We start from the raw sequence: 138,248 nt of genomic DNA, 5'->3' as shown, positions 1-138,248 counted from the left end.
GAAGAAACACCTTCCACAGTCTGGGTTTCCTCACACTCAAAGGGCCAAAATCAAAGTGAATGGAGCTGAGCTGTTAAAGAGCTCCTGAAATAATTTTGTGTTGTCTTAATTTTCCTCTCTGTGAGTTTTCTGGGCATTTATTGGTATTTACTACTAGTAGTATTGGTATTTACTAGTGGTAGCTACTCACTAGTGTAACCTCTAGTTTAATGCTGAATTTATATCTAAATAAATGTGGCTGGATGTCTCTTTGTGGAACAAACAATTGAAGTTTTTTTTTTTTTTTCCTGGCAAGATTTGAATGCTCAGAGCAGCTCCTCACCTGTTCCCAGGCAGGATTTCCAGCAGCAGCTCCTAAAAGGGAAAAAAAATGGCACAAAAAGGGAAAAATCAGAGTGTGGAGTCCCATCCTGAGTTTGCAGGAGGGGGAGAAATGAGCTGAAATTGGTTTTTGTGCTTTCCTTTCATTGCTTGGGTGGGTTGGGGGTCAGGAGTGCCCTGGGGAGGGTTAGAGCTGCTCTGGGGAAGGGATTTTTGGTGCCTGGAGAAGGCAGAGCCCAAATTCCTTCTATCTCTGGCTGTTCTGAACCTGAACCCCAGTGCTGTGATCATATTCCATCCCACCTCCTCTTAATGCAGCTTCCCCTCCAGGATCAGCAAAAGTTTATTCCACTTGAAAGGCAAGCCTAAAAAAAAAAATGGAATTAAATTTTTAAAATTTTAAACAGGAAAATTGGAAAGGATTAGAGAGGGGGGATAAAGTACTGTGGTTTTGTTTGGTTTTGGGCTTCTGTTTTTGTTTTTGTTTTGTTTTGGTTTTGTTTTTTGTTTGTTTTGTTTTGTTTTTTTGGGGGGGTTGGGTTTTTCTGGGGTTTTTTTTTGTTTGTTTTTTGGTGGTGTTTTTTTTTTTTTTTTTTTGTTCGAGTTGTTTTTGTTTTTGTTTGTTTTTGGTTTTGTTTTTTGGGTTTTTTTTTGGGGGGGTTTTGTTTTTTAGGGGGGTTTTTGGAGTTTTGGGGGGTTTTTTTTGGTTTTTTGGGTTTTTTGGTTTTTTTTTTTTTTTTTCTGTTTTTCCTCCCCTCCTCCTCTCCCTCCTGCTCTAACAATGATGAATCCCAAGCTCTGCCTGAGAAGGAGAGTGACTGAGTGATTCATGGGGACTGAATCACGGTCCCTTCGCAGAGGAATTCTCTGCCTGTGCTGCTGCAGGTGCAGCCCCAGCCCTGCCCTGCCCTGCTGCCCCTCCAGGAGCAGCTCCAGAGCCCCAGGGAGCAGCTCTGCCTGTGCTCCCTCTCATCCTCCTCTGCCAACGTGGGAGGGATTTTATAAAAAAAAAAGGAGGCAGAAAACACCGAGTTCCTGAGGGTTTTACCCGCTGCTGGATCACGCAGCCTCCCACTCCCCCGGGGAAGAAGTTTCCTTCTATTCCATCTGAAATGGAAGATTTTCCCCCTCTCTCTCTCTCAGAGATTATCCCACTAAATCCTGGGATCCAGCAGCAAAGCTGGAGAGTTGGGATGCAGCAGGTGAATTCCTGGGATTTCCCAGGGTTTGGGATTTTCTGGGGGGCATCAGAGGAGAGGGAGGAGGAAAATCCTGCTCTGCAGCTGATTTACAGCGTCAGCTGGGTCGCTGCTTGTCCTTACACAGAATTTGGTCTCTCTGTTGTCACCACCTCCTCTCCTCACATTATTCACACCCAGAGCTCTCTGCACTGCCAGGAATCCACACTCCCAAACTCCTGGGAAAAAATGCTCAGCCAGGCCAAGGTGGGGACCAGTGGAAATCTGGAATGATCATGTTGTGGTTTGAAAGCAAAACAAATGAGAGGCTCCAAGTCAGAGATATAATTTAATGAGAAGAAAGGTAAAAAGGTAAAAATAAAATAAAATCAATGCAATAACACAAAGGAGCACTGCCAGAGTCAGAACACACCCTGAGTAGGGTGGGGGGAGCAGTCCAGGTGAGGGGCTCTTCCTGAAGCAGTGATCCCACAGAAAGGTCTGGGAGCTCTGCTCCTCTGGGAATCCAGTGGCTCAGGGCTGCTTGTCCTGTCCCAAATCCCAGATTCTCTCCAGGTGGGAATGCTTGGCTCCTCCCCCTGGGCATTGGGAGCATCTCCCAATGGGATGAGGAGTCGTGCAGTGGCTCCTTGATGGCCCATTAAACAGAGAGAGCTCCTGGAGGGAGTTCCCTGTGAGTCCTGGGCAAGGCATTGATGGGCCATGAGCAGAAGAGCCCAAAGGAGGGGCCTGGGAAAACACTGCCCCACCTGGTTCCAGCAGCTCATGGGGATGGGGATGGAATAAATACTGTGTGCACATCCCACACCACAACCCAGGACAGATCAGAAGGAAGAGGCTCACCCTGGTGGTTCCTGACCTGACAGGTTTCTAAATAATCCAACTCTGCCATCTGTTTGCAGAGCACTCTGCTCCACTCCCCACATGTTATTTACAGCTCTACCTGCAGGCACAAATCTAAATCCCAGTTTAGTTTAAGGCAGGTCTGACTTTTAGCTTTAAAGCAGAACATTTGGGGTCATTTTTACCGTTATGAACCATCACTGTTCATAACACAGAGATTGTGAGCTCAGCTCTCATTGCAGGGACACAGAATTATTTCACAGGCATTGAAAGCCCCTCTCAGAGATATTTGTTGTCTCAGGACCAAAGGTGGAACCAAAGCAAGGGGAAAACGTGTCAGCATCATCTGGAGACTCAGAGCTGGAGGATTGGAGATGGCCCATTCATCAAGGATGGACTTCTACTTCATACCTACTCAAGATCTGAAAGCAATCTTGGTGGAGGATCCGGAGGATGATCAAATCAGGACAAATCAGGTGTATTAATAGCAGAGTCTTCTTTCCATGTTCACTGGGTGCTATTTTGACCAAACAGACAGTTTAACCACAATTATATCAACTACTACCACTATGCCTAATCTTCTTTTATTAATAGCAGAAATAAAAAACTGATATTCTATATCCTTACCACAACATTATTAATCATATAACACACATCTTGCGAAAAGCCAATTTTATAATATACATTTATAACACCAACTATCAGCATCTCCCATCTGAAGAAAGTCTGGACCAAAGCCCAGGCTGGAGGTGATAATAAGCAAGAAACACACAGGCTCTAAAAAGGCAAACCCAAAGAGGGACCATGCAAAACAGTTCCTGAAATATGGAAACTAGTTTATGGAAAAATATGAATATTCACAAACTGATGCAATAAAAAGTATTTAATGAGTGTGTCTGATATAGCAAAGTGTGGACTGGGCTGAGTGCCGAGTCACCCGGCCGTACTTTGATTTTTTATCTTCTAATTGTCTTAATATTTTATTAAACGTATTTCTTAAAAATTTGACCAAAAAGTGAAGCTCATTTTTCACAGGGATTTTCCCCGGAGAGGCCCAGGATCTCTCCCCAGAGGAGGCTGCACACTGTGCTAGACCCGGGCTGCTGTTGCCATGACAGCACCAGGGTGAGCCCATCCCCAGGATGAAACAAAAACCAAAATAAACCTGCAGAGAGGCTCATCCCTTCCCACCCTTTGGCCTTTCGGGGACTCTTCACCCTCTGCTCCCTGCTGTGGCTTTGTCCTCTGAGTTTTCCTCACACAGCTCCAGCAGCCCCTTGTGGTGTTTTGGGGTTTCTGTGGGATGCAAAACCAATTCCCCCCAGTCCTTCACCTGCTTGGCGAGGCAGCGTCATTTCTGATCGTTAATTCCCTATCAAAGACCTTCCAATACAAGAGGAAAAAGGAGATTTTTTTATTCAAGGCTGTTCAAAGAGCTGAGAAAAGCCTGGATGTGGTTTGCAAACCTTCCTGCCATTCTCCAGAGGTAAAACCAACTCAGGGAGTCCTGAGCCCAGCTCCTGAATGGTTTCCTCACGTTCCTTTTGTGTTTTCAGGATCTTCAGGACAGGAGTTAAGGCAGAGCTGCCCATCCCTGAGCTGTGCTACCCATCAGGTTTAGGCCAGGCTTTGATAAAATGGACACAGGGCTTTTCCCTTCTCTGGCTGGGACTCAGCTGGACAACCAGCCCTGGGTCCAATAATTGCAGAAAATTCAGTATTTCCCCTTCCAATTCAGTGTTTTCCCTTCCAGGAAACAAACACCAGCAATTCCCACTCAAATTTAACTCGCCTCTTGTGCCACCTTTAACCTTCAGCCATTTTCACATCTCTTTTCTACAGTTTCCACCCTGATCCGGGCAAAATTCATGGCAAAACACACAAAGCCTTGAAGGACAAGTCATTCTGCAGCTTCTTGCAGCCACAGCAGGTATTTTAAGCTGATATTTGAAGCTGAAAGGGCACGGAAGGATGAGCTGGGCATGGGGCAGGGAGGAAATCACCTTTCACCAGCAGCAGCTGCTGGGATTTCTCTCTTGAGGCCACACACAGTTATTTGCACCAATGCAGCTTTTAGAGTGACAAAAAGGAGGAAAAAAATAATAAAAAAAAAGAGAGAAAGAATTGGTTTCTTGTGGTCCTTTGCCCAAGGTATTTCCAGGGTGGGGATGTGTGACACAACAGTGGCAGCCCATGGCAGGGGATACTGGGGTCACCAGCAGCTTTTCCCTGCCCTGCCTTGGGGGTTTGGTCATTTTGGGATTGTCCTGGGTTGTGGTGTAGGATGTGCACACAGTATTTATCCCATCCCCATCCCCATGAGCTGTTGGAACCAGGTGGGGCAGTGTTTTCCCAGGCCCCTCCTTTGGGCTCTTCTGCTCATGGCCCATCAATGCCTTGCCCAGGACTCACAGGGAACTCCCTCCAGGAGCTCTCTCTGTTTAATGGGCCATCAAGGAGCCACTGCACGACTCCTCATCCCATTGGGAGATGCTCCCAATGCCCAGGGGGAGGAGCCAAGCATTCCCACCTGGAGAGAATCTGGGATTTGGGACAGGACAAGCAGCCCTGAGCCACTGGATTCCCAGAGGAGCAGAGCTCCCAGACCTTTCTGTGGGATCACTGCTTCAGGAAGAGCCCCTCACCTGGACTGCTCCCACCACCCTGCTCAGGGTGTGTTCTGACTCTGTCAGTGCTCCTTTGTGTTATTGCATTGATTTTATTTTATTTTTACCTTTTTTCCTTTCTTCGTATAATTTGACTTGGAGCTTCTTGCTTGTTTTGCTTTAAACCACGACAGGGATAAAGCAGAACTGCCCCATCCCTGTGAAATCCTGTCCCCACAGGTTGCCCTGAGCAGAGCAGGGTGACAGGGGACACCTCACTTCCAGCTCTCACATTTACAGCTCAAAGATCCAATTAAATACCCTTTTTTTAAAAAAAAACCACATTGATGTAACATAGATTTTGTGGTAAGGATGGTCTGAAATAGCACCACTTTGAGATGTCAGCGTTCAGCACTTTCATTTCTGCTTTGCCTCGGTGAACTTTGGGATCTGTTATCCAGAGCCTGCCTGGGAGCCTCAGCTGCTGCCTGGCTCGGCAGGTATTTTACAATATATTTAATCTTTATATAGAAACCACAATTGAACCTGCTGAAACACTCCCCAGTCGCCGAAGAAAGAAAACAAAAGAGACATTTTCTTCTTGTCGCGCTCTTTTTTCAGCCTTTAGGCTTAAAAAAAGCACCTTTTTCTGTAGCTCCTTTTCTACAGCTACGTGGGTTATGTGCTTTTTTTTTGGTTTTTTGTTTTGTTTTAAAGATGCAACAGACTCTCCATTAATTGTTGTGGTTCCCAGGAGTTTAGGGACCTACCTGGAAACCCTAAAACTGTGAAAGCCTCCTCTGCTGGCACCTCCAGTGATGCTTTAACTGTCCCTGACCTTGACTTTTATCCCAAAAAATCCACTCCCATCACCTGCAGCTCCCCGTTTTCTCCCTCCAGCTCAGTTTTGTCTGCTGGGGGAAGTGCACAGGGATAGATAAGCACACTCTGGCAGCACATTAATTGCTTTAGAGCAGTTATAAAGAGCTGCAGAAGCAACTTCTTGCCATTCCAGGGGGTGTTTTTCCAGGAGCAGGAGCTGGGAGTGAAGGAGGAGAACCCTCAGTGCAGCAATCAGTGTCTCCAACGCTTTCCAGAGGGGAAGCAATCAGCACCAGCCACAACCTTTACTCCTTAAACTTCCCCAGAGGGAACATTTCAAAGCATCAAAAAGGGATTTAAACCTGCCCAGCTGCTGCTGAGCCGTAATTAACAGCTGCACAGTCAGCTCTGACAAAGCCTCAGCAGCAAATCCTCCCTTTTTTATCACACTGCTGGAGTATTTATAGAGCCACAGGCAGGCAGGGGGGCAGAGGGAGGAGGAGAGCTGCTTACCAGGGGGGTTAACATTTGCTTTCAGCTGCCTGGAAGCTCCAGGAGAGGTCCTGGGGTGCAGCCTTTGGCTCTGGGACACAGTGGCAGCTCAGTGGGACATTGGCAAACAGGGTTTGGATCCTCAGCAGGAGCTTTTCCACCCTCAGGAATTGCCCCTTCCTGCTCCCATCTCCAGGAAATCCAAGTGATAGAGGCCAGACTGACCTTGCACAGCTCTGACTGTCAACTGACCTTGGACCGTGTCATTTGTCCCCTCTCTGTGACATTTACAGCCCTGGGCCCCTTTAGAGAAAGGGATATAAAAATAGAGATTCTCCTGGAGTGGCCTGGCAGAGTGTGGGGACAGGAGGAGCTCCCAGGGTGGTTTGAGGAGGGAGGAGATGCTGGAGCTGGTGGGATGGGAGAGCTGGGCAAGTGTTGGAACTCTGGAGGCTAAAAATTTCAGGTTTTCTGAGCTAAGGAGTAATGACTCTCAGGCCAGCACTGGGTTTGATTTGAGGCTTTAGAGCAAGTTTTTGAAATTGTGTGACAGCACTGGAGTTGTGGGTGTGTAGTTCAGAGTCAAATAGTCACTCTTGGATTAACAAGGGCTGCCAGCAGGATCCAGGTGCTGGAGAGGACAGGGAGGGATGTTCTCACCCCTGGAATCTGCTGGGTGTCTCTGTGGCATCATCCCAGGGGAAGATCCATGTCCCACTGCAGGATCTCTGCTCTGGATTGCCCCAGGCTGTGCCAAGGGATTGCCAGCACTGGGTTTATTTCCTGCTGTGCCTTTATCACCCCACTGAGGCCGTAAATGCCTCTAAAGTCTAACCAAAACAGTTTAATTTTCTCCATAAACAGTCTTGTAAAGGAAATGATGGCAGTGCTGCTCAGAAGGGGAAGAGTGCTCAGGTAACAGGAGATTTTTGCTGCCTTGCCCCCTGAAGTGCCCCATTCCTCTGTGTTCTGTGGCTGATGAAACTCCCTGGGGAGTTTCCTCGTGCTGGGATGGCCTCAGAGGATCCTTGGAAAGAGCTCCTGGAGCTGCATCCCACCCACACCTGGAGCACCTGGAGCACCAATATCCATCATTTCCTGTAGGGAGATCTCTGGTCACTTCAGCCCCCCTGGCACAGCCTTGTCCCAAGGACTCCAAGCAGCCAAGCACACAATTTAAAATAATTTTAAAATCCATTTAAAGTCATCTTTTTAAGCAGAAAAAGGCATTTTCCTGAGCACAGCCACAGGATTCCTTTTCCCACACACTTTATTTACAGCAGTGTCCCGTCCCTGGGCTTCCAAGCCACAGCCCCCAACAGCAGGATTTCTTTTGGGGGTGGGAATGGGATGATGTTCATAGTCCCTGTCCATGGCAGGGGCGGAATGGGATGAGTTTGAGGTTTCTGTCCATGGCAGGGATGGGATGAGGTTTGGAGTCCCTGTGATGGCACATATGGAACAGGATGAGTTTGGGGTCCCTGCAATGGCAGGGGTGGAACAGGATGAGTTTTGGGGTCCCTGTCCATGGCAGGGAGGGAATGGGATGAGTTTTGGGGTCCCTGCAATGGCAGGGGTGGAACAGGATGAGTTTTGGGGTCCCTGTCCATGGCAGGGGTGGAATGGGATGAGTTTTGGGGTCCCTTCCCAAATTCCCGGCAATTCCCGCCCCGCTCGCGGCTCACCCGCGCCCCCCAGCGGCCACGCGGGGCAGGTGCAGCTCCCCCGCCCGCCCGTCCTCGGGACGATCCGAGCTCAGCCCTCCCCAAACCCCCTCCCCAAAACCCCCTCCCAAAACCCCCTCCTCACCCTTCTGCCCCACCCGAGCATCCTCCAGAGCTCAGCTTATCCCAAACCCCCTCCCCACCCTTCTGCCCCATCCCGAGCACCCTCTAGATCTCAACCCTCCCCAAACTCCTTCCCCACCTCTGCCGCATCTCGAGCATCCTCCTGAGCTCAGCCCTTCCCAAACCCCCTCCCCAAAACCTTCCCCAAACCCTTGCCCCATCCGGAGCATCCTGCCGAGCTCAGCCCTCCCCAAAACCTGGACCTGTCCCGAGCATCCTTCCCTGCTCAGCCCTCCCCAAACTCCCTCCCCACCCCTCTGCCCCACCCCGAGCATCCTCTAGATCTCAGCCCTTCCCAAACCCCCTCCCCACCTCTGCTGCATCCCGAGCATCCTCTAGATCTCAGCCCATCCCAAGCCCCCTCCCCAAACTCCCTCCCCACCTCTGCCCCATCCCAGCCTGTCCTGCCCGCTGTGACAGCACAAACACGGACCCTGCTCCCGCTGGAAACCTTTCCTCGCACACACAGCGCTACAAAGACACCTGGAAATCCCCGTCCTCGGGCTCCGGCAGAGCAGCCCCCTTGTCCCCGCTGTCCCCCCTGTGCAGGCGCTCAGCGAACTGCACGGCATCGTGGATGCTGTGGAAGGCCAGCTGCCCCCCGGGGCCGCCCGCATGGCCAGCCCAGCCTCCATCGCGGAGCCGCTGGCGGATGGAGGGGTTGCAGTTGGCCAGGAGCACCTGGACACCGATTTCTTTATAGTCCTGGTGTGTCTCTTTGAGCACAGAGAGCCCCGCGGTGTCTATGAACTGCATGGCCCCGCAGTCCAGGATCAGGGTGTGCATATCAGTGCAGGGGGAACAGGGATCTGCTGGGGGCTTCCCTGCCCTGCTCCTGGTCTGTCTGAGGCAGCCACACCCGGTGCCCCAACATCTCCTGCTGCTGCCTGGCTTTGTGTTTGTCCTGGCAGCCAGCAGGACAGGATTGACCCCGGTTTTCTGGTACAGCATGGCCTTGAAATAATCCTTGTTGGCGTAGTAGAGGGAGCACTCGAAGCGGAAGATCTTGACGTGGGCGATGCTGCTGAGCTGTTTGTAGGCGGTCTGGTCCTCGTAGACCTCCCTGTCGCTGACCTTGCCCAGCAGCGTGGCCCGCGGTCTCTGCGTGCGGAAGATGACGCAGAGCAGGGCGAAGCAGACGCCCACCAGCAGCCCGATCTCGGTGGTGATCAGGGTGGAGCACAGCATGGTGGTCCACCACACCACCGTGTCCAGCTTGCTGAGCTGCCACATCCTGGGCGTGTCACGGAACCTCCTGAGGCCGCCCCGCAGGTTGACGATGGTCACCACGGCCAGGATGGAGGTCTGCAGAGAGTAGAAGAGAGGGGAGATCCACAGCAGCACCAGCAGCAGCACCAGCGAGGTGACCAGCCCGGACACCTGGGTCTGGCTGCCCGTGGATTCCTTCAGCAGGGTCTTGGTGAGGGCGGCAGAGCTGGCGAAGCAGTAGAAGAAGGAAGGGATGAGGTTGCAGAGGCCGATGGCGATCATCTCCTGGTTGGCGCTGACGGCGTAGCCGTGTTTCTTGGCAAAGATCTCCGCCAGGGACACGGTCATGGCAAAGCCGATGACGGCGATGGGCACAGCGTCCACGGCCAGGCTGGGGAACAGGCTGATGTCTGGCACTGTGGGTTTCCTGAAGCCTGTGGGGATGTGCCCGCACACGTCGGACTGGTAGCGCTGCTGGAAGTCGAAGTAGTGGGAGATGACGGTGGCCACGATGACCACCAGCAGCTCGATGGGGAACGGCACCTTCATCTTCTCCTTGTAGTGCTCGTTGAGCTCCTTGACGGGCACTATGACGGCCAAGGCCACCAGGCTGGTCACCAGGTCGCAGATGTTGGTGTTGCGGATGTGCCTGAAAAGGTCCACCCAGGTGAGGATGAAGGAGCCCACGCCCTCGTGACGAGGGATCTTCAGGCCCAGCAGGTATTTCATCTGGGAGGTGATGATGGTGAGGCTGGAGCCTGTCACGAAGCCGCCCAGGAGAGGCTCTGACAGGTAGACAGCCACGAAGCCCAACTGTAAAACCCCCAGCAGGATCTGAAAAGCAAACCAGGCACAGCTTTAGCAGGGGGTGAGAAGGGCTGGAAATTTCTGTCACTTTGCTGCCACTTTAGCAGCTCTGGCTACTCTGTCTGTGGATGTGCTGAGCGTTCCAGGGGAGGAATTTGTCTTCAGGGGTTAATCTGGAATATGGAAAACCAGAGATATTTTAACACTTTAACAGTGTTAAATGCTGTTAAACACTGCCTTTAACACTTCCCTGTGGCTGGGGATGCCACACAAAGGAGCCTATGAGGTCCCTGCTGCTGCCTCCTCACAAGCAGCCCCATCAGAGCAGCTCTGGGTATCCCAAGTTGTGATGCTCCGAATTTTAGTTGTCCCAGTGGAAAATCCTGGAATTGCTCAGGAGTGACAGCTCGGCCCAGGCAGTGGGGACAGTGAGGGTGGTCCTTGTCACCCCAAAGCTGCTCTAAGCTGCCCAGATGCAGGACTGGGGAAGTGGGGAGGTGGTTTTCACAGACCCTTCTCTTCTCTTGCTGTGTCTGATCCTGAGGATGTTTCAGACACATCCAAGGACGTGCCTGTCCCATGGAGGAGAACAACAACCCCCCTTCAGTTGTATTTGCACTTCTAAAATCACTGCACTCACAAATACTCAAGGGTGTCAGGATCTAGAACTATTTCTCAGGATTCTTAAGTCTGAACCAACACTCAGAAATCTCAAGCTCAGAGAAAACTCCCAGGAGCAACCAGCACAAGAGTGAACATTCTCACCTGGTAAAGCCCGACCAGAAAGCTCAAGGACAAGGCCACGGTGATGGCGTAGCAGCTCCTGTCACAGGCCTCTGTCCCGTTGCTGAGGGAGGTGGAGTTGTCCCCAGGGGCTGTGCTGCTCTCCCCATACCCTGCCAGCTGCAGGTGACGTGTCACCGACTGTCCCACCATGAGGCACAGCACCCCGAAGGAGCCCACGCTGGCGTGGCGTGACGTGGCCGTGACCGCGTAGATGATGTTGCAGAAGAAGTTGGTGTAGATGCCGTAGATGGGGTCCTGGTTGGCCAGCAGGGAGTAGGAGATGGACTGGGGGATGGCCACGATGCCCACCAGGAGCCCTGAGACCACGTCCCCCAACAGCTGAGTCCTGGGGCTGTACTGGGGCAGCCACTCCAGCACCGGGAGCAGCCGGCGCAAGAACAGGGGCCGGCGCCTGCAGGCAGCCCTGGCTTTCTCCAGGATGAACTCCCTGCTGCTCCAGCCTGTGGGCTCCTGTTCCTCCAAGCTGATAAAAGTTTGAGGAGTCTCCTGCGGCCTGAGGGAGCCCAGGGTGTCCTTGCTGGGTGCTGGCTCCTGGCTGGACGTGTCCTCCATGGCCCCAGGGGAGCTAAGGCAGGAGAGCAGGCAGGAGTGAGGGCTCTGCTGGGATGGCCCGAGGGGATCCTTGGAAAGAGCTCCTGGGAGCTGCATCCCACCCACCCCTGGAGCACAAATATCCATCCCTCCCTGCAAGGAGATCTTGGGTCAGTTTAGTCCCCCTGGCACAGCAGGCACAGGCACAAGGGACTTGGATTAGCTCCAGGGCTTGTGGCATGGAGAGATAGATAGATAGATAGATAGATAGACAGACAGATAGATAGATAGATAGATAGATAGATAATTGATAGATGATAGATTAGATAGATAGATAAATTAGAGAGATAGATAGATGATAGATTAGATAGATAAATAGATGACAGATTAGATGATATATAGATAGATTAGAGAGATAGATTAGATAGATGATAGATTAGATGATAGATTAGATATATAGATAAATTAGAGAGATAGATAGATGATAGATAGATTAGATAGATAAATAGATGACAGATTAGATGATATATAGATAGATTAGAGAGATAGATTAGATAGATAGATGATAGATTAGATATATAGATAAATTAGATAGATAGATGATAGATAATTGATAGCTAGATGATTGATAGATATATAAGATAGATGGATAATTGATAGATGATAGATTAGATATATAGATAGATTAGAGAGAGAGAGAGAGGGAAACAACCCCAGACAAATCAAGCAAAAGCATTTTCCCAAAGTTGATTCATTTGTTGTCACTCATGGACCTGATTAACACCAACCCCCAAACCAGGGGCAGAGCTACAGAGCCCCCCATGCTCCTTCCCCATCCCTCTTGTTTTGAAATAAGAACTTCATTGAATTTCATTGAATTTCACTGACATTTCACTGAAACTAAAACTCCTTCAAGAACTCTGACTGCTGTCAAGACACTGCTACATAGGCAAAAAAAAATTATTTTGGAAATGTTAACACATTCCAAGGGATACTTTAGGAATTGAGATGTGGGAAAGGGAGATAATTTGCAAAATTAATTTTCCCCTCAGCATTACATAATTTTAAATTGCATTAGTGGTGTGATTCAACCAGGGGCTCCCATCTGCAGAACCAAAACCATCCTGCTTTTTTAAGCTGTTGAAGTAACAGACACCTTCCAGAGCCACTCCAAGCTTTCAGTCAAAATGCAGCTGCAACAAAAAATGCTTTTTTGTGACAACTGAACAACAGACAGAGAGAAAAACACTCCAGAGGGGAGACCCAGAGTGGCTGTGGTTTGGAACTGAACTGGGATGAGCAGAAATCCCATCCCCCTGCCCTGCACACATCACCAAATCTTACCTCTGGCTGCAAATTGGGTGTTTCCTCACCACCTGGAGCTTCCCCCCTGAGGACAGACCTGTCTCCACCTCGCAGCACCCCTTGGGCAGAGGAAAACCAGGCCCATGTGCCACTTCCTTTGGGATCTGAGCTCCTGAGCCAAGCCTTGTCTCTTTTATCTCTGTCCAGCTGCTGGAAACGGTGCAGCCCCACCAGAGCCTTGTTTGGAAAACAAACACCATCCTGAGAGAGTATTTTGGCTGACAACTTATTCTGGACACCAAGAATGATTGAAAGGGCTTAGAGAAGTGCTCCTGCCAGATAAGAGGATTGCTTGGATCTGGAGAAGTGTTTGCTAAACAAGGGGAATGATGGAAAGAAACCTCCCTGCTCTGCCCCTCTCTGAACTGAGCGAGCTCAGGTCCTGCTGGGCTTCTCTGCTCAGGTTTTTCATCTATTCTGGACAAGATTTTGGGCCAAAAAACATGAGACAAAGCTCGTTCCAGGTAGTTTTTCTGTCTGTAAAGCAGAGAGAAAAGCTGTGGTGACACAGGTTAACTCAGGGGGAACTTTGGATGTGTCAAACCTGCACAATCCACACTTTGCAGAGCCTTTTAGAGAAAGGCTTTTGCTGTGCAGAAACACGACTGGGGAAAGAGCAGGGTTGTGTTCTTTGGGAGGTAAAGGTGAGCCATCTCACCAGCAGCCAGGAGAAAAGGGCTGTTCATCACCCTGAAGGGAAAGAGCAGCCTCATAAATACCAGCTGGAGCTGCTGTGCCCTTGTGAGCTGTGCCAACGACCTCCAGCAGAGCTCTCAGCACACACTCCCACTCCCCTGGCTCTGCCTCCTCCTCCTCCACCTCTTTTCCTAATTGGCCTCATCCAGATTTTGCTGGATGTGGCGTGCCCTGTGCAGCTGGATAAATAAATACCTGCCAGACAGACACCTTGGCCTTTGCTTGGAGAGCTCACAGAGCTCTAAAAGCTGGAATTTCCACCAGGTTTGGATGTAGATGCTGGGGAGACACCCCGAGGGAAGAGAAGGGGGAAAAGTAACATCCTGAGCTGCATTTATCTCATCAGGGCGAGTCTGGAGCTCAGTAATTGGGAGTAAATAAATAAGAAACATCCGTGTGTGTTCTCTGGCAGCAGGAGAAAATGAGAGCACATGGCAGGGAGGCTCAGTGGTTTTTATTTATTTATATCAATTCTGTTTTCTCTGCCATTCCTCCACAGCTCGTGTATTTTCAGGTGCATTGTTGAGAGTTTCCCTTCCCCTGCTCTCAGTAACAGACTCAATCTTTCCTTGGCCTCATCATTCCTCCTGTCCTGAAAAGATGATCCTTTCACACACTCTGTCCCCAGTTACAGCTCATTTTGTGCCTTGGCCTGGGTGACGTGGTCTCTACTCACTCATTTTCCTTTTCCATCTTCTTCTCAAGCAAATGACCCAAATTTCCATTTTCTCTCTGAATCCTTCATCTCAGAATTCACTGAAGAAGTGATGAGTCAGGCACTGAAGAGCTGGCCAGGCTGGACTTCAAAGTCTGGTTTGTTCCCTGGGATGAAACACAGCTGAGCACAATCCATCTTTGGGTTTGATCTTATTTAGGAAGATCCAGCTCTGGATCTCTGCCCTGTCCAGCACAAAAATGGGGCAAAGCACCTTTTTTTTTTTTCCACGTGCGGCACTGCTGCCACTGCCTGCTGCTGCTTTTTCCTTCCAAATTCCACCTTCATTTATATATTCTGGAGCTCTTTTTTTAATAAAGATTTCCTTTATGCCCTGATAGAGCTTGGGAAACCATGGCAGAGCCCTGCTCTTCCTTTTGTCCTGAGCTTTTTTTTTTTTTTTTTTGAGTTTTTTTACCCTGTTTTGTTTCTTACCTGCCTGCAGTGCCTGTGGGATGGATGGGTGGATGTTAAATTGCTCCCACACCACGTCAGGAATAAAAAAAACTTTGGATTTCATGCTCTGGGAACCAGAGGGGGCCGTGTCAGTGCAGGCAGGGTCCTGTCTCCACTTGCATTGTCCAAAACCATCGGTGCAGCCCAGCCTTTCCCAGGATGTGAGTGAGGGAGTATTTATTGCCATTATAAACTCATGGAGTGAGTTTATAGTGGCAATAAAGAGCAAGCCTTGAAGATGCTTTTGGAAACAAAGTGTTTCAGCTGTGCTGACCTTGGGTGCCTCAAGGTCACCTGGAGTTACCTGGTGGGTTTATTTTTTTTTTTTTTTTTTTTTTTTTTTTTTTTTTTTTTTGTGATGCATTTCACACAACCAAAGTGAAAACTTTTTGTGTTTTCTGCCCTTGCCTCACCTCATCCAGAAAAAGGAATTGCGGAGTTGTCCACCAAGGTGGGTTTTACAGCCCCTCTGCTGGGATGGAGGACATGGAGTGGCCTCTCCTCAGGGCCCACAGCTAGAATTTCCAGCACAGAGAACCAGCAGGGACAAGGAGCTTGAGAGCTGCAAAAAGCACGGAATGTTTTAAAGCAAAGCACGGAATATATTGAAATAGATATTTATTATTTGAGTATACGAAAGCAACTGGGAATTTGGACACAAGAAAGGAGAGAAAATAGTTCTAGGGGGGACAGTGGAGTAAAAAACGAGGAGACACATTTGTATTTCATACTGGACTGGAACCCAGGCCAGGATATTTGGCATCATCAAGGGAGTGAGGACCTGGCACAGGGTGCCCTGAAAAGCTGCCACATCCTTGGAAGGGTCCAAAGCCAGGCTGGACAGGCCTTGGAGCAACCTGGGAGAGCAGAAGGAGTTTGGAATGAGATGATCTTCCAGCTCAGTGAAGACTTCTCCTAATTCCTGATCTAATCCCCTGCCATGTGACAAGATTGGATCTTCCAGCAGATTTTAAACAGAAGGAGGAGCTTTTTCCCAGCACTCAAACATGGGGATGTTATCACAGGGTGTGGTGGGACTCAGGAGGTTTGGGAAAAAGGGTGATGAAGCTTCTCCCTGAGGAAATGCTGCAAATATGTGACAAATGCTCAGCACTTTGTGTGGGAGGGCTCTGAGTGGGCTGGAGCCCTGGGACACCTTTCCCAAACCCCCCAGACCCAGGAGATGGGGCTGGGGGGGTCCCACCAAGTCCAGGAGTGTGGAAGGCAAGGATTAGTTAATCCCAGAGCCTAAAGCAGCCCAGGGAAATGTGCTGAACCTGCTTGGACCTGGATCTCTCAGCTGTGAACCAGACTCGTTTTGCTGGAGGCAGTGGCTGTTCTCTGCTTTTCAGGAGGAAACTCCTGGGGGCATTCCCCATAACCCAGTGCTCCTTCTGCTCTGTTGGCACCAACACAACAACAACTGCAGCCCGTGCACAGAGGTCCCCTGAGGTAAAAGGCATCCTCAGGTCAAGGCTGAGCCGTGCTGGGCCACCAAAGTATTTTCCATGATTCAAGGACACATTTGCAGACAGAATGTCAGAGGAGCTGCCCAGAATTGCCCTCACAGCTGCTCACAGGTTTTTCTGGCTCTTACTGGCCATGACCTGAGTGTGGGATGGAACCACAGAATCAAAGTCCAGCTCCTGGCCCTGCACAGCCCCAAAATCCCAGCCTGGGCATCCCTGGAGTGCTATCCAAGCTCTCCTGGAGCTCTGGCAGCTTCAGGGCTGTGCTCATTCCCTGGGGACCCTCTGGAAAGGGAAGAACCTTTCCCAAAATCCATCCCAAACCTCCTCTGGCACAGGTTGATTTATCTCAAGAACACTGAAACAGTTGGCAGCAGTTTTGCAAGGCTGAGTGTGAAATACCAGGTGCTGTAACTACAGCTATTGTAAAGTCCAAGGAGCAGCAAATCTGATCATTCCTGCACTTCAGGAATTCAGGGCTGGCCCACAGGAGGGTGCTGCTCCCCGGCACACGGCTCATCACTGTCCCCACACCCTGATTGTGGTCATTATTGCATGATAAACCTTGTCTTGGCCCCACAGAGCAGCTGGGACAGAGCAAGGTGAAAGTGGCATCAGTCAGTGCCCTGAATAACCATGAGAGTGAGGGAACAGAGCAACATCTGTGTGTGTGAGAACAGGGCACACATCTGTGTGTGTGTGAGAACAGGGCACATCTGTGTGTGTGAGAAAAGGGCACACCTCTATGTGTGTGAGAACAGGGCACATCTGTGTGTGAGAACAGGGCACACATCTGTGTGTGTGAGAACAGGGCACACATCTGTGTGTGAGAACAGGGGACATCTGTGTGTGTGTGTGAGAACAGGGCACACAGCTGTGTGTGAGAACAGGGCACATCTGTGTGTGAGAGAACAGGGCACACACCTGTGTGTGTGGAGAACAGGGCACATCTGTGTGTGTGAGAACAGGGCACATCTGTGTGTGTGAGAACAGGGCACACATCTGTGTGTGTGAGAACAGGGCACATCTGTGTGTGTGAGAACAGGGCACACATCTGTGTGTGTGAGAACAGGGCACATCTGTGTGTGTGAGAACAGGGCACACCTCTATGTGTGTGAGAACAGGGCACACATCTGTGTGTGTGAGAACAGGGCACATCTGTGTGTGTGAGAACAGGGCACACAGCTGTGTGTGTGAGAACAGGGCACATCTGTGTGTGTGAGAACAGGGCACACATCTGTGTGTGTGAGAACAGGGCACATCTGTGTGTGTGAGAACAGGGCACACATCTGTGTGTGTGAGAACAGGGCACACATCTGTGTGTGTGTGAGAACAGGGCACATCTGTGTGTGTGTGAGAACAGGGCACACATCTGTGTGTGTGTGAGAACAGGGCACATCTGTGTGTGTGTGAGAACAGGGCACACATCTGTGTGTGTGTGAGAACAGGGCACATCTGTGTGTGTGAGAACAGGGCACACATCTGTGTGTGTGTGAAAACAGGGCACACATCTGTGTGTGTGAGAACAGGGCACATCTGTGTGTGTGTGAGAACAGGGCACACATCTGTGTGTGTGTGAGAACAGGGCACATCTGTGTGTGTGTGAGAACAGGGCACATCTGTGTGTGTGAGAACAGGGCACACATCTGTGTGTGTGTGAGAACAGGGCACACATCTGTGTGAGAACAGGGCACATCTGTGTGTGTGAGAACAGGGCACACATCTGTGTGTGTGTGTGAGAACAGGGCACATCTGTGTGTGAGAACAGGGCACACATCTGTGTGTGTGTGTGAGAGAACAGGGCACATCTGTGTGTGTGAGAACAGGGCACACATCTGTGTCTGTGAGAACAGGGCACATCTGTGTGTGTGAGAACGGCACATCTGTGTGTTTGAGAACAGGGCACACATCTGTGTGTGTGAGAACAGGGCACAGCTGTGTGTGTGTGAGAACAGGGCACATCTGTGTGTGTGAGAACAGGGCACACATCTGTGTGTGTGAGAACAGGGCACACATCTGTGTGTGTGTGTGAGAACAGGGCACAGCTGTGTGTGTGTGAGAACAGGGCACATCTGTGTGTGTGAAAACAGGGCACACATCTGTGTGTGTGTGAGAACAGGGCACATCTGTGTGTGTGAGAACAGGGCACACATCTGTGTGTGTGTGTGAGAACAGGGCACACATCTGTGTGTGTGTGTGAGAACAGGGCACATCTGTGTGTGTGAGAACAGGGCACACCTCTATGTGTGTGAGAACAGGGCACATCTGTGTGTGTGAGAACAGGGCACACATCTGTGTGTGTGAGAACAGGGCACATCTGTGTGTGTGAGAACAGGGCACATCTGTGTCTGTGAGAACAGGGCACACAGCTGTGTGTGTGTGTGAGAACAGGGCACATCTGTGTGTGTGTGAGAACAGGGCACACAGCTGTGTGTGTGTGTGAGAACAGGGCACATCTGTGTGTGTGTGAGAACAGGGCACACAGCTGTGTGTGTGTGTGAGAACAGGGCACATCTGTGTGTGAGAACAGGGCACACATCTGTGTGTGTGAGAACAGGGCACATCTGTGTGTGTGTGTGAGAACAGGGCACATCTGTGTGTGTGAGAACAGGGCACATCTGTGTGTGAGAACAGGGCACACAGCTGTGTGTGTGTGTGAGAACAGGGCACACATCTGTGTGTGTGTGTGAGAACAGGGCACATCTGTGTGTGTGTGAGAACAGGGCACACATCTGTGTGTGTGTGTGAGAACAGGGCACACATCTGTGTGTGTGTGTGAGAACAGGGCACACATCTGTGTGTGTGTGTGAGAACAGGGCACATCTGTGTGTGAGAACAGGGCACACATCTGTGTCTGTGAGAACAGGGCACATCTGTGTGTGAGAACAGGGCACATCTGTGTCTGTGAGAACAGGGCACACAGCTGTGTGTGTGTGTGAGAACAGGGCACAGCTGTGTGTGTGTGAGAACAGGGCACACAGCTGTGTGTGAGAACAGGGCACATCTGTGTGTGAGAACAGGGCACACATCTGTGTGTGTGTGTGAGAACAGGGCACAGCTGTGTGTGTGAGAACAGGGCACACAGCTGTGTGTGAGAACAGGGCACACATCTGTGTGTGTGAGAACAGGGCACATCTGTGTGTGTGAGAACAGGGCACACCTCTATGTGTGTGAGAACAGGGCACATCTGTGTGTGTGTGTGAGAACAGGGCACACAGCTGTGTGTGTGAGAACAGGGCACACATCTGTGTGTGTGTGAGAACAGGGCACACAGCTGTGTGTGTGAGAACAGGGCACACATCTGTGTGTGTGTGAGAACAGGGCACACATCTGTGTGTGTGAGAACAGGGCACACATCTGTGAGAACACAGCTGTGTGTACACTACACATCTCAGCAGGCCCTGCCAGGGCAAACAGAGCACTGCCAGGTCAAACAGACACTGGAATTCAGCACTCCTGGTTTTTCTGTCCAAAATTCCCAGCTGCAGCATCCTCTAAGGCAGAGCAGTGAGGTTTGTCCACCTTGACTGTCTCTGCTCCTCCTCTGGGCAAAGCCAGGCTGGACAGGTGGGCAGAGGGGTGGACTGAGAGCTGGCTGACCCCAGGGGCACAGGGTCAGGCTGGGTTGTGTCACTGCTGTCCCCAAGGCTCTGCTGGCCCAGTGTTGTGTCGCTTACCCATCAATGACTGGCTGAGGAGCAGCCACCACCCCTGAGGGCTCTGCTGCCCTCCCAAAGGGGCTGGGCAGGGGGAGAGATGGGCAAAGAACTGCCTGAAATTATCCAGGACAAATTCAGGATCCTGCACCCAGGGAGGAACAGCCCATGGAGCAGCACAGGCTGGGGGGATCAGCTGGGGGGAAGGATCTGGGGGTTCTGGGGGATGAGGAGCTGCCCCTGGGCCAGCAGAGTGTCCTGGGGACACTCAGAGACCACACAGGGGACGGAATCTCCTCCCTGGGGACATTCCAGAGCTGTCTGGACATTCCTGTGCCCTGGGGTGGAGCAAGGAGGGGGCACCAGTGACCCTCTGTAGTCACTTCCATCCTGTGATCAAGCATTAATTTATGTGACAACAACAACAACAAAACACCCATAAATCTCATCTTTTAATTGTGCTGAAGGAACCCCAATGATTTTCACCATATTTGACAGAAAATTATCATACTAACAAATCTCCAGTGATAAAAAAAAGGCACAAGAACAGTTAAAAATGACAATGGGTACAGCTCAGACAGGACAGGGCAAGGAGAGGGTGGACACAGAACTGATGGTGAGACGTGAGAAAACCTCTGATAAAATCCAAATTTTCCCTACAAACATTTCTTGGTGAGTCCAGCAGTGAGGGAGGGGCTGGTGGTGGCACCTCTGTCCCCTCTGTCCCCACACTGGACACAGGACAGTCCCTGCCAGCAGAGAGTGGCACAGCTCCCCCAGCCCCACCACCCACCTGGGGAGGGTTTTACACCTCGGTTTTACTGCACAGACAAATCACAGCAAAAAATAAACTGATTTTTTTTTTCCTACACACTCCACAATGTCCCCATAACACATAAATTATTTTATGTAACTGGGTCAGATTTTCTGCCCAATGGGGTCTGAGGTCCTTTGTGTCAAACTGATTCTCCAACAAACTCCAGGCACAGGATTTTGTTGGTTCTGCAAAAGATTCTTCATGATTATCTAAAATTATTCTGAATTTTCAATTATTAAAAAAAAAAAAATCACATTCCAGAAATATTACAGATGCTCGGGAACACAAAACTAAAGACTCAAAGCATCATGTGCTTGTCATAAAAAAATGAGGTTTTACCTCTCCTTAACCATGTTTCAATTGCATTTCAAATATACATAAAATTTACTCCTTTAAGTAAAAAAATCAGATATAAAAAAATTGGACCCAAGTTCAACAAAATGTTTCCTATCTGCATGGGGAATATTTAGATTATGTGGGAGCTGGACTAAGTGCTGTCAGAGCTGGGACTCAAATATTGAAGCAGTAATTTTTTACCTCAATGGAAATTTGGTTCTCTGTCCAAGGCTGAACTATTTGATGAATTTGCACATAAAAATATCATTATGCCTTAGCTTATAACATCTCTAAAAAATAAAATAGGTACTAATTATGCCATGAACTAAATATATATATATATTAAATATTTGCCATTTTATCTAAGCAGAGGCCTTGCTTTTAGCACTGCAATGATCTCAAAAAAAAAAAAAAAAAAAAAAAAAAAAAAAAAAAAAAAAAAGCAAGGCTCAGAATTATTTCCACTCCAGATAGAATTTGACTGAAATTACAAAGACCAGGTTGATTTTCACAGCAGCAGCTGATCCTCCAAAGGCTTATGGAGATGACGACCTGGTGTAATTAATTTTTGGGATTTAACGAGGTCATTCCCAGTGCAAAACCTGAACTCCAGACAGGATTCCTCTTGTCTGGGCCAGCAGGGAATTGCAAACCCTTTTGGTGTGGAGAAATGCACCAATATTGGAGTGACACCAACATTGGAGTCCCAGAGCATCATCCCACACCAGGCAGAACAATCTCAGTGAAAATAATAAAAAAAAAGTAATTTAAAAATGTCAATTATCTCAAACATTTAATCACTTCTCCAAAGCAGGTGGAGAAAAAACAACCCACAACAAGAGATAATGCCCTGAAATAGATTTTTGCCTGAAGAGTTTCACCCTCAGCTGGAGCTGGGACAGAGTTCCCCAAGCTCAGCACAAGGTTTTGGTCATGGATTGAACCCAGGAGGTTTTTTCCTGCCTGCAATTCTCATCTCTGCTCCTCAGCCCCACCAGCAGTGGGTTTTAACCTCTTGGCCAAAAGAAAAAGGCAGCAGAAATAACAGTGACAAAAGGGTGGCTGAGGTTTCTCCCAGGAGGGAGAACCTTCCATGGCTGGCCTGGCCAGGGCTGAGATTAAAATTAGACAAAAAATAAAGTACCCCAACCTCAGAAATCCCTGATTTTTACACTCGTGTCACACTCGCTGTGGGGAAAAGGCACAACCCCAAATCACAATAATGCCACAATAAAATCACCTCCAGGTTCATCTGTGCCTCCTGAGCAGCACAAACATCTCCACAAAGCCTCAAACCAGCCCCAAACCAGCTCCAGCTCTGGTTCTATCAGAGGACTGGAGGTTTTGGGGTGGTTTTACACTCACTTTACTCTTCAAGAGCTTTGGTTTTATCAAAAAAAAAAAAATCAGGAAAACTGAGCTGCAGGTCATGTGAAACAGCAGCACAAACAGCTCCTCCTGTTTACAGTCAATAGTCAGTGTCGTGCAGCAAAACACAGAAAAAAAAGCCCCAGGTTGGTCCTGCAGTGTTTGGAGCTCCAAGGGAAATCAGCATTATTAAATCTCAGCTTGGCAATGTCAGTGTAAACCCAAAATAAGCACCTCGTGCTTTTTGTGGACTGGAAATGGTTTTTGTGTCAAAACACTCAGACAAGTGAAATTGTTATTCTATTTCTTAGTGCAGCTGCCTAAGAGGAACTGACAGCACTCAGCCACAGCAGCAACACAGGAGGGGAAAAAAAAACCAAAAAAAACCAACCCCCCCAAAAAAAACCCCCAAAAAAACCCCCAAAAACCAAAACCAACCAAACAAAAGCCAAAAAAACCCAAAACAAAACAAAAAAAACCCAAAAAAACAAAAAAACAAACAAACAAAAGCCAAAAAACCCCCAAAAAACAAAAAACCAAAAAAAACCAAAAACAAAACAAAACAAACAAAAAACCAAACAAATAAAAACCCCAAACAACAAAACAAAACACAAAAAAACAACAAAAAACCCCCCAAAAACCAAAAACAAAAAAAGCCAAAAAAACCCCAAAAAACCCCAAAAAACCCCAAAAAACCCCAAAAAACCAAAAAAAACCCCAAAAAAAACCCCAAGCAAACCCAAACCAAAAAAAAAAAAAAAGAAAATATAAAAAAAGGAAAAAACCAGAGCAAACCAGAGGCTGATGTTCAGCACCAGAGTCCTAAAGAACATTTATAGAACAGCTGAGACTGAGAGTGTTCATTTCCATAAGGCTCTGTTGTTGTCATTAATGAACGTGCTAATGATCTCTTCATTCCTCATTTAGACTGGTAATTGCTGATTTAGGAGGTTTGGGGAATAGAGTTGAAGTGATTTACAGCAGCTTCCAGGCTGGCCTGGGGTTCTGAAGGATTCACCTGGGAGGAACATCTCAGCTCCAGGATGATGAATAACCCAAACCTGATCCTTCTGAGGGTCCCTCTTCCCATTGTTTACAAATTTAGGGGATGAGGGAAGGCACAGGGAGCAGTGAGATTTCCCCTTAAAAATCCTCCTGATCATTTAAAGGAGTAGAAGGCAGGAGAGCCCTTTCCAGGACAGGAATATCAAAAAAAAAAAAGCATAAATGGATAAAAAACCATAAATTCAGCTGCTGCATCCATCACACAGCAGTGAAATATAGAAATACATGGAATTTCCAGGACAGGAACATCACAAAAGCATAAAAGGATAAAAAAACATAAATTCAGCTGCTGCATCCATCACACAGCAGTGAAATATAGAAATACATGGAATTCTTTTATTTAAAAAAATGCTGCAGAGGAAAAGTTCCCAATCAGTGATCCCCAATTCCTAAAGATAAAATTGAATTGCTTTAAAGGCTCCAGAAACAAATGCAAGCAAAATGTGCAGTGGGCTCAAATCAGATTCCTGTCACTGCTAAAAAACTATTCCAGGCCTAAAAAAAAAAAAAAAAAGAGGGTTGAGACCCACTGTTGTAAGAAATTCCAGCCATAACAAGCTTTAATCTCCAGTTAATTCCCAAGAACTCCCTATTGCACTGGCATTTCTTTCAGTTCTATTTTAGCATGAATTAATAGATACTTATTTTATGCTATGACCCTTGGATGTTATTTTAAACAACATTAAAAGTATTTCTTTTGGTTGCCTGGCTGCTTTTTTGCTGTTGCATTTTAATAGTTTCTTGTGTTTTGAATTTGGAGTCTGAACAAACAGCCCCGAGGCCAAATGCAACGTGCTCCAGGTAATCTTCAGCACATCTTTTAGATATAATCTAATTTAATTACATGAAAAAAAAAAAAATATATCATTTTATGGCTGTTTTTATTGTGTTTTTATGTAAATGAACACCCAGGAGACATAAATACACATGCCACTAGTTGTGGGAAGTGGGTCCTTTTTGGAGTTATTGCTGTAGGAATGGATTTGCAAAACCATCTTTTAATAAAGAAAGGTTTGGAATTCTGTTACACAAACCTGTGCATGGTCATAAGTGAAAAAAAAAAAAAAAAATCTCCACCTGGGCAGCATGGAAAGAACATGGGAGAGAGGAAAGAATCACCCAGAGCAGTTTTTATTTTTGATTTTGACCACTTTTGGGTGACCTGCCCTGACCACCTCCTTCCTCCTCTCCTGTGTCCTGCCCATTTCCCAGGACAAAGAGATGAGAACAGCAGCTGCAGGAATATTTGCAATAACACTAAAAACCGCATTTGCAACAACAACAACAACAAAAAAAATCCATTTGCAACAACCAAGTGCTGTTTGTCACCAGCATTTTCAGTGTTTCTAGCACTGCTCTGCCCTCTGGGCAAACAGGAGTTAAAAATTGGTATTTCAAACCTTCATCGAGGTTTCTGTTCAAAGTTCCAGAGATTTTTTTCTGATGCTGTGAATGAACTGTGCTGCAAAGGGAGTCCCCCAGGTCATGGCACTGCCACCACTGTGGGGACAAATCTTCCCACTCAGGGGCTCCACACAAAACACAGATTTGGTTAAAAACTGAAATAAAACCTAAAAATACAACCCTGCTCACTGATTTTACACAGCTCAGCCCAATCCTCTCTGGCAGTGCCAATTCAGGGATTTACAGCTCCCCAAAGTGCACAGAGGATCCTCAGCCCAGGATGAAAATCTCCATGCAGGAAGAAGGTTGTGGCAGCAAAGGAGAAATTCAGCAGAATTTGGGATTCACAAACAAACCTCAAGGCTGAGCAATATTTGTGGGGTTTGAACTCTGCAGGAATTTCTCAGTGGCACACAGAGGGTTCTTTTCCTCACCAGTGACAGCTCTAGGATGTGGGATGGGTTGAGATCAGTGAGGTTTTCCTTTTTCAAGCTGTGCTACAGCCACTCCTCACCTCTCCTGGCACTTCTGTGCTGCTCTGGTGTTCCTAAAAACTGCAATAAGTTCAGTGAACACAAAAAGGACTCATCTTCCTGCTGCCTCATCCTTCTCTGAGGCTCCCAGAGTGAAGTGATCCACGACATTCAGCTTTCACAGAAAGAAGAGAATAGTTATTGGTCCTTGCTCAGAAAAAAAAAACAAAAAAACCCCAACAAAACCAAAAAAACCCCAACAAAACAGTTCAAACTGAAGACATCTTTCTATTCAGTAAACATTGCACAATTCATATGGGATTTTATGCCTCCTTTGGCTTCTGACTGATTATTTTTGAATTGTTAAGGATGAGAATGTTGTCTGTACACAGCACCTTTCCCTTTTAAAAGCTGTGAAGCACCTGAAATTCAGATTGTAAACTCCTCTGGGAGGAAGGCACAGCTCTTCCAGGGGTGTGTGCTGTGTATAGCTGGAATTAAAAAAGGAAAAGCTGTTAATCTCCCAATTCTGCCTTCACAATTGTATTTTACTGCTGTGAGAAAAGAGAATCTCTTCCTACCCTTCTATTTTAGCATGAAGAGCAGGGATGAAGAGAGTCCTCTGCACTCCTCACTTCCACATAATTTAAAAGCAAAGTAAAAAGCTCTATTTACACTGACCTGGTTAAGGAAAAAAAAAGTTCAGGAAAGAGTTTTCCTGGCCCCTTTTCCAATGGTCTGTTCCAATGCACTCACATTGCATAAAGTCCAGGACAGAGCAAATTTATAGACAATAAATTCATGCACAAAGTCTGTGACATGACCCAATTTGGGCAGATGTTGGATAATCTATTTATCCCTTTTCACTTTGGTGCCTGTGATTCTCTTTGCCTGGTACAAAGATCTGCCTAGAATGGACTTTTTTTTTTTTTTGGTTAAAATTAAAGAACTAGATACTTCCCATATCTAATATTCACAATTCTAAAGAATTCCTAAATATTAGGAAAACAGTTGACTGACCATAAGAATGAACCAGACTGCTAAAGAGTCATCTATGAAGAGAAAAAAATTCATTAAAATCAAGTGGAGAGGCAGCATTTCCATGGGCACAGGCAGGTCAGGGCCTGTGGAGAAATGAGATAACCATGCCCTTGTGGCCTGGCTGAATTAGGAGGCAGTGCCAAAACCTCTGGAGGTGAGAGGTGCTTGGCTAGAAGATATTCATTAAGATATTTTCCTGCATGTTTAGATTTGATTTCTCTATCTGAGATTCAGGGAAAATCAAACAGTGCCCACGAAAGCCAGAGCAAACAGTCCCTGGCAGCAATTCCCTGGCAAACAAGGGCGTGGTGATGGAAATCAATGCCAGGATGAGGGATGGGAAAGGAGTTGCCTCACTCTTCAGCTGGACAGGACGTCCAGACTGCCCCAAAATCCCACCCCATCCACAAGGGCAGGGTTGCAAAAGAGATTTAATCACAACTTTAGAGTGGAACTGAGACGCAGAAAGCTCCAGAGGGGAGAACACGAGATGAACAACCCTACGCAAACCCCAGATTTGCAGATTGGCCACGATCAAGTTGAGAACTGCCTTCATTCAGTCCCTCCTATGGGATCTCTCCCCCTGGCAGGTAAATCCAGAGGGATTGCAGAGTACCAGAGTGCTGCCCTGCTCTCTGAGCACACACACACACACACACACACCCATTGCACAGACACACAGACACGTTCGCCCAGGGCTTTGTTCCAATCTCCTGTCTTTCCCAGCTAGTTCTTGGAAGCACCCTGCGTGCCCAGGGCGAAGTCCACGGCCTGGTGCACGCTGTGGAAGAGCAGGTGGTCCTCCCCCTGTTTGAAGAACTCCCCTCGGAGCAGGGAGCTCCTGACAGAAGGGTTGCACTGGGCCAGCAGCACCTGCACCCCAATGTCCCCGTAGTCCTTGCAGACCTCCTTGAGCGTGCGGATCCCGGCCGTGTCCAGGAACTGCACAGCGCAGCAGTCGATCACTATGGTGTGAAACCCCACAGCTTCCAGCCCCAAATCCACGGGGATGCTGCTCTGCTTGTCCCCAGACCCTCCCTCCTTCTCCCTGAGCATCCTTTTCTCCGCTTTCTTCTTGGCCGCCTTCACCCACTCGGGGTTGACCTCGGTTTGCTTGTAGAGGGAGGATTTGAAGCACTCCTTGTTGATGTAGTAGAGAGGGGCTTCAAATCGGAACACCACGACCCCAGGCTTGGTCTGCAGGTTCTTGTAGGCAGACAGGGACTCGTAGGTCTCCGACTCGGCCACCCAGCCCAGCAGCGGCGCCTCGGGGCGCTGCGTGCGGAAGATGACGCAGAGCATGGAGAAGCAGACCCCCACCAGCAGCCCGATCTCAGTGCTGACCAGCGCCGTGGCCGCCATGGTGACCCCCCAGATGACCGTGTCCACCCTGCTCAGGTGCCACATCTTGGGCAGGTCGCGGAACTTGCGCAGGGCTCCGCGGAGGTTGACGATGGTGATGACGGCCAGGACGCATTTCTGCAGGGAGAAGAACAACGGCGCGATCACCAGCAGGACCAGGAGGATCACCAGGCTGGTCACCAGGCCGGACATTTGGGTCCTGCAGCCCGTGGATTCCTTGACCAAGGTCTTGGCAAGGGCTGCGCTGGTGGTGAAGCAGTGGAAGAAGGCGGGGATGATGTTGCAGAAGCCAATGGCGTACATCTCCTGGTTGGCCCGCACAGAGTAGCCGTGCTTCTTGGCAAACATCTCCGAGAGGGACACGGTGATGGCAAAGCCGATGATGGCGATGGGGATGGCGTCCAGAGCCACGTTGGGAATCAGGCTCCAGTCTGGAGGGCGCGGGGGCAGAAACCCAGTGGGGATGTGGCCAGAAATGCTGGAGCCATAGGTCTCTCTCAGCTTCCCAAAGTGAGAGGCCAGAGTGGCTGCCACAACCACAAAGAGCTCCACTGGAACAGGAGCCTTGAGCTTGGATTTGAAGCGCTCGTTGAGCTCTTTGGCTGGGACGAGCACCAGGAAGCACAGGAAGCTGGTGATGAGGTCGCAGATGTTGGTCCTGTGGATGTTGCTGAAGATGTTTATCCAGGTGGTGATGAGGGATCCAACACCTCCACTCCGGGGAATGTCCAGGCCCAGCAGGTACTTGACTTGTGAGGTGAGGACAGTGATGGAGGCCCCAGTGACAAACCCACTCAGCAGAGAATCCGACAGGTACACGGACACAAAGCCCACTTGGAAGAAACCCATGGCCACCTGCAAGGAATCGACCACACACAACGTGTCAGGACATAAATCCCACAGATTAAAAAAAAACAACATTGTGCATGTCCCTGGAGGATGAGACATGGTCTGAGCAGGGAGAAAAGTCTCCAGTATTCAAACCAGGCTTTTTTGAGGGTTTTCATCCCCTGAAGAAACGTTTATTGTTTGCTCTGCTAATTACCCTGGTGGGGAAAAAAAGAAAAAAAAAGAAAACATAGGAAAAAAACTCCACCACATTTAAAATACTGTCTGCTTTTGTCGTTTCTCTTTCGGTTTCTCTAAACTCTGTGAACTTTGCAAAGATCTAAAACGTTTATGGTGGTTTTTGTCTGCCTTATACTGGAGTTCAGAGCCTGCAATAAAACCACAGTTTGTGGGGTAACAACTGTCCTTTGCACTGCAGAAAGTTTGGTGCCTCTGATACAGAAACTCTGTGACCTGCAAACTCCTCTGCTGTAGATCATAAAAACAGAGATAACTGGGAACTCCATGATAATCTCAAAGAGTTATTGAAGAGAAGGCAGGTTTGGGAACTTGGCCTGGCTGAAAATCAGCTCACAGCTCTCAAAAAAGCTCCTTTATAGCCTTGATAATTAATTCAGTGTTGTTCTAAGTGTAAAACATTAACATTAATTAGCTCACCTAGTTAGGCTGTATTAACTGGTGTGAGAAGATTTGCTTTTTATGATTTGACTGTAAAGAATATGTGGTTGGGGTTGAAAAAAATAAATTTGAGGGTGTTGGCCTGTAGAGAATATGCCTAATATTCACAGGGACTGAAGATAAACTGATCTGATTTCTTCAGATAAGGAAACTTAATTTGTATTTGAACTTGCCAAGAATATTAAGTGCAATTCACAAGTCCAAAACTGCACCCATCCCCCAGGGATGAAAGATGAAACCCAAAAATTCTGGGAGGCCCAGAAGATTTCTGAAATAACTCAACATGAACTTGCAATACAAAAAGTTCCAGGTTGTGTCCAAAACCTGTATTTCAAAGTGTCACAAACAAGTTTTGTTCCCCTCCTAGATATTTTGTTTGGTTGTCACCCTGGACAGACGAGAACAAATGAATGTGAACTCACAGACTCAAATACCACAGCTCTGCAGTACTGCTAAAAATAATCCCACTCTGGTTAATGTATAAGACTGTAAAAACAAGAATTAAAACCTGCTTTAATTTAGGCAAGCAGGGAGTTCTAGGAAATAAGTGTAGATATATAAATATAAAATATATTGTATCCTCTCAGTAGAATCCTTTCCATGCAAAACATTGTTTTGGCTTCAAATGGACAAACAGCAAATTTTTAAAAGCACATTTACAAATAAAAGGAAACTGGAAATACTTTTACTGTCCAAATTTTTCTTTGTTAGAGGCAGATGATACAAGACTGGGGTTAGGAGCTGATGCACCACCTTTTGGCCCCATAAAATGGGGTCTAATGCAAAAAAAAATAAACAGAGCTTCAGGCCACAGTGAGGAAGGTGATGAGCAGACCTTGAGAGATGGAGGTGCAGGTCCTTACAGTCCCCAAAAGAAAAAATGTGGAGGCAGGAAACGCTGGTAAAAAATGGGGAGCACTCCCCAAAAGAGAAGCAAAGAGAAGCAATACAGGCAGAAAAAGATGTTAAAAAATGGGGAGCACTCCCCAAAAGGGAAGCAAAGAGAAGCAATGGAGACAGGAAAAAAAAAAGTGGGGAGCACCCCCCAAAAGAGAAGCAATACAGGCAAAAAATGCTGTTAAAAAACGAGGAGCACTCCCCAAAAGAGCAGCAATGCAGGCAGGAAAAGCTGTTATAAAGTGGTGAGAGCACCCAGAGGAGTTTCCTGCACCGCGGTGACCTCCAGCCCTGAGGCACTGAACCAGGAGGATACGTGCCAGCCCAGCAGGATGGGGACAATCCCCTGCAGAAGAATGACAACAATTTGCACGGCACACCTTGTCTGTCCACCTCCCCTCACCTGGTAAACTCCAGAGATGAAGGTCATGGTGGCAGCCACGGCCATGGCGTAGCAGCCTTTGTCACAGAGCGGCGTCGTCCCGTTGCCGGTGACATTCCCGTCCCCTCCGGGGGCTGGCAGGGCACTGAACACGGCTGGATCTGGGTCAAAGCCAGCTCTCTCCACCTCCCGATCCACCACCTGCCCCACCATCAGGCAAACCACCCCGAAGATGCTGACGGAGATGTGGCGGGAGGTGCCGAAGATGCAGTAGATGATGCAGGAGAAGAAGGAGGTGTAAAGGCCATAAATGGGCTCCAGCCCCGCCAAGAGGGAGTAGGCAATGGACTGTGGGACCAGCAGCACCCCCACGATCACCCCAGACATCACATCCCCCAGCAGATCCTCCCTCAGGTTGTATTTAGGAAGCCACTGTAAGATGGGGAAAAACCCCAAAACGCAATCTTTCATTTTGGCCGGGGTGCAGCTGCAGGTTTTCTTTGCTTGTTTAAGCAGCAGAGCTTTCATGTTGCTCTTCTTCTCTTGGGGTTCCAGGAACATTCTGTGGTGAAAACTGCACTTGGTGTCATCTCCCTCTGGCCCTTCGGTCACTGCGTGGATATTGTTGGTCTCTGTCATTGCTGCCATGGCCAGGGCTCACTAAAAACACAAAGAAAGGCCATTAAACCAAAAATGAATGTACAGTTTGAACACAGCATTTATGCAAAGCAAGGGCTGAAACTCTCAGTTCAGCAGAGTTAAAGCAATTTCCAAGCAAACTGGGAATGAGCCCCCTCACTGTGTATCCCTGCGAAGGAAGGAATGACTTTATGACTTTTCCAAGGAGGGAAGTTGATATTCCTGTGGAATACACCTGCTGCTGGCAGGGTTGGGAAAGGGACAGGAATGCAGCAGCACTGCCTTTCTGGGAGGTTTGCTTTAAAAAAATCTCTGTCTGCAGCCTGTTCCACCTTGCAAAGCCAGTCAGAGTGTTTATTGTAGTGCCACAGCCACTCCAGTTCAGCTGCTGAAAATTAACTGCAAGTGGGACAATTCCAGCAAAGCACAGCTCGGTCTACAACTCTCGTGAGTTGTTTTTTGTTGTTTATTTATTTTATTTTTTTTCTAATGCAGTGATTTCGCCTGCCAAATACTGTAAAGGTCTGTTAGCTAAGAAGTGGCTTTTTTTACAGCCAATGACATGTTGCAAAGAAAAGCACTTCACGCTTTTGAAAAGCTGGTTTTACAAGGAAATGTCACACGATCAAAATAATGTACACAAGAGGAAAAACATATTAAAGGGCACAATGATAGGTAGGAGGGACACTTCTGCTCTAGTCCAAGCTGCCCACAGACAGTAAAACAGGGTGATTATACCAATTATTTAACACTGGGTTTACATTTATTGCCTGACTGGGAAAGAGCAAAGTCTTGATGAGACTGATGAAAGTTGAGCATACCAAGTGACTGCCAGCACGTAGACAGCTCTCCCACCTTCCAAAAACACCCAGAATTCTCCAGAAAACTCCTCAAGCCCCAATATCTGGTACAGTGAGGCCATTTAAACCAGAAACTCACTGGTCTGGGAGAAGAAACAGCAAGAGAACCCTGAGAAGTGTCACTGCCAGGGTGCAGCCCCAGAGCTCCAATGACAACATGGATTTTTGTGTGCTGCTCACGTCCTCTCTGTGCAGTGCAAACATCAGCCAGACTACTGCCCATGGAATGCTCACTGCTGAATTGATGGCCCAATTAATCCTCCAATCATCCTGAATTAATTGTCCCAATTAATAAATTGCTACTGGAACTGGCAGTGCTGAGGATGCCACTTGAGTCTGCCTCAGTGTGTGTTCACTTATTCAACATTTCACAAGTAGCTGCAGATACAGCTCTTACCACAGAACTGTGGGGTCACTGAGGTTGGAAAATCCCTCTTGAGATCATCCAGTCCAACCACTCCCAGCAGTGCCAAGGCCTCCCCTAACCCATATCCCCAGGTGCTACATCTACAAATCTCTTAAATCCCTCCAGGGATGGGGACTCCAGCACTTCCCTGGGCAGCCCTATTGGTACAGAAATATTTCCTAATTAAAACACTCAGTGCCACCATCCTTGCAGTGTGAGTTTCCCAAAGATATGGGAGGGAGAAGTGAGAGAGGTCACTTTGTGTGGTGCCTGCTGCCTTAGGACAGCCTGAACAGAAGAAACCCACGAGAGCAGGACCAACTACAGAATACAGATTCTAATATTTAGAATGGCTTCTTCAGAGACTTCTAGAACCAATTAGAAAGGAATTCCACCCAACTAATCCCACCTCCCATCGTGGTGTCCTTGTCTCTGGAGCTGCAGACGTGTCTAAAGCCAACACATGGATCTAACAGAAGATACCAGGGAGGAGTTTGTGTTTTATCTCCTGCTCCATGCTGGGACTCCCAAAGGTGTTTCCATCCACAGACCCAGACAGGGAGCATCTCTTTGTGGGTGAGCTCCTGGAGCCTCCCAAATAACCAAACCCAGCCCATCTTTGCTGGCTGTCCCTGAAAGGAGGGTTCCAAACAAAGCCCCCAAATCATGGACAGCCCAGGGATGGATTTTCTGTGTGATGGGGGCTGTGTTTTGTCCTGCTGTAACATCCCAGGATCACTGAGGTTGGAAAAGCCCTCCCAGCCCAGAGCACTGAGTGCCACCTCCAGAGCCACAGGAAAAATCAGGATCTTTACAGAAACTGCACTGCAAGAAGGGACATGCTCAAGATGACAGAGAGATCACACCTGGAGGAGACCCCCACCTCTACCTTGCATTTTTTTTCCAATCTCACCCACCTGTACAGGAGTGCAAAGTGTGCTCAGGGATGATTTACAGCTCTCCCAACCCCCCTGAATACACAGTGAGAATCAAGGGAGTATTACAAAAGCCCGTGTCAGCTCTGCTTTGCAAAAGCACATTTTGGAGCTATATTTGCTCAAGAAGAAGTTTTATTTGTTTTACCAGCACAGAGTTACAAATCAAAAGGCTTCAAACCCACCCAAAGCTCAGCCAATCAACACTGTAAAAGCTGAGGGGGAAAAAAAAAAATCAACCCAGACCACTTTTTATGTGCAGCAATGAGTTTGTTTTCTGAGATTTTAGTAAAGATTTCAGTAGTAAAAATCCTTCTGATTCCTTCTGTCCCTCCTCCAGGACTTGCAGGCAGCTCACTCAAACCTGGGGAATTTCCTTAAATGTGCCAAGACAAACCCCAGCCAGCTCAGTTTGGTGCTGCTGTGAAACATCTGCATGGGAGGGGGTGCCTGGGTTTCAGTCCTGCCCAGACAGTAGGAAAATGTTCTAAGTAAAAACCTTTTTGGCTCCAGAACTCTGAGCACATACTGGCTCTTTGTGCTCACTTGCATGACAGCTTTCTCTCCGTGGCATGAAAAGGACCTTTCACCACCCAGTCCCTGCCCCGTGGCATGTCAGGATAGTAGGAAATGACACAATTCCAACGCTCGTTTCTCCTTTTTCTGCCTCAAAGTGCTGCCCTGTATTAATTTTGTAACCGTTAGGCCAGGCTTGTCTAATAAAACTAGATTTTGTTCTTGAACATAAAAAATCTCCCAACCCTGAGAAAACCCCTTTGATTCATGCTTTGGACACTGATGGACATTCTGTACATTTAACTGGAAAAAGGAGCTGCTGTGGGTTTTATTCTGAAAGCTGCTATTCACACACAACCCAGAATTCACTTTTATCACCCATTGGGCCTTTCAGGGGGTGTCTCGTTGCCACAAACTTCACTTCAGATAAAAAAAAAAAAACCGACAGAGGAAATTTCCAGCGTCTGTTACCAACTGACTGCCATGAAATAAAGATGCAGGGAGGTCCTGCAGTTCTCTAATAGTCATCAGACCTCCAGACTATTTCTGGAGCCCATCTGGGCCCTTCTTTCTGATCCCAGGATGTGGCAGCATCTGCCTGGCTTCTGTTTTTGGGGGAGCACTACCTGCAGCCCAGGGATGGCTTGGACTTCTTTTGTCCAAGATCAGAGTCACCTTGAGAGTAAGAGAAAAAAATGGGTTGTGAAACTCACTCACCTGCTGAAATGACTAAAACAAGGTGAAACTTCAGGTGTGAGCATTTCAGAGTAGAAAGTAAATCAAAAGTATTCTTTCTACAACACCCAACTCAGTTTTCCTTATTTTTCTGCATCTAAGTTATCACTGTGTGTGATCACCCCTCACCATCATGTAGTCCTTGCTAGACAGGAGAATTTAAACACACTGAAAACTAATGCATAAATCCTTAATCTAAAAAGACATGAACAATTTCTCCAATTTCTGGAGAGTTGTAAAGGAGAAGCAGAATCAGAAATGCAAATTCCACACAAACTGAACCAGAGCTGGGCCCTTAGAAAATGCCCCCCCCCAAGAATATAACAGGAAAGCAGATCACAGCATTTTGACAACTAAATCTTTGACCTTTCTCTTGTCGGACAACGGCCTTTTTCAAATAATGTCTTTACTGTTGTGGAGCAACAAGGAAATTCAATATTACCACGATAACACCCAGATAAGCACTGGAACAACACTGCCTGCACCTGGGAATTTGACTAAATCCTTCATATCCTCCTGCAAAACATCCCAGCCACAAACAGTGACTTCCACAAAGGGCTGAAAATAACATGAATAATAAAAACCACATGTTTAAGGGAACACATGTGGAAACAGAGCTGCCTCACTTTTTGGCACAACAACCAGCAGCCGTCCACTCATATGGGAAAAACCTGCAAAGCCGGACAATAAAACCTCATTTTTATAAAATGTGGGATTTGCTCCTGATCCAAATATGGGATCTCCTGTTTTCTCCGGAGCAGCAGCCTCCAGCATTTTTTTGGGGAAGATCTCATAGAATGTGGCTCTCTGCTGGCAGGCAGATATTCCAGGGGAGTTTTGGCAGCTCCCAAGGGCAGTTTAGTGTGTTCCCTGCCCTGCCCTGGATGAACAAATCCCTCCAGCAGGACCCATCCCACCCGCATTTCTTAGGGAGAGTTTACTAAAAGGCCCTTTCAGCAAATTATTCCGGTGTTAGGGCCTTTCCCCAATCTTTTCTGTTAGCAGGGAAAGGTGGGAGGCTGAGGATGGGCTGAGGAAGAGCTGCCCAAGGGAATTTGCGGGCTCAGCCCAGGGCATTCCTCCCAGCACAGCTCCATCCCCAGGGATGGAGAGACCGCCCTGTCCCAATGGAAACCCACCGGCACCGCGCTGGGTAACGCTGTGTTTCAATTAACAAAACGTAATAAAATTAATAAAAACCTCCAAGGAGAACCCCGCCGCACCTCCTAAAACTGCGGGGTTTTGCCGAGCGCTTTGGAATTTACATTCACTTGTCCCGCCAAGGCGAAAAGGGAAGCGAGAGCAACAATTGAGTTTTTAAGGCAACATTCACTTTCACCCTGGGGGTCCTCGCTGCCTTCCTGCCCAGCTTCCCCTTATGGATTCCATGAGTGTTTTTCTCTCCTCTCCTCCTGCTCTGGAGGGCTGGACCCCCCTCCTGCCCGCTCCCTTCCCTCGGCACTCACCGCCCGCGGCTCCCCGGCGGACAGACGGACAGACAGACAGACAGACAGACAGACGGAGGGACAGACGGAAGAAGCGCCCGCCCCGGGCAGCACCGCCCCGCTCCGGGCAGAGCCGCGCCCCTTCCAGCCCCGGCCCGGGTCACTTCCGAATTGATTCTCCGTGTGCTGTTCCTGCTCCTTTACTTGCCAATCAACCCTTTGAAATCACAGAATTACAGGACTGGAAGAGACCTCCAGGATCATCGACTCCAATAGACCTGACACCTCAACTAAACCCTGGCACTGAGTGTCACATCCAGTCTGTCCTTAAACACCTCCAGGGATGGGGACTCCATCACCTCCCCAGGCAAACCATTCCAGCACTTTATCACCCATTCTGTAAAATGCTTTTTTTCCTAATATCCAACCTGTATTTCCCTTGGCACAGCTTAAACCTGTGTCCTCTCCTTCTGTCAGTTCCTGCCTGGAGAAAGAAAGTGTAGGGTTGATAATGAGAGGTGAAGTGAGATTAAACTTTGTGCAGGTGAGGGAGTGTGACACTCTCTGGCCCCTTTTTGCTCCAGGATACCATTGGGATTCCTTAGAAAGCTGGATGAAGGATCCTTGGCCATGTGGGTATTTAAAATCCCAGATTTCTGTTGAGTGCTCTGCTCTTATCTCTGGGCTGGAGGTTCAAGGTTGGAGGGTCATGCCCAGCCCTGTCTGCCTTCCCTTCCCTTCCCTGCTGCACAGAAAAGCAGACATTTCATCTGAAGTCAAACATTGCCCAATATTTGCACTCCAGGTGGAGCCTTGAGCTGTCAGAAAACCCCATCAATGCACGGTTGGAGCAAATGCAGCCAACTTCAAGCCTGCAGAATTCATGCTCTTGTCTTTCAGTGTTAAGCAAATGCTGTAAATCTTACTGCAGAAATGCTGGATATTCCCATTGAAAACATTTACCCTTCTCCATGAGGGTTTATTAGATGTCATGGTAACCAGAACAGACAATTGCAATGGAAATAGAAGAGCTCCCTCCTTTTTCCCTGACTGTCCATTGTCAAAAACATCAGTGGCTGACTTCCCAATCCCTTTAGGGACTTCCACGGGAGTTTTAATTGAGTTTGAAGTATATGGTGACTCCAAGACAACCAGAGCAAATCCTTGGGAGGAGTGACATCTATGACAAAAGTGTTCAAAGCCTTTTGTTTAGGGACTCTGCAGAATCCTAATAAGAAATCACAAACCCAAGAAATGGTATTCCAGCATCTTTATTCTTGTTCTAGAAGCACAGGCTGTGGAAAAAAAACTTGGATCATCCAATACATCATGTCTTCATGGAAGAAACAGGGAAATAATATCTTCTTGGAACATGATATTGAAAGAAAAAAATCCCAAGCATTATTATTTTTCTGGATCTAAAATATATTGGCCTTCTTTTTCTTATTACTTTTAGACTGATCCTCTAAAAAATGGATGGAAACAATCCAAGCAATTATTTAAGATAATTAAATCATTTCACTTCCAACTGCTTTCCTCTTCTTGAGGTATATTAAGCTTTATGGTTAATATATTTCTGTGCTGAGGGAACCTTTGGCCTTGGAGAAATGTGCCTCTGGGCTCCTCACGCTCCAGAATCTCCTGCCAAGGCCCTGGGGTTTGCTGACACACAAATGCCAGCGTGTGCCATCTGCCCATCCCATCAGCCTGCCTGGCAAACCTGCAGCTTCCCCAGGTCACCACATCATCTGTGGAATATCAAATCTCCAAAGAACCAGTTGGTCAGACTGCAAAATAATGCTGGAAATGGCTTTATTACGCTGAGCAGGTACTCCTGAGCAGCCCTGGGAGCCCTTCCTCCTTGCCTTTTGCCCAGCAGCTCCTGTCCAGTGCCCTGGTACCGCCTGGCACATTGCTCTGCCTGTGGTGGTGTTATCAGCCCTCTGGCCATAAACCCCACAGGCAGAGACTCTTCCCAGTCTTTCCCAGCTCCCAGCTTAGTGTTATCACTCAGCAGATAAAGGAAGCCTGTGATTTCCCCAAGCTGTTTTGTGCCATCTGGCTCCCAGCCTTCAGTCCCGTCCTCCTGGCACCTCCCTGCCCAGTGCCCTGGTCCTGCTGGTGCAGCTCCGTGGGAGGATGGCTGGGTTGTGCTGAGAGTGCTTAAAAAGGAGTTATTTTCTCTCCTTGCCCTTCCCTCCCTCGCAGTGCACTGAGATTCAGGCCTGAATTTGCACATTGTTGCATTGAGTTTGGGGATGGAGAATGGGATGGGAACTGCCTGGTTCCCATCTGTGAGTTCTGTCAGAGCTGGGACAAACCTTCCTCCTCACCCTGACCTGCTGGGCTTGGAGGGCCCTCATTAATGTCACACACACAGAGAGATCTATGTGTGGCAGCTCTGACTTACTTAGAAAACCCATCAGACTAAGTAACGGAAACAGGCCCATCCTAATGCTTGAAATGCATTTAATTTAATTCAGTCACATCATTCAATGCTTGGCAAAACCAAAAAAGAAGAGCTAAAATGAGCTGCTTTTAAAGGCTTCCATCAAGGATGAGACAAATGCCAAGTAAAAATTGAGTGGTTGGAGGGGAGAGGGCGTAATACAAAAGGAAAGATGCAATGAATCAGAGTTCTTAGATAATCAAAATAATTAAGCCATAAAAATATCAAAAAGAAATAATCTCTGTCCACATCTCAGGAGAATTATACTGCAATCAAGAAAGAGTGGTCTGCACAAACATCTGTGCAGAATTGCTGCACTCTCAGTGTGTCACAGTCCAATGTTGTCACCTAGAGTCAAGAATTAATTAGGTGATAAAATTTTCAGAGTGTTGATGTGTGTTAGAAGGCTTAGTTAAATAATTGCTGGACTCAGTGAGTTTTCTCACCCTGCTTTCATCCAGCCTTTCAGCTCTTTGCTTCCTCAAGGCTAAGGCATGGAACATTAAAACAAATCACAAACTCCAAGGAGGCTCTTTGAAAACAAGCAAATGCATGAGAGAATTAAACTGCACCATCAACTTAGCATCTAACTCACAAATCCCACCTTCCCAGATGCTCCTTTTCAGCCAAAAGCTTTGTGAGCCTGCAGCAGGGTAATAAGAAATCCCACGTTTGAGTGAGGGTTGCTGTGTGCAGGGATTTGCAGCACTGCAGGAACTCTGCAGCAGCAGCACTGCCCTGCACTGGCTGCTCCCAGCTCCTTCAGCTGGCAGCCAGAGAGAAACCCAAGTGGGGAAAAGTGCTGAAGGACAGGCTCATCTCTTTTGCCTCATTTGAGTGGCTGAGAGAAGCTGCCCTTTGTGCCTTGCTGGCTGCCAGCAAGGAAGGAATATTTGCAAAGTCACCTTGAGCAACTGCTGAGCTCCCAAAATTTGGCCAGGAGCTTTTTGCTGTGCTGACAATTGATGGGTGCAGCAGAGCCAGGGCTGGGCACACAGCACAGCCTGGAGGGGCCATTTAAACCAGGAACAGAGATGCTCTAAATCTCAAATGGATTGCTGTGTTTGTTTTTAATCCCTGAAATCAGGTACGTGTTGATTATCACAAGTGACAGAACAGAGTTTGTAGCCACAAGTGCTCTGTAAAAGCACAGAGAACTTCAGCCTTGAGTTCCTGGTAGTCTGCCCACAAAAAATGCTCTCAACAGCTAATTCCTGGTGGTGGTAAGAAATCCTCCAGATTATGTGTATCTAAAGTCGTTTATTTGGTTATTCAGCTACATAGTGACAACAAAGTCACCACAAATCACCATAAAAAAATATAATTAGACCCATGAGGTGATACAGTCCACAGTTTGCAATGCAGCAGCAGTTGGAGACTTCGTTATGTTCATGTTAATTCTTAGAGTTACAAAAAAAATTTCATTTGTTACAGAATTGATTTGAATGCAAGGTAGGAGGGGAGACCAAAACACGTGGCGGGTTCTCATTATTAGAGGTAATTTTGGATAATATTTAAGTTTTTCTTTCCATCTCATCTCCGATGTCTCTTTATCATGTCTTTCTTATGTATGGGCTTGATATAATCTGATTTCATGAACACATTGTTGAAGTAATATCTGTCTTGTTTCTCCTCAACAATGCTTTTCTGCAGTAGGAATAAACAAGATGAAAAAATTTCACTTACTGTAAAATAAAGTAATATTTTATAACACATTTGACAAGTTGCTTCCAAGTAGAGCATTGCCTTGTCTCAGAAGAAAATATTTCTTTTCCCTGACCTGTTTTGAGTGACTGTCTGGTTCTGTATAGAGCACAGCCACTGATTGAGCTCACAAGACAAATAAATGGACATATAAACTGATTAAATAATATACCTCTAGATTTGCTCCAAAGTGGAGAAAAAAAGTAGTGAAGTGGTGAAAAAAGTAAGATTTTTCTTTTGAATTTATGAATTAAAAATAAAATAATTTTCAAACTGAACTTTAGTTGCAGCAATTAAAAGAATAATTTTAAAAAATCTTTTGTATTAACTTCTAAACAACATTTATTTTAAAAAGCTTGTGGAAAAGATGTCCTGCTGTGCCCAGCAGATACATGTTTGAGCACTGGACTAGTGCTAATTGCAGAGAAATTCTATTCACACATTTCCTGCAGCATTTGGATTTGTCTAGGGAACATTTTCAGGTACTGGGTTTGCTCCAGCTCTTGCCCAGCTGGTGGGAACCCCTCTGTGGTCTTTCCTTGGAACAGGCTCAGAGTTTTCCTGAGTGCTGAAGCAAAGCCAGTGTCTCCCTGAGGCTGAGGATAAATTATTTCCCTGGTGAGTTCCCAGAGATTTCTGCCCAGTGCAGATTTCAAGAGCTGTGCCCTGAGGCTGCACGCTCTGGCAAGGACAGGAGATACCTGCAACAAAATGCTGATGACATTGTTAGGTGGGAGATTTTCTCTGCAAGGCTCACTGCCTCAAGCCAGAGTCTTGAGGAATAAATGGTATTTTTGAACACTTATATTCTGGAGAGATATCAGTAGGTGAAGCCTCACTGTAAAGAAATGGTGTTCAGTGTTAGAGCCTTGTAAAACACAAATCACATCTTGTTAATAGCAAAATAGGAGATGTGAATAGATCTGATTCCCTTCTTTTAAGGTGAAGGACAGTCTTAGGCCTGAGACTCTGCTTAGGTCTCCTTGAAACTGAACCAGGAAAGTGTAGGACACACAGTCCTTAAATGAACAACTGGAGAAATTTTCAGGGAACATTTTTTAAGTAAAGAAAAGGATTTACCTGCTCCTTCTTTGCTTTGTTTAAGTTGGTGAGTTTCCCTAAAAAAAAAAAAAAAAAATGATTAATGGTTAACAAAGCTGGCAATGAATTCAAGTTTAGGGCTGGGTACTGTCCCCCTGGATCTCATGGTCAGAGATAAACCAGGAGGGGATGGGGCTGGGCAAACAGAGGCCATTTCCTGACAGCAGGACTGAGCACACAGAACTTGGGAAGCTGATGGGAGCAGGAAACTATATCAGAGAGAGGACAAACTGGCCTTAGGAGCAGACCTTGTCCTTGTTATCCACAGAAAGCTGTCCCCTGCCCCCTCCCCAGCTCTCTCAGGACCCCACAGCAGCCCCTCACACCCCGATGGAAGGAGCTGGGATTGGGGTTGGGGCTGCTCACCCCTCACGTCCTCCAGCAGAGAGTCCAGCTGTGACAGCAGCTGCTTTTCCACCCTTTCGTACTGGGCAACGATCCTCCAATCTGGCTCCACTTCCTCCACTTCCACAGTCTCAGTGTCCAGATCCAGACTCGCAATCCTAGGGCACAGAGAGTCATTGCACCAAGGAAAACCACCCAGCAGGCAGAGGTAACACAATTCTTCACTAGGACACAGCCTGCAAAGAGGAGAGTGCTTTGGCAACATGAATTACTGGGTTAACAGCCCCTTGTGAAGGCTGAATTCCAATTGTTACATTCTGTAATTTATTTGGCGATGCCTTTCCCTTACCAACCTGCACTGGAACTTTCAAATGCTGATAATGAGAGAGGAGGAGTTGTTTTGATTATCCTCATGTGTGAACACGGCCTTGACTTGCTGCAGGCAGGCTTTTACTGTTATAGCAATGACAGAACAAGAATGCCAAACATATTAAATGGTATCCAGGTTTCTGGAAAGTTATCTGGATCCCACGGCCTAGGATGTGACTTGTGGCACAGCTGTGAGTAACAGACCCAGCTGCAGCCCTGAGGTACATAGTGATCCCAAATTCTCCTTACAACCTCAGTCTGAATTCAGCTTTAATCTGTGCAAGTTACAGAGGTGACATCTCAAATGCCAGGCAGATGTTTGGGCCAGCCCTTCGTGCAGCTGGAGCCTCCAGTGCTGCTGCAAAAGCCTCTGGTGGATCTGGAAATGTTGGTGTCACTGAATTACAGCTGACACCCAGGCATTGCATAGGAAGCGGTGAGTTATAAATTAAAGGTATCACTTGCAAGAGAAAGTGATGATAAATCTTTCTAGCTGCCAAGCTTGTCCACAAGCCAAAAACTCAGTGGGAAATGAGCTGGTTACCTCTGCTGTCAAAGGCTGTTCCCTGGGAACTCAGCTGAGGGAGGGTCACCAATGTGCACCCAAGACTGTTACTGCAAAGTGAACCCGAGGAGCTTCATCTCTCATAAAAACAGTTTTCTGGTAATAAAAGCCAGTGGTTTTCATCAGAATCCAGCCAGGAAACCGAAATTTAAAGGGATAAGTGTAACAGCAGGCAGGGAGGGATCTCTCCATGCCTGTTAAGTGTGTGGATGTGGTGCCCTCTGGCTTAGCTGGAACAGGGAGCAGCTTTGCAGCACAGGGTGCTGGGACAGAGGGGCACAGGCACTGGGGTTTGATCCCAGTTATCAACACCACATTTTTTCAAAGAAGAAAACAAGGGTCATGAAGTGGAACATACCTGTCTGTGACCGGCTTCAGATCCTACCAAGAGGATTGCAAAGAAAAAAAAAAAAAAAAAAAGAAAAAAAAAAGAAGAAGAAAAAAAAAAAAAAAAAGGAAAATATCATTAGTGTGATTTTCAGAAAGGTCACCTGGCTGAGAAATAGGCAGATCCATGAAGAAAAGCATAATACCACTGCTTAACTGCTTACTTTGAAGAAGAGGAAAACATCTGGTTGCTCTTTTATCTTCTGCAAAGCCTGAAGATTCTCCTCAGCCTGGTCTCTCTTCTGTTCCATTTTGTTCCTCATGTCGGCAACAACTTGCAGGTTTTTTTCCTCATTAGACAGAATGTCACTCAGGATCCTTGTCTTTCTCTCATGAAGCTCTGCCTCTGTACCATTAAACAGCTCTTCTAGCTGAGAAGCCAGTTTTTTATAATAGGTCTAAAGGAAGAGAGAAGAAAAAGGGGCAGTGACTCAGGAATTCCACCCTTCAGTTTAGTGTCTCTGCTTATCAATTAGGATTGCATCTGTCCTTCCCACTGGCTTTGGAAGGAAGCAGACAATAAAGTTTTACCCAGAATATCTGATTCAACAGAGGTTTTTCAAAATTAATCTTGGTATACTAACAAAGTCAGATGAATTTCAGCTACCAAATGTGAGAGCTTACTGGTACACACTGACTGTAGATATAAATTGCTTTTCTTTTATTAAACAGGTAGAAAACTTTAAAAATACATGATCTTATGTACAGTCTGTGGGCTGCCAGGGCTGCAATCTGTTCTGTGCAACCACAATACAGGGTGGAATTCCCCAACTGTTCCTCCTGTGGAGGAGCTGGAAGGTGTGATAAAGCCTGGCTTCTGGCAGTTTCTCAAACCACTCTTTCCCCTTTCTATTCATCTGCTTCTAATGCTACAGTCACCATCACTTATTGCTGGGAAACTGTGAAGGAAAGATGCTCTGAATTAGCAATAATCTGGAGACCAACCTTGATCTGCTTCTCACGTTCCCAAAGCTCTTCGAGGGCAGTATTGAAATCACTTTTAGATTTCTGCAGCTCTTCCATGGTGTTGGAGAGTTTAACCTGGCAGGAGGAAAAACAGCAGTGAACTTCCCAGCAGGAACAGGTTCAAACCAGACTGACAGTTTGTGGAGCTGCTGAAATGGCCATTGTCTCACACATCCCACTTCTGCTTGAAATTTTGATATGCAACTTGGGGAAGGAAGTTAAGTCTGCAATTCATATAACTGCAAAGGATGCTCCTGCTAATTCCTGAGGAGGCTGTGACCTGTCCTGAGGTACAGAGGGAGACATTTCCTGCCCAAGCACTGGGTTCTTGCAGGATTTTTGCTTGGACTGTAAACTCAGCCCAGATATTTCAAATGCAAGGCAGTGAGTGAGTGCAGGAAATGCATTTTATCCCCTCAGTCTCAGCTATTCTGGTGTATTTCAAGGACAGCAGCTGGACTCAGAGGCAGGAACACGGAGGCCCCATGTCTCTTGCATCTGCTGGGACATCGGCTCCGCAAAATTTGTGGCAGAAGGAGGAATCCCAGGATGACTGAAACTGGAAAAGACCTCCCAGCCCATCGAGTTCAGCCTGTGACCAATGTCCACCTTGTCACCCAGCTCGGAGCACTGAGTCCCACATCCAGTCATTCCTTGGACACCTCCAAGGATGGGGACTCCAAACCTCCCTTGGCAGCTCCTTTCAGTGTTTAACAACCCTCTAAGTGAAGGAATTCCTCCCGATGTCCAAGCTGAACCTCCCCGGCACAGCCTGAAGCTGTGTCCCCTCACCCTGTCACCGGTTATTGGGGACAGACCCTGATCCCCACCGAGCTACAGCACGGACCGAGCCCAAGGGAAACACCTCGAGAGGGAAAACTCCCTTCCCTACTCAAACATCAGCAGCAGTGGCATTGCGGGGGCTCTGCAGAGGGAGGGATTTTCTAATCCCTGCAGGAATATTTCACAATCCCGGCCGTGAACAGCGCAGTGAGGGCCGGCCCAGCCTCTCGCCGGCTCTGCCGCGTCCCCACAGCCTGAGGGCCTGACCCGCGCCCATCCCGGCCAGACACAAACACCTTTCCCCGCTCTTCTCCCTCTGCTTAGCGGCCCACACTGCTCTGCCAACACGCAGGAGGGAATGAAAAGCCAATTCCACTTCCTTGCTGGGGGGGAGAGGCAATCGCCATAGCTGCCCTCACGGCCATCCCCATTCCCTGTGAGAGCCCCACAGCCTGAGGGCCTGACCCGCGCTCATCCCGGCCAGACACAAACACCTTTCCCCGCTCTTCTCCCTCTGCTTAGCGGCCAGTTTAGTTTTTTAAAGCTAGACTTTGGAAAAACGCAGGAGGGAAGGAAAAGCAAATTCCAGCACAATACATCACTCCCTTGCTGGGGCGGAGAGGCAATCGCCAGAGCTGCCCTCACACGCCCATTCCCAGTGAGAGCCCCACAGCCTGAGGGCCTGACCCGCGCCCATCCCGGCCAGACACAAAACACCTCTCCCCGCTCTTCTCCCTCTGCTTAGCGGCCCACACTGCTCTGCCAACACGCAGGAGGGAATGAAAAGCCAATTCCAGTCCCTTGCTGGGGCGGAGAGAAAATCGCCGGAGCTGCCCTCACGCCCATCTCCATTCCCTGTGAAAGCCCCACAGCCTGAGGGCCTGACCCGCGCCCATCCCAGCCAGCCCCGAACACCTTTCCCCGCTCTTCTCCCCCTGCTTAGCGGCCCACACTGCTCTGGCCACACGCAGGAAGGGAATGAAAAGCCAATTCCAGCACTATGCACCAGTCCTTTGCTGGGGAGGAGAGGAAATCGCCGGAGCTGCCCTCACGGCCATCCCCATTCCCTGTGAAAGCCCCACAGCCCTCCCTGCGCCTTCCCTCCTTTCCCGCGGCCAGGGCAGGGGCCATGAGGAGGGAAGAGCTCCTCACCATCTGTGTGCCGTGTCCCTCCTTCATGGTGACGACCGCGTGGCCCTTGTGGGTGCCGGCGATGGAGCAGAGGATGCAGATGAGGGTCTCCTCCCGCAGGCAGTAGCATTCCAGCAGCTTGCCGTGATCCCCGCACCTCCTCTCCTCCGCCCGGCCCGCTCCCACCTCCACCAGGACGTGCTCCTGATGGAAACCCTTGGCGTTGTGTTTGCTCAGGTGGGCCTGGCACAGGGAAGCCTCGCAAACCAGGCAGGTTTTCACGGCCGGCTGAGGCCCATCCAGGCAGTGCTCACAGAGAACCACGCCTTTCTCCCCGCTCTCGGCGCCTTCCTCCTCCTGTTCGAGGCTTTCCCTTCGAGCCCGCTGCCCTTCGGAGGTGGTGGCCCAATACACCTCCATGATGCTGCCAAGCTTGAAGTTGTTGCGCAGCTCCGCGGTGGGCCCCAGGTGGGCCCTGCATATGGGGCAGGTAGAGGGGCCCCGGGGATTGTGCGGAGTTCCAAGCACCTCCTCAATGCACCGCCGGCAGAAGTTGTGGCCGCAGCTCAGCGACACCGGCTCCCGGTACAGCCCCAGGCAGATGGGGCAGGTGAGCTCGGCCTCCAGGCCGCCGGCCCCTGCACATCCCTCCCCAGCTTTTGCCATGGCTGCAGCGGGAGAAACGAAACTAAAACCAGAGGCGGGAACCCGGAGGCTCCAAGCCCTTCCCCTCCAAGCCCTTCCTCCGCCCCACTGCCAGGGAAATGCCAGAAATGTTCCCTCTGCCGGCTCCACCCTTCCCTACACTGTGGAAGCCACTTCGGGAAGTTTCCCCTCCGTCTCCAGCAGAAAATGTTGTCCAGTCTCTGCTCACCTCCCAGGGAAGCTTTGCTCCCGCACTGGATGTGCAGGATGGAAAGAGGTGGCAAAGGCAAAAGCTGCTGCCTTAGGTCAAAGATCAGCATTGCTGCTGTCTAGTTCTGTAGCAGTTAATGTTGTGCTGTCAACTTTTAGATAAAATAAATTCCCATCGCGTTTTGCAGGCTAAGAACATGACTTTAATAACATGAAGCCAACACAGTATTTGATACAGCTGAGCAAAAATAAGCAACTTAATGGTATTTCCATTATGATTAAGAGAACAAATAAAAGAGGAACCTCTTTTAGGAACTCTTGCAGGAAGAGGCAGGGTGCTGTGATATACTCCCTTATCAGAGCAGCCCACAGTCCAATTTCTGATATGCCAGCTTAGCACAGCCTCCGTGCAAGGCTCACAATTTCCAGGCCTGGAAATACAAAATAACACCTTGTCCCCACATCACTGCAGGAGCTTCAACCCACTGGTGGCAGCGTGGATGGGATACTTCAAAGGGATGGCTCCTGTCTCTATAAGCCTGAAGTTCTTAGCAGGATGTCCAGCCTTGACAGACACATCATAAAAAGAGAGTGTTTCTTCTGCCGTTGATGTCTTTAACCTATGGAACTCACAGAGGTAATTACAAGGCATTTGCAGGCAGCATTCAAACCAGGCACAAACAATTCCAAGCTTCCAGCAGCTCTCATTGGTGGTGTCCTCCTCCAGCAGCTCTGGTCGCCCTGCACATCTGGGATGGCACTGTGTGTATTAGAGTCCTGTCCTGGTTTGGGCTGGGATAGATAGAATTCATTCTCTTCTCAGCAGCTGGTACAGTGTTGGGTTCAGTAGGGGAATAATACTGATAACACACTGATGCTTTGGCTGTTGCTGAGCAGTGTTTAACCTGAGCCAAGGACCTTTCCAAGCCTCATGCTCTGCCAGCGAGGAGGTGCACAAAAAGCTGGGAAGGAGCACAGCTGGGGCTGGTGACCCAAACTGGCCAAAGGGATATTCCACACCACAGAACACCATGCCCAGTACATGAACTAGGGGGAGATTGCCAGAAGGAGCCAATTGCTGCTCAGGAACAGTGGCTGGACATCAGACAGTAGGTGATGGAGGAGCACTTGTGCCATGCATCGTTAGTTTCAGCTGGGTTTTCTCTCTCTTTTCCCTCCTTTCTATGATTGGTACCATTATGATTGCCACTGAATTTGTATTTCGTTAGGCTATCTGAAATAAAAACCACCGAACGACCCAGCCCCGGGAGCATGGTATGTTGTACCACCACCAAATGAGAAGGGACCTAAAGAGAAAAAAAAAGCACTATGATTAACAGATAATTGTGGAGATTTGGAGTTTGCCTCTGTCCTGACCCGAGGCTTGCTGCCAGTGAGGGCTGAAGCCCCTTCCAGAGAGCTGTACCCAGGGAACCCCCATTTCATTAATTCAGTTAGACAAGTGTCCCACTGTGCACAGCTCTGGGACTGTGGGTTGAGCTTACAAAGCATTGCAAAGGAATAGAAGTATTTACACAGAAAGAGCAGGTTATTTATGTCCTAAGCAAACTCCACCATGCTGCTGCTGTGATGTGTTCTCAACTTTCCCTTTGAATCAAAAGGATGCCACAGAGGTATTCTTCTTAATCCTCTCAGAAAACTCCTGGGACTTTCAAGCCTCTTTATCCATAGCCTGGCTTAGCAAGGTGTATTCAAGGCATGCCCCAAAGCCCTGAATCCCAGGATCAGCTCCCATGTGCAAATAAGCATACAGTGTTAAATGCAGTGTTTTATACATCATAAAATTTGCACACATGTGCAAATAAGCATACAGTGTTAAGGAATTAGCACTCCTAGAGGTACTCAGTGTGCTCGGGGTCTCATTAAAGTTCTGTCATCAAAATGTTTTATGGACTTCTCCATCTTGCTTTTGACATAGTGAAATGAGCCACTTACCAGGATCTCCTGAAAATGCCGAACGTGGCGGCGGCGGTGGCCTAAAGGAGTGCTCCATGTTTGTGAGGAATTGGTGGAAAGAATGGTGAATAGCATCTGTTGTTACTTTACCCAAAGTAATGGGTGGTTTTGGCACTGTCACACCATCCATACTAGGAAGTGGCTTGCGTGTCCTAAAACATGCAGAAGGAATCACAGAATCACTGAGGTGGGAAAAGACACCAAGGCCATTGAGTCCAAGCTGTGCCTGATCCCAGCCCAGAGCACTGAGTGCCACCTCCAGCCCTTCCTCAGACACCTCCAGGGACGGGCACTCCAAACCTCCCTGGGCACTTCCAATCCCTGAGCACCCTTTCCATGGAGAAATTCCTGCTGCTGTCCACCCTGAGCCTCCCCTGGCCCAGCCTGAGGCCGTTCCCTCTCCTCCTGTCCCTGTTCCCTGGGAGCAGAGCCCGACCCCCCCGGCTGTCCCCTCCTGGCAGGGACTTGTGCAGAGCCACAAGGTCCCCCTGAGCCTCCTTTTCTCCAGGCTCAGCCCCTTTCCCAGCTCCTTTAGTTGCCCCATTCCCTTCCCAGCTCCATTCCCTACCCTGGGCACGCTCCAGCCCCTCTGTGTCTCTTTTCCTTTTGAGAATCCTAGAACTGTTCACAGCACTCAGGGTGTGACCCCAGCAGTGCCAGCACAGGGGACAGTCACTGCCCTGCTCCTGCTATTGCTGAGACAGGCCAGGTGTCATTGGCCTTCTTGCCCACCTGGGCTCACGTTCAGCCAACACTGAACAACATTCCCAGTTTCTTTCCTGCCAGGCAGCTTTCCAGTCACTGTTTGCCCAGCCTGGAACTGCACGAGATGGTTGTGACCACAGTGCAGGACCTGGCACTTTGCCTCACTGAATCTCACACTGCTGGCCTTGGATACAGCCTGTCCTGATCCCTCTGCAGAGCTTCCTGCCCTCCAGCACATCCACACTCCTGCCCAGCTTAGTGCTGTCTGTGAACTTACTGAGAGTGCGCTCCATCCTCTCATCCAGGTCACCAATAAAGATATTAAACCCCAGGAAGACTTACCTGGCTTTAATTGCTGCAAAAGCCTGTAAAGACATTTTGAAAGCAGAATTAGTAAGTGCAGGCACAGGCCAGGCCTGGAGCTCTGTGTCTCTGGGAAGGGAGATGCTGATAGGTACCTTGGTGTAAAGAAGTGTGTCCTTCTGATTCCTCAGAGCCTCCAGCTCCTGAATATCATGTCTGGCTGAATCCTTCTCCTTCTTGTGATTATTCATCTCTGTCCGAATCCGACCAATTTGTTGCTCCTCGTAGTCATTGAAAACTTCCAGGACCTCTCTTTTTTTATCGTCTAGCTTCTGATGCATCTCCTTGAACAGTTTCTCCAGCTGTGCCCTCCGCTGGCTGTCCTCACTCTATTAAGAAAACAATTTCAAAATTGTAAGGGACATTTTCCACATGACTCTCACTCAGAAAGAGCTCTCACTCTTTTTTTCTGGGATGAGAAAAGTAACTAATTGTTGAAAGTTGGAAAAATAAAAAAGCCACACACCAACTACTCATCAAGAGGCACAGACTTTCAAGCTTAACTAAGACTGTACCTCCCAGACTGATAAAAAAGTTATGCATCATCCTTCCTCAAAGAAGAAACCTCAAAAATACATGAAAAACCACCGGGGAACTAAAAAAGCTTCAAAATCCATGATCTGGGTAAAGGCAAAAGAAAACTTTATCTCATCATTTACCAGCAAGCAACCACCCTAAGGTGATATGGGACCTTGAAACAAACCTTTAGTGTCTCCAGTTGACTCAGCAGGTTTGCTATGGCTTGATCCAGTGCAGCTTCATGTTTTTTCAGTGTTTCCAGAGTTCCAGGATAAGATATCTACAAATATAACCAGAAGGAGATATCAGGATAGGACTGGCATAATGCAGATTCAGCAGTTTTTTAAGTTTTTAAGTTTAGTTTTTTAAAGCTAGACTTGCAAAATATTTGCTCATTGCATGCTCTCAGGACAAATCAGTAGATAAAGGTTTACTGGAATGTTTTTTCCCTGAAGAAATGCCACAATTGCAAGCACAAAAAAAGACAATTTGAAGCTGAAAATTGTTCATGTGCACTAGCCACATATAAAGCAATTTCCTCTGCTGGCACCTTTCTTTCTGTTACTCTGTCATTAATTATCTTCGCTTAAGTGCAGCTCAGGCTCATCTTTGGCTTGGAGATGCACCAAGGGCTAAAACCTCGCACGAGCACTCAGCCCCACCAGTTTGGCCAAACTCTTCCCTCGGGAGAGGAAAAAAGCGTTTATAGTATCTTGTTTTGTATCTCAAGGGCCAAACCCAGAGAGAATCTGGGACAAAAGCAAGAATAAAAGATTGCAATTTAGCCCCATCCTGGGTCTGCAGTTCTGGAACTCAGGAGTTGTGCCATGGGCAGCTCCCTGGGGTTTTCCTGGTGCAATCCCTGCCTGTCCCACTGTCCCAACAGCCTCTTTCTTACCTGAGCTTCGTTGAAAGCCTCCTCCAAACCGACGATATTGTGGTTCTTGTGGGAGACGATGGAGCACACGACGCAGATACATTCACCGTCATTCCCACAGAAGCACTCCAGGAGTTTGCCGTGCTTGGGGCATTTCCTCTCAGCCAGGACCTCGCCATCGCAGGGCTCCACCAGCATGTGGCTCTGGCCATTCCTGCTGTTGTGTTTGCTCAGGTGGGCTTGGCACAGGGAGGCCTCGCAGTTCAGGCACGTCTTCACTGCGGGCTGAGCATCCTGGAGGCAGAAATCACACAGCACAACCTTCTCCGGCTGGTCCGAGCTTTCCCCCTTCTCCTCGCACTGCCCTTCCTGCTCTTCTTCCTCTTGGTCCACAGGAACATCCATGAACTTCTGCACAATGTTGCGGAGGAGGAAGTTGGGCTTCACCTCCCCGACGGGCGACTGGCAGAGCGGGCAGCGGGCACGGCTCTTCGGGCTCTGCAGCGCCAGCAGCTTGAGGCAGACCCTGCAGACGCTGTGGCTGCAGTCCAGGGACACGGGGTCCTGGTAAATGTCCAGGCAGATGGGACAGGTCAGCTCTTCCCTCAGCCCGGCCACAGCCTCTGCCCCGGCCATGGCGCCGCAGCTCCTGGGCAGGGCTGAGCGCCCGAGGGAGGGCTCTGCTGGGAAACCAAACAAAATGCGGCACGGAAGAGAAACAAACTTCACCCCGCGAGCCAAAATCTGCGGCCTCCTCCTCCTTGCAAGGCAAAGGTCATCCCTCCCCGCCCTCCGGCTTCCTGCCTCTCCCTGCCACGTGGGCGAGGGCAGTTGTGGTCTCAGTGTTGAGATAAAAAATTTGTAACAAGTCGTGTTTAATTAATTAAGTCTTGAGAATTCTTTTCTGTTTACCCGACAGGGCTTTGTCCTGTGTGCAAATGGTTATGTGAGCTGTAAAGACTATGAGCCTGAGCGATGCTGATAAGGAGGAATATCCTGGCCAGACTGCAGCAATGGGGCACATTCCAAGAGAAAAAAAAAACGTTTTTGGAGGTCTGTGACCAAAAAAGAATAACTTTGGAGGAATGGGGTGTTCCCCAAACGACCACACAAGACCGTCAAAAGAACTCTACTCCAATGAAAATAAACTCCGAGAAGTGGTTTAAATAAGCAGAGAATTCAAAGTGTGTTTAGTATGAGTTTGGGGAAATGTGTTGAATATATAAAAGTTACATAGATTTAAACTGGTCTGTTAGCAAGGTGTGGTGTGTGTAATGGGGAGTTATGCCCCACATGCCTGGGGCTGAAATAAAGTAATGCCACTTTCTAATATTGAAATTACAATGTTAGAGAGTTTAATTCCCCATTTTCAGTGCCAACAGGACAAACTCTGTGCAGCAGCTCAAGGCTGAGAGCTTGGAATTTCAAGGGGAATGTGGCAGAAGGTCCAGCCCTGCTTTGATGGGTCAGGAAATGAGGCAGGAAGGAAAGCTGGGAAGAATCTTTGTGGGCAGGGAGGCTGGGACAGCTGGACCAGCAGCCAGAGAGCAAAGGATCCAAACCTTTTCCCCTTTGGAAAGACACCTAGATGGACCTGGACACCAACCTGGGACTGATAAATGCTGAATGGGCAAACACATTTTAAGTGCAGCCTCCAGAATCCGTGGGCAGACCTTGTGTGGCACAAAGCTGAGGACCCTGCCAGGAGCTCCTGTGCCAGGAGAGCCCAGGGCAGGATTTGGTGTAGATGCCACTGCTCAGGGCACAGGTGGGAGCTGAAATTCCAAAAAGCAGCCCAGGACAGCTCAGCAGGCAGTGAAATGAAGTCCACACAGTGGGCATTCCACTCTGGTGCTGCCCACACCGCCAGGTGCCAGCCAGCCCAGGGCAGCACCCAAAGCTGTCCCTGTTCACAAAAGCTCCTGAGTGACTGATTTTCCCCTTCCACGAGGCACACTGTGCCAGGAGAAAAATAACACTGCCTCCCTCCCCTCCAGCAGCCAAATGAGCTACTCCAAAACTGCACCTATTTGTGTGAAAAGGAGTTGTTTTTTTTACAAAGTTATGACAAAATAAAAACAGTCCAGCTGGGATTTTTCCCAAATGGTTGGAAGTAATTGCTGGGACCAACGGAACTGTTGGGCTGATGTCAACGTTCACCAACAGCTCCCTTCAGACTCTAGGTCTGCTTGCAGGAATTATCCTCAATAAACAATCATATACAATAAACAGTATCAATGCTTTATTTTCCAGGAGGCTGCCTGGGAATGCAGTGTTGGAGGCACAGGTTGGGCTGGGAGGACAAACATCAGCTCTGGGTCTGTCCCTCCCTGCAGACCCTTCCTCTGTGTGCCCCTCTCCCTCCTGGGAACCCCCTCCTGTGTCTCTGCTCCACAAGTTCCCACCCTGGGCACCCCATCACTGCCTGTCCCAGCTGCATTCCAACATTCCCCCCCTCCAAATTCATGTTTTCTTTGGCATCACAACATTCCCCTTTGGTGGCCTTGAAGCCTCCTGATTTTTGAAAGCAGCAGGGAATGGGCTCCCCATCAGCTCCACTCTGGGTGCAGCAGTGGCAGGGATGAGGGGCTGGGTTTGGGGTGGGAGGCTGGTTCTGGCTGGGGGACCCCCACTGGGCTCCCACAGATGTGCTGGAGACAGGCAGAGGCAGAGCTGCTGCCTAAATTGGTGCAAATCAGCCAAAACCAGCAGCTGGCACAGCTCAGCACCTTGCAGAGCCGCTCCTTTTGGGCTGCTGGGATCCTCCAGCCTGGCAGCATCACTGAGCCATGGGCTGGATAAAATCACTGCAACCTCTCTGGCCTGCTGAGCCTTCCCAGGGGCACGGCTGGCATGGGGCTCCATGTGCCTGGGGCAGCTGTGCCTGTGCTGAGCCTGCCCAGGCCTTCCAGACATCCCTTCCACAGCCTGGACTGCCACAGGGACTGAGACACCAGGACACCAGGACATGGCCGTGCCCCTGGGAGAGCAGTTTGGCTCCCAGAGCCTGCTCTCCTGGTTCCAGGGGCTCTCCAGGTGCCATCCTGAGCCAGGACACCACAACCATGCCCCAGTTTGGCTCCCAATCCCTGCTCTCCTGGTTCCAGGGGCTCTCCAGGTGCCATCCTGAGCCAGGACACCATGGCCATGCCTGTTTGGCTCCCAATCCCTGCTCTCCTGGTTCCAGGGGCTCTCCAGGTGCCATCCTGAGCTCCACAGCTGCTGCATCACCACCTGGAGTATTTCCCACAAATCTTTCCTGCTCTCTTTTCCATCACTCCAGAAAATCTGAGGATTCTTCACTCTTCACCCACTCCATCTGGGGAGTTTCTTCGGCCAGGGGTCCTGTGGCAGTGGCACCACTCGAAGTCCAGAGTTGCAGAGCCCAGGTTTTTTCCTGCATGAGTTAAACTGGGAGAAGCCACACTTCAAACAACAACACACAGGAATATTCCCAGGCAGGAGCTGCATCCCTGGCAGCTGGGAGGCTCTGCCACCCCCTTGGCCCTGGCACAGCCCCACTGCCAGCCAGGCAGAGAAAACACCTCACCCCGAGCAGATTTGCACTAAAAACTAAAATACAGCAGGACAAACTTCTTCCTTTTTTTTTTTTTTTTTTTTTTTTTGTTCTTTCCACTTTATAGTATATATGTTATCGTTTATTTATAGGCAGATCACTTCACTATTTACAGTACATGAGCGTAGAGATTCTACAGTCTTTTTGATGTAAACAAGAAACTCCACGGCAGGGGAGTCTGGAAAAAGAAGCCAGTTCTGAAGTATTTACACAATTTAAAATAGAACTTTTATACCCACTGGATAGATATAGAGAATACATTGAGCGATTTGGTTAAATTATCTATGAAACTATAGAATCTGACAATGTAAAAATACAAGAAAACGTTCTCTCATTTTAGAAGGTAGACAGTTAAATCACACTAGAAATAAATCTCTGTTGTTCTTTAAAAATAATAACAATAATAATAATAATAAAGGAAAGGCATAAGAATCCATGCCATCTCTTAAGGTTAAAGTATATTACATAAATAAGGACACAACAGAATGGAACTGGGGGAAAAATTAAGTGAAATATAAAAAAAACCGCTACCAATTTAAAAAAAAAGTACTAAAAACTTGATTCTTAATCATAGAGGGATCAATTCTGCTGCTTTTACTTACTCTGCAAGTAGAAAATTGCAGAGTTAAGTAGTACTTACTCAGCATGAGCAAAGGAGGCAGAATTGGCCCCTAATAATTATGAGCAGTGTCCTTTTACTTAAAAAAAAAAAAAAAAAAAAAAAAAAGACAGAATTTAGCTTTTTTTTTATATAAATAACAAAGCAGATGTGCCCCTTTTTAGGTGAAATTCTTACACCTTTCTCAAGAAATGCATCAATTGAACCGTTCTCTCTCTTTCTCACATGCACTCACACACTCCCTCCCCAACTCCTGCTGCTGCCCCTGGCCCCGGGGAGGGCGAGGGAAGAGGAATGAAACCCCAAAATGGAACCCCAAGGCTGCATTTGGCTCTGTATTGCTTGAGATTGTCAGGGATGCACTTAGAACAGAATGTGTGTCGGGTTCAGCTCCAACACCGGTGTATCTCAGGACTCAACAGACCTCCAGAAAGAAAAAAAATAAACAACCCAAAATAGGAGAAAACCATGTTGATCTGCAATTGCAAAACTCATTTGCACAGCCCAGAGCTGAGATCAGACTCGGGGCTGTAACGTGGTGACTGAGCTGCTGCTTCCTGAAAGATGTGCAGCCCAGGCAGCTGCGCTGAGGAATCGAGAGAAACCTTTGCTTTGGGGCAGCATCCAACCTAAAACCTGGGATTGTCCTCTGCATTCAGCCCACACACTCAGAAACGTTTGCTCCTCCCTGCGGAGCCTCAGGGACACGCTGGATTCCAGCCAGAAACCTGCTGCCCCCCCCTGAACAACGAGTTTTTTCTGGGGCAAACCTGTGCAAAACAAGCAAAGGGGCATTTTATCAGCAACTCTTCACACATTCAGCGTTTCCCCCACAGCACCTGCAGGAAACGGCCTGGGGGGGGGACATTCTATACTTTACATAGTTTTTAAAAAAATAAATCTCCTCCTGACTTATTACCTACCAGAATAAACCCTTTTGCTCCCAGTTCCTCCTGCCTGTCCCACAGCCCTTGTAGGGGGCTGGGGTGTGAGGGCTCCCTTTTTTCAGGGGAGGCCACAGGCTGGGTGGGATGGAAAGGCAATCCTTGGAAAAGGGGGGATGTCCAGGCTCTGGCAGCTCCTGCAGAGCTCTGGGCACCTCTGGCTTCCCTGGCAGCAGTGCCTGGGCATTGCTTTGCTCCTGCCCCATTTCCCTGTCAGCATCCAAACCTTAGGCAGCTCAGCAGGGAGCTCTGACCTGCCCCTCTGCCTGACCCACCTTCCTGCAGACTTGAGCACTGGGAGCTAAAGACACCTTTAGAGTTTAAAAAAAAAAAAAAATCAAGTGGAAATTTATTTTTCACCCAGTACTAAAAAGTGGGGGGAAGCCACAGGGCAGGCAGCACACAGCCCAAGGGGCTCTAAGCATAGTGCATTAAGTCCTGGAAAAGAAAGACTTTTTTGGGGAGGAGGGAAAACAAACCATCCCAAGTGAATGGGGAAAAAAAAAAAAAAAAAGTAAAACCCCAAACCAGCAAAAAGAAAACCCAACCCCACTTATAGGCTTCAGGCACCACAAAGACCACTTATTGCATCTGTTCCTACCCTAGGGCTGCAGTACTGATGAGCTCTGTGCAGGATCAGCCCTCCCCTTCCCCAGCACTGGCTCGGGGCTGACCCAGGGCACCCAGCCCCAGGGAAACACTGGGAAATTCTGGATCTGGGTTTGCCAAAACCAGTGCTTGGGAAGTGACTGAGTGATCCCCTGGAGTGGGGCTGGAGCCCCCCCAGCTCTGCACTAACCCTTCCCCTCCACCACCCTTGATGCATCCCCAGCGGGGCCCGGCCATGGGTGCCTCCAGCTGAGTGGGAGATGGAAGAATTCCACTTATTTGCTTTTCTTTTTATTTTTTTTTTCTTTTTTTTTTTCCTTTTTTCTTTCTTTTTTTTTTTTTCGTTGCTTTTTTTTTTTTTTCTTCTTTTTGGGATTGATCGTTTTCTGAAAAACATCAGCACAGCACAGGACAGTACTACCCACCCTAAATGTGTCGCTATATACATTCTACATAAGCTCTATAGCAATCACATGTAAACATCATCATCGTGAGGAAATACTAGGACAGAAAAAGGCAAAGCTACAATGAGGCAATTGCCAATAGCAGATGCTCAGTCTCGCCCAGAGCTGCTCGTGGTCGCTGAGGTGGGATGAGAACAGGGCAGGGGGATTTTGGGGCTGGGGAGAGACGCCAGATTTCGCTGCTGAGGCTGAAATGGCACAAGGGCTGTTCCCTGGCAGTGATCGTCACCGGCCTCCGGGCACTGCCGGGCTGGGTGTTGTCAGAACCACGGCTTCTCCCGAGGGGAACAGCCAGGGAACTGTGCTGGTGTCGGCATTCCTGCTCCTGCCAGAGCCCAGCTGCCACCCTGGCAGGGCTCCGGCTCTTGGTGTCACTTCTCGTGCCATTTCCGAGGCTTTGGTCACTCCCCTTGCAGGACGGAACATACCCAGGGAACTGCGGATAAAACCCCCATGTTCATGGGGAAGGGAGACCCCAGGAGACTCTAATCTATCTATTGGCAGAGTTAAGGCTATAATATTCTATCTACAGAGGATGGCTGAATCCCTAGTGGTCTCTGGGGCTCAAAAAAATAAAAAAGAGAAGGTGGCAATGGCTTGAGGAGCAGCAAGATTCCCACTCCCTTAGGAAAACGGTGCCTCTGGCCGGCTGGTGGTGGGCTTTGCTCCGGCTGGTGGAGGGCTGTGTCCCCATCCCACTGCACCCACACATGGAGGACAAGTCCACAGGTGAATTTTACATTTAATCCAGCCCCGAGGGCTCTTGGCCAGAGGCAGAGCTGTGCCCGGGGCGCTGGCGGGCGCGGGACGGATCCGGGGTGCGGGTGGTGCTGGGACGTGTATGGCTTATCAGCTACGGGGCAGGGTGCTGGGTGAGTGTTCAGAGTGGGTGCTGTGCCCCCCCGCCTCTCTGCATTTGGGGCTGGACTTTGGGCTGGACTTTGGGCTGGGTTTGGGGCTGGCTGCCCAGTGGGAAGCATGGACAGGTCTTCTCGCCCCGCTTGCTTTGCAGGGTGTGGAGGTGAGTGTGGATTGAGCCACAGGGCCTGGCCAGTCTCCAGCCATCCAAGGAGCTGGAGAGGAGCCAGCTCCTCCACACGGACCAGAGACATCCATCCCCCAGGCTGTGCCAGCAGGACCCATTGGATCAGGCCTGGCTTGCCCAGCCCCTCTCTCCTGGCTGCAGGCAGAGTATCCCTCTCCCACCCTCTGCAGCCTGCAAAGCTGCCTGGCCCTGGCTCCATCACCCACCAGGACCCAGCTCAACACAGGGGTGATGCTGGAGGGCTCAGGCCACCCCAGCACAAAAAATGGCTTTGACAGCAAAGTGGGTGACCCCGGGGCAAGCACCGAACACCCCGGTTTGCCAGCAGGGGAGGCAGGGGGAATGTCAGCTCTGTGACTGTTCTGACCCCCCATTTGCTGAGTGGCAAGTGCCTCATTACAGTGCATAGTTAAAAATCAAGGAAGCGGTACAATAAATCTGAATTACAGTACATCTGAGCCATAAATACATTTTTTTTTAAGTATATACTTTTTTTTTTTTCTTCTCTTCTTCTATTAAAAATTAGTTTATAATCCTGATTCTATTCACAATGAACAATTTCATCATCACACACTACGGACAAAAAAATGTTATGGTGAACACAGCTGCAACTCCACGGCAGGAGCATGGGGAGGGCAGGGAGGGGGAAGAGGGGCAGGGGGGCTCCTAGGCTCACCCTAAAACAACCAGAAGCAGAGGGGAGGGGACTAAACGTGTGGCAGTGAGACATCAACACCATGGGGACTCACAGACAGAAGCAGCTTTGTTCAATGTAAACATCGATCAGGGGACAGCAGTCTCTCTCTCGCGGGCGTGCTCTCGCTCTCTCTCGCTCTCTCGCTTTGCCATAGACTGAATAATTTCTTTGAAAACGTAAACATATTGGAAGTGCCTTGACTGAGGTATTGAGGTATTCCTCCAAGGTTAAGGCTGTTACCGATGCAGGCTGAGCTGGGCCTCCTGCAGCAAGCTGTCGAAATCCATGGTCTCGTACTTGCTTTTCACCGGAGCTGGGGAGGACTCGTCCGTGCCGCAATCTGGGGATGGCAGGGACAGAAGGCAGGTCAGGGAGGGGGGATCAGCCTCCTCTCTGCCTCATGGGGAGGGAAACTGAGGCACAGCAGGGCACTGCTGGCTGCCCTGCTACTGCACAGCCAGGCTGGACACAGCGGTGACGGTGACAGGACTGGGGACAATGAAAAGAACTGGGGCAGAGGGGCTGCAGCCACACACTGACACACCACTGACATTCACTGCCAGGGGTGAAAAAAATCTGCTGGGTGCAGCTGAATTTGGAGGGGCTGACACAGGGCTATCCCATGGGAGCTGTGCTGGTGGCAGAGCCAGCCTGCTCCACTGCCAGCCCTGTGCCAGGAGCTGAACATGGAATGCCCCTGGAAAGCCCAGGGAATTCATCACACAGCAGAATTAAGGCTGTCTAATTTCACAGCAGCTTAACATTTTGCATGTGTATTTTTGAATGGTGTGGTTGCATTTCAACTCTGCCTGGGGGGCTCTTTTTCTCATCCTGAGGTTTCAGGGATGAGCCAGGCTGTGCAGGAAGGGATTGGGGGCTCTGCAGAAATCAGGTAAAGAGCACTGATTTCTCTTATGCAGGGGAGGCAGCTCTGCCTCCCTTCCCCACAGCACTGCACAGTCACCATCTTCCTCATGGGGTGCTACCTGGTCCTTAATTTCTCTGTGCCCAAAATGGGAGGCTCTGGGATTTATTTAGATGAACAATGGACATTTGTGCCCACAATCAAAGTCAAGGGATGGCTGCTCTAAGCAGAGCAAGGTGATAAAAAAATCAGGGAGTACTTGTATCAGATGGGGCATCTGGAGGTAAGTCAAGACTTGGGGCTTTTTTTTCTGGACCTCAGTTTTTCATTCGTCAAGTGGGATCCAGAACCCTTCAGCCCCTGCAGAGGGTACAGAAATAAACACGCAGTGTTGGTGAAACACCTGAAGCAAGGAGGGCTGGGCAAAGCCTGGGACACATTTCTCTTGCAGGATTAGCACAGGCTTTGGCTCCTGGCCCTCAGCTCAGGCTGCAGCCCTGGTGACACAGTCACTGAGACCTTGCTGAAGCACTGAAAGGATTAATGCGACCACAGCACATTTCAGTGCTGTCGCTTTGGCTCCAGAGTGCATGTGCAGTGTGGTGAATCTGTCCTGCAGAGCAGCAAACCACCCACATCACCTCTTGGGCTAATGAAATGTTGCTGACTGCCTTCTCTAATGCCTGGGAAGGGAGTTTTCAGCTGGAAAGCCTCCAGCACTGTGCAGAAACTCAGCAGACACAGGATGGGCTGCACTCAGCTGAGACCCAGCAGCCCTGAGCTGTGATGCTACATTTTGCAGCCAACACACCCTGAAGCCTCACACCAGTTTTTTTTTTTTCTTCTCCCCAGTTTGCCAATCCACCTGTCTGAGCCATGAGCAGTTCCATGAGCCATAGAAAAGCCAAAGGGCTTTTCCTGCAGGCTCTGAAGGCATTTGGGATCCCTGCATGACCAGGGCTCAGCGTCGCAGTGTGCTGTAACAGCCCTGTGCTGATAAAAGAGACAAAGCAGCTGCTGCTTCCTCACCCAGGTCAGAGAATCTGGTCCAGAAGAAGCGCCCCAGGCCACCAGAGCTGAGCTGGAAGGAGGGCTCGTTCCTCTTCCTGAGCGAGGGGCCGTTCTTGAGCGATAAGGCGGCGTGCTCGGAATACCGGTACGTGATGAAGCCGTACTTCTCCCCCCTGAGCAACCAGAGAAAGAATTCAAGTTGTGATGAGCCCCACAGCCCTTGTGATGCAGCATTACACCCCTGGCCCATCATTCTTCCACTGCTCCATCCCACAGATGCCCTTGGCTCTCTGGAGACACTGAATCTCCTTGATCAAAGCACCAAGAGCGAGGGCTCGGCTGACCCAGGGCATTGATGTGGCACTGGCAGTGCTGTGGGGTTTGGGGAGAGGAGCTGCCTGTAGCTGCTGGAGCCCTGGACCACAGCTCACTGCCCCACCCACCTGTTAGTCCTGGACAGGACCTGACACTCCACGATTTCACCAAACACCTCGAAGCGTTTCTTCAGCTCGCTGGAGCTCATGCTGCTGGAGAGGTTTCTGATGTACACCACCCGGCCTTCCCCCTGCCAAAGCAACCAAAAGCTTTCAAGCTTGGACCCTGCACCTCCGTGCTGCTGATGGGCTGTGGAGGAGCCCCTGCAAGCCAGCACTGGGAAGCACAGCCATGGACACACTGATTTCTCTGGGATCTGGCTGTCTCCAGGGGTCCAGCCAGGTAATTGTGTCACCCCCAGGACAGCCATAACCAGGCTGGAGCAGCCACTGTCCCCTTCTTCTCCTTTAAAATTCTCCTGCATTCCTGCAGCTCTTTCAGCTTCTCCTGGCAAATGTGGGATATATTCCAAAAGAATTGCCAGGGGCAAAATCCAATTGCATTGCAGGAAAAAGTGCCAAAGCAGCATGTGTGAGAGTGTGTGTGCACACAACAGCAGCGAGCACCAATTCACTCTGCCACGTGCCCACCCCTCTCCCAGCTCCCAGCATTGTGCCCACGGGTTCCTGGTGCATGAGGGTCACATCTGTGACAGCTGAGCAGCTTCAGGGATTCCCCAGTTCACCCCACAAACTTGCCAGTGCCAAGAGCACTGAGGCACCAGCGTGGGATGCTCTGGGCATCCCTGTGCCAAGGACTCCGTGTGTTGCCAGTGGCTGGCGGCTTCCGCTGCACGTTGGGCTTTCCTCTCCCCCCTCCACCCCCATGTCCTTGTTTAACACTGGCCTCGCACCAAGGGATGCTGAAGCCAGGGCTCCACTGCTGCTTTTAGGAGCAGGAGGAGATGAGCTGAGGGCTGGGGTTGCTTTGTCCCTGCTCACTTACGATGGCCTTTTCCCGTCTCTTCTTCAGCTGGCCCCGGTGCCCGCTCCCGCCCTGACACTGCTCGCCGTTCTCACACCTGTAAGGGAGGGACAGGAGGTCAGCCTGGGGCTGGGGGAGCTGCTGGGAAAGCTTCAAACATCACTGAGAAGCTGAGACACCCACAGGAGTGAGTGAGAAGCTGAGACACCCACAGGAGTGGGTGAGCATTGGGAGCCAAGGAGAGACTGGGGTCTGGAAACACTGGGAAGGACACTGGGAAGGTTTTTCTCATAGATGCCAGGCTGTCCCCAGCCAGCACTTGCCCCTTCCCAGGCCTGGCTTGGGTGCCTGCCCATGCCCTGTCACCCATGGGACCCCCTGGCTGCTTCACTCTGCCACTGCTTCCTCAGGCCATGGCTGATGCTTGCAGCAGTGACTGCTGCAGTGCCAATTATTTCCATAGTTTTTCTTTCATTAATTAGCACCTTTACTGCTTGGGCCAGCAGAGCAGAGAGCACTGGGGCTACCCAAAAATTCAGGGAGCAAACCCAGCCCCAAGATCCCCGTGCCCCCCGTACCTGAAGGTGCGTCTGCTGGCTGGTGACCGCGACCGGCAGCACGAGGAGCCCGAGCTGGACCTGCTCCTGGAGCAGTAATGCAAACTGGTCCTGGAAAGGGGGTTTCTCCTCAGGCACAGCTTGGTGTTGCCATGCTCTTCCTCTTCTTCCTCCTCCTCATCTTCCTCCTCATCCTCCTCCACGGGGGAGCCGCTCTCGCTGCAGCTGTCCTCGAAGACGGTGTCGTACTCGGGGGTCTTGCAGAACACCATGTCCTCATCATCGAGGGCACTGTCCAGAAAGCCAAAGTGCTTTGTTAAGCTGGCTCTGATCTCCTGGTCTCTCAGCTGCTTGACGCCGTCCTTCCACAGCATCTCAGTGCCCGTGTCCTTGCCGAGCTCCAGTCCCTGGTAGTGGGCGGCCGGGACCTTCCTCTTGTGCTCCATCTCCACCTGGCTCGGCGGCTCCCATGACTTGAGCACCTTCCTCTGCAGGGCAGCCTCGGGTTTCAGCACCTGGCAGTAGTCGTGGTCCCCAAAGGAGCGGGAGAAGGGCCTCTTGAGCAAGCCCTGCTGCTCGGGGAGTGGGCGCCCGCCCGCCCGGCTCAGGTGGGCAAACAGCTCTGTCCTCTCCGGGTGCTTCCGGGGGGCTTTCCTTGAGGCTGCCACATCCCCTGTGCCCCCGGGGCTGGGGGCCATCCCCTCCTCCTTGCCTGGCTCCTGGGGGATGTCTGGCTTGTACAGGTCCTCCTCGGCAGGTTTGTATGGCGGAGTGGTGGGTGGTGTGAGACCTGGACGCCCCAAACAAAGGGCAGGGGTCAGCTCTGTCCCCTCTGTCCTGCCCTGCCCCACCCCGGTCCTGGGCTGCACCCACAGCCTCATCCACTTGGGGGAACAAGAAGGATGGTTCGATCCCAGTAGGGACCAGAGGACTCTCCCTTCCCTCCTGGCTCATGCAGGGCCCTCCTGAACAGCTCCTCCCACCCCAAACACATTCCCCTGAGCTGCTCGTGGTGCTCGGATGTGGCAGTGCACAGGGAGTCTCCTGTGTCTGCAGTGTGAAGCGGATGAAGGTGCCCCCTTGGCTGGGTAGGCTGGAACTGATGCCTCCAGGCTGAATTTAGGGTAAATGAGCCCCCTCCTAGAGGAGAATTTTGCAAAAGTAAAGAATTCAAAGCCAGTCCTACCTGCTGTCCCACACAGCTCCACAGTCAGCATTGGCTCAAAGTTTCTCTTCCCAAAGGTTGGGTCACTGCAGAAGAGCAGAAAACCAGGAGAGAGAAAGTGTTTAGGTGAACCACAGCCCCAAAACCCGAAAGAAAGCTGAGAAAACACTGCCCACAAGTGAACCCTCCCACTTTGGCTGGTGCCTGACTGAGTAACCCGACAAAGGCAGTGGGGTGAGCAGCTCCAGGGCACACACAACATGCCCTGGGAATGGGACTCTCCCAGCTCCTTGCACCCTGTGGCTCCCCAGAGCCCCATGCCCAGCAGTGCAGCTCAGTGTGCTCTGCAAACACAACTCTCTGTGCTGCCTGCAGAGGTCCCGCACAGCCACACGTCCCCAGCCCCAGGTTGGTTCACTCAGCCCCATCTGCACTTACGTTTGTGCCAAGGACAGCGTGAGACACCTGGGTGTTTCTGAAAGGAGGAGAGAAGCAGGTTACCCGTGGAGCTGTATCCCTGCAGTGCCCACTGAGGGCTTTGCCCACCTGAAAGGGATGGCTCACGCTGCCAGGGCTGAGCCATTCCTGCACTTACAGCGTGCTGGGGTTTTGGGGCACCACTGCAGCTGAACCCCAGAGCCCAAACCCAGGGTGAACCCATGGGGAAGAACCTGGAGGGATGGGGCAACCTGGTCCCTGCTGGGTTATGGCCACACCAACTCCTTCACCTCATTATAAGGATGGGGAAACTGAGGCACAAGATGCCCATGGATTGAAAAGCCTCCCAAAAGAGAAGAGACCCTCAGCACTCCACAGCCAGGCAGCTGCTCAGAGCTCTCCTGCCAGCTGAGTGCCCAGCACCTGCCCAAGGCAGGGATGGCAGGGGCAGCACAGACACCTGGGGAGGGTGAGCAGGGTGACAGCCCCCCAGCCCCTCCTCACCTGTTTGCTCCAGGAGGGCACAGCGCCGGCTCTCAGTGCCCACCTCGCCATCCCCCAGGGAGCCCAGGCACAAGGGCTGGGGCTCTGCAGATGGGGCTGTGCCCCCCACCTCCACCTCTGCCGCCGGCTCTTCGGCAGAGAAACCCTCCAGCCCCGGGCACTGCGCAGCCTCCCTGCAGCCCAGGGGCACGGAGGACTCGGCGTGGGGCTCATCGAGGAAGGAGAGCCAATGCCCCAGCTCGGGGTTGAGTCTCTTGGAGCGGCGCACGGCGTAAAGCGCGCTGTCCTGCCTGCGGGCCGCCTTCCCTGTGCCCCCCTCCTGCTTCCCGGCATCGTCCTCCAGGCCACCCGGCTCCAGCGGCGCCTCCACCTCGGGGCTCTGCCGGGGCTCGCCCTTCTCAGCCACCGCCTTCACTCTGGACGTGCAAGTCCCACTCGTGTCCTCCCCATCGGGTGGCACAGGGGAGCAGGAGCCGGGCGGCCGCGCCAGGGCGGCGTACACGGGTTTGCCCAGGCGGTACGGCTTGCTGACATCGCACAGCAGGTCCCGTGCCAGCAGCTCCTTCAGGATGGAGAAGGATGCCGTGGGTTTCTTGCAGCCTCCTGTTGCCTGCCAGGCGCAGCCCGGCCGGCTCTGGGCACAGTCCGGTTTGGCTCTCTTGAAGGGGCTGCAGGGCTGGGGTTTGGTGTCGGTGGGGTCGCGGGTGGGCAGCTTGCGAGGGGGCAGGCAGTAGGTGTGCATGTAGCGGATCAGCTCCACCACCGAGTGCAGCTCTCCCTCGCAGGGGAACTGACCGCCAGTGCTGTCCTCTGCCAAGGACAGGGCAGCCACTGAGTCGCCGGAGCTCAGTGAGTCCTCGCTGGAGTCGCTGTCGTCCTCGTGGTGGGTGCAGTCGCCCAGGGATGGGTGGTGGGTGCTGCCGGGGCACTCCTCGGGTGCCTGGGGGGCTTTGGTCTGGGAGCAGGAGGTGCTGGAGGTGAGGTGCCGGTGCAGCTCCGTGCAGCTGCGGCTCTGTGCCTGCGGGACGCTCGCCCTCCTGTCCCGGGGACCCTCCACCTGCCGAGAGGAGAGAGGAGAGTGTCAGCCCTGAGCCCCACAGCCACCACCCACCACCACAGGCAGAGCCACCCCACACCCTCAAACCCCCTGGTTCTGTCTCATCAACACCCCGACCTGCCTGGGGTCAGCCCTGTGCCCCGAGTGCTGCCCCTCCTGCACACAGCAATGCTCCTTCTCCCCAGGAGGGATCTGCTGCTCTTCCCAGACAATCTAATTTTCTGGGCCTAATGCACGGCACAATTACCATTAGCAAAGTAGGAAAATCCTTGATGGCACCTTCTGCCGGGTTTCAGCTCAGCTGAAGTGTTGGGGTGGGCTCTGCAGGATGACAGGCAGTGACTCCTGGCCAAAAGCCTTGCCTTGGGCTCAGAGTCAGCAGGGAGGGGGGCAAGGGGGTGCCCAGGGAGCACATGGGGCTTTCACAAATGGGTGCTTAGGGAAGCTGGGAGAGACCAAACCCCCCTGGGTTCAAGTGAGATCCAAGTGCTTCTTATCACAGCACAAAGTCTAAAGCTTTGCAGAGCCCTGACAGGCGCACTGCAGGGGACAGTCCTTGCCTGTCCCCAACCCCTTGGCCAGCCCAGAGGCTCCCCATCCTTTGGGACAGCTCCCAGGAGGTGGGTGCTGCAGGGGCTGGAGGCAGTACCTTTGTGCAGGGCCGGGCTGGCCGGGATTTTGGGGTCCCCGGGCGCCGGGCGCTCCCGTCCCGCTGGGCCTCGCAGCTCGGAGGCGACGGAGACAGGAGCAGCTTCTTCAGCTGCAAAGAGAAGGGGCAAGAAAAGGAGTGGGCATCGCAGTGAGGGCAGGAGAAAAAACACCCAGGAGGCCACAGCCCCTTGGTTCATGTGTGAGCACATCCATTACCGAGCATCCGACCCAAAAATGGGACAAAAAAAAGTATCAGGCAGAGGGAGGGTTAGGGTTAGGATTTCCCACCTCCTCGTGGCTGTGGGGCAGGTGCCTGGCTGTGTGCAGCCCTGTCCCCACAATATTCAGCTCAAAGACCCCCAGGCAGGCTGGAGCTGTGAGGACAGGAGGGAATTTCCTTCCCAGGGACAACCCCACTGGTGTGAGACACACAGGAGCTGCCGTGGCATCCCAGCTTCTCACTCCACCAGTTCTGCCCTGAGGTGACAGAGGCTTTACAGTGGTGTGAGTGATGGCTTTGGACAGCTCGCTGTCCCCTTGCAAGGCTCATTTAGCCAAAACATCCAGAGAGGGCCTTGACTCATTAACAAGCTTTCAAGGCAGTTTTGCAGATGCAATTCCCGGTGGGATCTCCAGGATCTCCCCCAGCACTGCACCAAGCCCAGGGGTGCTGGGAGCAGTGTTTTCCCCACAGTGCCACCACTTCTGACAGCAGGGTCAGCACATTCTCCTTCTACTCAACCCCCATTTTGGTCAGGGGGGAGGGAAAAAAACAACAAACCCAGACCCCACACCCAGCAACAACATTTGGGATTGTGCCCGTGGGGCTCTAACAACCCGAGGCGACAACAGCTCAACAGCAAGACGACTGCGTAGGCACCGGGGACTGCAGGAGAGACAGATCTGGGGCTCCCGGGGGGCACAGAGCCCTGGGGGGGTCAGGGAGTGATAGAAAAGGGTCAGGGTCTGCCAGGAAATGCCAGCCGGGGCACCAGCAGCTTTAGGAGTGAGGCTCCTGTTGGTGGAAGCGCCCAGCACCCTTTACCCCCCCCCCGCCCCTGCAACGTATACATCCTATATATACACATACAGGTCATGTGTGATATATACCCCTGCGGGGCGTGGGCGGTGGAAATGCACGCTGTCACCACTGGATGTCACTCCTCCCCTTTGGCTGGGATTTTGGGGATACCCCAGGACTGGGCTGGGGGCTCTGGGGAGGACTGGGAGGCGCAGGAGGGAGCAGGCTGGGGGTTCTGTGCCAGGGAACCTCCCAGGGAGGGCAGGAAACGCTCCCAGTTCATCCTGGCCAGGAAGGGGAGTGGGGCTGGAGCCAAAATATTGTAGGGAACCAAGAGGGATGCTCCAGCCACCAAATCTGGAGGGACTGGAGGCCACACAGCCCCTGAGGGGGGTCGGTGGAAGGCACAGGGAGGGTCAAACCCTCCCACTGAAAGCCGAGGGCAGGGGCTGGCACTCAGGCAAACCCCTCCTGTGACAGCAGAGAGCTCAGCCCAGGGCAGAGCCAGGGGGAACAGCCACCACTGCCCACGGGCACGGGGCTGGGATGAGCCAGGGAGAGAGCCCCGGGCAGCCCCACACCTGCAGTGGGATTAAAAGCAGGTTGTGGTTGTGCCAAAGCAGCCCCCAGCCCTCTGCCAACCCGCCCCCCACCCCGTGCAGAGATAGATTTGTATACACACAGCTCGTTCCCGTGAGGATGGTGATGGAGGTGACAGCAATGATGCAGAACATGTATACGTATACAATACAAGTATATGCTTTGGTATTGACGGTTAAAAGAGAGTTTTAAGCCTAGAATGAAAAAATTCAGACCTTGGCTTCCTATCATACCCATGCAGCCGGCTTATCTGGGGCTCATCCAAATCCACCTTAAACAGTAGGAAGTGGGTTCTTACTAGAGACAGCTCATCACCCTCGGGGGCCGGGGGCGGCCCCCCCGTGACCGGGGCGGTGGGTTTGGGGGAAGGGGCGGGTGAGGTGGTGGCAGAGTTGAGCATGTCCCCCTCTTCCATAGTTCTGAAGGCAGCCAGGCCCATGTCATCTCCCTGAATATCATCCAAAGTCTCGGTGAGGGCTGCCAGCAGCGCTTCGTTCTCGCTGTCTATTATCTGAAAGGAGCAAGGCAAGAGAAGAAAGGGGGTGTGTTAGGCTGGGCAGAGGGTCCCTGGGGTGCTGGAGAGGGAACGAGGACCAGCAGAGCCACACCAGCTCCCACACTTCCCCTGTGAGGGTTTTTCCCCAGCACAGCACGAGGATGGGGTGAGGAGAGGCCCAGAAAAGGAGCATCAGTCTGTCCACCTGCACCCCAGCAGGAGAAGAATGAATCAGAGCAGCTTCTCTCCCTACAGTCCCTCCACCCCATCATGAGGCAAACAGCAGCAGATAGAGGATTTGTGAGGAAAAAGCTCCTGGCCCAAACCCTCCTGACTCTGGGCTGCAAATGCAAGAGCTGTGAGCTCAGCCAGGGCTGCCCAGTGGGCGAGAGGGCACAGCCTCCCAGGAGGGCACAGCTTGTGCCAACAGCCACTCTGAGCTTTGTGTTCACTAAAAGCCCCCAAACACAGGCACCTCCAGCTCCTCAGGGGCTCTCAGCCCTCACACTTAAAGCTGGTGCACCCAGTGCTCTGTGAGAGACCCTGTCCCAGAGCACAGCCCCAGTCACTCCCAAATCTCCCATCAGCATCATGCTGTTCACCCAAAAAGTGGGTCAGGGGAGCTGTAAGGCAAAGCCCATCTCACTCTGGGCCAGGCAGGGCCAGGGGCTGCTCCTGCCTCCCCCCTGCCCCCTGCTCCAGCTTGACTTGAGTCCCTCTTTTCATCTGAGCTTTGCCTTTGCTGATGCACCTCCAGCCTTCCCAGTGCCCTCCCAGCCCCACGAGCTCCCTTCCAGCACTGGCAACACGGTGCTGAAGCCCAGAAGAGGATGCAGAAGCTGAGGAATGGCTGGAGTGAGCCAGGAGCTCCTTCTTTTTGGTCCTCCTCCATCATAATCTGAATGTAAACCATGTCCAATGAGAAGCAGGCTACCATCAGCGATAAAATTAGCACGGGGGTAAAGTCAGGCTCACAGGCAGGACTGCTGCCTGCATACAGCCTCCTGTGTTTCTCTCCTCTTGTTTGAAAATTAAACATCTTTTGTTCCATGCCCTAACCTTGCTCGCAGTTACTAGAGCAGGCTCCAGGGAAAGGCAGCAGGATGCTCCATTTTTGGCTCCGTTTCTTTTCCTCCTGTTATTGGCACGAGATTGCTGTGCATACAAGTTCAGTGGGATACATTTCATCATAGTCCACTGCTCCTCATCGGCCTGGCTTTTGCATTTCTTTTCTGTTTATCTTTTCCCCAGGAAGTTCACGGAAAATATGCATCTCGTGATGAAGGTCCCTCAGCTGGGCTGGACCATTTTCAAGCACAGCATCAGCCCAGCATAAAAGCCAGAGGGTTGTTATTATGGGCAGGTTAGAAAATACCGAGGCTTTTTTTTACCTCCTTGTTCAAATAGAAACCCTCCTCCTCCCAAAAATGTAACCCAGGCTTGGTGATTAGATGGTACCAGTGGCTCACAACCTCCTTGTGCAAGGCCTGGGTGCTGCTCAGGAGGGCACAGAGACCCCCAGCCCCAAGGACAGGCACACTCAGGGCATGGCAGGAGCTTTGGGCAGGGTGAGGGTCTGCCCAGCCTGCTCTGTGCCCAGTCCCCTCTTCCTCTCCCTGCTTCCAACCTGTCTGTGCTGTGCCCACAGCCCTGCAGGAGATGAAACGAGAGATGGGAGCAGAGGGATGTGGAGCAGCCCTGTCCCAGCTTTGCACCGAGCTGCCACAGCCATGGATCCAGCCCAGAGCTGAGGAGAGGAACCAGTCCCACACACAGAGGGGGCTGCCAGAGCCTGTTTTGTTTCCCCAAAACAGAGGCAGGGGCTGCTCTGTGCTCCTGGGGAGGGAATTCTCCCAGGGCTGAGACCCCCGCAGTGCCGCCCTGGCATTCCTGGAATGGAACAGGACACGCTGCAATTCCCTGTGAATAATCCAGCACAGGAGGGCTGGCTCAGCATCCTCCTCCTCCCTCCTCCTCCTCCTCATTAGCCCTACTCCGCTTGCCCCATTTAGAGCCGGTGCACAAATTAATGGAGCACTAATCAGCTGGGGAGGAGATATTAATAGTTGTGTGTGTGTTCCCTCCTCCCACCTTCCTTCTCCTTCTCCCCCCTGCCTCCGTGCTGGGGGGGATGGGGGTACCTGGAAGAGCTCGGAGTCGTCGGTGCTGTACTGGCTGGAGTCTGTCTCCGAGTGCTCCCCGCCCCACTGCAGCTCGCTGAAGCAGCCGGCAGAGTCCAGGTCTCCGGCGTCCAGCTGGGACAGATCGATCTCGGGGAAGTCGGAGTAGAGGTGCTCCTCTCCAGACACCTCATACTGCACAGGGGAAAGGAGAGAAACGGGCTGAGCACACCGGTGCAGGCAGCAAAGACAGCAGCATCCCCCCATGGGGACAGCCAGTGATCCCAACCCCTGGTGCATCCACCTCCAGGTGATCCCAGCCCCTGGTGCATCCACCTCCAGGTGATCCCAGCCCTGCTCCAGCATCAGTCACCGCTTCTCCTGGAGCAGTGACACGGGGCTGGCAGGGTGTGCTGGGCACATTTTCATCCAATTGATCTGCACAGCCCCGGTGCTCCCAGCCCCAGAGCTCCCAAGCCCTGGAGCTCCCAGTCCTGGTATTCCCAGCCCTGTTCCAGACCCTGTCCCCACTTCTCCTGGAGCTGGCAGGGTGTGGTGGGCACCTTGTCACCCCTTCGATCTGCACAGCCTGGCATTGGTCACTGTGAGCAGCCCCAGAGCTGCCACCAAACCCCCTCTTGGTGTCCCAGCTGTGGCAGACGTTGGAGCAGCAGCGGAAGAGCCTGGTCTCTCCCAGGGCACAGCACAGCCACCCCAGGGCTCTTAGGGGCAATTCCTGCCCTTGGTGCCCTAAAAGTGACATCCAGGTTGTGCAGGTGGCCTGGGGATCAGCACAGGAGACCTGGGGCAGCAGCACACAGGGTCAGCCTCACACCTGGTGCTCAGCCTGTCCCCAGCACAGGGCCCTGAACCTCCCAGGACACCCCTCTGAACATCCCCAAGCTCTGCCAAGGCAACCCAGACCCCGCTCCCTGCAGGATGAGAAGAGCAGCATGGAAATGAATGGATGCCACATCACAGGGAGTGATGTGAGCTGCAGGAACTGAGCTAAAAAATCTCAATTTAACCACAGAAAAGACCTGGCACCTGCCCCACTTGGGCCTGGCTTCCAGCCACGAAACCCCAGGGCTGCACCCAGCACCCAAGGGAGCCTGGGCTGGCACCAGCACCCACTGCCTGCCCTGGCATTTGGGCCCTGCCTGGTGTCCAGGCTAAAACACGGAGGGGAAAGGTCTGCTGCGACTCCTCCCAGCACTGCCTGCCCAAGGGGAGGTTTCTGGCAGGGAGGGAAGCAAGTTTATTTACAGAGCAAATGGATTTTGGAGCAGGCAAACATCTGAGCATGTGAGAGAGGCTGCAGGGGAGCAAAGGGGCCCCTCCTCCTGAAGCACCAGGGAAGGGTCTCCTCTGTCACTCAGTGGGAAGGAAAAAGGGATTTCAAACCCAGCTGCAGGAATGGAAAAGACAGCTTTCCTCTGTTTCTCTTCTCATTTTTTGTTTTTCAAATTGGGATAATCTGGGATTACCCACTGTGTTGCCCCAGGCTGATGAGCCTGTCTGCCACGCTCCCCACCACAGCCAGGACACTCCAAAGGACACTCCCCTGCACACACACACACTCCCATTTCACATCTCTCACCTGCTTCCCACCCTGCCCAGTCCCAGGGGAGGTGGAAAACAGGGAGAGAACACCTTGGAGGGCACAGCAAGGGCAGGGGAGAGGGGTTTTATGGCCTGATGGTGAGGCAGTGCCACGTCCCAGCCATGCCCAGGGGCTGCAGTGGGGCTGGGGGATTCAGGAGCTGCTGATGCTGCCCCAGACAAAGCTCTGGGAGCTGCCCCCACTCTGGGGAATGCTCTCCCAGCATCCTCCTTTCACCTTTTTGCTGGAGGGATGTGTTTATCATGCAAACACCACAAGTGTGGTGGCATAAAGTGTATCGGGCACCCCTGAGTGGCTCTGGGAGCTGATGCTCCTCACTGGGCACCCAGGGATGGGGATTTCCTCACCCGCCCTGGAAAACCTTTTGTTCCCAGGTGTCAGGGCACGAGCAACAAGTCAGGAGTCCCCACTGCCAGCTCTGGGGGGACACAGATGCTGCCCTTCCCCTTGTTGTGTCCCCTCTGCTCAGGGACTCCTCTGGGATCAGATGTCCTTTGGCCTTTCAGATGTGTCCCTTACCTGCTGTGGCTTGTCCCTGCCTTCCCGGCCCTGCTCTAGCTCCTGCTCCAGAAAAAAAAGTCTTGTGACAACTTTGTCTCCCCCTTCTCCCCAAATCTTCCCATGGGAACACAGGCAAAGGCTTTTATTTTTAGCCAAGCCATACATACATAGATATACGTGTGTCTGTGTGTGCGTGTGTGCGTGCAATTAAAAATAGCAGAGCAGCCAAATTCTCCTGCTCCTTTTGATATGCCACAAGGGAAAAGATCCTGGTGCTGAGATCACAAGGAGCAGCTGACACCAGTGCTCGGGATGTCTTTTGATCAACTCCACAGATGTGACATGTCCCCATTGGCAACAGGGCCGGGTAAAAATAAACTCCTGCAATCTAATGCTGCTGAGCTGCCCTCTCTGGGCACTCTGGGGCAGGAGTGCCCCACCACTGCCACTGCTGGGGATGCTCCCAGGTACCACAGAGAATGCCCAAAACTCAGCTCTGTCTGTGTTGAGCCTCCTCCTCCTCCTCCTGGAAAAACACGGGAACAGCATTTCTTTAGTGGGGTCACCCATATCATCACCTGGATGGGCAGCTCTGCTAGGCAGTGGCATTCACCCAGCCCAGCCATGAGGCTCCAGAGGGAACCCAGCACCCCCAGCTGAGAACCCAGAGCCCTGAGCAGCCCTGAGAGCCCCTCTGGGCTGGCCATGGGGTGGGGAAGGGCCCAGCCCCCTGCCCAGCTCGGGGCTCCATGTAGAGGCTGCCTGTGGCCTGTGGGCACGAGACCTCCCCTGCTCTGACTCTCCCTTTTTCCCACCCTTTGCACTTCCTGCTGCCTTGGGAGAGGAGTGAACTTTTGTTCTAATTTTACTCGGGACTTTGTAGGAAGATCAGCCATGGGTTCTTGGTGTGCAGCCAGCAAACACCCATGGAGACATGCTCAGAAATTCAGAGGCATCCTCCAGCCCAGACACCTGGCCCGGGTGTGCTGCAGCAAGGCTGAGACCAGAGAGCTGCTGGCAGTGTCTGATGAGTCCCTGCTGCAGGCAGGAGAGCTCCTGCTGTCTCCTTGGTCAGCATCCCTTTGTCTCCAGGCAGTGGAAGAGCTCCTGGGTGCTCTGGGGCTGCAAGCAGTGCTCCCACTCCCTGTCCCTTTGCAATGTCCCCAGTCTGTCCTTCCCAGGGCTGTGGTGAGGCAGCACGAGGAGCTGGCACAGGGGTCAGATGTCAGATCCATCTCCCTGCCCAGCTGTGAGAGTGTTCAGTGCAGACCACTGTCTCTGGTGTCCCCAGGAGCTCTGGGGACATGTCCTGGGCTGGACCAGCAGCCACATCCAAGGATGTCCCAGCTCAGTGCTGGCTCCCAACACCCTGGGGACAGCAGGTGGGACACTGCTGCCCCTTTCAGTTCTTCTGGTTTGGAGCAGTGTGGACTCTGGCACGTGAGGTCTTATCTCTGAAGAGACACAAGACTCCTCCCCAAGCCCAACTGGAACTCAAACACTGGATTAACGAGACAGGCAATGTCTTCCTCTTTTCCAGTGACAACCTGGGCTCCTCAAACTAAACCCCTGCAGTCAGCAGGGCTGGAGAGGCTGGCTGGGGTCAGGCTGCTGGGGACAGCTGTATCCACGAGCCCAGGGAGAGCAGGAACAGCCCTGCTGCCAGGGAAGAGCAGCCTGAACCAGGGCAGAGGCTCAGCTCATTGTCTGCTCTGCTGAACTGGGCACGGCGCAGTGACCGTGACAGAGAGACCTGCAGGTGCTCTCCTCTGTCTGTCTCCCTCCAACAAAAGCACAGGTAGAAATTACCCTTATCTGCAGAAGCCCTGGCTCCAACCCCTTGAAGTCATGGCCAAGAATTGTGGCGTGGGCTGCGGGCACAGGGGGTGATGGCACAGGCAGCAGAGCCTGTGCTTAGTCAGCTGCACAGGGGCAGCCTCTGAAGTGCCGGCCTGGCTGCACCTTCCAGGAGCCTCCTCCTGCCCTGCCACTCACGTGCCACCCTCCTGCATGGAAAAGAGGAAGGGAAGAGGCAGCACCTCGGAGGGACAGCCAGGAACCAGCCTCCCTCCTCATTGGGGAGTAAATGGTGACTCAGCTCCTGCCTGCACAGCCAGCAGCCTGCCCGGAGCATTAAGGGATAAATATACATCCACACGTGCTGCAGGCACTGCCCCAAATCAGCCTGTGGTGCTCAGGCTGGGACCCAAAGCAGCAGGAGGTGAGAAATGCTGAGAACACCAAGTGCTGCTCCCACCAGCCCCACGGGCAGCTTCTCCCTCCTCGCCCTCAGCCAGGCCTGACTCGAAAAAGGAAAGAAAATCCTTGGGCAGGGGGTTGGTGGAGAGTTGTCTGGGCTTATCAGGGAAATCCGTGATCACAGACTGCTTCAAAAGGGGATTACAGCCCTGCAGGGAGACTGTGGGGCTGCTCCACCATGGGCTCTCACTGGGCAGGTGACACTGGGCTGGCTGCTGTGACACTGACTGGTGTGGCACTGGCTGGTGTGACATGGCTGGTGTGACATGGCTGGCGTGACAATGGCCTGGTGTGACAATGGCCTGGTGTGACACTGGGCTGGTGTGACACTGGATGGTGTGGCACTGGATGGTGTGGCACTGGATGGTGTGACACTGGACTGGCTGGTGTGGCACTGGATGATGTGACACTGGCTGGTGTGACACTGGCTGGTGTTACAATGGCCTGGTGTGACACTGGCTGGTGTGACAATGGCCTGGTGTGACACTGGCTGGTGTGGCACTGGGCTGGCTGGTGTGACACTGGCTGGTGTGACACTGGGCTGGTGTAGCACTGGATGATGTGACACTGGACGATGTGACACTGGGCTGGTGTGGCATTGGGCTGGCTGGTGTGACACTGGATGATGTGACACTGGGCTGGTGTGACACTGGATGATGTGACACTGCTGTTGTGACACTAGGCTGGTGTGACACTGGCTGGTGTGACAATGGCCTGGTGTGACACTGGATGGTGTGACACTGGGTTGGCTGGTGTAACACTGGATGATGTGACACTGGGCTGCTGTGACACTGCCTGCTGTGACACTGGGCACAGCCACTCACCCCTTTCAGGCAGGCAGGGCTGGGTGCCTGCAGACCCCCTGAGCTGCCCCAAAAGCAGAGTGAGGAGGCTTTGGGGGAATAACCCACACTGGGACCAAAGCCAGGGGTGAACCCTGCTGTCCCCACAGCTGCCAGCCTGGGGACACTGTCCTCGTGGGGTCAGGCCATCAGCACCTGGCCCAGCCCCTCACCATCCCCAAGGATGTGCCAGCTCCATCCCAGCCCAGAGGGATGAGGGATGTGTGGGGTGGGCAGCCTCCAGCACCAGGGAGGAGGGCAGAGGTGGGAATGGAGGAGAGAGCTATAAATAAGTGTAAATACAGCAAGGAGGCACCTGGCCAGAGCTGTGAAGGTCACAGGAGTGTGTGCCAGCAGATAAGCAACCCCCCTTCCCCAGTGGCATTTGACAAAATGTCACTGTGAATGAGGCAGAGGTGGTGTCGGGTTGTGCCTTGGCCCTGTCACCCCTTGACACCCCCGATATTTATATCCTGAGAGCCCCTCAGTGAAGGGCGAGGGGTCCCTGAGGTGAGGGGGACACACAGTGAGCACAGGGCCAGGCAGGACCCTCCTCCCCTCCCCAGGCACACAGGAAGCTCCCAGGCTGCAGGGAGCAGGAGACTCCTCGTTGTCCTGCCAGGAGTTTTGCCCTCTGCCCCCTGTTAATTTTTAATCACTTTTTTTTAAACTTTCTACTAATCTGTTTCAACGATTCAGCCCAGCAAGAGGCAAAACTTCATTTAAAGCCTGGACTAAGCAACCAGCAGCTCTTTTCTTCCTCCTGAGCTACTCCCAAACCAACTTTTCTGCTGGTTCTTCTGGGTGCAGCACGTGGGAGCTGCTGCTGGGCCCCAGGCTGGGCACGCTGTGCCAACACAGCCTGGACTCAGAGCTCGGACTCAAAGGTTGCACCTGGTGACCTCAGAAAGTCTTTTCCAACCTGAATGATTCTGTGATTCTATGGCACACGTGGAGCAGCCGCCCTCCCAATGCAGCCTGAGATGTGCTGAGTGGGAAAATGGGGTGCAGAGAGAGAAAAAGGGGGTGCTGAGAGAGAAAAAAGGAGGTGCTGAGTGGAAAAAGGGGGTGTAGAGTGGGAAAAGGGTGTGCTGAGAGGGAAAAAGGGGGTGCTGAGAGAAAAAAAGGAGGTGCTGAGAGGGAAAAAGGGGGTGTAGAGTGGGAAAAGGGCGTGCTGAGAGGGAAAAAGGGGGTGTAGAGTGGGAAAAGGGGTGCAGAGAGAGAAAAAGGAGGTGCTGAGTGGGAAAAGGGGGTGCAGAGTGGGAAAAGGGGGTGATGAGAGAGAAAAAGAGGGTGTAGAGTGTGAAAAAGTAGTGCCCAGTGCCAGGCTCTGAGCCCCAGCCCCAGCCTGAGCATGGTCTCGCTCACTGACTTTTGTCTTACATTAGGTGAGTGTAATTAAGATCAACCATGAGATGCCAGTAATGGGAAATATTAAACATTAACCGCAAACAATAAACATGAACTCGGCCAGGATAACTTTGATATGGAGGAAAGATGGAAGAAATTGCCCTAAACTGTCCTTGAGTCACAGGATAGAGAAAAGGAGCCTGAGATACTGGTAATAATGCCCTGGCTAAACAACATTCTGCTGGAACACTTCAAACAAAGGTGTGTCTGGTTTAGGAAGAAGGGCAGCAGCAAAGTATATCACAGGTTACAGAGCTGCATGTTCACACTACGCTCAGCTCGTTAATTCAGGCTCCAAATTACTGAGTCCACTTTGCTCCTGCCTGAGCTCCAGGAGCAGCCCAGGGCTGCAGCACCCACCAGGGAGCCCCCACAGAGCACAAAGCACCCCCTTAGTGCTGCCAGGCACAAGGCAAGGGCAGGAGGTGGCTGTGCCCCGTGCAAGGAGCAGACACAGCAGGAACAGGCTGTTCCCAAGGAGCCTCCTCCTCTCTCAACACCAGCTCATGGAAACAGCCCAGTCTGGCCGTGCTGGGGTCTGCCAGGGCTGGCCAGGCAGTGCCAGCACACCTGGGCACCCACAGCCTGCTCAGGGCTGTGTCTGCCTGAGTGTGACAGCTTTGTCCTGCACCCCTGGGGACAAACAGCAGCGCCCCTGGTCACCCACCCTGCCAGTCCAGCAGCCCCCAACACAGACCTGCCACTGGCTGCTCCAGCCCTGTCCCTGTCACCAGCTCCCTGTCACCACTCCATGGCAGGGCACACACACACCCCGGGCTGAGCACTGGTGAGGTTTTCTAAGAAATTCCTTCTTATCTCCCCCCCAAACCAAGGGCAGGACCAACGGACAGAGAGCTGCCACGTGCTGAGCTGGGCACAAAGCACAGGGGACACTGAAATGTCCTAACAGCTCTGTGTGTGACACCCTGGCCGTGGGGACAGGCAGGGAAGGAGCAGGAGGAGGAATAGGAGCAGGAGAAGGGGCAGGAAAAGGAGCAGGAGGAGCAGGAGCAGGGACAGGAGCAGGAGGAGGAACAGGAGCAGGAGGAACAGGAGCAGGAGCAGAAGCAGGAGGAACAGAAACAGAAGAAGCAGGAGCAGGAGCAAGCAGGGTTCCCCCAGCACCTCCTCAGTTCCTTCCTGCTGCCTTGTCTGTGCAGCACAGCCTGGGTGGGACAAGGACAGGGCAAGAGGATGGCCAGTGGGACTGGGAGCACTGAAATCCTTGGGATTGCTTCCACTCACACAGGGCTGGAGGTGGCAGGAGAGGCTGGCAGGGCAGGGGACACATCCTGACTCACTGAGGAGCTGACTGTTAGCCAGCTCTGCTGGTCACAAGAATTCCCCACGATGGCAACTCTCTCCTTTAGTGAGGAAAACATGAGGGGGTGATTATTTTCAGACCTTCCTCCTCAGAAGTCCCTGCAGCCACATGACTGATGTGGGCACAGGGACTCCAGTGAGGAGGAGCAGCCCTGTCCCTGCCCTGCTCTGGCCACCAGCCCCTTTTGGAGGTTTGGTGGCCCAGCTCAGAGTTTGGCAGGGCTCCACGAGGCCCTTTCTGCCCAGAGGACACTGCAAACATCCTCCCTTGGCACAGCCTGTCACACCTAACCCAGCTCAGCTCCCCGGGCACTGCTCACCCCTCTCAGGCACCTCCAAGAGCAAATCCCTGCCTGGAAACAGCCACTGCCCCTCCAGCATGAAGTCAGAGCTGTGGTGGCACTCAGAGCCACTGCCCATGGGGACATCACCTCCTTGTGCCACCAAGCCCAGCCACAGCTCCCTACCCACAGCCACAGCTTTGGGATCTTCCAAGCTCCCAAAATCTCCCCTTGGCTTTGCAGGAGCCACAGCCTGGATGGAGTCCTGGGAATCCCTGACCTGCTCCAAGTTGGCAAGGGCTGGAATTCTCAGCACATTCTGGCCCTCGGTGTCACCCTGTGTGTGACACGGAGCTGAGGTTACACCCGACCCAAGCCCTGCCTCAATCCTGCCCTTTTTACACCTGGAGAGAACCTGCTGCCTGCCAGAATGACACCCCAGCCCAGTGTCATCTCCCTGCCAGGCCTGTCACCATCACCAGGAGCCTTTTCACACCTCCCTGATGCTCTGCTGAGGAGCAGGGACTGCCTGGACAACCTGTTGTCACCCTGATTTTTTCCAGCCTTCTGATGTTTACACTGTCTATTGGAAAATTCTGATTTTTTACATTTTCCAGTAGAAAATGTAAACATCAGAAGGGTGAAAAAAAAATCAGGGTGACAGTCTGAGCACTCCCAGCCCCTCCTGCAGGGAGGTGGCAGCAGGGCAGGGGGAAAGCTCAATTCCTGCTCCCCCTCTTGCAGCACCTCTGGCTCTGAGGCTCATTGGGGGGGTTCAGGACTCCCCTGCCATGAAATCACCGTGGGCTGGCACTGCCCAGAGCTGCTCGTGCCACCAGCAGCCTCTTAGTGCTAATCAGGCACTAAGGCAGGAGACAGGGAAGGTTCAAGCTGGGGTTAAGAAGGCACAAGGAGGATCTTCCTGCATTAGCCTGACCTTGTGGCTGCTCCAGCCCCAGAATGCTCCAGGGATGGCCCTGCCCTGCTGGGGATCAGGCAACCACCACCAAACCCTCTCTGTGACCCTCCAGGAGCCTTTTTCCTGCTGGACACGGGGCTGTGCTGGCTCTCCTGCCAGGGTGGGCTGTGGGAGACCCCCCTGTGCCAAGCTCCCATGTGAAAATGAAGTTTTCAGCTGGAGGCATGAGGTCCCAGGGCACACAAACCTCTGTGCAAAGGGCAAAACCACTCAGCTCTGTCCTCACCCTCCTGCCCAGCCTGTCCAGGTGTGTCCATGCCCAAATTTCATGGTGGGAGCCCCAGTTCTGCTCCATGCCTGCTCCTGCTGCTGCCCTTCACACCTGCACCTCCCTGTCCCCATCACCTGGGGACAGCAAGAGCTGGGTCCCCCCACTTCTCCTCCTCTCCTTGCCCACCCAAATAAATTATTGCCCATTTTCTGAGGTGTCCTGGCCAGAGGGGACTGTCACCACACCACAATGCCCAGAAAGCTGCAGGGGATGTTGACAGCTGGGCATTTTCCAGGTGGGCATCAGGTAATCCTGAGGATAAAGTGATTGTCAGTATTGACACCACTCCAGGTTCTGTGGGAAAAGCAACCTGGGAGAGGAGAGCAGGTCCCAGCAGGTCTGTGGCTGCAGGGACACGCTCACAGGTGGATGGTGGAGGTGAGAACCCCGAGCAGCACCTCTGGGCAGGAGCTTCCAGCAGCACGAGCTGTTTGCTCTGGGGATTTCCTGGGGCTGCACAAGGCTTTGCTGTGTCCGGGGCTGCACCCAGGCATTGTCACTGTCCCAGCCAGGCCACCTGCCCCCAGGGCTGGGCTCTGTCCCTGTTTTTTTGGCTCTGCAGGGAGCATTTCTGGGAGCCACAGCCCGGAGCTGGTGCTGCCAACCTGCTTTCCTCGAGCTTCCTACTCTGCAAACAACTGACTCACCCTGGAAAGAAACTGCTCCAAGATCTCCAGATAGAAAAACCCCTATGAGGGCATGAAGCTCCTTCAGGAGCACATGCAAACCCACAATCACAAAGCTTTGTTCTATTTCTAATTCTCTCCTGTGAGGGACCACACCTTTCCCCTCCCCAAAACCCCAGGCAGGCTCAAACAGGGCATGAGAGGAGGGGTCTGGCCGCTCCCTGTGCCAGCAGCTCAGGGCTGGGGCCCCTCTCCTCCTCCCAAACCAGTTGGGGGCCCTTCTGCTCCTCCCAAACCGGTCGGGATGAAGCCCACAAGCACGAGTTCTTACACTAAATCAGATCCTTTAAGTGCTCCGTGTGCTGTGCTGGCTCCTTCACCACCCTGCCCTGAGCTTGCCTGCCCCCAGGCCTTGTCCCCCCTATTTTTGACCCCAGCTAATCCAGGGATCAAGAGAAAGCCTGAGACCCCAGGGCAGGCTGGCCTGAAATGCAGCCCTGAGCTCTGACAGAAACTGCTCTGACCCAGCAGCCACCTCTGGGTTGGGAACACCAAAGCCAGGGGTCCCCTCTGGTGCAGGAGAAGCCACCCCTACCCTGGCAGTGACATCCCAGGTGCCCTGAAACCCCAAGCAGGGCTGGTGGGGGTTCAGGCTCCTCAGCCCTGGCTCACTGTGCCACCTCCATGCACTCTGCACGTCCCCAGAGCCTGGAGCAGCTCCCAGTCATGTCAGCAGCTCCAGTTTGCAGCTCTGTGCCTTGTTCTTATCCACCCCTCTGCCTCTGCTGCCCCCGTGCCAGGGGCTGCCATGTGGGAACGGGGCCAAGTGTCCTTGTCACAGCCTCCAGTGTCACCTTGGAGGGCTCCTGCAGGGAGCAGGGCTGTGCTCGGGGGTGGCACTGCAGGGGGACATTGCTGGGGCACAGCTGGGGGAGAACAGGCAGCCCTGCATGTCCCAGCTTGGCAGGAGGGCACAGAGGGCAGGGTGGGCACAGCAGCAGAGCAGGCAGCCCCTCAGCCTGTCCCCCAGCCTGTCCCCCCAGCCTGTCCCCCCAGCCTGTCCCCCCCAGCCTGTCCCCCCAGCCTGTCCCCCCAGCCTGTCCCCCCCAGCCTGTCCCCCCAGCCTGTCCCCCAGCCTGTCCCCCAGCCTGTCCCCCCAGCCTGTCCCCCCAGCCTGTCCCCTCAGCCTGTCCCCCAGCCTGTCCCCCCAGCCTGTCCCCTCAGCCTGTCCCCCCAGCCTGTCCCCTCAGCCTGTCCCCTCAGCCTGTCCCCCAGCCTGTCCCCTCAGCCTGTCCCCCCAGCCTGTCCCCCCAGCCTGTCCCCCAGCCCTGTGAGCAGGTCGACACCGTGTGTACCCAGAGCTGGCCAAGCCAGCCTTAGTTATGCAAACCTCAACAGGAGCTGTTTCAACCAGTTGGACTCTTGCCTGGCAATCAGGTGCCTTCCTCCTCCTCCTCCTCCTTCTCCTCCTTCCTTGAGCAGCTGCCCAAACTCTGTGGGTGCCTCTGTCCCCACACGTTCTGCTGTGGGTGAGGGGCTGTCCCTCCCTGGGGTGCCCCAGGATTTGGGGGGCAGTCAGGGGGCTCAGTGACCCCCAGCACCATGTGCTGCTCTCCCCTAGCTCAGCTGTGAGCCAGCCCTGCCAGTGGGGTGTCCTTGAGGTGTCCTCAAGTGTCCCTGTACTGCCAAGGCACAGGTGGCACCGTGGGTGAGCACAGGGAAGGAAGGTTGTCTGCACCCTGCACAGAATCATGGAATGGTTTGAATGGGGAGGGGACCTTAAAGATCTTTATCCAGTCCCCAAATTGTTCCAAGTCCCATCCAAGCTGGCCTTGGACACTTCCAGGGATCCAGGGGCAGCCCCAGTTTCAGAGATCTGGGGCAGTGCAAGGCCCGGGGTGCAGCAGTGGGAAGGGGCTGTTTGCCCCATGGCTGGGGAGGTTTACCCAGCATTGTGCTCACGTTGGCATTTCCCATCCCTGGGAGGTGCAGGAACCCAAGCAAAAGACTTCCTGTGGAAGGAAGGATGCAGGAAAGAAGTCCTGGTGCTGTGAGGCACAAAGGAAGGCTTGGGCAGAGCTGGTCACTGTTCCTGTCACCAGCTGCCCCTGCCACACTCACACCTCGTGGCAATGGCTCAGTGTTTGGCTCTGCCTGGAGAAACTCTCCCCAGGCCAGGAGGAGCCAGCAGTGGACAGCATCTGTTCCAAACATCCTCCGACATTGCAAAATACGGGAAAAATCCCAGATCCCAGCACCAGGAATCTTCATGCAAATCTCCTCGTTCCCAAGGCAGTACCAAGCCTGCACTCTGGGATGCCAGGAAAGCCACAGGCTGACTCTGCACGGGGCTCTGCAGCCTTTGCACAACTCTCCAGCCTCTCCTTGAATTTCAACACGGATTATCAGGCACTGATTGAGTCAGTGGAGGCCCAGCAGCCCCAGCTCCATCAGGGAACTGTCCCCTCCCCACCATCAGCTGCTCCTGGCAGCTGCAGTGGCACAGCCAGGCTGCTCTGGGGGTTTGGGGACCACAGGGATCAGCAGCTGCACAGGGTCAGAGCAGTCCTGGCTGCACCAGCAGCAGGGATATGAGCTGACACCGGGCTGGGGTGGCACAAGGGGAGGCTCCATCCCTGTTTTCTTTACTACAAAATTCTGTGCAACAAAATAAAGCCTTTGCCAAAATGAAATGGGCCCCAAGCCAGCTCCTTCCAAGGCTCCCTGGAACGCTCTGCTCTGTCATCCCTCGGCAGGCGCTGAGATTTTGTGCAGGTATCAGTTTTTCTGTTCAAGATGCTTTTCCAGCTGGATGTCTTTGATGAGCTTTTCTGCAGAGGTGGCATGGAGCTGGAGGAGCAGGGAAACCTGCCTGTGGTGAATGGTAAAACCCTCTGGCAACGCCGTGACGCTGCTCCAGACACGGTGTCTAAATATAGACTCCTCATTTATTATCCTGCAGCTGCTGGGTTTGGTGTGAGAAGAGCCAGGGGCTGCACTGATGCTCCCCTCACCCATGGCTGGGACAGCCTGGACACATCCACAGGCTCACACTGGCCCAAACAGGGTGCAAAGCATAAAATAATCCAAGAACCTTTTCCCTGGGTGCCTCCTGAGAGATGAGACTGAGTCTAAATCCTGCACTCTGCATCCCACGAGGGTTTAGGTGTGCTGGCATGAGTGGTGCCTGGGTGGGAAGGGGTCCCCCTGCTCCTGGTGAGTGCAGGAGTGGTTCCCAGGCTTCTGAGCAAAGGATTGGGTGGCTTTCCTGTGCCTTCACACTGCCAAAATCCAGAGATCTTCCTCAACCAACCCAGGCAGAGATGGAGCAGAGAGAGAGGCAGGAGGGGCAGGGAGCCATGGGTGCCATCGAGTGCCAGGCCTCCATCTCCTTTCCCTCTGGGATGTGCAAGAGAGAGATAAATCCTGGTGTGACCCCAGTGCTTGGCAAAGGATCCCCTGCCTGTAGTGCCAGGGAGACAGCGAGTGCAGCCAGGTTGAGCACTGGCACCCGTGGCAGCCTGGGGTGAGGAGGCATCCCTGCCTTCTGGAAACCACAGGAAAGTCACCCATCCTTTGGCAGGAGGCCTGGCTGCCTCCATCAGCACATCTGGCAGAAAAGGGGTGAAAAAGGAGGGATGCCCTGCGTGGCCAGGCCAGCCAGGCTGGGCTGTGGCCCTGCTGGGACTGGCAGCAGCCATCCCCCCACTGCTGGCACCGGGTCCCGTTGAGACGGGGCCAAGCGGGACGGAACTCCAGGCATCCATCCTGCCTCCCGGGGCTCCCAGCTGGGTCACGCTGGGACACTCAGCTCCCTGGGTGGCCAGGACCCTGCTGCCAGCACTGCCAGCACTGCCAGCCCCACCAGCACAGCCCTGGCCAAAGGAACCAGCCCCCAGCTCCCCAGCCTGCCCCCCACAGCCACCACACCGGCTGAGCAGGAGGCTGGGAAGTGCCAGGAGAGGGTTAAACCATTCATCATCCCTGCTGGAGAGCAGCTGGACCCTCTGCAGCACCACTCCTGCACTCCACACGCTGCTACTGGGACCTCTCAAGCTGTGGGGTCTGCCCCACCCCAGTAAACACTCCTTGGGGACAATGGGGTGGAGTGGTGGCAGCAGCAGACACAGCCTGGTGTCCACTGTGTCTGTGCCACCTGCTCAGGAGAGGACTGGGGACCTGCCTGACACTCCTGCTGCACACCCACCCTCACACAGCTGGGCTCTGGGAGGGTGGGACACAGCCCCCTGAGCATCCCCCCCAGCAGGGACAGAGGTGACAGTCCCTGCTCTGAGCATCCCAGCCCCTGGCTGGAGGCTGAGCCTGGTGGCTGCAGGAGCAGCCAATGCCCAGGGATACAAACGATGTCATGGCCCAGGCTGCTGTCCCCACACAGGGACAGGCAGGACCAGGCACGGGGCTCATGAAAAAGCCACTTGGAATGACGGAGTGTCCCCACTGCCATAGGGGCTGCAGAGAGGCTGTTCCTGCCAGTGACCCACGGGGACCTGCAGCACCAAACACCTCCCTGCTGTGCCTTTTGGGGCTGCTCCCCCTTCTCCCCTCATTCCCTTTCCAGGCACCATCCTATGCACGGACTTTCAGCAACCCAAAAAATCCCTCGATGTGATTCCTGGGTGACCTCCTCCTCCTCCCTGTGGTGACATCTGCTGAAGCAGCACAGAGGGGACACAGGGACGTCCTGTTTCTGCCTCCCCCCTCGGCCCCAGAGGCCTTTCCCCTGCTTTTCCCTGGTTCAGGAGGGGCATAAACCCTTGGGCAGTGGCTGGTATTTGGGTAAGAGGCCACACTGGGGTCCAGAGCCAGGAGCACGTGCTGCTGCTGCTGTCCTGACACACAGAGGACTGTGCCTGGCCATCAGCACAGGCTCCAGCAACTCTCCCACGGCCGCCAGCAACACCCCCGGGAGCCCCGAGCCCAGCTGTGAGAGGTGACAGGCAGGGGAAGAGCTCAGTGGAGGAGCAGAGCCCGCCTGCCTGAGGCTCTGCCCTCTCTGCCTGCACTGGAAGCCTTCCCACTGCTTTTTCCCCACTCCAGGACTGCTGCTGTCCTGCTGGGAGGAGCCCCGTGCCCATTTCAATGGGATACTCTGCCACAAAGCTCCTGTCCTCCTGTGCCATGCTCCTCCACCTTTCTTGGGCTTCCAACCCTGACCCTCTCCCACCTTGATTTTCCTAATGCCCACCAAGGAATTTGCAGGTATAAAGTGCTCACTCCATGCCATCAGTGCCCAGGAGCTGCTGGCATCCACCTTGGCATCTTTCTTGGAGAAAGATGGGCAAAAACCTCACCCTGGCACTGCTGAGCCCAGCCCTGGGCAGCCCCTGGGGCATCCCCCTCTCCAGGGCCACGGGTCCCGTGGCAAGGAGGCAGTGCCTGGGCAGCCAGAGCAGGGGACATCCAAAGAAGGAAAAGAGTTGGATGGATGGAGCTCCCTGGCCAGCCAGCCCATACTGTAAAAGGAGTGGGAGCAGGGAGTGCACAGCTCTGGCTCCAGCAGTTTTAAGATGGCTGTGAAGCTGAGAGAAGAAGGAGGAGAAGAAGAAGGAGGAGGAGGAGGACATTAACCCTCCCAGCACTGCGCTGCAGCCAGGAGCACTGCAGAGAGATGAATGGCAGCTTTCCAGAGGCTCCACTTAACAGTGGATGGATTGGGGACCACTCAACTCCCACCCAATAAAATCCAGCTGGTGATGCTTTCAGGGATGGCAGGGAGATGCTGACCTCAGACAAGGCTGTGGGAAGGAGGAGGAGAAACAGAAGGAGGAGAAGGAGGCAGATGACAAATAAAGGAGGTGACCCACCATGGGACAGGACATCCAGCAGGACCTTAAAGACCCCTTAATATGGACTCTCTGAAAAGATGCTCTTCCATTTGTGCAGCCCCTGGGGGCTCAGCACAGCAGAGGGGGAGGAAAGGGGCACCCCTGGGTGAAACTCCTCTGGGTGCCTGCATTGCCATCCCTTGCTGGCTGCTCAGCAGGGAGCAGCAGAGCCAAGTGACTGCTCAGCTTCCCTCCTCTTGTCCCTGCGGACACTCACGTGAATATTCACGTTTTTCCTGCTTAATGTTTTCCTTTAAAAACATCGGGCTTGGCCCTCCTGGTGCTTTTCTGCAGGAATCATCAGAGCCGCAGAGACTGGAGGAGCAAAGGTATCGGGCACTTAACAACAACTTCCCTTCTCCAAAGTTTTAATTGGTCATTGACGTCAAGTGATTATTGAGAATTATTAATTAAGAAAGCATTTAAGAGCCTGGCTTTTGTTGAGGTTTTGCCATTACAATTAGTTTATCGGCCAACAGGAGAAACATCAGCCTTCGCAGTCGCTTGGAGTGCACCAAAGTGCCCATAATTAATTTCCCTTTCCGCAGCAAGTGCTTTGCTCTGACCTGCCTTGGGGACTCGCCTTTCTCCAGGTGTGCCAACCACAACAGCCCTGAAAACACCCAGCCACGAGGACATCAGGATGGGAACACCGTGTCCCCTCCAACCCCTCACAGGCAACTACGCAGGGATAGCGGCTCTTTTCGGGAAAGCATCCTGGCCACACGCCCTGATCCTGGGGAGGAGGCCACCCTGCCTTTGAAAGAGATTTTCTTTTCATCTCCTTCCTGCCCTGGGGAGGCAGCTGCCTCGCAGGTGCTTGGCACTGAGAGGATGTGTTTTGGCAGCCCAACGCTTTTCCAGGAGTTCCCTCAAGCCCCTCACACACCGGCAGCACCCACCGCAGACAGCAGCAGGATGCTGGCGGGGTGAGCTGAGGCTGGAGAGGCAGGATAACCCCATGGAATGTCTGCAGGAGCGAGGTTTGAGCACTGCCTGATCCTGCCTCAGCCTGTGCACAACCTCGGGCTGTTCCCTCCAGCAGCAATTGCTGCCTCTGCACCTCTGCTGGGGCAGCAGCAGCTCCTCCTTCCCTGGGGGATCTGGGGTGCTGGTGGATGGATGGGGGAGGCTGAGAGGGCTGCTGAGGGGCTGGCAGGCTGCAGGGTGGGTGCCAGCACTGTCCAGCCCTTCCAGAGCAAGCTGCAGGGATGCAAGGATGCAGGGTGCAGGGATGCAGGATGCAGGGATGCAGGAACGCAGGATGCAGGGATGCAGCCCAGCCCTGCACTCCCAGGCGGATGCTGCTGCTGCTGCATTCCCTCACAGCACCCCAAGTGCAGCACCAGGAGGGACCAGCAGCCCCCGCTCAGCAACTGGGTCAGCTAAATATAAACGGAGCAGCCCCAGAACCAGGCACCTTCCTGCCTTGCATCACTGACACCCTAAAAACCATGGCCTGGGGACAGAGCTGTGGCAGCCTCGAGGCACTGCCACCTCACCAGAGGCTCTGCTGGAGCTGCTGCTTTGTAGCCATCGCTCCAAAGGCTCCCAACCTTCATCCTGCTCGCCCAGGGCAGCCACCAGGGAGGTGGGGGACCAGGTGGGACAGATGCCTGTAGGACAAGGGGACCAGGTGGGACAGATGCCTGCAGGATGAATGTTCCCAGGGGGACACGGCTGCAAGCTGTGTATGCACTGCTCCACACAGAGCAGGCTCCCAGGAGGGAGATTTTTCACTTCCATTTATCCAAACCAGCTGGATCAGCTCCCAGGCACCAAGGCAAGCAGCTCAAACCCCCTCATTAGGGCTGGGCAGTTGCCTCTCAGCCCAAGGGGTGCAGGTGAGTACCCACAGGTTCAGCTCCTAGGGTGAGGTGCAACAGCCCCAGTGCTGCACATCCCTGGGTAAGAACATTTTGTAGGAAGACTCTGCAGCAGAATGGGTTAGTCCCAGTATCCCCAGCTTGCTGCACCCCAAGGTCAGATGCCAACCCCAGTGCAGTTTGTGGGTGCAGTAAATCTGATGCTGGAGCCCAGGAGAGACAGGTTTGGGGTGCTTTGGGCTGCTCCCTTCACAGCCTTTTTGGCACTGTGTGGGAGAAGAGGGATGGTGCTCATCCTGCACCCCACACGCAGCCTGAACAGCCCTTTTGCAGCCTGCAGGTCTCCAGTTGTCTGCAGCTGAACATCACCCAGCCCAGAGGGTTGGTTATTAGGGAAAAAAACACTTTAATGAGGCAGCTCATTAAAGGCAGGAACAGATTAACCCAGGAACCTGAGGAACTCGGTGACTGCCGAGTTCAAGAATAGGAGCAAGAGGCCTTTCCCTGGCAACGGTGGGAGATGCTGCCTCAAAGCAGAGGGATGAGCCCTTGAATCCTCAAAGCCCTTTCAAAGCCCTGCACCCTCCCAGGAGCTGTGTGAGCTCTGGAGATGAAAGATGCTGGGAAGGGTGGACCACAGCTTGAAACCTATGAAAACACCCACTGAAATACAAGTGGAAAATACTCCATCCCCAATAGTCAACTTCATGCGCTGCCTCCTCCACTGATCAAGCAAAATCCCAGCACCAGTGTGGACTTCCAGCAGGGATGCTCCAGGGAAAAAGCCTTTGGCAAGGCACAGCCCTGCTGCACAGGAGCAACGTGGGAGGAGAGGCGAAGGCAAGCAGAGTTCAGAGTTACGGTCACAGCAGAAAAATGAACCCTGGCAAAAAATATAAAATAATCCAGCTCCATTTCCCACTGAGAGGAAAGGTTTGCAGCCCATCCCTTTCCACAGGCAGAGGAGAGGCTGGTGAGTGGTGGAAGCCCAGGCAAGGGGGGCACCTGGGGATGCCAGGGTTACCTCAAAGCTACTCCAGCAGCAGGGTGAAGAGTCAGGCTGTTATGAATGAAGGTGGGAGCAGTGCAGCAGCTAAAGATAACTTTGTGAGCAGGTACTATTAATAGCGATACTCTCCGTGCTTCCTGCGGGGCTCTGCAGGATGGAGGAGCTCTAATGGATTGGGCCCAGGCCCGGTGCATCCCTGAGCCCAGCTGTGGGGCTGGCACCCTCGAGGAACAGGGGACCAGCCGCGGTGTCACCGGTCACCCGCCACCGGCTGGGCACCGGCCGGGCACTGGGAGGGAGGACGCTGCCGAGGCTGCTGCCATGCCGGTTTCCATGGCGACTTCAGCACTTGGCGCGAGATGGAGATGACAGGATCAGCCAGCGAAGTCACTGAGCGGAGCTGGCGGCCTCCGTCTGCCGCGGCCGGCGGCTGGAGAGAGCGGCTGGCACAGGGTGTGCACCCGGCAGCCTCGGGGCATCTGGGTCCCCCTGCCTGACAGGGTGAGTGTGCCTGCCACTTGTCCTGCACATCACGCTGGGCTCTCCCTGGTACCTCCAGGAAAGCTCTGCCCAGGTCCTGAGCCTACCCAGCACACCCAGCACTGGACCGCCCATTCAGGTCTTTGCCCCAGCACTGCATTTCCATTCCCAGCGGGGCTGTCTGTCCAGCAGGAGGACACACATCCCTTCACATCCCAGTCTGTGGCATCAGAGCCCCCTGGCACAGCCTGGCAGAGAGGTACCCAGCTCCTCTCTGCAGCTGAAGGAAATACTGCAGGCTGGGTCTGAGCTGGCACCGGGACAGCCCTGATCCTCACTGGCCCTTGGCCCTGCAGAGGCTTTCCCTGGCTTGCAGGTAATCTAAGATCAAGGGCTCCAGCCAGCCGTGCCCGGTCAGACACACAGGGACAGCACGGAGCACTGGGGAACCGAACACCTGCAGCATGTGACTCCCTGGCTGGCTCAGCCTCCCCAGCTCCTCAAGAGCCCTCCCTAGGGACCCCAATCCTTGCCAAGCTGCCACACGGGGCCGTGGCATTCCTGGGCTGCTGGCAGGGAGCACACAGGGCCGGGGGGCTGGGACCCCCCAGCACCCCCTCCCACCCCCGTGCACCATCCTCGCCTCGCACCCTTTTATTCCAGCAGTGCAATTAGCCTTGCTGACCCCTGAAATCCTCAGCCTCTCTAAGCAGCCATGCATTAAATCCCGGATCCAAGAGTGGAAATAGACTTTGTAAAAGGCTTATGGCCCTATTTATTACATTTTACGCATGACGGAGCCGGACAGCGCGGCAGCGGCCGGCACCGGCACTGCCTCCACGCCGAGGCAGCCGGACACACGGACGGGCAGGGGGCTGCAGAGCCTCGGCAGAGGGTGTCTGCTCCCTGGCAGGCTTGTGCTGCCAGCTGAGCGCTCCTGCAGACACAGGCCGGCAGGGATATCGATCTAGATGAAAGCCAACACCGCTGCCGGGGCCCGGTAACCGTATCCGCCGCACATTTGTATTCCTCGGAGCAGGGCGGGAGGGCTGCAGCCATCTGCCAGGGAGCTGGGGGATCCTGGGGACACTGTGAGCATGGAGCCCCACTGTGCAACCTTCTCCCCTTCCATGGCATGGCCTCTGCCTTCTCTGTCCCCCCTGCACCCTGCTAGGGCCAAACAACACAGACCTGAGCAGGGCTGATATCACCCTGGTCCCTGAGGTGTGATGGGAGCTGAGGGGACATCACACCGGGGCTGGCAAGGTTGTCCAAGGGCACTGTGTGAAGGCAGGTGTTCACTGACACATCCCTGGGGTCCCATGGTTTAGCCAGGTGGCTCCTGCCCTGAGGGGATGGCAGAGGAGCCTGCACATCACCGGCTGCACAGCTCTGAGCTGGATACAGGTATGAGCAGCAGGGGAATGAGGTGTGCAGGGAGGCAGAGCTGCTGTGGGCAAAGGAAACAACACCAAAAGCACAGAGGCAGTGTTCAAACAGCTGTGGGACCCTCTGCTTTCCTGCAGGAAACACTGGGCAGCTCCTGTGTGTCTCCAAATCCCAAGGAGCCCCTGCAGCAGCACCAGGCCGGGGAGCTGATCTTGTGTCAGCACTGCAAAGCAGGTGGGAGCAGAGGGAAACACAAGGGTGTTCTCTCCACACTCTTAAAATGCACCAGCTGCAGAGATTCTGCAGCACGTGTCCCCCAAGTCCCTGGAACACCAGCACACACACACAAACAGCAGCTCCCCAGTTGCTTGGAAGGGACACAGGGCACCCCCACTGCAGGGCAGTTGGAAATGTTACCAGACAAAAGCAAAGGTCGTCCCGTGCCCTTCTGAGGAGCTCAGTTTCCGTCAACGCTCAGGGCAAGGTGCAAGTCTGGCTGATCCCAGGGGTGCACGAGAGCTGCCCCACGCCACATGGTCAGACCCATCTCTAGTGCTCACTCCAAAGGCAAAGAGCTCTGGGGTGAGTGGAGATGCAGAAGCGGGTCCATGGGATGTGCACAGTGTCTGGATTCTGCCAACACCTGTGTCTTGGAGAAGTGCACAGGCCCTGGTGCCCAGGAGGGTGGGTGTCCCTGAATGCCCATACACATCCCTGGCAAGGGGAAATGCCACCTGTGGGGTGTCCCTCAGGCTGGCATTTCAAAGGCTTGGTCCTACACCTTTCCCTAAAGGTGCTCAAGGGCTTTGCTGCCTGAAGTGCACCTACAGGCAGAAGGACCCTTGCACTTCCCTGCCTTTCCACACAGTGCCACATTGTGAGGGTGATTCCTCTCCAACAGCCCTGACTGATCACCCCGAGGTGCTGCAGCCCCATGGGGCCCTTTGGCAGGGCTGCATGTGGAGGTTTCACTCCGTAGCTCAGCTCTGCTTCAGTGCTTTGGAGCACAGACCCTCCCTCCACGAGGAGGTGATGGCACAAACAGGGTGTTTGGGCAGAGATGGGCCCTGGCCTCAAAAGGAAAAAAGCTTGCAGCCCACATCTCCACAGGTTTGGGCTTCCCAACCCGGTCACTGCCATGAGCTCCCTGCTGACCCGGAACACTGCAAGCCCATGCTGATAATGGCAAGGGGAATAATCCCCCCAGGCCCCAGTGAATGAGGTTTAAACTCCCCATAACACCCGTGCACAAAGGTCCCATACCCGCCAGGGCACTTGCAGGCTAATCCTCCCTCCGGAGCAGCTGCTATATTTAGGTATCTAAATGAGACAGAGTGGCTCTTTCCAAAAAAGAGTTCGTTTGGGTTACATAAATACAGAGAGGAACTTGAAAGCTGTATTTCCAGGTCCTTGCACTGCCATAAGCGAGCAGAGATGAGGACAGTCTCCCCCTGATAATCTGCCTTTCATGTATTTTCGACTCAGCTGGATGTGCAGATGGGTTTCCAGCTCCTCTGGGCAGATGGACAGCGAGCAGTGGTGGACACTGAGGTGGACACTGAGAGGAGGCAGCCAGAGCAAGCAGTTCTCAGTTCTCCCCAGGGAAACCACTCTGCATCCCAGATGCAGAGGAAAGGAGAAGGCAGCACTGCAGGCAGGCCAGGCAGCACCACTCACAGCATGGGCAGGAGGAGTGAACAGGAGTAGATAAAGGCAGCAGCTCCAGCCCTTCCCATCCATGCTGTCCCAACATTCCCTCCATGACATTGCCCTCCTCTCAGCTACCAACTTCCTTCCTGCTGCATCCACTTCCACATCCCCAAGCATCTGGTCCCATGGAGAATTCCCAAGAGAATGTCTTGCCCACCTCCCATAGCTCACCCCAAGCTCCAGGGGCTGCTCCCCAGTTCAGCTCTGGGATGGGCTGGGGGAAAGCAGTGTCCCCCCCAGAGTTGGGTGACAACATGTACCGTGAGGGTTTCTGGGGACACGGGCCACGTGCTTTCATTTTCAAAATACATATAAATAGACATACTTATTCCTTCTTAAAAGGACACAGCAACAAGGGAAAGGGAAAAAAAAATGCAGCTCAAATACCATCCAACCTTTCAGCCTGAGAAAACCACACAGTTCTCACAGGCTTGAGTTCTGTTACCTGGGAAATGGGTTCTAGCACTCGAAACCCGCATGCGCCAGCCTCCCTGTGGGGCCCACACAGAAACAGAAACTTCCTTTTTAAGAAAAAAAAATTGCAATTTTTTTTTTCTCTTTTCATTATCGGCACGGTTTGGTCGTGACTGTGTGCAAGGCTGCTCGAAAGGAGAAACGGTGCTGGTGGTTTAAATCTCCAGCTCTGCAGAGCTCTGGGGTTGATGCTGCTCGAGGGGAGGTTTGAAAATCCTCCTGTCATTAAGAAGTGGGAAGGTGGCCCTGAGCCACACACACCTGGCACGGGCAGAGCTGCAGGTCCCTGAGCCCGGGGGCAAAGGGAAGCAGCTCGGTTTGCAGGGAGCCAACAGGAATGCAGTTTAATTAGCTGGAAGCCAAGGCCTGTGGAAGTTGCAAACATTTGCACCGAGGCAGAGGAAGTGCCAAGAAATCAGGACAGAGGACTAAAGCTGGACAAAGTTCAGCCTCGCCGTGCTGGTGCCTGGTGAGCACCCTGGGAGGGCAGGAGTGGGTGCTGGCAGCTCACCTGGCACGAACCAAGGTGCAGCCCCTGGCCAGCTCTGCCTGCAATCCCCGATCCCACACATGGGCACTGGGATCTCACCCTGCTCCCAGCCCAGGAGTGTGGGCTCTGCCTGGGCATCACACATGGAGCAAAGACCATGGCCACCAGCTCTGTGCCCATCAGTGTCACCACACCACACTGGTGCCAGGTCTGGCCTCTGCAGGGGAAAGAGAGCCAGAGCCTGGCCCTGCTTCATCCTTCCAGGAGAGCCGTGAGTGCCATGCTTGTCACCTCCAGCTCCCCGCTGTCACCCTGGCACGTGCACAGCCGTGTCCCCAGTGTCACCAGTGCTGGTCCCAGCTCCAACCTAGCCTGGCTGCAGCCCAGCCCTGCCACTCCTGTGTGCATGCAAGGGGTCATGGCAATCTCCTGAACACCCTGCAGCTACAGATGCACTTTCTTCACGAAAAAATAACAATGCAACTCCCTCCTACCTAGGAACTGGGCTAAAAAAATGCAAGAAAGGCTCAGCAGAAACGTTCCCCTGCAGCCCCAGGGACAGCTGGGGCTGCTCCAGCCCTGGGTCACCTCGTGGCAGGACAGCCAGGTCCCCAGCTGTCACTTGTGAAAGCCACATCCCCCCTTACAGAGCACAGGAGGGAGGAGAACAAACATGAGGAGAGGCAGCTGGGCTTCCTCCCATCCCCACAGCCCCTGCCTGGCTCAGGACGCTCGGCCCTCGCCACAGGATTTCCTTGCTCTTGACGTCCATGAAAATTAGGAAATGAGGGTTCCTCGGGGAATAGGTGGGGAAGGCAGCTTTTGGCAGCGGGGGACAAAGGATGACACTTCCCTCACCGCTGTGCCAGGGACAAACCGGGTCCTGCAGCCTGCCCAGGCAAAGCGGGGGAGCAGAAGTGACAGCAGTGCTGAGTTTCATCTCTCTGAGTTAAACTCGCAGCAAACTGAAACAGGAACCCAGGGGCCTGGCCGTGTGCGCTGGCTCAGCAGAGGGGCTGCGGCCGCAGGGCGCACAGGAAGAATTCAGAAAATGCATCTCAGTAAAGATATGCTGCTGCCCTGCAACTGTAGTCCCTGCAAGAGCTTGAGGCGCCACCTCAGCACAAAAACATCCATATAAAGCATGTGCTGCTCATCCCAGGGGAAGGGAGAAGTGTCACATCAGCCCTCCATGGTCTCTCCAGCCTTTGTCCCCATCGACAGGGTCCTCTGCCAGCTGCTGGGTGGGCATGGGGACAAGGCAGGACACCGATGTAAAAAACCCCTGGAACCCTTCAGCATCATCACGCTCCTCCAAGGAAGCTCCTGGTGCTGCAGCTCCCAGTTCCTGCCGGCTTTGCCTGGGGACAGTGCGATGTGAGATAAGGGAAGCATTTTCCCTAAGCCCCACATTGCTGCCCAGAGCCGGCAGAGATCAAAGGTTACTCTGGCTACTGGATGGGGCCGTGTCCCCAGGGCTGCCACATCCCCCACCAGCAGATACCACGCTTTGCCACATCAAGAACCCCTCCCCCGGTGGCGGTTTCCAGATCTCCTGGGGCCAAAGGAGATTTCCTGCTTTTACTTTTCCCTGTGTTAATTCAGAAGTGAACCGGTTTGATGCAGCAGCTCGGCCTTGGCTGTTGGCTCCACGTGGGGAAGTGCAGCAGGGACAGGGGCTGGATAAGGACAGGGCTGACGAGACCCTGAGCGCAGCCAGGTCTGTGTGCAAAGTCCTCCAGCGTTTCTTGGAAGCTCCCGTTATTGAAAGAAAAAAAGGAAAAAAAAAAAAAAAAAAAACCACAACCAAAAAACCAACAACCGCCATAAATAGATAAATAATAATTCGCCAGCCAGAGTCCAGGAAAAAGTGCTGAAAAGCAGAACGGCCGAGCGATAAGGGAAGGGAAACACATTGGCTGGACCATCACCCAGTGCCTACAGCACCGGTGCCCCTGGAATTAGGTCACTACCTCACCTGACCACCCGCCCCATTAACTTCAACCTTTACTCCCTGCCTCCTTACTACAACTCAGATCAGAACATCCTTGTCCCTGCACTGGTGAGGAGGTGGTGGTGGGATCTTGCCCTTTTTCACTGCTGAGGGAAGGGGCTGCAGGCCCACAGGGCCGGGAGCGTGGCGGTGTCACCACGGCGGCTCCAGAGTGTCCCCCCCTCTCACTGCTAAATCACTTCAGGCTGCCAAGCAGTCACGAGAAATATAAACCCGCGCCGGGTTGCCATGGAGGAGAGAGAGCTCAGCTGAGGGAGCTTGAAGCCGATTCCTCCAGCAAAAAACGTGTCTGAGGCCCAAGGCCCTGCCAGTGCCTCACGGGCCCGGCCCTGCCAGCGCCTCACGGCCCTGCCGCTGCTGCCACATCTCTGGGGACAGAATTTCCCTCCCCTGACACTGCCAGAGTCCCCACAGGCACGGTGTCACTTGGTCTGGGGACATTGTCTCTCCCCAGGGCCGTGGGTGTGCGTAAGTGGTGGATTTGGAGGTGGTATTTGGCAGGAAAAGGACAGGCTGGCCCTGCTCAGTGTCTCTGTCCCAGCCCAGTGATGTCTCCAAGCTCTGTAGTGTTGGCACACTCTGGCCAGGGGGAATGATGTCTTTTGTGGGATTGTAGAATTGTTTGGGTTGGAAGAGACTTGGAAGCTCATCTATTCCATCACCTGCCATGGCAGGGACACCTTCCACTGTCCCAGGGTGATCCAAGCCATGTCCAGCCGGGCCTTGGGCACTGCCAGGGATCCAGGGGCAGCCACAGCTCTGCCAGGGTCTCCCCACCCTCATGGGGAACAATTTCTTCCTAATATCTACCCTAACCCCACTTCTCATTTTGAATCCATTCTCCTTGTCCCATATTCTGCCACAGCCCCACCAAAGGGGACCTCAGAGCCTGGTGGGCTCTTGCCCTTGGCACCACAACAAACCATCTGCCAGGAGCCAGCCTGTGACATCCCTGTCCCCAGCCCTGCACCAGGGACACGGGACCCACTCCCCAAAAACAGGAGTTTGGGGTTGGAAGGGGCATTCCCAGAGCATTTTTAATTAGACAACCATCCGTGCCAAACGGCTCGTGTAAGTGGAGTTCCTCCCTACAAAAAAGGCTTTTGACATTGGAAAGGTTAATGTGAGAGAGATCCCTCTCCCTCACAAAGCTCCCTTTGCTGGAGGCCCTCGTTGAGCCCTTAATTATTCACCTGTTGGAGAGGTGCCTTTCCATTACAGCATTGGAGCGGGGCAGGGATGTGCAGGCAGGCAGGTGGGGGAGAACCCCTGGCGTGGGGCACTGCCAGGGTGGGGAACACCGCTCAGAATTCGGGGGGAAGGCAGGCAGGGATGTGGGGAGGCTCCAGCACTCCTCTCCTTCCAGCTATTGCTGGCTGCTCTCTCTCTCTCTCCTGGCTCAGCTCAGACTCTCTGCTGTGCTCGCCAGCCTCCACAGCCTCTGCTGTGATGGGGACAGCCACCAGCACCCCCAGCACCCTCCAACCCCTGCTCCAGCACACCAGGACACAGCCACTCTGCTTCCCAAAAAACTTCAGCCTTCTCCAGCCCTGGCACTGCAGCAGCCCTTCGACCCACGCTGCAGCAATGCAGCTGAGGATGCATTTTTTGCACAGGCCCTCAGGCTGTCTGTCGTCCAAACCTACTCCAAATCTTCGAGAGAAAAGCCACAGAAGAAGCAGGATATCGGCCAGCTCAGTGAGGATTATCAGAAATCAGGGATGCATCCCCACTTCTTCCTGAGAAATGCCAACCCAGTGCAGGCTTGCTGTGCCTCCTGCACTCATCGATGGATTAAGCTGTTAGCAGGAGGCTGGGAACTTAAAGAGGGAATATTGTATTTCAGTCCATGTGATCTTTAAACATCCCTCCCAGAAGCAGCCTGGGTTTTTTGGGGGGGTTTTTTATTATAATTTTTTTTCCTCCCCTGCTGCACTTTGTTTGGGGTTTTTAAATGAATTGAAGCCGTGAGAGGCACAGTTCTCCAGCCTCTCTCAGGAATGCTGAGAGCTGCTCCGTGGTGCTCTCGGCAGAGATGCCTGGCTGGCACTTCCCAGTGCCTGGTGCCAGCAGATGAACCAGCTACAACCAGCTTCATACCTCTGAGCAGCAGAGTTGCACAAAATGGATTAAGCAGGCCCAGAAATGACACATTTTGAGGCTCGGCAGAACAAAATCACTTTTTTTTCTTTTTGTTGCAAAAAAAAAAAAAAAGAAGAAAGGAGCTGGCAGGAGAAAGGCAGATATCAAGTGAAAAACCCTGATTTTCTTTCTGTAGCAATGCAGGTACCATGTGAATCATCGCTGTCCTCGATATGTAAATAGAGGTTAGCAGGCACCCTCAGCACAAACCCTGATGAATAAGGGACTGATGCAGATACCCCTGTGCCAAACCTTCCTCATGCATCTCCCCAAGAGCCCTGCTCAGGATCCCTCCCCTGGAAAGGAAAAGACCACCTGGCACCTGCACCAACTACACCTTCCCCAAAACCTTACTGCAAAAGCAAGGACTGGGGAGGAGGAGCATGGGCCAGAGAGCAGGACAGTCCCAGTTCCTCAAAATTTCCACGAAGGAAACGGCTCCTATTCATCATCCCGTGGCCTCCTGACAGCACAGCCTCTCGGGGTGATGTGCTCTCGTGCTGGAGCACTGGGGGGTCTTTGGGGAAGCAGCTTTGGGGCTCCACAGAGGAGTCAGTAACCCAGTTGTAAGCAGAGGCTTGTACAGTAGTAATGGGGAGAGACGTCAGAGCCAGCCCGGCCCGCCTCCTGCTCCCAGTTAGAAGGCAGCATGTGACAGAGCCAGGGCTGGAGCCTTCCCCCAGTTTCATCAGAGGTTAAGGTACAGGCACAACACATGCTTACAACTTCAGGCGGTTCTTAAGCAAACTCATGCAAATCATAGCTGGGGGGGCTTGTTTTTTCTTCCTTTTTCCTTCTTCTCTTTTCTTCCCATCCCAGCCCTGAGCCCCTCAGCACGTGTGTGTGTGGGGGGGACAGAAGAGGAAACGGAATTATCGAAAGCAGGCGCCGGATGGGAGAGCATGGAGGGGGCTGCACTGGAGCTGCAGAGAGCTGCAACGGTGCCCTCGCTGCTCCTCTCCTCCCACACCTGCAGACTTCGGACCAGCGTTACCTGTGCTGCTCCCTCCAGCAGAGAGCACGCCGGGGACAGGGAGAGAAAACAGGGGACACAGCCAAATACGTTTCATCAAGGCGGTCTCGTTTCAGCACAGGCCATTTCACAGTTCTGAATTTTCCAGGGAATGTTCGCAACATGGTGGGGCTTGCACCAGAGAAGGATGACAGTTTGTAGGATTTTTTTTCTTTTTTTTCCCTCTCTCCCTTAGCAGTCCCTTTTTGGAAGGAGCTTCTTAAATTGGCACATGGAATGCTGACCAAAAAGCGAAGAAAAAAAAAAAAAAAAAGAAACAAGGCTCCAGGCACGTGCTGCAGCCATAAGGGATTTTTTTCATGTCGTGATTAACACACGGAGAACAGGAGGGTTATCACAGGGAAGTGGAGCCACGAACTTTCACCTGCTCGGGGAGCAATGGGGCAGGTGAGAGCTTGCAGCCTTTCTGCTGTACTTCCAGGGAATGGCATGTCCCACACTCCGAGGGACAGCATCCCACACAACCAACCGACAATAATCCAACAGCAAGAATAAAATGGGGAAAAAAAAAAAAAAACACAAACTTGCTTACAAAAATCTCAGCCCGCTTCTCACCTTTCCTGACCCTTGTGCTGTAATCAACCTGTCAGCAGCTCTTGGTTAAGGAGCCAATGTTGAGCAGAGGTGCCGGGACTCCATCAATCTGCCTGGTGGCAAGCCCTGCCTGGTTCTGTCTGGCACACGCACCGCGGGCAAATCTGATTTACCACGTCTCCAGCCCTTGTTTGTTTTGAACCCAAACGGCGGCAGGATTAGCCCCGGTGCTGTGTTGCCCACAAACACACACAAACACACACACACACACACACGGCTCCCTTTGCTGTTTGCAATCTGAACTGGGGAGAGAGCAAGGGTTGGGATGAATGTGTGCTCGCTTCACAATCACAGCTATTTTGTAATGCGTGGTTATGAAAGTGAAGGGTCGGGGAGAGAGAGGGGGGGGGGGATGATACATAACTACAGAAAACTCTTCCCACTTGCAGCAGCCTCATGGAGCCGGCTGCGAAATGCGCGGCCGTGCTGGGGCTCCTGCCCGCTTTATTGTATAGCGCCTCTCTTGCAGCCCCCAAAATGGAAAAGCATGCGAGCCCTATAGCCAGCACGGCTCGCTCTCGTGATCCCGCCGGAGCTGCCAAGGAGCTTTAATCTGATTTTAATACCCAGCCCCGTCCAAAACACAGCCCATCCACATTTTGCAGCCGGCGACTCGCAGCACAGAGACCCCTGTCACTGTCGCACCCCCCACACTCCCCCTCCCTCCTTTCCCAAACCTCCATCCCCCAAGATCCCAGCCCGTGTGCGTGGAATTGACGCTGGGCATGAGTCATCCCGCAGCCCGGCTCTGTCAGCGCAGCCCCTGCGGAGCCCCCCCCTCCCACCACCGCCGCCCCCTCCCCACCTTTGGGGGAGCGGTAACACCCGGGAGGGGGTGCTGCTCTACCCAAACCCATCCACCCATCAACTTATCCCGTGTCCCCCCCAAACCCCCGGCCCGTGGGGGAATGCGGGGGGACACGGGAGTCCACGTGCGAGTGGTGCTGAAAGCGCCGCGGGGCTGCGGGAGGGAGGGAGGGAGGGATGGAGGGAGCCCCGGGAGGGGCGCGCACGGCCCGGCGGGCGGGGAGGCTCCGCAGCCCCTCCGGGGACACCGGCACCGCCGCACAGCCCCGGCCACCCGGAGAGCCCCGCTCTTCTTCCCCCGGGGTGCCCCGGCATGCAGCAAAGCGGGGGGGGGGGTTTATCCGTCCCCCCCTCTCCGAGCTGCAGCGCGCCGCGCAGCAAAGCTCCCCGCGCTCCCCTACCTGGCTGTCAGCGAGGTAACTGAAGACGAAAGAGGAGAGATCCTCGTCGAGCAGAGAGCTGCAATCCGGCCCCGGCTCCGCCATCTTCCACCTCCGGCTGGAGCTGAGCACCGAGCATGCAGCAGGCGCGGCGGCGGCGGCGGGAGCCGGGCGGCCGGCGGGGCGGGGAGCGCGGAGCGCCGGGGCGGAGCCGCCTGCAGCCCCCGCCCGCCCGCAGCCCCCGCCCGCAGCCCCCTGTCCGCAGCCCCTGCCCGCCCGCAGCCCCTGCCCGCATCCCCTGCTGCCTCCCGCCTGCAGCCCCCGCCCGCCCGCAGCCCCCGCCCGCATCCCCCCGTCCGCAGCCCCTGCCCGCATCCCCTGCCCGCCCGCAGCCCCCCGTCCGCAGCCCCTGCCCGCATCCCCTGCTGCCCCTGCTGCCCCCCGCCCGCAGCCCCCCGCTGCTCCCCGCCCGCAGCCCCCTGCCCACCCGCAGCCCCTGACCCGCACCCCCCGCCCGCAGCCCCTGCCCGCTGCCCCCCGCCCGCATCACCCCGCTGCCCCTGCTGCCCCCCGCCCGCAGCCCCTGACCCGCAGCCCCCCTGACCCGCAGCCCCCGTCCGCATTCCCTGACCCGCAGCCCCTGCCGGCAGCCCCAGCCCCGCAGCCCCTGACCCGCAGCCCCTGACCCGCAGCCCCTGACCCGCTTTGTGTGTCCCTTGCCAGTGCCACCCCATCAAAGTGTAGGGGGGATGCACACCCCCCTGTGTGGCTCTGAGTTTGGATGTGTAAGCGCTGGGTGCAGCGTGTCAGAGCGAGAGGGAACATCCAGGCTCTCTCTAAGGTTTTCAAAGTGTGCAGTAGTTTCTGCAGGAGGACTTTCCCCCAGGGATGCACACGCAGAGGGATCCCGCTTTGAGCAAGGCCACTGCACACCTTAGAATTGCCAGAGTTTAAAAGTGGGAGCACCCAACAGCACCAGCACCTCTCAAGAGTCCCCAGATCATCTCATGTGGAGATACAAAAATCCTAAGAGCTGTGGTTGGGCCAGGGGTCACTTCCAGGCTCTGTGGGTCTGCATTGAAGTGGGACCAGGGGACTGCAGTAAAGGGTAAAAAGGAGCAAAAGATCTTCTGATTTTCCTTGTTTTCATCTCAGCCGCCGCTGTGAGCATCTTGATGTCACGCACGTCATCTTTCTGTCTGGGGTTTTGAGGCGTATCCTAAAAGCCCTTTCAGAAATAATTAATGATGGGACCAAAAATCTCATGAATGTTCTATTTACTTACCCGTAGCAATTACATGGGAAAGAGCAGGGCTTGGCACTGCAGCCCGAATTAGCTGATACACAACCAACCGAGTGGCAACACCTAATGGCTCCAGATCCTTGAATCCCCCCCAGACCTCCCAGACAGGTCTGCAGGGTCACTGTAAAGAGCTGATGGAGCAAAGTGATGTGGAGCTATCGGGGTGGGGAGCTCTGTGCCAGGCTCTGAGGGGTCAACAGAAAGTGCTTCTTCCTCTGCAGGAAAGGCTCACTGCCCACTCGTGTTCTCTTTGCTGTTGTTTCAAAGGCAGGGATGTTTCCAGCCACTCTTTTAATTCCCTCAGGCCTCGCTTTGGTTCAGGACATGTTGTGAACACCATGCAATGTAGCAACACTGGATTTTCCCTGATGATGCCAAGCCTTGCTCCAAAGGGAGGCGTCAGGGACAGCATCTGTTGTGTCACACTGATGAGAGCTGGAGGCCAGGGTGGCCTGGCTGCTGGGATGGGGCAAAGCAACTCTTCCTCTTTGCTGTGCACTCTACTATTAATTACTGTTATCAAGTGCCAAAACACTTACCCAAGGTGCTTTTCCGGCTGCCCTGCCAGCAGTGAAACTTCTCTTCCCATGGGTGGGAGGCCTGGGCCCCGGAATGCCCTGCCAGGATTCCCAGCTGTAGCTCACAGCGGGCACAGCACAGTCAGCAGGGCCAAGGAAGGAAATCACTTTGCTCTGGGGCATGTGCAATTCCTTGAAGGCTGAGACAAAAATTCCCAGGTGACCAGTGCATTCCTTTCTTGGCAGAAGATACAAGTGATGGAGACGAGCTGAGAACAGAAGGGATGTTTGCCCCAATCAGGGTGAAAAGCAGGGCTGGAAGGCCTCGCCACAAGAGTAGTCCTTTGGGAGGAATTTGTTGCACAAAAGGCGAGGTTTGCACTTGAGTATCTCGTGATTTCCTTTGCACCAGCTGCACTCAAGTAGGAAGTAACATTCGTGGGAATTACTGGAGAATTGTCATTTGAAAATCAAGCTGTGCATAGCTGGGTTTTTTCGGAAATACCTTTTTCCTTCTGGCCCGTGTTCAAGCACATCCTCCTCCCTTGCTTTCTAACGCGGAGAGATGAGCCCTTCCAGCCTCCAGTGGTCACAGCCTGCAGGACACCCACCCTGGCAGCAGCCACCCCCAGGCCTGGAGGAGCATGAGGAGAGCAAAACCCAACATGCACTGCCCCATTTCTCCTCTGAACAGACAGGTTAGGGCTTCTTCCAGCCCTGCAGGCAAAACTGGATGTGACATTGGGGTCAGGCTGCCCTTGTGGTGGGAAAGGGACAGAGGATAGTAGAGCACAATTGGGGCATCTTGGCCAAGAGGATTTTCTGCTGCTCCTGAGTTTCAGTGGGATCCTGCAGGATGAAGAGCAGTTGCTCAAGTTGATGTTAACCTGCCCAACTTCAGCTCCTGACTGCTCTGGACTTTTGCACAGTCCAAGCTTTTTTTTTTTTTTTTTTTTTTTTTTCTGTGCCTTTTGGTTCTTTTTCACCTATGAAATGGAGATCACACCACTCTCCCTGTGCCCTGCACTTTCTGGAGGAATTGGTTGAATAACACTCATAAAAAGGCCTTCGGAAGCACCAGGAGAGAGGCGAAGGAGGACAAGATGATAGAAGTGGTGTTGTCTCCACCTTCTTAGAAGCCACTCATGTGGTGGGCTCAGAAACACCTGTGGTGGGTGGGAATGGTGTCTGGAACGCCGTGGTGTGGATGGGACATCATTCCATGTGTCACACACCCTGCCCTGTGCACACCAGCCGGGCAGCTCTGCCATGTGCTGCTCACAGCTCTCCTCCTCAACCAGACCCTGAGCTTTGACAGCAGAACAGCTGCCAGACCTCCAACTTCTGTATTTATGGGCTCAAAGAGGCGTCAGGCAATCTGGAGCAGAGTTAAGCCCCCTGTGCCCACCCTGGCCTTGAGCAGCTCCATGGCACAGCAGCAGCAGCAGCAGCAGCAGCAACCCGATGCTCAGCCCGGAGGGGCTGGGGATAACATTACCGAGGTAAAATATAACAGGAAAAAGCTCGCAAATGTCCTTTCAAAACAACAGCGAGTGAGTAATGTCATTGGGCCAGCGGTCAGCAGGGGACAGGGTTTGAAGGTAGCCTGAGCCTGCCAAAGGCCAGGCGTGGGACAGCGACAGGAGCCAATGAGCTCCGGCTGGGCAGGAGCCACCCCGGCCCGGAGACCGCCCGCCTTCGCTCTCACGTTGCAGCTGCCTCTGTTTGTGGATGGCAAAATGTTGTAAGGAGCGGGCAGTGAGAGGCAGCGGCAAATGGGGCTCCTCCGGGTTACAACATCCCCCGGCCAGCCCCCCGCCTGGTGACACTCTGCGCTTGGCACTCGCCTGAAATGCTGCCCCAGGGGGGGACTGGCGTGGTGGCCGCGCTCTCTGGGGGCCGGGGAAAGGCTCTGAGGGCTGTGAGGTGGTGGTTGGATGAGCTGGGGGCGGCTGGAGGTGTCCCCAGGCTCCCGCAGAGCGCTCCCTCCCCTGCCGCGCTCTCCATTCAGTGCGCTCCCCGCGGGGCGCAGCGGTCGGCAGCGCCGTGCCCTGGGTTTCGCTGAGTTCCTCCGCCTGGCTCCTCTCCACCAGCTCTGTTTTCCCTTCCCTGCAGCCCTGCTCAGCGCTCGGCTCAGCCTCATCCTTCACCTGGAGTCAGGAGCACAGGGACATAGTGTTGCTTTCCAAAACTCCGCGCTTTCTGTGCCTCATTAGCTGTGCGCACCTGGGAGCTCCTGCCTCCTCCTCCTCCTCCTCACTTGGTGACAGGAGGGCTCCGTTATGCTTCATGGTCAGCAAAGAGTGAAAGTCTGATGTCCTCTCTGCCACAGGGCTGAGGGAGTGGCCCTTGGGGCTGGAGGGGACCGAGGAAACAAAAGCAGATTTTGAAGGCAAGTGGGTGCTGGGTGGGCTCCTGGCTCTGAGATCCAGCTTGTCCAGGGAGCAGGGCTGAGCCTCTGGTAGTTCAGAGGTTGCCATTCCTGCTCTAGATTCCCTCAGCATCGTTGTGATGTTCCTCTGTGCCAGCAAAGCCCTCCTGCAGGCACACCTGGACACTCTGTGCTGTGGCAGAGCCCCCCAGGCCCCTCTCCTGGAGGGGTCCCTCCCCTCCCTGTGCCACCTCCCAGGCTCTCTGCAGCTCTTTCCCTGGAGCAGAGACTGCTGCAGCTCCCTCAGAGGAGCCTGGGGCCAGCACTGAGGGTTGGGGGGATGCACCCATGCAGGGAGATGTTGTACAGGACTCCAGCCTGCCCCATCCTGCAGCCTGCTCCTCTCCCAAACTGCAGCCTGGAGCGTGCTGTGGAGGTAAATCCACATGGTTACTGCAGAGGAAAACCGAGGAGGAGACAAATGTGGTGGCAAAGGAGCAAGAAGGAGGTTTTGTGGCTGCATGGTTGAAACAGATGGGAATTTCCTGCAGCAAGAGGCAGAGCCCAGGCAGTGGAGGGTAGGGAAGGCTCCCTCCTCACGATGGCTCACGCTGCCCACCAGCTGTGTGGGCTGAGCAGGGGACCAGGATGCCCATTGACTCCTTATGGCACTTTCAGTGACTCATTTGTCCAAGGAAGCAGCACACCCACAGCAGCTGAAGCAGCCTGTCCTCCTGCCCAGGCTGCTCTGGCACAGCAGGGCCAGCCGGCCCCTTCTGCCTGGGGATGAGAGGCTGGCAGCAGCCCAGGGCACTCGGCTCATCCTGTGCCTCGCTTCATCTGGGGGAAGGAACACGCTGTCAGAGACCTTGCACTGCTCTTTCTGCACTGCCTGACATCCCAGCCTGCCCCTGGCTGTTGCAGGGTTGGTGTCCCCCTGTGCTGTCCTAGAGCAGCCTGGCACAGGGCACCAGCCAGCTGTGGGACTGGCACCATCCGCTCCGTGTCCCTCATGTCCCTTTCACGCTGCCTGAGCTCGGCTTTCCCACAGCTCTGGCAGCTCTCACACTGTGCTGGCAGTGTCTGTCACAGCCCATCCATGTCACCCCAGTGGCCTCTCTCTGCCCCCCTGCCTCATCCCTGCCTTATCCCTGCTTGTTCAGCTGCCTCGGGTGCTGGTGGTGCTGCCTGGGCTCCCTTCACTGCCTGTCCCTGTCTGGCAGGACAGCACCAGGAGCTGGGGTATCTCCTGTATCCCAATCATCCTGCTGCCAGCTGCTCCCAGAAGGAATGAGGGGCATTTTGGCAGCTGGCTGAGACCCAGGCTGGCCTCATCCTCCTCTGCTGATGGCTCCAAGCAGGGCAACTCCTCCTGCCTCTCCCTGGAGGCTGCTCAGAGTCTGGGTTCATCTCTTCCTTTCTCTCTTTTAACTGCCTCATCCCTGCTCACCAGAGCAGGTCCTGATCCTCCTGCACCAGCAGAGCTGGCCAAGGCAGTGAGCAGTGAAGGGAGACGCTTTGGATCTGCAGCACTGCTGAGCAAGGACTTGCTGTTCCCCAAGCAGCTGTTGCTGGCAGGGATGTCCATGGGCATCTCCTGGCTCGTGACTCCCCAGCCTGCCAGGCTGGCTCTGTCTGTCCCTGGGCCTCCATCTCACAGCACCCCCTCCTCCCTTGTCACCAGCTGTCCTCTGAGCATCCCCCACAGTGACTGGCCACCAGTGTCCCCAGCTCCTGCAGCACAAGTGTTGGAAGGGGCTGGTGCTCAGTTCCTGGCAGCCCCTGAGCACAGACACTGCTGGTAGAGCAGAAACCCCTCTACAAGTGTTCCCCCCTTGCCAGGCTGGTGAGCAAAGCCACCCTCAGCACTTTGGGCAGTTGGGGGACTGGGGGTCAGTGGGGCTGGATGCTGGGGGTGGGCAGCAGGCCCTGGTGCTCTCCCAGCCCTGTGCAGACACTGCTCTGCTGCTCCTCAGCACTGTCTCCCAGAGCAGGAGACACTTCAGCTCCAGCCGCTGCTATAAATAAAACCACATTCTTTTATCCCGCCGAATAGGTTCTCATTGATTTTACCTATTCCTCCCTCTCCCCCCAAATCCCTCTGGAAGGTGAAATCAACTGTGGAGGAGCTTGGGGAGCTGCCAGCCCGGCTGGGGAAATGCCACCCCCTCCAGCCCCTCTTCCTGGGAATAGCTGCTCTCCCCTGGTTCTCTCTCTCTGAACAGCCGGCACCACTGGAGGAGAGGAAACGAAGCTCCCTGGTGGAAGTTTGCCGGCTGATTATTTATTCATGTCCTGACAGTGCAATCGCCGGCAGCCAGGCAGCCCCTGAGCCCCAGGAGAAGGATGAGGAGGAGGATGGAGAGCTCTGCTGCTGGGGCTTTCTTACCGAGGAGCTCGGGCTGAGCTGACACCGCTTTTTGGTGTCGGGCTGCTTTGGTTACCCGTGGCTGAGATAAAGGGTCCTAGAGACCCCGGGAAGTGCTGAGGGCTGGTCCCAGGGTGGCTGGTGGCAGCTGTGGGGCACAGCCCCGCTCAGAACAGGCAGCGTTTGGATTCTGACTTGCTGCAAGCAGCTCTTCTGCACACACAGGAGCTCCCCGTGCAGGGATAGCAACAGAAATAATGCAGCAAATCACAGCTCGCACAGCCCTCCCTGGCACTTGAAAGCATCTCGAGAGCTTAAAAAGCTGCAAGATGCTCTCATTCCCCATCCTCTCTCCCTGCTCCTGTGCTTTGGGCCCCCCCCCCATTTCCAGAGGACGGGGAGGGGGAGCATCAATTTCCCCGCAGGGTGCGGGAGGCAGGGCAGCCTCGTGCTGCCCGAGCGGGGCTCCGGCTGACTCATCGCCATGCAGTATGCAATTACCACGGCAAGTGCAGGCCCCTGCTGTTCCGCACAGGTATCTGTGTCAGCCAGGGCTATTTCCAGCTCTTCCCCGCACTCCCGGCTCCGGAGAGAGAGGTAAGAACACAGAGCCGCCTCTTCTCCTCCGCCTTGCCACAGGGATGGGCACGAGTTTCCCAGGAGCGGTGGAGGGATGGGGGGGGGATGTTGGAGATGGCATCCCAACAGCCCGAATTGCACAACTGGGGGAGGAGAGAGTGCTGTGCCATTCATTCACTGCCCACGCGTTCCCTGGTGTGGAGGGTGCAGGTTGGGGCTGGCCATGGGGGGCTCGGAGAGATGGGACCAGGCACAAGGCAGGATTTAGGGCTGGTATTATTAGAGGTGCTGGGAAAGGAGCAGCAGGGATGGGATAAAGCACAGTTTGAGAAACGCTCCGGCCTGGAAAGGCAGAGGAGGGGAGGGAGTGGGATAACGGGAGAGCAGCGCCTTTCCCTGGCCGAGCAGGTAAGCAGGAGCTCTGTCTCCCCATCTGTGCACCGAGCACCTGCCATTCCCCACCGAGCTGTGCTCACAGAGTGACGGGTTTGCATTCCCAAAATGTTTGCCTAAGATTTTCCTGGCTGCTTTTCCCTCTGGTTGCCGTGAGCTGGAAGCGAGGAAAGTTCAGGTGTTGGGCACGGCCTGGACAAGCTCTGAGCAAGGATGCAGCTCTCCAGCCACAAGCCTCAATTGTGGCAGGGGTTTTACAGCTGGGGCTGTCCCAGCAGGGCAGGAGCTGCAGCCCAGTCTCCCCAGCCATGAGCTGTGCTATCACATCAGTGCTTGGACTGGGAAGGACTGGTGTGGCCTTCCTGGGAAGCCTGGGCAGGGTGAGTTTGCCCAGGAGGAGCAAGCCCAGCCTTGCACAACCTTTGGGGGTTTTCCCGAGGTGCTGGAGGTTTGCTCACCCTTCATCTGGAGTCTGCAATGCAGGAGAAGCCTCTACATGTGGAGCAGATGGGCCTGCCCAGGATTGGGGACACGATGGATGTGTGACACCCCCAGGTTGTGAGTTATGGGTCAGGGAACATTCCATGTCCATTCCCACTGCTCATTCTCACCCTGAGCCATATTCACCACCCAGCTGGGCTCAGTGGGGGCAGAATAAAAGGAAAAGCAGAGATGGACACATCCAAGAGGTTGGGAGAGCTCTGTGCCTCAACATCCCTTTTTTGCCTGACCTGTGTCCACCAAAGCCCGGCCTGGGAGAGGGTGAGGCCACATCCAGATCTGTATTCAGTGTGCCAGGCTGAGAACAGCACCCAGCTCCTTCATCCTTCCCACACCCGTCAGCACGGGAGAACTGCTACAGTATTTCACTGGAAAAATCACATTAATCATCCTCAGCACCGCCTCCCTGCCCTTTGTCACAGTTTGGTGCCCCAGCACCGGCTTTAAAAGCATTATTTATTTTTAATAAAAGCTGATCTAAAGAGCGGCGTTGGCGGGATGATAAAAATAAAAATGCAGTGGTTGTCACAACTGTCAGCATCCCTGGGAATGGGGTCTGGCAGTGCCCAGCTGCCTTCCCCTCCAGCCTGAGTGCCTGCACAGGAAAGGAGGAAACAGCCAGCAGCCCGTGCCTTGGGCAGCCTCTGTGCCAGGAAAGCAGCTCCTGCTCCTTATTCCAATACACAGGTGCACTTCTCCGGTGTATTTGTAATTTTCTAAATGTTTGGTAAGTTTAATTTCATTTGCTGCATGAATAAATGAGCAAATAGGACATACACAAATGTGGGGAAGTAAATTAGCTTAAGTCCCTTCATTAAAAGAACTATGTGTTATTAAAACATCTGTGTTGTGACGTGCTGATATCACATTAGCAACAGGAATAAGAAAATCCTGTTTATCCCTACGAAAGTAGATTTTCAGGGCATAGATCTGGCAGCGTGCACCGGGGCTGAGGCTGTAAACCACAGGGCCTGGCAGCATCTCCATTTCCCCAGGGAGCCGTGGAGAGTCACAGGGCAGCATTCCATGTCCTGGGCTCCAGGGGCAGCATTCCATGTCCCAGGGGCAGCATTCCATGTCCTGGGCTCCAGGGGCAGCATTCCATGTCCCAGGGGCAGCATTCCATGTCCCAGGCTCCAGAGGCAGAATTCCATGTCCCAGGGGCAGCATTCCATGTCCTGGGCTCCAGGGGCAGCATTCCATGTCCCAGGGGCAGCATTCCATGTCCTGGGCTCCAGGGGCAGCATTCCATGTCTCAGGCTCCAGGGGCAGCATTCCATGTCCCAGGGGCAGCATTCCATGTCCTGGGCTCCACGGGAGAATTCCATATCCTGGGCTCCAGGGGCAGCATTCCATGTCTCAGGCTCCAGGGGCAGCATTCCATGTCCCAGGGGCAGCATTCCATGTCCTGGGCTCCAGGGGCAGCATTCCATGTCCCAGGGGCAGAATTCCATGTCCCAAGGGCAGAATTCCATATCCTGGGCTCCAGGGGCAGAATTCCATGTCCCGGGCTCCAGGGCGAGCTGGGAGCTTCATCCCAAGGCTATCCCTGGAAAATTCTGCCTGTACTCCCCAGCCCCACGGCGGGGTCCATGGGGCAGGGGGAGAGGGAAGCGTGCAGGAATTGTGCAGGAAGGATGCAGGAAGGATGCAGGAAGGATGCAGGAAGCGCACCTCGCTCACTTCCTGACCATCTCTCTTCTCTTTCCATCATTTTTCCTTCTGGCAGACGGGAACAAAGCTTGGCTGGAGGCGCAGGGAAGAGCCCACGGCAGCTCCTGCACATCCCTGCTGCCCTGGCTCTCCCTCCACGGGTTTCTCTGCAGAGCAGGGTCAGGATGCCGCACCAGGGCTCCTCTCAAGCTCAGGTTTCTCCCTGGCTTTTCCAAAGGAGCTCCATGTGCAGAGCCCCGTGAGCAGCAGGGTCTGAATGCTGCCTGGCCCAGGCAGAGCACAGCCATGGCTGGGACAAAACAAAACCAGCATTCACGGGCGGTCATTTAAATTCCCAGCAGCTGTTCCCTCCCAGCACACTCAGGTCTGCCCTCCTTTGCTGTCCTCAGGCACTTCCAGAGATTTTTCTGCGTGCTAAGGGAACAAGTTCACCCATGGCCTGCATCCCTCCTGCCTGGTACAAACAAGCCCTGCTGGGGTGGCACTGCCTGGTTCAGTGGGTCATTGAGGTTCTCCCTGGCAGGACACCCCAGGGCCACTGGCACCCCCAGCCCCTGCCCCTGTCCCACAGCCGCCTCCCTGGCTCCAGCTCATCCCTGTTTCCTGCCTGAGCCCCTGAGGCCAAACCAGGCTGTGTGGGATGCTGCCCAGCCTGTCTCCAGCACCTCCCCACAGAGCTGCAGTGGGACAAGCCCCAGGAAAACCCTCAGGGATGGGGCTGTGGGTCAGGCACAACCACAGCAGCTCGAGCAGGAGCTGAGCACTGCCCTGAGAGCTGCTCACACCAGGATGGAATTGCTGGGGTGAATGTTTTGGTGTGGTTGGGCTCAAGCCCAGCCCTGTCTTGCCGTGGGGCAGGCAGGGGCACGCCGGGCATGGCACTCTGCACTTCCCAGCCTGAACCCGGCAGCCGCTGTGGAACCAGGGCTGAAACGCTGCCTGCTGCAGCCCCGGCACGGCTGCGAGCACAAATGAGTTTAGTGGCCTCAATTTAATTCCCATTTGGACACGGTGGGGAAAAAAAATAAAAAATAAAATATATATATAGAGAGAGAGAGAGGGAGAAGAGCAGAATCCTGTATTTGTGCTGGGATGGTGAGCCACAGACACTTGGGGATGAGCCCTGGAGGAAAGGGAGCTCTGCTGGCAGCAGGGATGGGTGGCACAGGGACAGCAGAAAGGTTGTCATCTCCACTGGATGTGCCCAGTTCATGCAGCTGGAGCCACCACCATGAGCTCAGAGCCACAAGCACAAAGCTCCCCAAAGCCAGGAAATCCACGGACTGGCAGGACAATGCTCCTCTCTCCCTCCTCTCCTCACCCAGGCTGTCCCTGGGGCTGGAGCAGACCCAGCCAAGGGAAGGCTGGCACTGGGAAGGTGCCACTTCAAGCCCTCAGGAGCCAGGGCTCTGATTTCAAACAATAAAGTGAGGGTTTCATCTGTATTTGCTTAGCGAGGTAATGACTTTATTTCTGATTTGATGCTCCTGTCCCTGATGACTCAGGCACGGAAAGGGAGAGCTGATAAGAGTGAAGAGGCCCGGCCAGAGGGATGCTGGTGGCTGCTCTGTGCCTGGCATTCCCCACCTGGATCCCTTCCAGGGGATTCCAGAAATGCTGTCAGCTCTGGGAGCTGGACTGTGGGCATGGGGAGGGCAGCAGCTCGAGGAGATGAAAGCAGCAGCAGCCAGACCTGATAAGAGCTGAGCTCTGCCCCGTTATGGCTCTGGGGAAGGCACAAAGAGCAGCACAAGGTATTCCATACTTGGCCTGACCTGCCTGGATCACCCTGTACCTCTGGCCTCATCCTCTTTGGGAGAAACAAACCTCTCTGGTGGGGTGGAGAGGAGTTATTCCCCTTCCCTGACATCCCTCTGTGACCACCCCACACTCCTGGGTGGCTGCTGGGGCCTGGTAGGCAGCAGAGAATATCCCTCCTTGGAGGATTTAATCACTCCCAGAGTGACCCAGCTCCATTTCTCCAGCACAAGAAACAAACTGATGTGTTTTTTTCCTGAGGGAACTGCTTTAGATTGGGAGAGCAATCCCACTGCACCCAGTTCCCCCCAGCCTGAACAATAAGATGGGGAAAAGACACATTTTCTTGGCTGAGGAGGAGGTTTCTCTTCTCCCCCATCACTTGTTCCAAGTTTGCCAGTCCCACAGAGACACGAGCAGAGCTCTGTGCAGCTGCAGGGTTAACATCTCAGCTCTTCCAAATAAATAGAAAAAATGACCCAGTTTCTTTATTTTCCTCTTTTCCCAAAGTCCAAACACCCAAAAAAAAAAAAAAAAAAAAAAAAAAAAAAAAAAAAAAAAAAAGAGATGATAAGTGGAAGCCACAAATAGATTTCATGTATCCTGGCAGAGCTGGGAGATGAAAGCAGGGAAAACAGCTCCTGCTCAGACCTGGGAATGGTGCAGCACATCTTGCCAGGGGTTAGTTTCCTTGGGTCAACAAAGCAGGAGAGGCTTTGGGTCTGATCCCAGCTCAAATCCTCATCCCTGGAGGACCAGGCTCTCCCCAGGCTCTCCCCAGAGCTGCTCCCATCTGCCTCGTTCAGAGCATTAAGGTGAGTGGCAGAACGTGCCCAGCCTTCAACTATTCCTATCACGTCCCATCTGGAGACAGAAATCTGCCTGCTGGCTTTACAATTAAAATTGAAATGATTTGATTATGGGGCTTCATTAGTAAAAACAAACACCAGGCAGCCTCCCTCCCTCCCTCCCTCTCCCCCCACATCCCCGCCCAGCCGTTCCTCCCCGGGGCTGTTTTAGGTAAATCCCAGCCGGGATGTGGTCGGCCTCACAAAAGGGTTTGTGTCTGCAGCGTGGAGCTCCTGAAAGAGGCAGATTTTAAGATTTTAGACCCACCAATCTCCTCCTTTGGGGAGGGATGAAGGAATAGCTTTGAAGGGCTGAGTGGAGTGCCTGACACAGCGAGGTTTGAGGGGAGCAGGATGTTTTTCCAGCCCCTCTGGAAGCTTGTAGACCTCACCAAGGGGGTCCCCACAGCTCTTGGAGCTCCTGGCTGGACTCCATCCCCTTAATTCTTTGCAAGGGTGGGGCGTTTGCACCTCCACACCAACCTGACCTTGTCATTGCTGCCTCTGTTTTCCTTCCCTGCAGCTGGTGCATCCCACGGGAAGGGCTGGGCAGGAGCAGGCACAGAGCAGGCACAGAGCAGACTGCCCGTGGTGTGTGCAGATGCTCCAGTCCCTAAAGCATCGCCAGTTCTGGGGGATGTAATTCAATTTACACTTGGGGCGTTGGGAACAGGCTGTGCAGGCTGGGAGAGGAGGAATGCCAATGAAATAGGGCTGGGGAATGCTGCAGGGTAAGGGGGCACTCCCCTGGCTGCTCCTTTCTCCAGTAGGGACAGCACAAGGGGAATGGTTTCTAACTGAGAGTCAGGTTGGGTTGGATATCAGGAAATAATTGAAGTGTCACCGAGGCAGTGGCACTAACAGCATTGCTGTCCTACCCGGGCTTGCCTTGTGGGCTAAATCTTTAACCAGATCAAGGGTTTAACTTTATCAGTAGCTGGAAAAATGTGGCACCACTTCCCTGGGGCAAAGTATCTTGAACCTTGCAGAAATCCCTTTTCCTGGGCCTCACTCTGCAGCTCCTTTGGCATGGGGACCCTGGGACATGCCAGAGCTGGGCTCCCAGCTGCTTTTCCTTCCAAAATCAGGATTTTCACAGCCCCCAGGAGCTGGCAGGGTGTGTATGTGGTGGGCAGTGCAGGAGGGAAGCCACCACTGGAGCAGAGGCTTCTGTGTCCCCCCAAAATCCCCCTGCCAGCCCCAGCAGCTCCCCAGCCCTGGAAAACCTTGCACATCCCCTGCCCAGAGCAGGATGATGGATTATTGTTATTAGAGGTGGAGAACAGTTTCTGTGCACAGCCAGGTGCTTCGGGAGCAATTCGTCACCCACCGGTGTGGGGAGGGGGCCGGGCTGTCCCTCTGTCCCTGCCAAGGTGGGAGCTCTCTGCAGCCCCAGGAGGGGCCGGGGCGGCTCCCACGGCCGGATGGGGCCCGATCTGATGGGCAAGGGCAGGGCTTTGGCAGCGGCACAGCCACAGGGCAGGGCTGAGACCTGAGCTGATCCCGGGGCAGCCCGGGGGGGACGGGGCGGGAGGGCAGCCCCGGCCCACGGCAGGGATCCATCCCCACGGCAGGGATCCATCCCAGCCCCACAGCAGAGATCCAGCCCCATGGCAGGGATCCATCCCAGCCCTATTGCTGAGATCCATCCCCATGGCAAGGATCCAGCCCAGCCCCATGGTAGAGATCCATCCCCATGGCAGGGATCCAGCCCCACAGCAGGGATCCCTCCCCACAGTAGGGATCCATCCTGGCCCCATGGCAAGGATCCATTTCTATGGCAGAGATCCAGCCCACCCCACCCCACAGCAGGAATCCATCTCCACAGCATGGATCCATCCCCATGGCAGGGATCCATCTCCACGGCAGAGATCCATCCCACCCCATGGCAGGAATCCATTCCCATCCCCACAGCAGGGATCTATCCCACCCCATAGCAGGGACCCACCCCACAGCAGGGATCCATCTCACCCTAAAGAAGGGATCCATCCCACCTCGCAGCAGGAATGGCAGGGATCCATCCCCACAGCATGGATCTAGCTCCATGGTAGGGATCCATTCCCACAGCAGGGACTCTCCCCACCCCACAGCAGGGATCCAGCCCCATCCCCACGGCAGAGATCCATCCCGCCCCACAGCAGGGATCCATTCCCACGGCAGGGATCTCCCATCCCATCCCATCCCATCCCATCCCATCCCATCCCATCCCATCCCATCCCGGTGATGCCCCCACAGCGTGGGCACAGCGGAGGGGCCGAGGGGCAGGGAGGGGACTCTGGGGAGCCCCCAGGGGCAGGCACAGGGTCCCGGTGTCCCCAGGGCTCAGCTGGCAGCGCCGGGACACGGCGGCAGCCGGTGCGGGGGGGCCCTAATGACGGTCCAGCTCAGCAAAGGTAGCAGAGCATGAAAGCAATTTCACACTTTATTAGACAATTCAGGTGCCAGCTGCACCAGCCTGGAGCGAGCGCTGCTGCTCACACCTCCCCTCCTGTTCTGCATCCCCGGGATGGCTCAGCCCTTCCTGGGGCTCCCGGAGGGCACAGGAGGATGGCCGGGGGCTCGGGATGATCCTTTTGGGCACCTCGCTGTGCACATGGAACATCTCAGCACGGGCTGGCTCTGCCTGGACCCAGCTCAGCCTGGGCACTGCAGGGAACCCAAGGCCCCTCAGTCACCCTGCTCCTCCTGGCTCATCGCCCTGACCCTTTTTCCCCTTCATTTCTGCACCCCATGGTGAGAGGATGGGTCTGGCATTGGGAGCTTGGGGCTTTGGTGGCTTTTTCTCACATTTCCCTGTCCCCAGGGGTGCCCCAGCACAGCCGATGGGCACAGGCACACCTGGGCACTCAGCATCCTCCTGCCATCCTGGGATGTGCTTTGTGTCCCCAGGGAGCAGCAGCAGCAGCCAGGCAGAGCAGAGCAGAGCACAGGCAGAGCAGAGCAGAGCAGAGCAGAGCCAGAGCAGCCCCATCCCTGGCTGGCACCAACCCCTTGGGGACACGGCCGTGCGCTGTCACACCCCGCGGGTGGACAACATCCAAATGCCTGCACGTCCAGGATATGAATCAGCCCGGACAGGAGCTCAGCAGCCGCTCTGCAGCGCCGGTGCCAAATTCCCCACGGGCTGGCGGGACGGTCACAAGTGACACCGGCTCTGCTGTCACCTCCACACCAGCCCCGGGCACGGCGAACCCCTGGCCTGGCATTCATTTCCCGGCTCTGTTTCCACCATGGCACGGTGGCACCGGGCCAGGGCCGTGCCTAACCTTGACCTGCCCTCCTGGAGAGCAGCCGGCCCTGCCCGGCTGTCCCTCCGAGTCCCCAGGCACAGGCATGTTCCACCGGGCCGGCCAGAGCATTCCTGCGGGGAGAGCCTGTCCTTGACGGGCTATTTAAAGGCGCATTCGTGCCCTTTATCCCCCCTCATGTTTAGGCTGGAAGAGCCCCGTGCCCTCCCGTGACTCCAGAGGGCATTTCCAGCCCCAGGGCAGCAGCAGTGCCTGAGTTTGGGTGAATTCACTGGAGAAGGGAGGGATGCACGTCCTGCAGTCAAGTGCAGGGCCCTGTCCTGGTGACAGACCCCCCTGGCCATCAAGGCTGGCAGAAGGACTGGGGGAGAGCCCAGCTCACCCCAAAGACTTGAGAAGCCACATGAACTCATTTCCCTCTTTCTGGCAGGAACCACCTGCTGCTGGATGTCCAGCCAAGCCCTGAGCAGCCCAGATCTCCTTCCAGCAGGAAGGTTTGGGGTCCAGGCAGCAGCAGCCTCAGCATTCCCTGTGTCACCATCACCTTTAACCCTCTGAAGGGTCTCAGGCACCGAGGGCTGTGGGGCAGGACCTGCCCGACTGCTGCCATTGCCTGGGATGGGGCTCATTGCCTGTGCACCCCACTGAGCTGGCAGGGAGGGGACTGGGGAGGGAAACCCGACCTGATGTGGTTTGATTAGGGATGGAAAACTCCAGAGGAGCTGGAGGGGTGAGCCCTGTGTCTGCAGGGCCTGGGCTGGGTGGGCAAACACAGACACACAACCCCTGCTCAGTGACCCTCATCCCCCACCCCACTCATCTTCCCTTCCTGAGGAACATCAGCCTTTCCCCAGGCCGGGAGCATCCCCAGGACATGTCCCCAGCTCTGGCACTGCTGTCCCCTCACAGGTTTTGTGTAGCTGAGCATTTCCTCGAGGCTTCCAATGACACCTGTGCAGAGCTGGCTGCCCCCCAGCCACCCCACAGGTACAAAGGAGTGGGGTGAGCCCCAAACCAGCCCCGTGGGACACACAGGGCAGTGCTTGGGGACTGTCCCCACCCGCCTGGCACCTGCTGAGGGTTGGGTGAGGACAGGCCAGCCCTGCCCCACTGCCCAGCCCGCACTGGGGGCCCGTGGGTGGCCGGGCAGGGCAGGGCAGGGCAGGGCAGGGCAGTGCCAGAGCTCCGCACTGCACCTTTGATGTGGGCAGCTCCAGGAGCCGGGGAGACGCCAGCCGGGTGCCCCAGTGCCCGCGGAGGGTGAGGGATGGGCAGAGTGCCCTGCCAGTCCCGGGGTGTCCCCAAATCCCCTCTGGCACCGCAGCAGGGCAGCCCATCTCAGCCCCATCAGCATCTCCTAACAGTGCAGCCGCGGGGAAACTGAGGCACAGAGCTGGGATACCTGGGGAATGGTGGGAGGGAGGCTGTCTCCATTCTCAAACCGAGCCTTAGGTCAGGACCGACATGGATTGATTCTCCAAAAAAACAACTCCATGGGAGCCGTGCGGGTCGCAGGGGGACGGGGGGGGGGGGGCAGAAGTCCCGGGAGGGGCGATCTCCGTCCCCCTGGGCGGTGCGGACCCCCCGGGCTGTGCCCCCCATTCCCGCAGCCCCCATTCCCCCATTCCCGCCCCAGCGCTCCCAGTACGGGCCGGGCGGGCACTGGGAGCGGGTGCGGGGCGCCCTCTGGCGGCCACAGCCCAGCGCTGCCACAGGTGCGCTGTGCCCGAGGGCTCAGGTGCTCAGGTGCCCAGGTAGACAAATTCTCAGGTACTCAGGTCCTCCTGTAGCCAAATTCTCAAGTGCCCAAATTTCCAGGTGCCCAAGTAGCCAAATTCTCAGGTCCTCAGGCGCCCAAATTCTCAGGTGCCCAGTTTCTCAGGTCCCCAGATACCCAAATTCTCAGGTACCCAGGTAGCCAAATTCCCAGGTGCCCAAATTCTCAGGTACCCAGTTTCTTAGGTACTCAGGTGCTCAGATAGCCAAATTCTGAGATGCCCAGTGCCCAGTTTCTCAGGTACCCAGGCAGCCAAATTCTCAAGTGCCCAGTGCCCACCTGCCCAGTGCCCAAGTGCCCTAAGTGCCCAAATTCTCAGGTGCTCAGGTGCCCAGACAGCCAAATTCTGAGGTGCCCAGTTTCTCAGGTACTCAGGTCCCCAGTGCCCAAGTGCCCAAAGTGCCCAAAGTGCCCACGCACCCAGGTGCTCAGTGCCCAGGTGTCCCAGTGCCCCATGCCTGGCTGAGGACCCCTCTGCAGTGCTGCACCTTTGCTGCTCAGTCCTGCTCTCACCAGGGACGACGCTGCCTCATCCCCCCCAGGACACATTTGCCACTTTCAGGGATTCCAGCCAACCCCTGGATATCTGCAGCCACCTGCCCTCACTCCCTGGTGCTGCTTTGCTTTGTGCCAACACCCACACGGGACCTGTCACCTCCTGTCACAAGGGCTCCTCCCAAGTGCCATCCTGGTGCCTACATCACCTGTCCCCCAGGTGCCTCCCACCACCTTCCCAGCCTTTCTCCAGCATCTCCTGTGAGGTGCCCTGGGCTGCTCCCATCCTGTGCCCTCGGTGCAGGCTGGCCACGCTCACACGGGCAGGCTCCAGCCTGCAGGCTCCTGCACGGGGACTGTCACCAGGTAGCTGGAGGGGACATAACCCCTCTGGCCGTTCACCTCCACCAGGCTCCACTCCGTGCTGCCCTTCTTGTCGTGGGGCTCCAGCACCAGCACGGGCTGCCCTGCCTGCAGGGACACCTCCTGCGGGCTCCTGGCTGCGAAGGAGAAGCCGGCCACCACCTGTGGGAGGCAGGGGAGGAAGGAGGGAGGAAACTCTTGCTGGAGCTGAGAGTCAAGGGGGAAAAGATGTGGCTGGAAGGAGGGAGGAAACTTGCTGGAGCTGGGAGTTAAGGAGGGAAGGATGTGGCTGGAAGGAGGGAGGAAACTCTTGCTGGAGCTGGGAGTCAAGGGGGAAAACTTGTGGCTGGAAGGAGGGAGGGAGCCCTTGCTGGAGCTGGGAGTCAAGGGGGAAAAGATGTGGCAGGACAGGCAATTCTGATAGGGCAGGACAGCACTGCCATGGATGGAGGGACTGGGGACACACCAAGGACAGCTCTCCTGCCCTGTCCACCCTGGTGCCAGCAAGGAGGACACCTGGAAAAGCAGGTCCACCTTCCCACCCACACAGGGACTAGCAGGGAGCTGGTGGGGTGGCTAGAAATGGCCCCAGGGATACCCCCCACTCTCACCTGGAACGTTGGGGTGAAGGTGGCCACCTGTGGCCTGGGAGCTTCAGGGAATTGAAAGGAATGTCTCCTTATCTCTGTGCCGGTGTCCAGGGTCAGCAGGTCCATCCCAGGCTGCTGCACTTGTGGGGGGCTGTAGGGCTGGAGCTTTGCAGCAGGAACAAACCCTCGTGGACCTGCAGGACAGGGACACACACAGCTCATGGGGCCCTGGCACATGCAGGACTGGCTGCAGGAGACAGGAATGATATTTTGGCTGTTGCCTGGCATGGCACATCAGCCCTGCTCCAACTCATCCATCACTAGGGGATATCCAGGAGAAATCCCAGCCAGAAAAAGAATTCCATACATTTCTGTGTGCATGGCTTCTCCTTCCCCAGCCATGACAAGTGGTCCCTTGGGGAATCAGTCAGGACACCTGAACCTTACCGCTGATGGCAAAGCTGAGCTGGCCCTGGGCTGAGCACAGCCTGGAAAGGAGCACCCAGGAGACCACAGGCTGCTGTTTTATCCAGGATAAGGAAATTATTCAGGTGGATCTGGTGGCAGGGTGAGGAGAGGCTGCCCACAGTGCCCACAGTGCCCACAGTACCTCCAGCATCCACCAGCCACCTGCTGGTGTTGCCCTTGGTGTCGCTGCTCTGCAGCAGAGCCACGATCTGTCCCCTCAGCAAGGTCAGGTCCAAGTCTCTGCTGCCACTGATGTTGCTGGTCACCTGGTAAAGCTTGTCTGGGCCGTGCTTGCTCACAAGGGACAGGACCTTCCTCTCCTCAGCAGGGGTCAGAGGCTGGGGAGACACAGGAGCATTCCATGAGACACACATGAGGCCCTCCAGGTACACCTTGCCCTCCTTTCTGCAGCATCACATCCCAGGTTTGTTGCCCTGCATTTTCTTGCTTTCAAGTGTTTGAATTTTTGCAGCCTGATTCTCACACTGTTTCATGTAAACTATATGTATTTTTAGAAATTATCTATGTGTTTTGTATAGTTCTTCTCTGAGAGGAGAACTTGACTGATGGTCAGAGTGACCAATGGGTCAGGAAGTTGTAGCCTTCTTGGGCCAATCCTGGCCTTCTGTAAAAAGTGTAGATAAGTTGATGGAGTCAGAAAAAAATGAAGAAGCTTTTCCATGTCTGACCTGCTGCTGCTTGCTGTCCCCTGTGTGGGTCTGCACCCACGTCACAACTTGTGACCCCTCTGAGTGAGGGGACCACACAGGTTCAGATGAAAAACTCCTTGTTCAACCCCCAGGTTTGGAGATGAGTGGCCAGAACCAGCAGAGCTGAGCTGTCTCATCCCTGGTTATCCCCAGACAGCTGCTCTCAGGGGCTTGGGGGAATTACTGTGACAAAATGCTGGGCCACATTCTGAGCCAGCCTCCCTAGGAAAGGCATTTTGTGCACTGGGAAGCCGCAGTCCCATCTCTCTCTTGATCCAGCTGGCCTGAGATGAGCCCTGCCCAGCCCCTACCTGTGTGCCAGGGCTCGGTGTGACGGTCTCAAAGGCCTGGCAGAAGGCACGGAGCTGAGCCCCCGACTGCTGCAGCGTGTCCTCCACCACCTTCCAGAAGCTGGGCAGGGGCATGTGGCCATGGGGCAGCTGTGGAGACACACTGGGGTCAGGGAGAGCTCTCCCTGAGAGGGGAAGAGCTCTGGGTAGGGGCAGAAGGGAGGCAGGAGGAAGAAAAGGGGTGAGTAAACAAGAGAACAGAGCTGAGCACTAAATTCACTTTGCACAGGGGATCAAAGGTGCTCCTCCCTGGCTTTGAGCTGCACCTTGTTCTCCTCCTGGTCCTGGCTCAGGCAGGGCTGTGCTCCACCCCAGGGCATTTGGCAGCCCTCACTCTCAGTGTTTACAAACATCAGGCTCAGAGTCCTGAGCAGTGAGCAGTTCTGGGAGACATCTCCCAGGGGATGGGGTTGGGGAAAGCTGTTCTCCAGGCCGAGGAAGGAGCTGCCTTTCCCCTCCCTGCCTTCCTGGCACGGGGCTCTCAGGAGCCCTGAGTTCACACTGATCTCTCAGACAGCTACACATCAATAAATTACCAGCAGTGTCCACAAACAGAAAGAAGGACAGTTTCTGACAGCGCAGACGAAAAAATTTGACTTTCCCCAGCCAGGAAGGAAGGAAGGGACATCCTTACAAATGTGTGTCTGCAAGGGCAGTTGGCCCACAGCAAACCCTGATGTCTGAGAGATCTCCCAAACCTGGAGAAGGCAATTCCAGCTCAGTTCCTGCTCCTGAGGGGTCCCACTCACCTGCTCCAGCTCCTTTTCTGCATAGTGCAGGGCCTGGGCAGCCAAGTCCAACTGCAGGGCACTGAAGGAGCGCAGGATCTGCCCCAGGAGCTGCAGGGCCACCTGGTTGAAGTGGGGGAGCTCGGCCACCAGCAGGTCATTGATGGCCAGGTAGGTGTTCATGGCTGCCTCCTCATCGTAGCTCACGCTGCCCATCTCGCTCTTCCTCTCCTGGATCTCCTCGTAGTCCAGCAGCTTGTCCAGGCGCTTCTTCACCAGCTGCTGGGGCCCCTCCAGCATGTCTGAGAGGCTGCAGAGGGGCTGCCACACCAGCCTGTCCACACGCTGCTTCTGCCAGGGGAGAGAGCCCCAAATGCCCCGTGAGGCCCCCAGACAGGAGGAGCTGCCAGCACAGGGATGGGGGGAAGAGGTTTGGGGGTCTTGGAGGGGCTGGTGGGGAATGGGACATCTTTCCCTGAGGACACATGGGATGCCAACCACCTCAAACCCTTTAGAGGGAGCAGTCATTCCTGACACAATTCCAAACTTGTGCTCCATGGGAACAGCAGGGCAGGACCCTCTCATGGCTCAGAGCAGTCTCAGCTGAGTCTCTCCCCATTTCTCTCCCCACACTCCTGCCCAGAGCCCATTTAAGGGCTCTCTGCCCCTACCCTGGGGTGTTCTGCTCTCCTCCTCACCCCCCTGGATGCACATCAGACAGACACTGCAGCTCATCCCAGCCCTGCATGGGCTCAGGAGCTCTGCTGATGTTGTCATATCTCTGTCCTTGCCCTCCCTTCTTCCCTGGAGCTGCTCCCTCACTTCATGTGTCAGAGATGGCAAGTGGATCCTGTAACTCACTCCTGGCTCTGCCTGCCAAGCTGGGCTCTGGGGGACTGTGAGGACACTGAGGAGCCCTCAGCTCCTGGCTGTGCCCTGGCAGAAGGAGGGAAAGCTGCAGGAGATGTGCAGGGAAGGAAGGAGCACTCACAAACTCTGGGAAAACGGTGCCCTGGAGGAGCTGCGAGAGGCGGCGCTGCTGCAGGGCAGGTCCCTCGTCCATCTGCAGGTCACACTGGTGTGGGGTGGGCAGCAGGAACGCCTGCAAGGGAGGAAGCATCACACTCCTTTCCTCCTCCCCAATAATCCTGTGTGGGCAGCCCTTGTCAATCTTTTCCTGCAGGGTCTTTCCAGCCCAGGAATTGCTGCTGAGCCTTCGGCCTCTTCCTGAGGTTTTCCTGATCAGGCTGTGTCTGGGGATTGCATGTTTTGCCAGAGCTCAGACTTTCATTTTCCCTCAGATGCCCCGAGGGATTTTCATGAGAAAATCATAGCAGCTGCTGACCCAGGTGATTTCAGAAGGGCAGTTTGTTGTCAGGGCTGATCTGGGGACATTTCTGCCTTACACACGTTATTAAAGTGAGAATTCCCAGGCTGAACAACACCCGGCCTTTTCAATCATTTAAGACCTTGAAATAATGCTAAGTTTAAAGACAGATTATTCTCAAATGACACCAGCTCAGACAGCATTGTCAAAGCCTCAGCTTTGCTTTAAACTCCCCTGGACCTGAGCAATCCTTGGATGTTGTGCAACTCCCTGACACAACAGCTCAGCTGCAAATCCCTGAACATCCCCAACAGCTCCTGGTTTCTACAGGGCTTGAGATCATTCCACAACCCCAAGGAACAGCTCCTGAAGGTGTGGGGCCAATCCCTGGCCAGTGGGTCAAGGTTTTACCTCTAAATGGCCCAGGTAGGATGCCACGTTCTCCTTCAGTGTGGCCACACTGGATGCCACACACTGGAACTTCTCTTCCAGGTCGTCATACTCCTTGTCCTCAGTCTGTAAGGGAAGAGGCAGCTTGTCACCAGCATGGGCAGGGCTGATGCTCATCATTGGGGCTGAAACAGCAGCCCTGGGGCTCACAGGGCTGGGACAGACCCTGGGGGTGCTCCATGACTCTGGAAAAGTGCAGGCAGCACCTTTCTTGGTGTAGTTGTGGGGCTGGGGAACACTGGGGTGTCTTTCTTTTCGCTGGGGGGATCCCAAGGATCCTGCAGGTCTTTTGGGAGCCAAAGTGTGTGGGCCTGATATTTCTGGGTCTGAGAGGTTTTTAGCCTGCTGGCAGCTGCTAACTTCTTCCCAAGGAAAAATTTCCCAAGAAAGTTTCTTCTCAAAACAATCCTGGCAAACAACTCTCCTTTCTCAAAACAATCTTTCTCCAGGTGGTGTTTTGCTGTTTCTCTGGTTTAACCAATGGGATTAGTGAGGTGTTGTTCCTACTCACCAACCATGTTAAGTCTGTATGGGAACACCTTATAAAAGGTACTAAGAATTAGACAATAAAATTGGACAATTCTTTCCCTACGCTCTTTGCCGTCTGAAATATTTGGAGTCTTTCTTTTGTGTCTCACAGTGACAAAAGTGCTGCCCTGCAATGCTCTGGGGTGTGGAATGAGGCATGTCCCACTGTTATCCCACTGATCCTTGGGATGATGGAGGGAGGACCAGGAAAGGAGCATCAGCCACCCCAGCCCACGCTGGCCCTGTACTCCCCATTCTGCACTTCAGGAGCAGCAAAACTCCTCAGAAAGGAGCCAAGGAGGGGCAGCAGGTGAGCCAAGGGTGAGGGCAGGGGGTGAGGCTGCCCACCTTGGCCACGATGCCAGCCTCGTGCAGGAGCAGGCGGCTGAGGCGAGTGGTTTTCTTGGCGATGGAGTGAGTGTTGAGCCGCGCCAGGCGGTCCCGCAGCGTCAGGTGCTCTGCCTTGTTGTACTTGGTGGCTGCCCCGGGGTGGCAGGACACGAAATAGGGAAAAAAAAATCAGAAGACGAAGGAATTGGGGGGGAATGCCAGAAAGGAATAGGGGGAGAAAAAGGTCAGAAAGAGGAGGCTTCGTGGCTGAGCAGGCAATGAAGGTGAGCAGAACAAGGGGCTGATCGACAGGATAAACCACATCAAAGAAGGAAAGGACTGTGAACATCAAAAACAAGGACAAGCTGAGCTCCCATCTGTGGGGAGCCTGATTTCTCCTATCCCAAGGGCAGGACTGTTATTCCCTGTTCCCCAGCCCCAGGAATGTGGACAGACTGGTTTTGTCCTCAGCCCCCCCGCCCCCCCCATGCCACCCTGCTCCTGCAGCCTTCGGGTCTTGCCCAGAGTGGCATTTACAGGAGCTGCCTGCACAGTCTGCAGCTCCACCAGGCGGGATTAAGTGGAGGGCAGGAGATCTTTGAAGTGATTTAAGTGTGAATTAGGGCCCAGGAGACCACTGGGGTTGGGCTGGGTGCTGTGTCCAGCCCCTGGGCACTCACCCACTTCCCGGCGCCGTTTGTACTCGTTGATGTTGGCATTGACCTGGGCCATGGCACGGGCTGCTGCCTCCAGGGCTGAGTGGGCACTGCTGCTGCTCGGGGTGTTCTCCAGGATCTTCCCCAGCAGCAGAGGGTATTTGGTGACCCTCTGCACAGGCATCACCAGGAAGAAGCTGAGGTCTGACGCTCCCGTGTGAGGCCTGATGGAGAGGGGAGTTGCTGTCTGTGCAGGGCTCCCTTCCTGCCCTGCTGCCCTCCACAGCCTCTCTGGGAGTGTTTTTTGGAAAAGAGCAGCCCAGATGTTGTGGGGAATTTCTGGCTGTGAATCCCAGCTGCTGGAGGATTCTGTCCCTGCCATCCCCGAGGACAGTGCCAGCCCTGGGTGGGTGTCCTGCCTCCTTGTCCAGCCCTGGGACACAGGATCTCCATGAGATATTGTGTCTATGAGCAGCAGGGAGGGAGGGTGTTGCCAGAGTGTCTCCCTTCCCACAGGGAAAGCATCTCTTTTTTGGGGGATCACATCACCTGTGTCCTAAGCAGCAAATCCCAGGAGCTCCTCCACTGCCACTCCTGCTTCTCCTGGCTCTGACAGTGTTTGTGACCCCCCCTGATAGTTCATGTCCCCCAAGGCCAGCCTGTGTCTCTCTGGGGATTGGGGAGGCAGCAGCTGTGGATGTCACCCATCCCTTATTTTGAGTTCCATCATTACAGATTACAAACCAAGGCTCCAGGACAGGCTGCCAGGGAAATGCCACCAGGAAACACCACAAAGGTGGCGGCCACGATGTGACACCCAGCCTGGTGACACAGATCCATGCAGGCAGCTTGTCCAGAGAGGAGAAGGGCAAAGCCAGGATGCCAAACAGGGACAGGGAGGTGGTGGCTCAGCAGCAGGGACCTACACGGTGGCATTGAGGGTGTCCAGGATCTCCTCCTGCAGCTGGGGGTCCCTGCGGTAGCTCTCCACCAGCTGCAGGGCGTGGTCGTAGCTGGCACAGTAGGTCTTGTAGACAGTCTCCATCTCCTCCTTGAACTCCTGGAACAGGGTGCCTGGGGAAGGAGAGTGGGGCTGGAGAGGAGGCTCCTGTCCCATGGGCTCAGAGAAGGCAGGGCTGTGGGCCTGATATTTCTGGGCCTGAGAGATTTTTAGCCTGCTGGCAGCTGGTAATTTATTCCCAATGAAAAATTTCTCAAGAAAGCTTCTTCTCAAAACAATCCTGGCAAACAACTCTCCTTTCTCAAAACAATCTTTCTCCAGGTGGTGTTTTGCTGTTTCTCTGGTTTAACCAATGGGATTAGAGAGGTGTTGTTCCTATTCACCAACCATGTTAAGTCTGTATGGGAACACCTTATAAAAGGTAACAAGAATTAGACAATAAAGCCTTTTTTTCTATGCTCTTTGCCTTCTGAAATATTTGGAGTCTCTCATCTTTCTTTCATGTCCTACAACAACACAGGGGTTTCTCCCCAGGCTGCTGGAAGGGCAGCAATGCCAAGTGTGCCAGGGCAGGGCTCTGCTAAGCTGGGCCTGGTGCTGTCCCCATCACTGGCTGGGCAGGAGCAGGAGGTGTCAGGGCAGGGGGCTGGGCTGGCACAGCCCCCCACATGGGTGGGCAGGGGGCACTGCACCACTTACTGATGCAGAGCAGCTGCTCCTCCCCCAGGCCAGCCGTGGCCTCCAGACCCTTCAGAAACCTCCTGGAGACATGCAGGATGTCGTCGGTGTTAGAGAAGAGTCCTTCCAGGTCCAGCCCAGGCAGCTGAAGGGAACAAAGATGCCCCAGGCTGAGCCAGATAGATCAGGGGTTTTAGAGGCATTCCTGCTGACCTCCTGTCCGCCCCATGGGACACTCCAGGAGCTGGAGTGATGCTCTGCTTCAGGAGGCTTTGGGAATGCTGAGACCTGTCTGGGCTCCCCAGTAGGACAGGGTTAAAGTCAGTTAAAGTGGCTGTACTGGGTCAGACCCAATGTACATCCAACCCCAGACCTTGGCTGGTGAAGGGGGAGCACAGGAAGGTGGCAGGAGCACCTGCAGTGATTTGGGGCATGTCAGAACTCTGGAGAGATTCACCCTGCAGTCCCAGCCCCGGGCAGGGGGAGGTGCCCCGTGTCACCTGTTTGTCCTGGAGGTGTGCCCGGATGTCTGACACACACAGCTGGATGTTGTGCACGTAGCTGGCCTCGGTGGTGATGAGCTCCTCCACGGCCAGGCGCTGGTTCAGCTCCATCCTGTCACAGGGCATCACCTCGTACACGGCCTCCCCAGCCTCAGCTGCATCCTCAGGGTCAGGCTCTGCACTCGCCATCTCAGCAGGGCTCTGCAGGGGTGGCAAAGGCAGCTCTGGGACTGCTGCTCTGGTGCCCAACCCACCCCAGTGCCCATCCTCCCTCCCCAGTACCTGGGGCACCCCACAGCACATCCCCAACAGGGGACACTCAACCCATCTGCATTTATGAGCACATTCCAAACCCCAGAAGTGCTGCCAGGCAGGAGCAGGCTGGCTGCAGACACCCACGTGTGGCAGGCAGGGACTTGCCACACAGATGTGCCCACATTCCTGCACCCAGGGGTGCAGGCAAAGGGGTCCCCAGGTGCCACCAGGGGCCTGGCAGCTGCCACCCAACACTGGGACAGTGTAGGGACCTGTCCCCATGGGCAGAGCAGGGTTTGCCACCTCCTCTGCAGCTCCTCGCTGCCAGGGCCAGTTGTTCCCTCCCTGCCTTGGCTGTCGGCGCCTGGCACCTCGCCTGGCATTCAAGGGTCCTGCTCAAAATACAAAGAGCAACTCTGCAGTGCTGAAACAAGAGATGTTTCTGTGACAGCAAGAGCTGCTTTAAAAGCCACTGGGACGAGGGGAGAAGTGGGCAGAGCTGCTGCTGCCTCTGGTAAACAATGCCAGGGCCCTGCGTGGCACAGCACACACACACTCCCTTCTCCTCTCTGCCGTGGAAAATCCCAGCTGATTCCTGATGTTTTTTTTCCCAGGAAACACACCGTGCTTTAACTGATACCAGGGAGGATGAGCAGCATCACAGGCCCTTGCAGGAAGGCCTTGAGAGAGGCAGGTGTGGCACAGCCCACGCGGGCACAGCTGGGCTGGATTCAGCCCCTGACTGGCTCAGGAATGCTGCCAGGCCTCCTCCCTGCCTGCCTGTGGAGGAGGAGGAGAGGAGCAAAGGCAAGGCAGAAGTGGCCTGGCAGGATAAAAACCAGCTGGCACAAGCAGCAGCAGCACAGACTTTGCCCTGCCCTACCTGCCCTGCTCCACAACCAGACTGTAACAGGTGCCCACCCTGGAAGCTGCAGCCCCTTTTCCCTGTTCAGATCCAGCAAACAAGTGGCTGATGCAGCTGCGAGAGGTGGGCAGGGCCAGTGTCCCCTCCTGTGCTGGAAGAGGGCTGGGCTTGGCACAGCAGCACAGTGAGATGGCATCAGACCTTTACCTGCCCAACAGGGGTGTGTCATCCCTCCCTCTGGGGTTTGCCTGCTTCCCCTGCCTGTGCAATGGCATTGGCTGCCATGGGACATGGGGAGGAGACTTTTCTGCACCTTTCTAGGTGTTTCCGAGCTGTCCAGACAGAAGGATTCCCGCCGAGGGCTGTTGAACAAACCCAATATCCTCTGCCTGGGGTGGCAGCAAAACCCCAAATCAGTGCAGGCAGTGAGACACCCCCTGAGCCCTGGGGGGGTGCCAATATTGGGGTGTCCCTGGTCCCTGCAGCGGCATCCCCCGAGCACTGAGCCGCTCTGGGGAGTTTCCCCAGCCTGTGGAAATTTCATTTCTCCCCCTGACCCCCCTGGCCGGGGACTTCAGCGGGACAAGGGGACGGTGCAAAAGCGAAGCGCAGCATTTCTGGCAGCGTGGGAGCCGGCAGACAGCGCAGGAGCAGGTTTCGTTTTCCCAGCCCCCTCCTGCCGGGCAGCTTCCCGCATTGGAGCTGTCACTGCTGCCTCGGCGGCTGCCAGCATCCCTGTCCTAAGGGGGGCTCCGGGTATCCCTGACCCTAAAGGGGTTCCGGGCATCCCTGACCCTACGGGGGGCTCGGGGCATCCGTCTCTCCAAGAGGGACTCCAGAAATCCCTGCCCTAAGGGGGGATTCTGAGCATCCCTCTCTCCAAGGGGGGCTCCGGGTATCCTTCTCTCCAAGGGGGACTCCAGAAATCCCTGTCTCTCAGGGGGACTCCGGGCATCCCTCTCTCCAAGGGGGACTCTGGGCATCCCCCTCTCCAAGGGGGGCTTCGGGCACCCCTGTCCCCAAGGAGGACCCCGCACATCTCTCTGTCCAAGGGGGGCTCTGGGCATCCCTCTCTCCAAGAGGGACCCCGCACATCCCTGTCCATAACGCCGACACCAGCCCGGCCCTCCCCGCGCACGGGGGTCTCCGGCTGCGGCCCCGCATCTCCCACCGCTCCCAGGAGCCTCACCCCCTCTCCTGAACCAGCCCAGCTTCACCTCCACCCCCCAAAACCCCCGTCCCGGCTCTGACCTGCGCGGCGGGCGGGGTGGCGCAGCTCTGTGTCTCCCGCGGGCGGTGACACCGGGCGGGGGATGATCCCGGGCAGGGGATGATCCCAAACAGGGCGATGATCCCAGACAGGGGGATGATCCCAAACACGGCCGGTCCCGCCCAGGGGGGCCCCGGTCCCGCAGTCCCGGCCCCGGCGGCCGCAGCCGCTCGGTGACAGCGGAGCGGGGCGGTCCCTGCGCACGGCCGGGCCCGGCGGGCGGGGGAGGCTCGGCTGGCACCGCCCGGTACCGGCTGGACCCGAGCGCGCCGCCCCCGCCGCCACCGCCACCGGCACCGGCACCGGGACGGGTCCTGTCAGACACCACAGCCCGTCTGGATCGGCCCCCGGAGCTGCCGCTCCTGTGAGCGCTGTACGGACAACACACGGGGGGCTGAGCCGGGAGGAGGGAGGGGACACACCGGGAGAGCAGGACAGGGGACACACCGGGAGGGGACACACCGGGAGGACAGGACAGGGGACACACCGGGAGGGGACACACCGGGAGGGGACACACCGGGAGGACAGGACAGGGGACACACCGGGAGGGGACACACCGGGAGGGGACACACCGGGAGGGGACACACCAGGAGAGCAGGGGACACACCGGGAGGACAGGACAGGGGACACACCGGGAGAGCAGGGGACACACCGGGGGAGCAGGGGACACACCGGGGGAGCAGGGGATACACCGGGAGGACAGGACAGGGGACACACCGGGAGAGCAGGGGACACACCGGGAGGACAGGACAGGGGACACACCGGGAGGACAGAGAACGCAACGGGAGAGCAGAGGGCGCACCAGGAGGACAGGGGATATACTGGGATATCAGAGACACACCAGGAGGGCACAGGACGCACCGGGAGGGGACACACCAGGAGAGTAGGGGACACACCGGGAGGGGACGCACCGGCAGGGCAGGGGACACACCGGGAGGGGACACACCGGGAGGACAGAGGACACACCGGGAGGGGACACACCGGGAGAGCAGGGGACACACCGGGAGGGGACGCACCGGCAGGGCAGGGGACACACTGGGAGGGGACACACCGGGAGAGCAGGGGACACACCGGGAGGGGACACACCGGGAGAGCAGGGGACACACTGGGAGGACAGGGACACACCGGGAGGGGACACACCGGGAGGACAGAGGACACACCAGGAGGACAGAGGACACACGAGGAGGACAGAGGACACACCAGCAGGGCAGGGGACACACTAGGAGAGCAGAGGACGCACCAGGAGGACAAAGGACACAGTGGGAGAACGTAGGACACGCCGCCTGGCCCCTGCCACCAATAACAGGGCCAGGTCCCCCAGTCCCCCAGGCACTGCTGTGGCTCCGATCACAGCCCCAGGGCTGCCCTGGTGGTCCCAAACCCACCCACACACCCACCGTGTCCCCGGCACTGCTGTGGCTCTGATCACAGCCCCAGGGCTGCCCTGGTGGTCCCAAACCCACCCACACACCCACCGTGTCCCCGGCACTGCCCCCCTGCCCTGCCGTGCCTCACCAGCTGCTCAGCCTCGGGAAAAGGGGCAGAGAAAACAGAAATGAAAATATAACCGAGGAAGCAGTTGCCAAGATTAGGGCATGGGGAACCAGCGACTACTTGGCATGAAGTTGGGGGTTTTTTTCAGCTTGGTGAGGTGTTTGTGTCCTTATAAACAAGGTATTGAGAAGAGAGAGGCTGGAGAGGTTGTTGTGCCCTTGTCCTGACCACAGGGAGGGGATGGCAGCACCGGGTTTTTTCCAGGCTGACCCACAGTGTGCAGAAAGTGTCACTGTGAAAAGGACTCTTGAGTTTTTCAGTGACTCACACAGGACAAGGCAGTGTCTGTGACTGGATCCAAAACTCCTCATGGGCCAGGACAAGCTCTGTGGCACTTCCAGCCATTCCCTCTGGGTTCCTTTGTGGGATCTTTTCTGATAAAGGTTGGACAGGATCCCACATGCACCTGCTCCTCTGGCTCCCAGCCAGTGCTGGTGCCACAAAGGCCATCCTGTTCCCCCTGCCTGCACCCCATCCTGCCCACGGAGAGGTTGGGGGCAGATCTTGGGGCCCCAAGTGAAGACCTTGACACTGGCTGGGGTAAAGCCCCCCCAGGGAGGGTCTGTGCCACATGGGCTCAGGCAGTGGCGTTGTCACAGGAGGGCAGTGAGGCCTTGGGCACACAGATGTCCTTCCTCCCTTGCAGGTGGCCACAGTCCTTGCCCAGGGGATTTTTGAGGCAGCACAAGTTCCTTTGGGCTGGCATTGCTCTGGTGCCAGGGGTTCTCAGCTCCATCCTTGAGCAGGAACTCTTACTGCTGTACCCAACAAATCCACCAGGACACATCACAGCTGCTTTGCTCCCATCAGCACATTGTGGGTGATGCAGGACAGGAACCACGAGGGAATCCCGGCAGGGCAGGGCTCCCTCCTCCTCCATCATCATCATCATCATCATCATCATCATCATCCTCATCATCATCATCATCCCAGCGGGCAGGACCAACCCTCCAGCCCCTCCCTGGCCAGCTCACACTGCGAGTGTTCCCTCAGACATATTTCCCATTCCAGTCCGGTTTTTCAGAGCTTGGATAGCCTGGCTCCGGCCAGTTCCTTGCAGGATGGGCTTGTCCTCCTTCCTGACAGCTCCTTCCTCTCAGCACAAGCTGTTTCCTTCCTGCCCTGCTGCTGGCATCACACACCTCCCGAGCAGCCCTGGGCTCTGCCAGCCTCACCTGGGCGGCTCAGGGAGCTCCAGGAGCAGTGTGACAGCTCTGTCACCGCTCCAGGGCTCCCCGGGAGGAGTGACAGTGGGCTGGCTGCCCTGGCCAGGCTCTCCTTACAGCAGGAAAACAAACAGGCGCCGGCTGGTCCAGCACAAGTGTTTGTGTGCCGGGGTTGTGCTCGGGTGAAGCCAAAGCAGGGTGGGCTGTGCCCCTGGCACCCAGCTGGGTGTGATCCCACCCTGCCAACACAAACCTGCCTGGCTGTGGCAGGGAGTGGGATCTTCCTATGGGACCCTGCAGGGAGGCAGGACTGGCTTCTCCTGCAGCAGAGCCGGCTTTGTGCAACCCCATTGCAAAACTGCAATTTTGCACCACCTGCACTGCACTGCCCAGCCCTCTCCACACCCCCTGCCAGGGCAGCCCTTCTCTGGCAGTGTTTAAGAAAAAATCCCAACCCCATGGGGCTGGTGGGACTCGATCCCCTTGTGTGATGAGCACAGCCTCGGTCCAGGGGCTGGAGAAGCACCTGATGGTGGTTCTGTGTTCTGGCTCGAAACAGGACGTGGTGAAAGCCTCAGGGAGAAGGAGGTGGATGTGAAGCAGGAACATCTGGCTGGTGCAGGCAGAAGGCATCACCTCACCCTGTGAAAGGGTTATTTCCATCCCACACCTCACCCTGACCTCGCTGCCTCCTCCAAAGCCTTTTGCTGTTTTGCCTTTTCCCGGCTCCTCCAAACATCAACGCTCAGGATATGGGGATGAAAGCTAAAGCCATCAGGGGGCTCTCTGGGAACGCTCCAGACAAGCTTTGAGTTAAACAGGGCTTGCTCAGAAAATAAACACAGCTCCCAGCCATGCCAAGCACCACAGTTCAGGCTCTGCCTAATAACAGCAGGAGGGAGGGGGTTTGTCTCCCAGCAGCAGCTTTGTACAGGAAAGTTACATTTCCTCTATTTAATCTCATCCATTCTTACTGTTCTTTGGGTTTCTTTCCCGTCTAGAAAGGCCCTGGAAAGGAAAACACGGGGAGAAAAACAGCAGCTCAAGAATGTGCTCCCAGGTGCGTCCTAATCACAAAAACTTCCTCCCACACAACAGGGCTTGGAAGTGGACTTTGCCTGCAGCCCCAGTGCCTGTGTGTGCTGTGCAGCTCCAGCCAGTGGAAAGGAGGAAAAAAGCCTGTGAAATTAAAGGTTTGCATCCTGCTGTGCTTGCCACCAGCATGAGCAGCTCATGAAAAACCACAGGGATGCCATTCCTTCCTTTTTTTCCTTCCCTTCCCAGCGAATGTGCTTAAGAGGGAAGGAGGGCTGTGCCTTCCTGCTTGGGATAATCCCATCCAGGTACTCGGCCAGGGCTCCCAGGCAGGTGGAAATGGAGCTGCAGGCTCCAGCCACATGCCTGCACCACGAGGCAGAGCAGAGCCTAAAAATAAGCAGATAGGATTTGATCTAGGCAGAATAAATGAAGAGTCAGCTCTATATTTCCAAGAGGGTTATTTATGGGCCTTGCAGAGGCTTCCTTCATGGAGGAGGCTTCAGCCCCTCTTGGCCTCTCTGAGGCTGCAGCAGCACAAACCTCCTGGATCCATGTTTTTTGTGGTTGAAGCTTCACATCCACCAGGCTCTGTGGTCCTTCTCTCTCCCCTCTGCTGCCCTGCCTTGCTTTTCCTGCCCCAAAATCTCCATTTCTTTCCCAGGGCTTGGTGACCCCAGGCCTTTCACCCAATTGTCACAAATCCCTGTATCCAGCTGAGCCAGCTGGTGGTGACAACAGCTCGAGGAGAAAGCCAGTGAGGGCACTGAATTCTGAGATATTCCTATTTCTGCCCTGACAGAGGATCCTGCTCTCTCAGGACCAGCATGGAGAATGCAGAGGTGTGCACAATCCATGGGCAGCTGAGCTGGAATGCAGACAGAGGTGTCTGCAGCATCCTGCAGCTCTGGGAGGAAGGACAGATGTCTCCAGCCCCAGACAGGGCCACCCACACCCTGTCACAGTGACAGTGACAACATTTCTTGCCCAAAGGGGGACCCCCCTGAGCACCTTCTGCCTGCAGCAAGGAGGTAACATGAGACATAAGAAAAGTAAGAAGAGTTCAGAAAATTCTGGTGGTTTCTGCTGCTTACTCATTTCCACTGCTCCAGTCCCCATCTCCCCCCTGCCTGACTTTGTGGGATTTCTGCTCCTGCCGCGTCATCACCACCACCCACCCCTGGAGCTGGAACTCCATGTGAGCTCCTCCTCCTCCTCCTCCTCCCTGTGGGCACCCCGGGCACCCCCTGCCCACGGCCACCCCTGGGTGCTGCTGCTCCCCTGAGCAAGGTGAGGGTGTGAGAGACCAAGGGGAGGAGCATCCCTTCTAAAGTCACCTTCTCCTTTGGGATCAGCCACCTCTGGAGACCCAGCAGCTCCTCCAGGCAAATCCCTGCAGCAGTGGCTGTTCTGGAGCTGCTGCCTGTGCAGGAGGAGCTGCAGGAGCTGACTTTTCTTGCTTCAGAGACAAATGAGGGGTGGCACAGAGGCGAGAGCCCCTTCAAGCTGCAGAGCCAGTCCCTGCACAATCTCCCCATCCCTTTATTTTCCACTGACTCACCCAGGAACGCCTGTGCCATGACAGGGCTCGTGTCTCTGCCACAGGAAAGTGTAACAGGTGCCCCTTGAGAGAGTCACTGAGTGCTTGTTTCACTGCTGGAGGCAGAAACCCAGCCCAGGGGGCTCAGCTGGGTCTCACAGCACGGTGAGGACACTTAAAGCAAAGAGCTGGCAGGTCACTGGCTCCAGGGAAGGGCAGGGCTGGGCAGCCCTGAGCTTTGTGCTGCAGGCTGGGGAAGTTCATGGCCAAGAGCTTTTCCATGGGAGCAGCCTGGACCCCTCTTCATTTTGAGATAAATAATCACCAGAGGCTTCAGAGAGCTGGGACTGGTGGGGCTGCCAGATGCCAAGGCTGAGGAAACAAGGAGGTGTGGCTGAAGAAAGAAGGGATGAAAAGAGGTGGAGGTGGAAAGAGAGCTCCAGAGGAGCCTCAGCAGCAGCAGAGGGGCTGCAGGGCCAGCTCATGGTGTTGCCCACACATCCTCCTCTCCCCACCACGTCACACCAGAGCAGGGAAGATGTTTCACCGAGGAGGAGTTTGTTGTGGAAAAACCCCAGCACCTCATGCCATGGAATATGAAATGATGCCCAGGAATGCCAGTTCTGGTGGTGCTGAGGTCTGGCAGCTCAGTCTGAGTGCCAGGCCCAGCTCAGAATCCCCCATTCCTGTGGGGTTATCCCAGCTCTGGCTGTGTGGATCTTCCTGCCAAAGTGGCAGTGCCTGCCCAATGTGCCCACTGAAAGCAGAGCTCCCCTGTGTGTCAGCAGCCACTGCTTCATCCTCTTCCCCCCAGCCACAGGATGGCTGCAGTGTCAGAGGGACGCCTCCATTATTAATGAGATTCCATTATTAATGAAGATTCCAGCTCCTGAGTCACCAGCCCACGCCCCAGCTCCAGGCCAGAGCCACCAGCCTTGACACCCTCTGCCCTGCCTGGCTCCTGCTCTTGGCCAAGGGGGGATCATGGGGCCATCCTGCAAGGATTAGGGAAGGAAATCTGGTTTGTGAGATGCCAGGCCTCCCACCAGAGCCCCTCAGGGATGTGAGAGGGAGAGAGGAAAAACCTGCCAGGAAAAGCAGTTGGTACAGGCAGGAAAGAAAGGGTTTGTTTTCACAGCTAAGGGATGTTACCTGTGGGGAGCACAAATTATCTGGAAAAGGGCAGGGCCAGCAAAGTGACCGTGTTTGGAGCTCTTTGGGGCTGCTGTGTCCATGTCCCTGAGCAGGGGACAGAAAAGCAGCCAAGGGAACTCAGGAAAAGGCAGAGAAAACACATAAAAACCAGTCCTAACACTGCTAGCCCAGTGATAGACTCTGACTGGTGCATCTCCTCCCAGCAAGGGAATCTTGGGGGTCGTGCTAAGTGATGCCTCCAAAATGCCTGGAGCAGAGAAAGCAGCAAATGGAACGTTGGGAATGAGCAGGAAAGAAGCAGAGGATGAGAAAGGAAACACTGGCACTGTGGATGTGCCCACGCTGAGGATGCTGCCTGCAGCTCTCCCCAATTCCTCATCTCCAGAGGGATGTGGAAGAGGCTCAGAGGAGGGGAGCAGGGATGCCCCAAGCTCTGCAGAAGCCTCTGAACAAGGAATGGCACCGTGGGCAGGAGAAGGGATGAGGGAAGGGAGTGTGATGCAGATTTGCCCTGCCCTGGGAGGAGTGTGAGGGCAGGGAGGGTGATTACACACCAGCCCTGTCACTGCAGGAGTGCAGGCTCCAAAGGAAACTACCTGGAGGGAAGTTTGGGACAAGGAAAAGGAAGTGGTTCTTGGTGCAGTGTGTAGTTAATCCACGGAGCTCCTCGCCACAGGATGTGACAGATGCAAAGCGTTTCAACAGGAACTGGATGAATTCATGGAAGAAAAATCCTTTGGGTTGTTAAACACAAAGAACCACCAGCTCTTGCTCAAGGCTGGAGGTCCTGGGGGAGCTCAGGGGATATTCTTGGGACAAGAACACTGCAAACATCTGCTGTGAGCCAGAGCACGGGTGAGCTGTCCCACGGCTCTCACGTGTTGTCCTGAGGTGGGACCAGAGATCAGGAGCTCCCCAGGGACATGGGACACCACATCCTCACCCAAGGAATGCTGTCACCTCCTGCACCCCAAGGCTGCAGCAGGTCAATCTTTGTGTGAACACAGAGCATCCCTTTTTTCCCTTCCTTCCCTTCTGGACTGAGGCATTTTTGTCTCCCTGCAGAGGGAAGGCAGGTCCCATATTGTCTGAATTTTCTTGGGAAGTTTCAAAGTGAAAAATCTCCTCAAGTGATGGCAGGTGGGGTCCCAGGAGTGTGGCCCCACCAGCCCAGGGAACATGGGCTTGCTGTGGGGAGACACTGTTCAGCCACCACACACTCTGTGCCCCTGGGTCACAGAACACCTTGGGACAGCCTCACTGAGGAGAGAGGTGATGAGTCTTGGGTCTGAGTCACAGGAGATTCTGATCTGCTCCCCTGGTACTAATGGGGTTTGGAGTGGGCCAGCAGCACCATAATGGGGGTGAGGTGTCCTTGCTGGGTGACATTTCTGTGCCAGACATCAGCCACCACCTCACAGACACACAGGAGCTGCTCAGGGAGGACTGTGGGTATGAGAGCTCACGTAGTGACAAATAATTCTGTCTGTACTTTCTGTCTCAGTGCCAACGAGACCAGGCACAGAGCAGTGACCAGCAGAGCTGTGCTCCATCATGAAGCCTCTCTGCAGCAAAATTTGGTCCCCTCAGCTCTGCAGGAGGGACCAGTCCCTGCCAGGACCTGCTCCCCCTCAGCAGAGGAAGGCTGTGCTGTGTTTGCTGGAGCTGCAGTGGGTGCAGAGCAGAAAGGAGGCTCATCCTTGGCTGCTGCTGCTCCCAGATTTGCATTCCAGGTGTCC

General features: G+C 54.1%; 6 protein-coding genes and 1 long non-coding RNA gene across 9 annotated transcripts; 1 reads left to right on the top strand and 6 right to left on the bottom strand.

Annotated features, from left to right (window-relative positions):
- Nucleotides 1-8,601: 8,601 nt before the first annotated feature.
- Nucleotides 8,602-13,049, bottom strand: LOC310915008 (sulfate transporter-like; the record flags this gene model as incomplete). The annotated part of the gene is made up of 3 exons (XM_083871524.1): nucleotides 8,602-10,173; nucleotides 10,912-11,518; nucleotides 12,829-13,049. 3 exons carry the CDS (start codon nucleotides 13,047-13,049, stop codon nucleotides 8,602-8,604), a joined length of 2,400 nt encoding a protein of 799 aa, XP_083727650.1.
- A 13,146-nt stretch (nucleotides 13,050-26,195) lies between these two features.
- SLC26A2 (solute carrier family 26 member 2) lies at nucleotides 26,196-36,155 on the bottom strand. The gene is made up of 3 exons (XM_083871685.1): nucleotides 36,071-36,155; nucleotides 30,535-31,173; nucleotides 26,196-28,562 (listed from the first exon to the last, which is right to left on the bottom strand). The coding sequence occupies exons 2-3, from the start codon at nucleotides 31,159-31,161 to the stop codon at nucleotides 27,072-27,074; spliced, it is 2,118 nt and encodes a 705-aa protein (XP_083727811.1). The 5' UTR covers nucleotides 31,162-31,173; nucleotides 36,071-36,155; the 3' UTR covers nucleotides 26,196-27,071.
- A 3,583-nt stretch (nucleotides 36,156-39,738) lies between these two features.
- LOC310915210 (E3 ubiquitin/ISG15 ligase TRIM25-like) lies at nucleotides 39,739-46,548 on the bottom strand. The gene is made up of 7 exons (XM_083871924.1): nucleotides 45,871-46,548; nucleotides 43,915-44,010; nucleotides 43,134-43,367; nucleotides 42,941-42,963; nucleotides 41,670-41,806; nucleotides 41,283-41,320; nucleotides 39,739-40,145 (listed from the first exon to the last, which is right to left on the bottom strand). Exons 1-7 carry the CDS (start codon nucleotides 46,513-46,515, stop codon nucleotides 40,032-40,034), a joined length of 1,287 nt encoding a protein of 428 aa, XP_083728050.1. The 5' UTR covers nucleotides 46,516-46,548; the 3' UTR covers nucleotides 39,739-40,031.
- A 150-nt stretch (nucleotides 46,549-46,698) lies between these two features.
- On the bottom strand, nucleotides 46,699-51,887 carry LOC310915333 (E3 ubiquitin/ISG15 ligase TRIM25-like). Its single transcript, XM_083872134.1, has 6 exons — nucleotides 51,167-51,887; nucleotides 50,453-50,548; nucleotides 49,845-50,078; nucleotides 49,729-49,751; nucleotides 48,661-48,833; nucleotides 46,699-48,011 (listed from the first exon to the last, which is right to left on the bottom strand). The coding sequence occupies exons 1-6, from the start codon at nucleotides 51,779-51,781 to the stop codon at nucleotides 47,935-47,937; spliced, it is 1,218 nt and encodes a 405-aa protein (XP_083728260.1). The 5' UTR covers nucleotides 51,782-51,887; the 3' UTR covers nucleotides 46,699-47,934.
- A 3,536-nt stretch (nucleotides 51,888-55,423) lies between these two features.
- On the bottom strand, nucleotides 55,424-101,349 carry PPARGC1B (PPARG coactivator 1 beta). The gene is made up of 12 exons (XM_083871686.1): nucleotides 101,216-101,349; nucleotides 70,906-71,079; nucleotides 68,567-68,779; nucleotides 66,646-66,756; nucleotides 64,940-65,996; nucleotides 64,436-64,472; nucleotides 64,019-64,083; nucleotides 62,854-63,622; nucleotides 62,297-62,372; nucleotides 61,420-61,541; nucleotides 60,995-61,149; nucleotides 55,424-59,440 (listed from the first exon to the last, which is right to left on the bottom strand). The coding sequence occupies exons 1-12, from the start codon at nucleotides 101,297-101,299 to the stop codon at nucleotides 59,337-59,339; spliced, it is 2,967 nt and encodes a 988-aa protein (XP_083727812.1). The 5' UTR covers nucleotides 101,300-101,349; the 3' UTR covers nucleotides 55,424-59,336.
- Nucleotides 101,350-118,932: 17,583 nt separating this feature from the next.
- Nucleotides 118,933-131,618, bottom strand: ARHGEF37 (Rho guanine nucleotide exchange factor 37). Of its 3 annotated transcripts, none has more exons than XM_083871432.1 (13): nucleotides 131,575-131,618; nucleotides 127,667-127,870; nucleotides 127,188-127,311; nucleotides 126,454-126,601; nucleotides 125,552-125,751; nucleotides 124,890-125,020; nucleotides 123,975-124,079; nucleotides 123,228-123,338; nucleotides 122,258-122,587; nucleotides 121,470-121,598; nucleotides 120,591-120,786; nucleotides 120,002-120,174; nucleotides 118,933-119,552 (listed from the first exon to the last, which is right to left on the bottom strand). In XM_083871432.1, exons 2-13 carry the CDS (start codon nucleotides 127,856-127,858, stop codon nucleotides 119,343-119,345), a joined length of 2,049 nt encoding a protein of 682 aa, XP_083727558.1. In that variant the 5' UTR covers nucleotides 127,859-127,870; nucleotides 131,575-131,618; the 3' UTR covers nucleotides 118,933-119,342. The 3 variants fall into 3 exon arrangements, with proteins under 3 accessions (XP_083727558.1, XP_083727557.1, XP_083727559.1); XM_083871431.1 differs by lacking the exon at nucleotides 131,575-131,618 and adding an exon at nucleotides 130,041-130,209; XM_083871433.1 differs by lacking the exon at nucleotides 131,575-131,618 and adding an exon at nucleotides 128,846-128,863.
- On the top strand, nucleotides 129,170-134,918 carry LOC310914918. Its single transcript, XR_014591119.1, has 3 exons — nucleotides 129,170-129,211; nucleotides 133,781-133,839; nucleotides 134,617-134,918. It is a non-coding gene; the product is annotated as an uncharacterized lncRNA (long non-coding RNA).
- Nucleotides 134,919-138,248: the final 3,330 nt, after the last annotated feature.

This window comes from Zosterops lateralis, assembly GCF_965231275.1.
Source record: "Zosterops lateralis genome assembly, chromosome: 14".
In the NCBI taxonomy this organism is placed as follows: domain Eukaryota; kingdom Metazoa; phylum Chordata; class Aves; order Passeriformes; family Zosteropidae; genus Zosterops; species Zosterops lateralis.
This window is presented reverse-complemented; position numbering and strand designations above follow the sequence as displayed.

Excerpts from the sequence above, each read along its gene's own strand:
- LOC310915333 (XM_083872134.1), bottom strand. The coding sequence starts at position 51,781 with ATGGCCGGGGCAGAGGCTGTGGCCGGGCTGAGGGAAGAGCTGACCTGT. Across the intron at positions 50,549-51,166 it reads AGGCTTTCAACGAAGCTCAG|ATATCTTATCCTGGAACTCT; the intron begins GTAAGAAAGAGG and ends TTATATTTGTAG. Across the intron at positions 49,752-49,844 it reads ACACACTTCTTTACACCAAG|GCTTTTGCAGCAATTAAAGC; the intron begins GTACCTATCAGC and ends ATGTCTTTACAG.
- LOC310915210 (XM_083871924.1), bottom strand. The coding sequence starts at position 46,515 with ATGGCAAAAGCTGGGGAGGGATGTGCAGGGGCCGGCGGCCTGGAGGCC. Across the intron at positions 44,011-45,870 it reads AGGGACACGGCACACAGATG|GTTAAACTCTCCAACACCAT; the intron begins GTGAGGAGCTCT and ends TCCTCCTGCCAG. Across the intron at positions 41,807-42,940 it reads CTGAAGCCGGTCACAGACAG|GATTGCGAGTCTGGATCTGG; the intron begins GTATGTTCCACT and ends TCTGTGCCCTAG.
- ARHGEF37 (XM_083871432.1), bottom strand. The coding sequence starts at position 127,858 with ATGGCGAGTGCAGAGCCTGACCCTGAGGATGCAGCTGAGGCTGGGGAG. Across the intron at positions 124,080-124,889 it reads AGGCTGGCATCGTGGCCAAG|ACTGAGGACAAGGAGTATGA; the intron begins GTGGGCAGCCTC and ends CTTCCCTTACAG. Across the intron at positions 121,599-122,257 it reads CAGAAAAGGAGCTGGAGCAG|CTGCCCCATGGCCACATGCC; the intron begins GTGAGTGGGACC and ends GTGTCTCCACAG.
- PPARGC1B (XM_083871686.1), bottom strand. The coding sequence starts at position 101,299 with ATGGCGGAGCCGGGGCCGGATTGCAGCTCTCTGCTCGACGAGGATCTC. Across the intron at positions 62,373-62,853 it reads GCCAGCAGACGCACCTTCAG|GTGTGAGAACGGCGAGCAGT; the intron begins GTACGGGGGGCA and ends CCTCCCTTACAG. Across the intron at positions 61,150-61,419 it reads GTCCTGTCCAGGACTAACAG|GGGGGAGAAGTACGGCTTCA; the intron begins GTGGGTGGGGCA and ends CTGGTTGCTCAG.
- SLC26A2 (XM_083871685.1), bottom strand. The coding sequence starts at position 31,161 with ATGGCAGCAATGACAGAGACCAACAATATCCACGCAGTGACCGAAGGG. Across the intron at positions 28,563-30,534 it reads TCATCTCTGGAGTTTACCAG|GTGGCCATGGGTTTCTTCCA; the intron begins GTGAGGGGAGGT and ends GATTCCTTGCAG.